Raw genomic sequence first — 144,179 nt, 5'->3', positions numbered from 1 at the left:
CAGGCCCGAGCAACACACCGCTCTGACGCGGGCGCGGATGACTGACTGTTCGGGCAACCCAACTGTTCTGTTTGTCGTTCGTTTCGTCGTCGTGCTCGCACCGCCCCCCTTCGCCCGCGAGCGCCCCGCGGACCGGACTTGCCTGCGCTCGCTCTGGGAGTAGTGATTCATGTCGCGTTTATCTATCTCTCTCCTTCAACATAACCGGATCGGTCGTTCTTCGTAATCTATTTATACATACGTATCTATACTTTGTAAACTACGCTATAACATTGCGTTGCGACTTGCGATTACAGTAGCAGTAACTTTAATAAAATTACCATGAAGCCGTTTCGAGAGAGAGCATAGCGCGAATAGGTACCTATAGTTTTTATCATTAAATATGTATTAAAGCGTAGAATGTAAGTACATACCTATTGTTATTGTTACTTTACAATGAATGCTAATGCTAATAAACTAACTGGGCAAATTATACGAGCTACGAGCATCAATTAAATGACGTACACTTTATTGACACGTGGTAAGATCGAATGACATGTGAGGGTTAGTGTTCGGCCTGGATTGTTATAATAAGTAATGTTGATCTGTTGAAGTGGCACGGGTGGGCGCCTGATTGATTGCGGAACTAATAATTACTATTACCCATACATCGGCTGCGCAGCCCGAGCTGGTGTAATTTTCATGCAGCACTGATTTCGTAACGGTTGCGCTCGACTAGAACGGGTATTGGCTCCGCGGTTTGTACGTTCTCTAATTTATGAAAGGAAAGACAACATAGCCGTCCAGTTTGTCCCATTAAAGGTCAATAAATAACTGAATATAGTGAACCATGTGATCACTGAGTAAAATATTTATCAATTTTTTTTTTAATAATAAAGAAGTTGATATGTCTTAACGCTGGCATTTTCCTATATTTAACTTGTATCTCTTGAACTTGCTATCAGTGAGACCTCTTTATCAAATTTCTGTGCTTACTGGCTATACATACCTATAAACTGCTTGAAGATAAACATGCTAAGTTGGCGTCATTTTGGGTATGAACTGAATCTATGTGCTCAAGCGAGGCTGATAAGATTCAGCGGAGAAACTTGAGTGCTCAGGCGCCCGCGATCGGCCGACTGTATAAATACATTATGTATTTGCAATGATAATTGGTAGGCGCTATCAACGAGTGGAGGCGATGACGCATGCGCGCGCCGATACTAGCCGTGTGATTGCGCCGTGGACGACTTGGTCAGGAAACGAGCGATACCACGGCCACAACGCTGTATTAGTGTCATTTATTACAATAACCATATATGCACGCTTGTAGCAGTTGTAGCAGATGCATATCAAAAGCAAACTTGACGAATGCTCTTACTCTTAACCTGCAGAAGACTCATAAATCCTTATAGTTACTTATTATAAATCTTATTAGAATATTGAGCTATGCGAGGATTAAACGAACATTGCTACCCAGTGAAACACAAAATGTTTCACCACTTCAACAAGACCCTACACACACTAGCTGTAAAATATTACAAATCAAATCCAAATGAAACTGAAACGAGCTGTTAAACATTAATCATTCAAAATCATCACTTAAAATTCCAACTTACGTACCATCCAACGTAAGAAAACAAATCAAAATTTGTATTAAATTACTTTGCTCTTTTGTATAAAATGCAATTTTCTATCTGTTTTTAAATTATACAGAGAGCCTTCCGAGCTGAATATCTATATCCATATTCCATAATACTGTCTTTAATTAAACTAAGGAGTATTCGGCATTACTGTGGAAAAATCATTAAATCTACTTATATTTAATGATTTAATTTTCTCACAGCAACGTCGAATACTACCAATACAATACCTTTTTTTGACAATGTAGTAAGTAACTTTCATGCGATCAATTTGAACGCCGACATTTGCAGCAATTTCGCAATTTCTGAAGATTACTAAATATCATAATGTTCATGTCTCCTCAGTGGAGTATAATCGCCTCTTTTCGCGACAATCTCTTCTTGACTACGTCGTAGCAAGTAACAGCACCATTTCTTCTCTTCTTTGAGATATGTAAGTCTTAGACTCTTAGCTTTCCTTTGCCTCTCCTTATCTGGACATTCTCGATCTTGCCCTCCAAAATGTTAAAAAAGGATATTTTGTATGCCTTTGAACAACTCATCAAAACCGTTTCTGTTCGGCTAATCCATTCAATCCTGTGCCTATATGTACCACATTTCGAAAGCTTCTAGTGTTTTGTCCTGTCTCAGAATCGACGTCTCACTCTCTTACTATACCTTAACCAGGCGTTTATTCTTATTAGCATTTTTTTGAGAATTTAGTTTTTTTCCTCAAAATATGTGCAGGAAATTGTGTTAATATTTCCTGTAGACGGGTTAGTTCGAGTTAAATAATCGAAACTAATATCGATAGGATTGGAATAAACAAATAACAATAAACAATTGGAATAAATAACAGATTGGAATAAAAAGTCACGTGATCATTTCCATACGTTACACACGTGATCATTTCCATACGTTACGCACGTTTTTATAAATTTTAACTAGCCTAGCCCTTATTTCCTTATCTGATATCTCATAGCATCAATATTCCTTTATCTCTAAAATCTACCATATGGAAAAATTATGCGCTGTTGACGATAAATTATACGTAACCCGTACGTTCTCCTACACTATACTGGTAAACTTTTAACCATAAAACTAGGTTTTAACCACATATTAGGTTAGGAGGACACACAGGGAGGACCGATCGCGTCTTGAACACTACACTGCGCTCTAAAACTCGTATTGTGGACGTTGACAAAAAAACCGCCAGGCTCAAATGGGTCTGGGCCGGCCACATCCATCGCATACATCGGATAGGTGGGCTAACTTAGCCTTAGATGCCGGTAGAAACCGTGGGCGGGGTAGGCCCAGGCGAAGATGGCGAGACGACATTGCGTCGCTATACTTACTCAACCTCATATCTGCCACAATCATTTGATGGAAATGTCGCTTTACTTTCATTCGGAATACGGGTGTTTTTGTCATCAAGGGTGCAGATATGAGGTTGAGTAAATATAGCGGCGATTGAACATTGACACCTTCCTTTACAACTGGCCGGAAGAAGCACAAAATCGGGAGTTTATAAAGAACCAGGCACGAATTAATAAACTAGTGGATGTGAAATGACTCCTATTTAGTATGAAAACCAGTGTCGCTAAACTCACACATTCATAGCCTCGTTAAAATACGTCACACACTTACAAAATTGCTCTGATTCGTAGCAACTTTCCATACCAAAAAGTTATTACCGGTGGACATTTTTCGAACGAATATCAACTGTAGGCTACATGAGTGACGGTTTAAATTATAATGTCAAAGCTATATGACATACGACTCTTTCATTATCTCATTCATCTCACAAAAGCTCGCTCAACGTTCACCTAATACAACTACTCAACACCAGATGGCGTTATTTTATATAATTTTAAAATCACTTACTTAACAGGCGAGAAAAGGGCTAAAAAACCAGTATAAGTAAGGTCTAATTACGCATGGTTTGTTACGGATCTCACGGTCACGTTACACTGGTGTTTTCGAGACCTCTACACGCCTGCGAGTAGCTAACCGTTGGAACTTCTTTCCATTCGACGATATAGGGAGGGGACAGTGTAATCGGAGTGTTTTATCGATATTTGTGTGTTCAGTTAGGTATTGATATTTCATTACCGTATGTTTTAACACATTTAGATGATACTTTATTTATGATTATAATATAGGTAGTGATAATCGTGATTGTATGAAAAATAATATGTAGTACAGTACAACAAATATCTAACTAGAAATTTGTTTCTTATTAATTGACCAACTAGGTTGTTAATGTGAACATTAAATATATCTTAAAGTTAAACAGATAAAATCATAGTTCTTTAAAGGTCTATTAACTCGGTATTGCTGTTATTTTGTGATCACAAATCTGCAATTACTTACATAGGTAAGTATTCGTCTTTAACAATATTTACTTGTAGCAGCATTTAAGGGCAATCTAGACGGGACAACCTGATTAAATTGTCAAATTAATTGTATGGTGTGAAAGCATACATGAAACTGGCTCATCGATCCCACTTGATTTGATTGTAAGATTGTGACCTATCAAATCAGGAAGGGGGGCGGCAAAATTCCAATATTTCACGCTAGTTTGCGTGGTACGGAACACTTTTTATTAATTAAGTGAGCCCGAATGTCACTAATAATTACTAAATTAGTAACTAAGTTTTAGGCGTGTGGACGCTAGATGAGATGTATGGCAATTTTATCCCCAGAAATCTTTCTCTAAGAAATGCTCCTAGCAAATGGTGCTATATTTTTGCGGAAACTAATTTTCTTGCCCAGTAGCATTGACCCATTTATTTTTAATATCGGCATCTTGTGGTAACCTACAATAATTAATAATAAAGAAATAGAAAATATAAAACGTTTATTCATGGCACATTGCATGCATTGTACGCATAAGTGCATTAAGTACCTAGTCTAATTATATTAACGATGAAAATATGATGGGTGTAAAAAACAAAAACGTATGTAAAGGAATACGAAGGTTTGAAAGGTTGCCATGAAATGACCCCGACTTAACTTAGTGCTTGATGACCAGAGCTGCCATATTTACTAAGACATTGATTATCCCAAATAATAATTAGAAACGTGTCTAAAATAATAATTTATTACCGAACTACCAAACATCAAACTTGAAATATCGTAACTTTAACTTTATCGATATAAATATCGACATTGCGCAGCATCTGAGTAGCGAAGTTATTTGACATTTAGGATAGCGAATATTCCAGATAAACGTAAAGAATAGTGACAAAGGATTGTGAACTCTAAGTTCTAACTGATAAAATATAGATTTACTTAACGAACATTCGTAAATAATGCAATAGAAACAGATTTTTCGTATTTATCGGATTATATTTAAATAAATAACCACCGGTGATAGGAAATACCTCCACGTGAAAGATTTTTTAAACCGCTGTGATTTCTGCAGCTTAATACTGCATAATACGGCATTTTAAATTTAATTATCAATTTTTGTTAGACGAGCGTACGTACGACGTGAATGTCATTCGAGCATGAAGTTTACACAACAACTGAGCATAGTCTGTGCATAAAGTGAGTCGGTCGCTACTAACTGTCGGATAGACGGGAACGCCCACTTGCCATCTCCATCCTACTCCGTGGAACCAGGCCTCTCCCCTCCAGAACCACCACCACCACGAGGGGAGAGGCCTTTGCAAGAGAAGCATTTTACATTATTAATATTTGTATTTTACATTATTTATATATATAACATTATTAATATTTTGACGACCGGTCTGGCCTAGTGGGTAGTGACTGATTGATTTGTGTGATGAGCACAGATATTTGTTTCATAGTCATGGGTGTTTTCTCGATGTATTTAAGTATTTATATATTACATATATATATATATATATATATATATATATATATATATATATATATATCGTTGTGTGAGTACCCATGACACAAGCCGCCTTGGGCTTACTGTGGGACTTGGTCAATCTGTGTAAGAATGCCCTATAATATTTATTTATTATTATCCTTGATCAACCAATTGAAACAATAAAATAAATATTCATGATTATTGTGATTGTTCCAGCAGATTTGAATATATTTTTAAGAATTTTAACTTTTTAAGTAATTAAAACGGCCTTCCCGCGAAAATTTGCGTGATAATTCTTGATGATTATAGTTTGGCAAGAGTCGCTTATCAGTGTAGCATTGCCGGAGTGAACCATACTGTAAAAATTAATAATCAGTTAATAATTTATATATGTACTACATATTACGTACTTACATCCATTATTCAGGAACAAAAAATTCGTGATTCTACGTCCTATCATTACAAGATCAATTTTAACTTTGATTAACGCGTCAACCAAACAGATTCGCAAAAGATTTGGCTTTGGCAGTAGCGAAGATACATCATATCATACACCGCATACAGCTGGTCCTCGCGGCCGCGGCCGCGGCACGCGAGCGCGGGGGCGCAAGCACTTGTTGCGTGCGTTGTTTGGCCGGCGGCGGCGCGCGCTGGCGGTTTCGTCTGCTCACTGCTCGCTGCCGACGTCACTGTGAGTGGCCTTGAGCCAAGCGCGGCACGGCCAGGGGATCTGCTTCAATGTTTGTGGACGTACACGATACTTTGCTATCAACTCGCAACTTGTGTTATTGCCAAACTCGCTAGCGTTTCACGCAAAAGGTACCACATTGTCGCTTACCATAAGGACGAAAATTGCTTGTATCTTTATACGAAAAACCTGTTAGAGCGTCCTTATGGCAAGTGACAATGTGGTAACTTTTGCTTGAAAACGACAATTATATACATTATATCTTTGACAATTTGTGTCCCGTCGTTCTTTACTACTAATAATAATATAATATGGCACGGTTCGATGAGGTTCTGATGCCAAAGTCAATACATAATTTACACAATTAGGCGTGTTGCAATTCATAATCTTCATAAACAATCAATTAGATCGGTAAGTACCTACTAAAATGGGTATCATTGAGTTATACTCTAACTAGCGTAGGTTGACATGCCATAACATACCTATACTAATCTATGGACATGCTAAAAAAATATATCAAATAAAAAAAATCTCCATTTTTTTGGAACTCAGTTAAGTTAAAAGATATGTAGTGTAGGTAGGTAGGTACGTAAGTACTTACTATTATAAGATGAGAATAATAATTTAGCACATATATAAACTGCATAGTTTACATTAAAATGACGTTTTAATTGTAATTATTACTAAGTGACCTGGCTGTAATGATGTCATGTCATACCTTACTAACCTTACGTACCTACATTATCATCATCAGGTTTTATGATTCAAGATAAAAAAAACTGATAGGATATATAAATTCACATAGAATACATATGTCTAATCTCATATAGTATAGGTATGTATATAAATATAAAACACAAATTGGTCCGGACGGGCGCCACGGAGTCGCGTGGGCGGGAAACCCGTCGTTGTGTAGTTAGAAGCTTTATTAGACCCGCACCTCGCCTCGCCCACCCGAAAATAGAACTTATTTCAGAATCATAACAATTAATTAATTACTAATTATGCAAATGTTATTTGTTTTACAAGGGGGCAAAGCAAAGTTATTGTTTAACCTCTCGTGCTAATATTGATTGAGCGTAGCCATTGGTTCGAAAAATTGAATCTTGAGCGTTGCGAGGGTTTCAAGGCACGAGAGTTAAACAAATTTTGCCACCGAGTAAAACACAAAAATTTTCACCACACCGACACTTTCACAACACAAGGAAAATACTAACTAACTGTAAAATATCAAAGAAAATCGATTCAAAATGAATATTATTAAATATTTATCATTCAAAATCACAGATTCAAAATCATCATTTAAAAGTCAATTCAACCAGCAAACATAAGAAAACAACTCAAAAATCTCAAAATTTACATTTGATAACTTTGCCTCACAGCACATGTGAATAAAATCCAACTTTCTTATCAGTTTTTGAACAATCAAGAGCCTTTACCAGCTGGTGTAGTGAAAATTAAATTATGCGTCGTTTCACGAACGTTTCCTATTACCAAAAGTTGACCATGCTAAACGATTGCACAAATATGCAATGACGCGTAGGTGTTGGTAAAAGGCTCGAAGTAAGCAAACTTGGCAAACAGTGCCGTTGCATTGCAGCATTGTGGCCGTGTTGCGTCCCTTCCCGCCGCTCCGCCCCGCCCGCCACCCGCGCGGGCTTCCCTCGCAACCGGGTCATCGGGCGGACCGCGCCTCGGACACTTCACAACTGCGCTCCGGTTGTTATTCATGACGTTTCTACATTCGACAACAGGTGGACCAGCGTATGGACACCACCTCGGATAACGCACAGTTGTTTGTTACGATTTACGAACCTGCGGGTAGTTATATGAGTCACGTCGCGACGAAAGGTTTTATGAATAGATAGGCAGCTTAGGCATTCTCCGCAACAAAAGCACAGAATAAGTAATAGTATTATCATACAGTACGGCCACGCACCGCCCCGCCCCGACTCGAATTACCTCGCCCCGCGACAGAAATCTGGCGAACTTCTGGCGTACTATCAGTAGTATCAGTTCGGTTAGCGACGCGATGACGGAACGTTCAAAATGCCGGTGTATTGTGTTACTTATGTTCGGGTATGTTCTTATCAATATGTAGAAATAAATAATCAAGTTTTCCAATATTCAAAACACGAAATATAAGTAAACAAGGCTAAACTTTTGCATATAGGTAAATAATAATATCATTAATTATACGTCACATTCTTACATGCTTACCGATTTTTCTGTTCCTGAATTAAAACCTCTCCTTTACACTCTTTTCACAAAAAAGAACTTGTTGCTCCCGACATTCGCGTTTGTTTTTTTAATTTAATAATTAATTATGTATGATATAAAATCAATAACAACGTAAATTTAGTAATGGTGTTTTGAAAGTCCAAGTACGTATGTTTAAAAGAAGGTATAGCGTCCCATGAAATATAACAAATGACTAAACATGTCGGGCCATGACTAAACACGGGCTAAACTCGAGCTATTCGTATAGATTGTTAACAAAGGGATGAAATGATACTTGGTGCTTTTCACCAGAGTTTAAAAAAATCTACTTTTCATATCGAATACGAGGAAACCAAAAAGACAAGGTAAATTTGCATAATTTAGTAATTAGAATTAAAGTAATAGACGTATATGTAAGTATGTATCTTTATTCCTTAAAAGGTTAGAACTTACTTTCAATCGGAGACATTTGCATGTCTGGTCATTTAAGAAAAAACACCTATTTTAGGAAACTGCAGTAATTTTTAAATGATTTGTTAATTAAAGTATGAAAATTAGGACATGAAATTGTTTTTATCAGTATAGTTGGTCTAGCAAACCTTGTCAGTAGAAAAAGGCGGCAAATTTAAAAAATGTAGGCGCGAAGGGATATCGTTCCATATAAAGCATGAATTTCGCGCCTTTTTCTACTGACAACATTTGCTTGACCAACTATAACTACTAAATTGTTTTATTTTTATAATACATAGTTAATATCATTCATCTTTCCGATATCGATTATTAGGAGAGATCGGTAGAACGAACAACACTAATCACTAAATTTGACAGACAAATGATAAATGGCCTGTACCACGAAGTCGAAGCGATGCGCGACAGTATCGCACATCAAACGATCAAAGCAAACGCGGCAATGAAATGTAAATATAGTTTTGTTACGTTATGCTAAAGTTACTTAGGTACCTATATATATTATTGGAATCACATCGTGGAATAATTAAAAAATAGTTTTAAAAATAATTTACGCATAATATAATTTTAAAATTACTTAGTGATATGAAATATGTCCTTGCCCTTGGGTGCTCGCAATTTTTGGGCTTGTACATGTACATTGCAGTTAAATATCACGCAGCGAGGCATTTTTCAAGTTTTCGCGGACATCCGGCTGCAAACTTACGCGCGTGGACTGTCATTACCAGTAGGTTGGCCGTCGCTAATATAGTGTAAGATTCTTTAAAATTACTAATTATTCGAAAAAGATTTCATGACATAAAGAGTTGAATAATCATTGTCAATCTATAATTTGATAAATTTAAAAGTAAAGTTATTGATTGTTAACATTTGTAAATGGAAGGTAGTTTAAAGAAAAGAAAAATGCGACTGGCATGGCGGTTAACGGGCGTTCGGTTACGGGCAGAGGTGAAGGGTGGACGATTGTGAAGAGAGGTGATTGGATGTTGAACTGTAACGGAATATTGTGATCAAGAAATATATTGTTGTTATGAAAGCTGGAGTTTTTCTTACAAGTCAGAAGTGGGATAGTACCTACAAGTCAGTATTGTATTCCGGAATGTCAGTATGATATTAATATAAAACTGGTCGAGATAAAGATTAATTGCCCAATTAATTCGTTGTAGTCCAAGTAACAGTGCTCTTAGAACAAATTAAATTACTTTCTATGAAAATATTATATTATTTGGTTTATAGTAACTGTGGTATGAAAGTATTATAGATATATTTTAATAATCCCTTTATTGGTTGTTGTTTAGTTAATATTTATTATGTCGTCATGTTTCCTGTCAGTTTTTAACGGTCGGTTAGAAACAAAAGCACCGTTAATTTTATCAAGAACAAAATAATTGGGTAAACCCATTTCGTAAGGCCTAGTTGTTCACTCGAAGGCATTATAATGCAAGTTTTCTCTACAAGACCAGCAGTCAGGTTTATTTAGTGTTTGTTGTAATGCCTATCTTTAATATTATTAGTGCATTCATTACATCGCGGGTAGCGTGAAACCTTTAGAAAACCCTTTTATTTTGACAAAATAGTTCGGATACCTATATTATTATTTACAGGAGCAGATTGAATTATTTTGTCCTATGTATGTACCGCTTATCTGGTTACTACTTTTACCATATTTATATATATTACTTATCAATATTATATACCGGGTTTTAATTGTTTTGATTTCGTAATTATAACCTACTCAGACTTAAAAAAGTAGGAATGATACTTTTATTGTATCTAGTTACGGACCCGTTTTGTGTTCTGGATCCCGTTTCGAATATCGGATATATCTTGCGTTCCCGAAGTCGGGTCTGTACCGATACTGGACCTGTACCTGATCCGTACCTGATATTCTAAAATTTTCTCGTTTTAAAAAGCCTGTGTTCCGGATCCGTACAGGGATTCGGATCTGTTTTGGATTTAAAATCTGTTTTAAACGTCTCGTATGCTACCCCGGAATTAAAAGCAGTAACGTAAAATTAAAACAATAAGTAAAACAGTTGGATTTAGCTTAACAAGAAAAATTTAGGTATTTGACAATCCAAATATGTAGAACTCTTCCATTGCTGGTGTTGTTTTCGAGTTCCAGACTATGGACCATGAGGAAAAGACATCCAGGCCGAAAATCGAAATCTGATGATGGACAAGGACGTCTAAGCCAAAGTCGCCACCGCCGCCAGTCCCCGGACAGGCGGAGTCGCAACCGAGGAAGCCGCAGCAGCAGCAGACTGAGCAGACACAGCAGAGTTACAATCAACTCTTTATGTGTTAAAGAGTCGAGTCCAGGAAGGTCATGTAAACCAACTTTTAGTATCATAATATTATTAAAACGTGAGATGAATGATTTGATATGGTAATATGTGATGGATACCGTGAGTTGCTTTAAAACTGAGACTTCATCTCAATCATCGACAATGGGGTACCTTTTTATAGATTTTACCACATTTATTTGATTTAAGGCGGTACCCTGAGCCAGAAGGCGATAAATCTCCTTATATGATCATGTTTCTCTAGGAGGCGTTGATATTGGTAGACGTGGAAAAATTATATGTAGTTCTTGATGATAGTTTTTCTTACAATACTGACTCAGTAGTAGGTCTAGACTAAACAACAAACAACAAGAGGTTACAGAAAACCATATTAACACGGTCTCCTGTCTTAATTACTTAGTCCAATCCCGGTAGCCGAATTAAATCGTACCTAGTATTCTTATTTAAAAAGGCTATCGATATGTTACTGTACCTATATATGCACAAAGAAGGATTCATGTTGAAATAGGTATATAAAATTGTTCCATTCGACTCACCCAAGTTATTAATTAAACAAAAAACTACTGACATTACATGCCTACCTATTAAGTGTCCGTTAAGTATATATAAGCATTAAATGTTTAAAGAGAATGGCGTCATTCTCCGCGAATTCTGGCGTTCGCATATCAACGACCGAAATACGCCAGATGTATGGATATGCTATGCGACAACAATATTCGTGAGTCAGCCCAAACCGGGTACCACTTGACCAAACAAAATGTTTATTCATTGTTGCGCGATCGGACGAGCGCGAGTCTTTCCTCGCTGACGTAGGCGTGATTTGCATTTACGTACCTGTTTATTATAAACTTCTGCATATTAAAATTAGTCCGGTTACAAACAGCACACTTACATATGAATGTATTTTTTTTATTAATCTTAACATAAGTAGGTAAGTACCTACCTTCGTCTTATGAGCACAACTAGAATATTATGACCACGTCGTGAGGGCTTCAATATTGATTGCCAATTACATATATTTATATCCAAAATATACTTGGCACGCTTCTGCCTACCTGTTAGGATTCTGCTCGTTTGCGAGTTCCACGTTCCACCAGTCTTTTACGTGGGTACCTTTTTGGAATCGACTCTTGGAGATGTGCCAGTTACAAGAGGTGTTCCCGCTTCCGAATTGCATTCTTACTCCTACGCAAATAACAAATTAAAAGAAAAAAAAATTAAATACATACATATCTCCCACCCCACCCCCACCGGCCACAATCCTCAATCAATTGCTTAGCCTTAAGGTTGACTGGTAGAGAATGCCTTATGGCATAAGTCCGCCTTTTGTACTGTAAGGTTTTTCTTTTGTGCAATAAAGATTAAATAAATAAATAAATATCTACTCTTCCAACGTAGGTATATCATTGTATAGTCTGGCAATTAAGGCGCTAGTCGCAATTTTTGGCCGTAAACTCTTACTTTCTAGAGTATATATCTTCTTAACGGTTCGACAAAAAATTATGAAAAAAAATCTATGAATCTACATTTTATGTATAACATTCCTAACGTTTGACTTTTTCCCTGTGACTTATAGATTCTCCATAAAGGAACATTACGACAGGCCGTTTTGCGACTAACTTTGCTTATATCTCCTAAACGGTTTATTCGATTAAAGTTATTTTTAAACTAAAATAAATGTTTTAACAGGCACAACAAATTCATAATGTTAAAAAATCATTTTTTTTTAAGAAATCGAATATTATTCAACATTTCGTGCGTATGTAGCTCGAAAACAGCGTGGCCGGCAGTCGTGTGCTAGCTTTGGGACGAGGAGGCTGTCGCTCGTCGCTCCGTGCCTTCCTTGTAATCTGTATGCTTGTAAAAAGCCCAAGTGTAATGAAATTGGAGTTATTGTGGCCAAAGACTAAATAACTGCAGAAAGTTGATTTGGTTCTAACGCGCTTAACACGGTGTTTCGCAGCCTATTATTACGAAAATAATGACAACATTTCAACTTATGTTTGAGAAAGCTTCATTTGAAATATAAAAATAAAAGTTTTCTAACATGCGCGGACATATTGCCATTTTTACATTTTTGATAAAGTTCGATTCCTAACAAAATAATAATTAATTGATTAATATAGGCTATCAATTTACGTTGTGTGTAGATATTTATTTTTAAGTTTAATTTTTTTTAATTGTGTTGGGTGATTGGGTAATCTTCCATTGATTGGTGGTGCTTGATGATAAAAACGAACAGTGACAAGTAAGAGTCAATATTCTTCTATAAGCTAATCATAAATGAAAGTAGGCATAATCCAAATACAAAATATTTATAAATAATGACCCTTACAATTGATTAAGCCGTTTAGTAAAAAGACCAAAACGGCCTATCGTATTTTTTTGGCGAAACTATAAATTAAGGCGAAAGGAAGAAATCAAACGTACTACTTACTACCGTAACGATAATACGAATATCTATGCTATAATGCAATATAAATTAAATATCATATATATCATATGTAGTTCGTATTTTACAAATGTTTTCTTGTTCAGATACGAATACACCTTATTATAACGGTAAATAAATAGGTCTTTAATTCAGATACTATATACTTACTTACTGTTACTGTCTAGAGCGTATTTCTTCTAAAATGGGTAAACAAAAAAATTATGAAAAAAAAATATATGAATCTTCATTTATTGTTCAACAAATATAACATTTAACTTCTTTCCTGAAATTTATAGTTTCACCGTAATAAAAATAATACAACGGGCCATATTGCGGCTAACTTTGATTATTTCTACTTAACGGCTAAATCAATTCCACCGCGATACAACCGGCCGACGATTTGTTTTATTAACAATTTCATCTAAATTCTAAACTTCCATTTGACAAAGTATATGAAATGGGATGCGATGACTGAAAAGATTTTTTTTACATGTTCATGTCACCAGCTGACGGTCCACCGAGATACAACCTCCTGACCATTTTTTTATTCACATTACCATCTAATCTGACAAAGTATCAAGCGGGAGGCGATGACGATTTTTTTGCGTGCTTCGCTGGCTGCCATTCCTCAACCCACCAACGGAGCGGCAGCTGACGTCCACGGGGGTTCATCATAAATAGCCGTTAACCACTATATCGGAGTTATTGTGGCCAAAAAATAAACAACGGCAGAGCGCTGATTTGGTTGTGGCGCGCTTGTAATATATGATGATGATATTACCACGTCATGTTTGAGAAAACTTCGAACTTCGAAAAATAATACTAGTTTAACACTAATAGGTAGGTAACAATTCCCAAAATTTTATATGTAGGTAGACTAGGTAGTAGGTACTTAATTTTATAAGTTAACTATTAATGGCATTATTTATATTTATTTATTACGGAAAAAATTACTTTAATAAAATTAACTCAATGTAGGCCTCAATTTAGTACATACCAAGCTCTAGCTATAAATCTTAATCTGTTGAATTGACTTAGGTACTTATTTGTAAGAAACCAGACTATAAAACACAAATTAACTAATTGAGGCTTGTAAAGTATAATGCATAAGGGAATATATTTTTTAATGCAGTTGCTCAAAAAGTGCTACTTTTCGTGGCTATTTAGCGTGCGGAAAGTTGGTTTTCGCGAAGTAGTGCTTTTTACTTTTCCAATTTTTTTAAATTTTTACTTGTTCCAATTCATGACTACTTATTGATGAGTGTTAATATTAGTTTCCTTTAAACGTCGTAATCAACATAAAAACCTACTGTTAATGTAAGAATACGAAAAATATGCATATTTCATATTTTATTACTTACCTCTTCATCGTTATAAGTATTATAACACGTTTAGTTTTCAAAGTTGAAAAACCATTCTTAATAAGTTGTCTGAATGGAACGGAACGCCTGTCAAAGAAGAGGCGTATTTTCTTACTGCAAGAATGTTTTAAGTTTCCAAAGGCAACATTCGATATTGTTTTTATAAATATACGATACACAAATAATCGTAAATAATGATATTTAGGTAATAATAGTACAATGTTTTAATATTTACAATTGTTTCTGTCTTATAGAACATGCATTTGAAAAAAAAACTCATTGAAGTGGGTTTAATAAAAATCTATTCTAGTCGAATAAAAGCTAGAAAAACACCTCTTCATAATGGCAATCTCAATGATGTCATAGAATTAATAATATAAAAGTTTCGAATTCCATTCCTTACTTGTTGCTTTTCTTATTTTTTCTCAACTGTATTAAAAAACGTCGTTCGATACACGTGCGGAAATGTCATTCTTCACTCGTCCCAAGTCTTGCCACTCGCCTACGGCTCATGGCAAGATATCTCGGTGCTCGTGTAGTAATGACATACTTTCCGCACTAGCATCGAAATGTACTATTTATTATAATTTACGACCTATACTAAACGCATTATCTACTCATACTCAAACGACAAAATATCTACAAAAGATACACAAATACGAGTATAGCGCCAACCGCGCGCCTCTGGGCTGTAGCTTATTCTTTGAACCTCATTGTGGTGCAGCGGACGAAATTCACGTACGATCGCAGTGAGCGGGGTGCGGGTACAGAGACGCTGAGACGCTCAAGGACACATCAGCGACTATCGTCTTAAATTTCGTCGGTAAAAAAAGCTGGCAATCATGAACGATGTAATTTAAAGATTTATAATACGACGGATTTTTATAATAAATATTTAGGTATGTATAAATAGTATAGTCACGCTAATAAATACTAACTTCATAGATCACTTTTGCATGCGAAATTGCCAACTTTTCGTATCTAGTTTTTTCATATACTTACACTGATAGGACCCAGCTATGATAATTGATAACAGCTATCAAAAAGATATACCTAACATAGAAAAGCCAAGCTCACCAGATAAATTGAAAGTAGGTATAGGTACGCTGAGCTAAAATTGTTATTATTGTATTACGCAATGAGGTAGGTATATGTGTTCATTCAGTTACGTTATTGTGGAAACTACAATAACAATGCTGAATAGTCATCGTATTGTAGTTTTAACAGACGTGGATACACGTTATCATCAAAGTGACAGATAGGCGTCTCATCATTTACCACTGTGACTAAGTAATCTAACTGAGATAACTACCTTGACCTGTGCCCTGCATATAAAAATTCTTTTGGAGTCAAAAAAACCGGCCAAGTGCGAGTCGGACTGGCGCACGAAGGGTTCCGTACCATTACGCAAAAACGGTAAAAAATCACGTTTGTTGTATGGGAGCCCCACTTAAATATTTATATTATTCTGTTTTTAGTATTTGTTGTTATTGCGATCATGTGATACAGCCTGGTTACAGACGGACAGACAGACAGCGGAGTCTTAGTAATAACTAATAGGGCCCCGTTTTTACCCTTTGGATACGGAACCCTAAAAAGAGGTGCGCCGTTCTTACCTCCGCATCACATGTACCTAACCTAACCTAACCTAATGTAGGTAACATTTAAATGACATACAGGATGGCCCAAAAATACGTTGACAAAGTTTGTTAAGTAGTTACGTAACTAGTACAAAATAAGTTACAAATTAAAACTACAGTCTTTTTAAAAGCATACAATAAGCTACTTAAAGCACAACTCCTTGAGGATAAAGATAAGAAAATTCGCTTGGAGAGATGTCGGTGGATTAAGCAATTTAAGCAACGTAGTACGTACCGCTACTGAAAACTGGGATAATGTACTTTTTCCTGATGAAAAACTTTTTTGTATTGAACAGGCCCATGGTCACCAAAATGACAGAATTTACTCTGCCAGTTGCCTTGGAGAAGCCGCAGTCATTCCTCATCGCCAAAAGCTGGATTCAGTTATGGTTTGGGGTGGTATTTGCAGTAGTGAGCAGCAGTGGTGCAAAGATGATTTTCCCGGATTCATAAGTTCAAAAGTGTGGCCACCCTACTCGTCTGATCTAATAATCCAATGGATTATAGTCATGACAGTTTGTGGTCAATATTATAGACAAGGGCCTGTGCTATTAAACACAGAAGTGTAAACGCTCTAAAAGCAACACTTACCAAAGAATGGGAAAAAATATCCTTGCAGGAGCTGCGGCCTTTCGTCGAAAATTTTAACAAATTTGCGTTTGTGTATCAAAGCGAAAGGAGGCCATTTGAAAGACAATTAATTTTTGTTGCATGAAAAAGACCGTAGTTTAAAATTTAATTTTGAATTTATTTTGTACTAGGTAGTTACGTATTAAGTACTTAAAAATAAAATAGAAAAAACTTTGTTAACGTATTTTTGGGCCACCCTGTATTACGATCACGACGTAAATAGGAACAAATGGCTCTAATCCAAAAAATAATGTCTTGTCAGTCAAGAGAGAAACTTATGACTGCTATTTTATTTCACCTACCTACGTTATCATTCCTACGAATCCTACGCAACTTGGCAGGTGCTGGTGCTGAGAAAATTTCGCGATTATTTTTGAAAAACTCGTTGAGCTACGCCACACACCGACAAAATTAGCGAAATGTTTTGTTTATCAAGTGTGCTATTAGATAACATCTGAAAAAAAGGTTGCCCTGGAGGTGACGTGTTTTCACTGTTTCGTACCCGAAGGGTGACAATCGGAACATTGTATTGTGCGCCCGCCCGTCTGTTGTTTCTGACTGTTAACGGGATCTAATGTATCTCAAGAACCGTTACACATATACTCGTATTATTCTCAGTGTGTTTTCTGTTCATTAAAACAACAAATATTAAAAGAAATAAAAATTATTGCACCCTTACAAAATACTACCTTTACGAGAGATTTTTTGTTGTAGGTAAGTAGCTATCTTTAGGACGCCGGTAAGTGGTAACCTTCAAACTCATGGTAGGTATATAATAATATCTAAAGAAAAATGTATATCAAAATAGAAAAATAATGAAAAAAATGTCAAACAAAATAAAATATCACAAAAGAAGTAAATGTCATTTTTAAAATACAATAAATCATTTGTATCATAAATAAAATTACATATATCATTACAAATTCAATTCCATGAAGTCACTTATAGAGTACAGAGGGTTATCCAACAAAAGGTTTCGTCACACGGCTCATTTTTTAGGTCAGCAGGTAGTTGTTTGTAGTAAGTTGGGCCAATGACTCGAGGGAGTCGAGGGTTCTTCCTTGAAAGTGCCATGCGACGGGGAACTGTTCTCAGACGCCCTGTAGCACTAAGCAGTTTGCCCGGAAATTTAACTGTAGCAAATTGAGATATATTGTGTCTTACATATAGCAATAGATCGAACAAGTATTGTGAGTAGTGCGCTAGTGCGTCATTATACGTTGAGAACTAAAGAGCTCTTTGCAAGGATGCCTGTGTTTTACCCCGGCAAGTGTACGTATTGCGCGTTTCTGCATTATTAGGACTCTTTTTGCATCTGTTGAATTACCCCAGAGCAGTGAGCCGTATGCCATGATAGAGTGGAAATGCGCAAAGTACACCTGCTTTAGGGCTTTTGCGGAGATTAGTGGCTTTAGTTTCCTCAACGCAAACGACGCACCACCCAACCGATCGCAAAGGTTGTCTACATGGCACTTCCAATTTAGAGTGTTGTCAATCAGGAATCCGAGGAACTTACTCTCTTCGCACATGGGCATCGGAAAGTTAGCCATGCACGGTGGCAGTTGAACCTTTCGTCCAGAAAACAACCTAACATTGGATTTCGAATAATTAAGTAATAGACCATTTGCTGCATCCAATTGTACTTGGATTTGGATGACAGCTGTCATGAAATGATTATTGTTAATAAGTGGCTACACCACTACATTTTCTAATAATTTAGTTACTGACTTATATACTGATCGTGTGAATTTAATAATCAATCAAAAACTAGATTTATGTACTTTTCCGACTACCGGGAAAATTGTCTAATTACCTATTAAAAATAAATAAATAAATATTTGGGGACAATCTTACACAGATCGACCTCAAACTAAGCAAAGCTTGTACTATGAGTGCTAGGCAACGATATACATACGTATATAGACAAATACATTCTTATATACATAGAAAACACCCATGACTCAGGAACAAAGGTTCTCCCTAAAATTCTTACTACGACTTCGAGCCTGTTTCCCTAACTAGTACAAAACAATTGCGACACTGGCGCCGCGCCGCCCACCTAACGCGAGTTTGTGTTGACATGGTAACCAATTGAGCTTGTTGAAGGACAGCGGAGCATTTAATTATTTTTCATCACACTTGCTCGAAAAAGATCTTATTTCATGCAGGTGTACTGATTTTTTTAAATTATGTCACTAATTTATACGAACCGAGTAGGTATAAATGAGTTTTACTTTGAAAATACTGACTTTTACAATTTTTTTGTTTATGCTTCAAAATAAATAATTTGGTTAATTTAATAGCCGCTTCAAATATTTTTACACATTTTTAAATTGTGGCTGAATGCCGATGGGTCTGTGCCTCCAATGGCTAAACTGCGGACAAAGTGGCAGACGAATATCTGAAATGTCACCGTATTTAAGAATAATTTCGTTTAAAATTTAGTTTTTTCTTCGCAAGTGTGACGAAAAACATTGCGTGTAACTTCGGGGGTAAGAATATTGTTACTCGAATCTTTAATTCACTCCAGCCTGCGGCTGTCATGAATATACATATTCTCGTACAATACACTTACTTGTGTTTCACTTACATGGGGGACGTTGCGCAATGTACTGTTTTGTAAGATGTATACTCATTTACGACCATATCCTTTTTAATTTCGAAAAATGTAGTGATGTTTCTACAATACTAATGACCGCAAAAAAATAACGGACAACTGCACTTCGTTTTGGGCAAACCCCTGATCTGGAGGTCTGATATATCCCGGTAACGTTAAGATGAGGGGAAGTACCTACTGCAAGAGAAAAACAAAAAATGTACCTAGAGCAACGATTTAAATGAATTAGGTTAGGTTATCCATTCTTCCACTTATAACTACAAAACACTTAACAGAACGTCACGTAGGCAACCGCTGCTAATAGCTCCGAACCGGCGGCTGGCGAAGGCCCGTGCGGCGCTCAGTGTTGTCGGAACTAACCTATATAACCATGTTCCCCTAAACATAAAAGAGGCTAAAAACAACGCAGTATTCTCCACAAAACTGAAGACAATGTTAATGGACCTAGCGTGTTACGCTGTCCAAGAGTTTCTGCAAATGACCAACCCGTTGACCCTAAACCTAACACATCAAACACCGATATCCCTAATAAATCATAATATATATAGCCATAATGTGAATTGTATGTTTCTCATGATATTGTACGATATCTGTTTAGTGTACCTAATAAAGTAAAATATATGAATGTATTTAAAATGTAATTTTTAGGGTTCTGTACCCAAAGGGTAAAAACGGGACCCAATTACTAAGACTCCGCTGTCTGTCTGTCTGTCCGTCTGTCACCATGCAGGCTGTGATAGCTAGGCTAGACAGCTGAAAATTTTCACAGATGATGTGTTTATGTTGCCGCTATAACAACAATTACTAAAAACAAAATAAAATATTTAAGTGGGGCTCCCATACAACACGTGATTTTTTTGCCGTTTTTTTAGGAATAGTACGGAACCCTTCGTGCGCGAGTCTGACTCGCACTTGGCCGGTTTTTAAACGAACTTACGAGTAGGTTGGTATATAGGTATTTATTATTTACAACCTCCTACGACTATTTTGTTATTATTTTAAAAATAACTAACCTAAGTGTATTTTTGCTAATAATAACAAGGGAATAATAATGTTAAGATGTAATAATACATAATGTAAATTAATTAATTATTATGAACTGTGTTTACCCTTTTTATGTGACTGATATTTATATATGTAATATTTATCAATATATTGGTCTGAATCTGAACCACAAACACGAATGGAAACAGGAATTAGGGAATTAGACCGACTAAAAAAAAGAACTAACGTAGATCGAATGATAATCGCTCACAAAACCCGCAAGAGGATTGTGGGTTTTCTTCATAGAGCCAATAAATAAATAAATTCAATGAGGGGTCACCCGCCATTGTATTCCCGCTCACCTTTGCGACACTTACATAATTATATTCTATACGACAATAGTAGGACGTTTGCACGTATCATGATATTGTCACGAAATGTTTGAGTGATAACTTAAATTACAAGGTATGTTACAAACAGGAAAGAACACCCCAACAAATAGAGCGTTTGCGTTGATGAGCGCAAGGCCGGGAATCTAAAGCGCTACAGCTACAGGTAAACGTGAACTCTTTGAACTTGGTGTGTCTGTGTTGCAAAGCGACTAAACCAGTAGACTCGGGCATCAAGGGAGCTAAATGCACCTGCCCAAGCAAGTGCCGACGCCCTGGCGGCGGCGCGCGCTCTGTTGCACAAACCTTCCCCTGCCTGCTATACGGCCACATCTCAAAATTTATGATTATTGGAGATTCAATCTTAATTAAAAATAATAAAGTTAAGTTTCCTTTAAAATTTTCGATGCCCAAGTGGCCGTATTTCAGGCACGAAACGAAACGTCCGAACATAATAACCTTGTTGTTATTTACGGTAAGCGAGTAAATAAACCGGGCTCGCCAAAAGGGACTGGCAAACTAAATTGCAGACATACCTACTTAATCAAAACATCGAGATTATAATTGTATTATCGGGCTCATTAATTTAATATTTAAATCAAATGCAGCTAAACCTTTTTTTTATGTTCTAGATATTCATGATTATGCAATGGTATTGGTAGGTAGGTCACCTAACCAAAAGTCGATTTAAGGATATATAACAGTAGTAAATTACCATTAATTTGAAGAGTGGAGAAAAAATGGACGGAAAAAATCAGATTCAAACTCAACCGGGTAAAACTGATGGCTACAAATGTTCTAAATATTCATGATTATGGTAGGTCACCTAGCCAAAACTCGATTTAAGAATATAACAGTAGTAAGTTAATATTAATTCGAAGAGTGGAGAAAAAATGGACGGAAAAAATCAGATTCAAACTCAACCGGGCAAAACTGATGGCTACAAATGTTCTAGATATTAATAATTATGGTAGGTCACCTAACCAAAAGTCGATTTAAGAATATAACAGTAGTAAAGTTAATATTACTTAATTTGAAGAGTGGAGAAAAAATGGACGGAAAAATCAGATTCAAACTCAACCGGGTAAAACCTCGGTAAAACTGATGCAGCAAATTAAAAAGCAATAAAAAAAATCCCAAAAAAAAAACCAATTAAATGTTATTGTGAGTGAGTGTATGTAGTGAATGGTGATGAATGGAAGTGGATGTAATGGCTCGGCTCGCTCGGCACCCGAGAGTCCCGAGACGCGCGGAGCGTCGCCACTTGGCTGAACTGCGTATTGGCAAAAAAATGTCTCGATGATGCGCAGAAACCCAGTACAACCTGAACTGCATTCGTAATAACGTAATAAGTCGCAGATCAGACTTACCACTGGTTCACCTGTAGCGTGGGGATTCGTAAGCGTTTTGTGAATAGCAACCCTGAAACCCGCGGGACCGGTCGTACGGCATCGCTTTTTGTTCCCTGACCCTGTATTCTCATTACTAGTCGAGCACAGACGATTGCTCGGCTTTGAAAAACCGCAGAAGTGTGATATCTGGGTACACTTAGTAGTTACGGATTTCTAGATCACACTTATACTGGTTATACTGAATTGAAGGTCCGCTTGTGTTTGCAAGCGGCGGGATTACACGGCCATGTTGCCGACAAACCAACCGCCTCGCCCGGACCCACTAATGAGAGTTCTTCGCTGAATGGAAATTGTTCATTACAATCCTAATTGCTGCAATTATTATACGTCCATGGCTTCCACATGGAATACGCATTTGCAATATTAAGTCAAATTTAGCTCGTAGGTCTAGGTGGCATGTTTTCAAAACCATTCGCCAACAGTGTCATATAAATTGTTGGTAGTTTTCTAAAAGTCATAAAGGTTAAACAAATTCTTCTAAAAATTCTATGTCCATTGTAGTTTTCTTAAGACAGTTATAAATGTCATAATAAACACCAAAACTATATCGAGCCCAATATCAACAAGGTTGCGTAATTTGCGTAAGTGGCTGTTTTATTACAGAGTTCTAATGGTCATCATAAGTCTAACATCTAATCAGCTTAATGGTATGGCCATTTTTAAGGGGCTCACTGATTACCAGTCCGCCGGACGATATCGACTTTTCAGTTGTTCGGAAGTGTCAAATTTGGAGTAGTTATTCTGTCGTTATAACTACCCACGAGATACAATATGATAGGAAAAGTATCAGGCAAATTTTCAGCTTGCCTCAAGGACCTACTCCAAAATGTCTACCAGCTCTCGGACCATTTTGTGTTATATATTGTTGTGTTAAAACTAGTTTTCACACTTTTCATTGAAATAAATTTATGAACTAACACAAGCGAAAACTTTTTTACTCATAGGTTCAATGATTATAATACGACCACAATAACTTTATAAAGATCCTTTTTTATATTACAATGACAGTTTATGTAATGATTATCGATATACAAATTTTGCATGTGCATTTAACATTTTCGCTATAAAACTACATATTTTTAAAGATCTTCATTTTTTTAATTATTAGATTTTTTTTTTTTTTTTATCGCGTATATATATATATCTTTACTTGAAAAATAATTATAGTGTATAACTAGCCTTATGAACCGATTTTGCATGTACAACCAGCCTTAAAGTTTGTAGTCTATGATTGTTCATTATTTTAGTATGTGGGTATTTTTGCATTTTGTAATTTTTCCTCAGTCACCCGTTGACCACGAACGCTGTAAAGAGTTCGAAACGTCGGGATGTATTATAAATTCAATATACGCGATATAATCCGTTTTCATAGTTTTATTTCATGAGTAACTATCGCGGTAACCGAAGACAATATTATTAGATAGCGGTTTTCTTTTTAAAATGTGCTTCATAAATGGCCTCTAATATAAAAATTCAGTTGCCAAATAAATACTTGTACCTACTTGTTACCTAATAATAAACAAAAGCTGTAACGACATAAAATACAACTCATATTGATATATTTTAGGGCTCCGTTTTTGTTGCCAATCTATTAATTTTAGTACCCATTTCTATTTTTTTAAACTACCCAAATTCGACCGGTTAAATACGTGCCAATGCCAACACTTACTGGTGTTACTGCGGCCAAGTCTATTCTTGCAAGCTGTCTGGAACTACCGATAACATTGCTCTCATCGATCTGCCATGTTGTTTATAAGGCACATCATGAAGTGGCGGCGTTTCATGATATGCCTAGGAATTACATGATCTAGCGGATTTTACGATCGGCTGCCGACATATGTCTAAGTAGAGAAAAGTGATAATGACAACAGGGGTTCATCCATTAATTACGTCACACGAATTTCGAGGTTTTTTGACCCCCCTCTTAGTCACACTTGGTCACATTTGGCAAACCCCTCCCGCCCTGGTGTGACGTCACAGTTTTTCAAATTTATCAAAATATTTTTGACAAAAGAAATATTAGTAATTTTATAACCAAACAGATTAGGAAAGAAAATGAAACTATTAAAAACGATTATCGTTCCAAAAACTTGTTATTTAACTGTACTGTACAGAGAATAAAATAATTTAAATAAGTTAAAGTGACGTCACAAAGTTTGTGACTCCACCCTCCCCCTTGTCAAAACATGTCACATTTTTTTGACCCCCTCCCCCCCCCCCCAAACGTGTAATGTAATTAATTGATGACCCCCAGTGTGCCAGCGACTTTTATAATCCCAGCTCGCAGACGTTCTGTAGCCTTCTCGACTGCCATTGAGAGCGCATTCTCGCATACATTACGTTTAATTTAAACTATCATATGGAATGGAAAATATAAACGTAGATATATCTCATAGCACAAACCGTAGTACCCACAGTGTAATAAGTTTATCTTCATAATTAAGTAGGTGTCCTCTCTGTGTCGCTCCTCATATCAAATCAACTACGTTTGTAAGAATGAGTTCATTCCATTTAATAGATGATGTAGGTACCTACCTAGTGGTTATGTTTCAATCACGTCGTGTCGCATAATTGAATAGGCAACGAATGATAGGATTGATAGGCATAGGCATAGCACAACGGGTGCGTTCAAATTGCGGATCGCGGCCATTTGCGGCAGCAAAAGCGCGGGCGACGCGACGCGCATGACCTCGAGCGCACAGGGCGCGGGGCGCGGCGCGGGGGACGTTGGGGAATCCTTCTGGCGCCAGACCGGCATCGGGCGTCTACCCGCACCCCACTCTCCTCTCACCCGCACCGGCCCACTCGAAATAGATGCACGGTGATTTACGCCTCAGGCGTATGAATAAATATGTTGCCTGCCTACCTCAGGTCGGCACAACATTGGCACGTCCGCCCGCCCCCGCCGCGCCGCATACCGAGCCATCTCATTCGAGCTCGGCGCACCGGGCTCACATCAACATCACCGCCGCACCTTGCTATAAACACAATACGGTCAACTTTCATTTTAAACAACCTAATGCGAGCTTTTTGAACCTTCACGATTGAGTATTATACAATCTGCTCGTAGTTTATGAGTGGTGCTGCCAGTTACATTCTAAAACTGCAGTATTTAAGGTATAATGGTTTAAACACTTTTAAAGTATTTAAACCATATAGTAATGTAGCTATAACTTATTTAAACACAAACAAAACCAAAAAATAAGCAAAATGTGTGGTATTTCGAATAAAATAATGGTTAAAGAGCTTAAATAAGTACAATAATCTGAACGTTTGGAAGCTACTGGGTGCTAAACCTATCTCAATCGCGCCAGACTATAAAGCCCCTACTACGTACTAAGTACCTACATTAGATATTAAGCCTAGTTCGGATAACGCTTAATTAATATCTAATGATAATAATATCGACTAAAATATTACTAATAATTTAGTCGAGTGGCAAGTCCATTACGTGTCCGAACACCAAAAATTTAGTTGAGTATAGATTAGTCGAGTGGATCCATTTTATTCAATTTTTTTCTGGCGAGTGAGCCTCCCCCCACCACTTACTAATCTCCTCACAAAATTTTTGGTGTTCAAACACGTTTAGTAACTAAAACATTCGCAACTTGACTAAATTACCGTATTCCGAACCAGTCTTTCATTTTCGACTCACTTGTAACTCGCTCGTCCGTACTGTCCGTAGTGCGAACGATTTTTGGTCAGTTGACCGATTTTAGTTAACTGAAATACTCGCCACTTGACTAATAGGGAATATTACGCGAAACTCTGCGCAGGGGGCGCCACTACCACAATTTGAGGGTTTATCACAAAACAAGAAAATCGAAATTTCGTTATCCAACATCTCTGTCACTCTTGCATATTCGAGCGATAAAGAGGCAGATAGCGAAATTTCGGATTCGCGTTTCCCTGTAGGTTCTCTGTAAACAAACCGCCTTGGTGCATCAATGTCATATTTTCTTTTTCTTTTCTTGATGGACTTGAGGGCGGTGTTGCCCGTAGCCAATGTCACGTAAAAGGGTAGGAACAAAATAAATGCTCTTAGAGCACGACGCTGTTCGGTGGTTGTTGTAGTTGTCTCGTAAAACCGATAGCTGGATTTTACGAGAAGCACGTGGACTACCGGCCGTTGACTCCAAAATGGTGGTTAAACACGCTTTGAGATTAATTCTCCATTCACTGCACACTACCACATTAGATTATTGTATAATAAAGCTATCGATATTACACTTTAAACAATATTAATGAGCAAAAAACAAAGGAAATAATCACGAGGCTACTATCAAGATGGCGTTCGAACCGGAAGTCATGTCATATTTTATTATCTCTGAAAACTTGTCAAAACACAGTTACACAGTAAACAGTTAAAGGCACAGTATGTAAAAGTTACTCTATGGGTTACTAAACGGGCTATAGTCTAACCTAATACCGCAAATCGATGTACAGGTTAGCCGTTTGGCTCACACATACTAGAGGCCAAAACAAAATTTTTGACCCGCAGTTCCAGGGGGGGGGGGGGGGGAGTGGTGAAACATTTTTTTTGTATGGATCAAGATTGTATCCTCCAGATACGATATACCCTATCGATTTTTCTTTGTACAATATACCACAAATGATACGTAATATCAAAGATAGATATAACTCCGTAATAGATGGATACAGTCTAAGGAAAAACGTGCCTCGGAAATCAAGAAAATTTGATTTTCGTTCAGAGGGCGCTACTAGCTTTGGCCTACTGTCGTATAGATGGCGTTGACGGTTTCGTTTGTTATTTAACAATTTTAACGCATATCAGTGAAAGAACATGGGTCAAAATCACAAAAATAAATAAAAATAATAATTGATCCATATTTAAATACATTTTATCGTATTTTTATAAATATTTATTTTTAGTTTTAAAGTGTGTCGACAGATGGCAGTGAATTTACTGGGGTTATAAAATTTACTATGACAGTACCGCTCTAGTATAAGTTACTCTATGGTAATATCTTATAATCTAACCCCAAGAAACCAATTTTGAAAATAATTTCATTTAGATTTTTTTTTTAATTTCTCAATATTGTAATATTGAAAAATTATACACATGAAAAATATTTAAAAAAAAATCTTAGAAATTATTTTCAAAATTGCTGTCTTGGGGTTAGATATCAAGATATTACGTATTATTTATGGTATATTGTACAAAAAAAAAATCAGTAAGGTACATATATCGTATCTGAAGGATACAATCTTGATATTTTGTGTCAAAAACAAAACAAACTATACCAACCGATGAAAAGGCGTAGTTAAAGGGTTAAAGAGGTATTTCCCGTTCGATATATGGATATTACATGATTAATATGTACCGTATCTGCAGTATAGTTCCATAAGTCTCGTGAAATAGGTATTGAAGTAGAACTGTGTCACTTTGTAAAATTTAAAAATTTAAAAAAAATTGTTAATGATATTATTTTCAAAATTGCTTTCTTGGGGTTAGACATGAGGATATCACGTATCATTTGTGGTATATTGTACAAAAAAAATCAGCCATATCGTGTCTGGAGGAGCCCAAACTTGGTATGTTTCGAAAATTGTTTTTGTTTTTATTTTTTAAAAAAAATGCCCGAAATGTAATGATGTGATATATTTTTAGAATCGCCTCAAAAAGCCCTTTCGTATGATACCACACTCTATAGGTTTTGGAAAAAAAATTTTTGTTTCCATACAAAAACCTCTAGTATGCGTGTGCCAAACGGCTAACCTGTACATCGATTTGCGGTATTCCTTTGAAATTGGGGTCGAGCGGCTTCCGCTACTGCCTACTACTGCTGTACTCTGGTGGCAGAACATTGCAGTAATACCCCCTATTACTGTAAAGGGCCCTCCACACTCGTGCGCGAATCGCGGCGCCAAGTCGCGAACGCTTAGTCTGGAGCGAGCTTTACGTAGCCGAACTAGGCTTTTCTGATAGGTAGGTATGGGAAGGGAATATATGTGACGTTCCATGGACAAAGGGTCCTTATGCTCGATATGGAGTTAAGCAATGGATCCTAAATCTACGTTAGGTATATAAGCTACCTAATACAAAAAAAAACATGTCCCTAAGTACCATACTTAAAAAAACATCAAACCACAAGCTAAAACCGCGTTTTTGAGAAAAAGGTAAAAGAAGTTATGTATCTTAAGGTGTTTTTCTTTGAAATACACCAATGTTTATTTCAATATCATGTACTAGTGATATTGATTGTGAAAAAATAGGCTTTGATTACAGCAAGTCGCCGAGGCTATGAAAACTTTGTGTGGACTATTCTTTAATATTTTGCTACCTATTTTTAACATATTATATGGTAGATTATATTTTAATTAAACGTTATTCATACCACACTTCACTAAATTGTTAAAAAAGTGTGTAGACTTAAGAGAAAACGTAACTTTAATAGATTAAAATAAAAATGTTGATTTCTTAAATTCTTAGTTCTTATTTCTATCCTAACTTATTAATAAATAATTAATTTTTATTAATTAATAAGTTAGGATAGAAATAATAACAAAGAATTTAAGAAAACAACATTTTTATTTTGATCTACAAAATTTACGTTTTCTCTAAGTTTACACACTTTTTTAACAATTTAGTGAAGTGTGGTATATGCTCGACAGACAAAAATTAAGGATAATTATAGTATAAGTAGTTTATATGAGTATGTCATTTTCATCATCTATTAAATGATTTTGTATTAAAACTTAATACTGAACTAAAAATGTCATTATAAGTTTTCTGAAATAGTGTGAATTAAAGAAGCATTTTCAAAATAAACATGGAATAACCCGTTTAAACATGCTGCAGTGTAACGACACTGCATGCTGCAGTATAAGGCAAATTATTATCCATTATAATCAAATTCGATAACTAGTTAACATAATTAAAATATTTAAATAATTTTTACATTATTAAAAAAACATTATTAATAGGTACATTTAAATAATGTTTATTATTAATATTGTCTTCGGTTACCGCGATAGTTACTCATGAAATAAAACTATAAAAAACGGATTATATCGCGTATATTGAATTTATAATACATCCCGACGTTTCGAACTCTTTACAGCGTTCGTGGTCAACGGGTGACTGAGGAAAAATTACAAAATGCAAAAATACCCACATACTAAAATAATGAACAATCATAGACTACAAACTTTAAGGCTGGTTGTACATGCAAAATCGGTTCATAAGGCTAGTTATACACTATAAATTTTTTTTTTTTTTTTTTTCAAGTAAAGATATATATATATATATATACGCGAAAAAAGAAAAACTATGCCGGCTCCAACCCTACACCACGGACCCGAGAAGATTTAATTCCCTCCTAAATTGTAGGAGGGTATCCCAATATATAATTTGTTGCCGGTCCCATATTGGGATACCCTCCTACAATTTAGGAGGGAATTAAATCTTCTCGGGTCCGTGGTGTAGGGTTGGAGCCGGCATAGTTTTTCTTTTTTTTTTTTTTTTTTTTTTCTTTTTATCGCGTATATATATATATCTTTACTTAAAAAAAAAAAAAAATTATAGTGTATAACTAGCCTTATGAACCGATTTTGCATGTACAACCAGCCTTAAAGTTTGTAGTCTATGATTGTTCATTATTTTAGTATGTGGGTATTTTTGCATTTTGTAATTTTTCCTCAGTCACCCGTTGACCACGAACGCTGTAAAGAGTTCGAAACGTCGGGATGTATTATAAATTCAATATACGCGATATAATCCGTTTTTCATAGTTTTATTTCATTAATGTTTATTATTATCAATTCCGTATTACATATTTATTTACAGATTTAAATATTTATAAGTTCCTGCGCACATGAATGAGGCAGCCCGCAGCAGTTGTTCAAATAAACACCGTCAACCCTGTCTGCAATCATGGTCAGGATGCCGTTGGAGCTAGCCCGGATTCTGCGCACCAGGGAGGTTGCTCTCTTGCGCATACTGGTGTAGAAGCAGTCTACCCGCGCCTCCGCGAACATCCCTGACGCGGCTGACGCGCTAAAGAACCTAGGCAGCCCCATCAGCACCCTGTACGCGTTATTATATTGAACGCGCAGAGCGTTGTACCGTTTACGCGTATAGTCTGCCCACAGACTGCTGGTGTAGAAGCAAGTACAATAGGCTCTAAAGAGACTGAGCTTTACCTCCCTCGAGCAGTGAGCAAATCTGCGGGCTATCATATTCGCTCTGACGGACAACGCTCTGCGCTCGCGCTCAATGTCGTCGTCGTCTTTTAGGTCGGATGTCACCACATGACCTAGATATTTAAATTTATCGACAACTTTTAGTGATTGGCCATATAGTTTACCAGGTGGAAACAGCGGTGGGCTTTTACCCTTAACCCTAAAGACAACACACTCGCTTTTCTTAGAACAAAAATGTGTTAAAAACAAAAATGTTGATTTCTTAAATTCTTGTTAGGGTTTCGAACCCAAAGGGTAAAAAGTTAAAAACGGGACCCTATTACTAAAACTTCTCTGTCCGTCTGTCTGTCACCAGGCTGTATCTGATCAACCGTGATAGCTAGACAGTTGAATTTTTTTACAGATGATGTATTTCTGTTGCCGCTGTAACAACAAATACTGTCACGGTTCACGAGATACAGCCTGGTGACAGGCAGACAGACGGACAGCGGAGTCGTACGGAGCAGTCGGGGGGCGAGTCCGAATCGCACTTGTCCGGGTTTTTATTTCCATCCTAACTTATTAATTTAAGGCACGTATTTAACCGGTCAACTAATTAATGGGATTTCGGTAGCTTAAAAAAATAGAAATAGGTACTAAAATAAATAATAAAAGCGGAGCGTCAAATTATTTCAATATGAGTAGTATTTTAATGCCGTTACAGCTTTTGTTTACTTTAAGGCAAGTACCAATTATTTACATATTTGGCAACTGAAAATTTAATTAAAATTAATTTAAGCCTTTATCAACTCAATGATATCCCTAAAAAGGGAGATAAGCATTTTCCATCTTTTTCTTTTAAGCATTCGGCAAATACTGAATATGCGTTTTATTATTTCTGTATCCAGAATGAGATATCTTAACATAAATCGTTATTTTTACTAAGCATAGCAACGGATGCAGAATTCCTAGTTTTAACTTATTTTTTATGAGGCATTCGAATGATGATAATAATTCCTATTCTATTGCAGGAAGGTCTTTCGTTGGTCCCGCCCGATGTCATCAATTCAATGTCTGATAAGGGATTCCAGAAGAAATCGAGCCTAATCGAGGGAAATCAAATTTTATAGACTATACCTATACTCTCCGCTCTCCGTGATTTTAGTATTGTTAGTAGAAAAGTAACATATGGAGACATGCTGATGAAGACCATACATTTATGAAATTTTAAACTTTGTAGGGAAGTCGTATCTTTTAAAATCTGTCGGTCGGTTTTTTGCTAAATATTATTATCTATAATTACTATAATTAGGTAGATAAGTACGCACTGCAGGAGAAGCAGTTAGCTTCTACTATCAAGTATCAACTGTGTGCACCTAAAAAGATATAAGTATAATGAAATTTTCAACACTTTGTAAAGTAAATCGTTAATAAAAGTAGATAAAGTAGATGTTTCGGGAAAGCCCTTGTATCGTATATATTTTATAAAAAAACAGATAGTATGAGTACCAACAAGATGCTTAGATAAGCTTAGTTGATAAAGTTATCACAATAGTACAAAGTGCGTCATAGTTGGATAACAGAGAATTCGGCTTTCCCTATCTTTTAAATCTCTACTACCAAAGAGGATATAATAGGATAGAGCTGTACTGTCATAGTAAATCTTGTAACCACAGTAAATTCACTGCCATCTATAACACACACACTACACTTTAAAACTAAAAATTAGATTTATAAAAATACGATAAAATGTATTTTTAATACAGTTGCTCAAAAAGTGCTACTTTTCGTGGCTGTTTAGCGTGCGGAAAGTTGGTTTTCGCGAACTAGTGCTTTTTACTTTTCCATATTTTTAAAATTTTTACTTGTTCCAATTCATGACTACTTAGTGATGAGTGTTAATATTAGTTTCCTTTAAACGTCGTAATCAACATAAAAACCTACTGTTAATGTAAGAATACGAAAAATATGCATATTTCATATTTTTATTACTTACCTTTTTTATCATTATAAGTATTATAACACGTTTATTTTTTAATGTTGAAAAAACGTTCTTAACAAGTTGTCTGAATGGAACGGAACGTCTGTCAAAGAAGAGGCGTATTTTCTTACTGCAAGAATGTTTTAAGTTACCAAAGGCAACATTAGATATTGTTTTTATAAATATACGATACACAAATAATCGTAAATAACGATATTTAGGTAATAATAGTACAATGTTTTAATATTTACAATTGTTTCTGTCTTATAGAACATGCATTTGAAAAAAAAACTCATTCAAGTGGGTTCAATAATAATAACAAAATCTATTCTAGTCGAATAAAAGCTAGAAGAAAAACACCTCTTCATAATGTCAATGTCAATGATGTCACAGATTTAATAATATAAAAGTTTCGAATTCCATTCCTTACTTGTTGCTTTTCTTATTTTTTCTCAACTGTATTAAAAAACGTCGTTCGATACACGTGCGGAAATGTCATTCTTCACTCGTCCCAAGTCTTGCCACTCGCCTACGGCTCATGGCAAGATATCTCGGTGCTCGTGTAGTAATGACATACTTTCCGCACTAGCATCGAAATGTACTATTAAGTAGTAGTAGTAGTAAAACTCTTTATTGTACAAAAAGAAATACAAAACAAGAGAAAAACGCATCATTTGTACAAAGGCGAACTTATCCCTTTCAGGGATCTCTTCCAGTTAACCTTTTTAAATATGGATAATGATTTTTTTTTGCATTAATATGCGTTTTCACTGATATGCGTTAAAATTGTTAAATAACAAACGAAACCGTCAACGCCCTCTATACGAGAGTAGGCCAAAGGTAGTGGCGCCATCTGATCGAGAATCAAATTTTCGTGATTTTCGCGGTACGTTTTTTCCTTAGACTGTATCCATCTATTACGGAGTTATATCTACCAAGAATTAAATGGGGTGGGTTAGGTACTCATTAAATCATTTGTCATTATAAGTATACATATATGTACACGAGCATAATACACATTTCACCGAATTGTAACGGTTTTTTTTTTGCTTTAGGTAATTTCTTACATTTTTTTTTTCACCCCGTATGTCACACTGATGCGGTCGGAAGCGTCGAGGATGTAATACTAATAACCGCCTAATAGAAACATCAAGCTCTGATGATGAAAAATTAAAGACTAGAAGTGGATATAGGAATTATGTAAATAACCAGCGCAACCTCATTAATTTAGGCTCGTTTTGAATATATTATAATGATTCGTCGAACAAACGTCCGCTTTGCCGAACATTTGCTGGAGCAGCTGGGGTCTGGACCATGGTGGAGCTCTATTAGATTAGATATTTATTCTCATAATATGAAATTACATTATAAATTATGCTAGACTAATCTACATGAATTTATATTATGATCGTCATTGACTAGGTATTTACGTAACATTATTTAATAAATTAATAGATACAAATCAAAAAAATGTCTTACAAATTTTAAATTAAATTAAAAATTAAATTTTATGCATTCATGTCAAAAACAAAATACGGGATTATTAACTAAGTATGAGTATCTCCTATTGATCGTCATGTTCTTAATAATAACTAGTTATATACACATTTCGTTAAGAATCAATAAATGAGAACATGTCAAGTTTACAGTTCAATTTACAATTTCAAGTGTCGAGGTCATATACTCATTTACTGAATAAAGTGGATTATCCAATAAAAGGACCCTCAGTTGACGTTCAAATATTTCGTCAGATGTTTCAGTACGTAATGTAGCGGGTAGACGCTCGTAGTATGTCGAGCCGATTACTCGGGGGTTTTTGCATGAAAGTGCCATGCGTCGCGGCACTGTTCTGAGTCTCCCCGTGGATCTAATTAATTTGCCCGTGACCTCAACACGGTTACACAGTGGTAAGTTTTTTCTTACGAACATTAATACTTCGAATATGTATAGTGAGTAGTGCGTCATTATTCGATTTTTCTTAAATATAGGTAGTTCCTTACAAGGGTGTCTGGGTTTAACTCCTTCCAGTAACCGTATTGCATGTTTCTGGAGTATTAAGGGGCCGTAGTCGATTTTGGAGCAAAAATTTAAAATTGATAGATTTAGTCGTTGAAATTATACACGTTTTGTTACGTAATATCTAAATAACAAGTATTGGTTTCTATTAGCACGTCTTCTCATCTTGCCTCTTAATAATGAGGTCGCGAGCGTGCGTCACCGGTAATATATGAAAAGAAGGGGTAGTTTTTAAAAATTCATCAAAAATTTATGGTGGTAAATTATACAAATTGATGTATAATAATAGTTTCAGCAAATGTTGTAGATTGTTTAAGTATCAAAATTATGTTGAAATTAAGTCGATTTTCAGAGAAATTGTCACTTGTTTTGAAGTAATTTCTGGAGAAAATTGATTTCGTCTAACTTTCATTTACACTACTTCAAAGTCATAATAATAAAAATGTAGTCTGATAAACGTCAAGTACAGGATATGTGTAATACAAAATTACCATGTTTAGCCGTCCAAACTTTACGAAATTTACAAATAAGAGCGACAAAATCAGTGCTTTACACGCGTTTACCTAAACGTCCGTCCATCAGAACAGCCAACATTACTAATTTAGTGAGTCTGTTTTCAAAAAATTGATGTGATAAAAGGTAAGATAAGAAGACGTGCTAATAGAAACCAGTACTTGTTATTTCAATTAGGTAACAAAAGGTGTACAATTTCCCCGACTAAATCTATCAATTTTACATTTTTGCGACTAAAATCGACACCGGCCTCTTAATACACGATTTGCATCCGTGGAATTGCCCCAAATAACCGCACCATATGACATCAAGGAGTGAAAATGCGAGAAATATACGGCCTTCAGTGACTTCCTAGATATCAGTGGTTGCAGTTTTTTTATAGCAAAAATAGCACTACTCAACCTATTACATAGCCCGTCAACATAGCACTTCCAATGCAGATTTGAGTCAAGTGTAAAACCTAGGAATTTGGTCTCGATAGATAATGGCATTGGCCCGTCAGCAATACACGGTGGGACTTCAGCGTTACGTCCTGAGAAGATCATAACATTTGATTTGGCCATATTTAAGAGCAGGCCATAAGAGGAAAACCACGTTTGTAGTTGGTCGCTTGCTTCGTGTATTTTTTCAGCAAGTTGCGTGTGCGTTTTTGCGTGGACGACGACTGTTGTGTCATCATCCGCAAATAGAATAGAAATGCCACTCGTGGCTGACGGGAGGTCATTAATAAATAATAAAAATAACGTGTTGCCAGTTGCCGACCCTTGAGGGATGCCCAAACTGACATAACCAGTATCTGAAGACACTGTTTTGCCACCTGTGGACATTTTGACCACCTGCTTACGGTCAGACAAGAATGATGCAAACAATCTTAGAGCGGAATCGGTAATGCCGTACATACCTAACTTATTTAGAAGCAATTTATGACTTATCACATCGAATGCCTTCGAAAGATCGCACAGTATGCCCGCCATTTTATACCTATCATCTAGACCAGTCATAATACAGTCAACCATTTTATGTGCTGCCATATTAGTGGATCTTTTTTGCCCTTATGCGTACTGATGGTCATTAAGTAGCTTATTAGTTTCCAAGTAGATTACGGGTATGTACAGTAAGCTGCAGAGACAACTGACCCCCCCAGCCCTGCAATCAAATTTCTATGCAGGGGGGTCAGTTAACTCTGCAGCTTACTGTACGTGAAACGATTTAAATCGGAAATCATCAAAAGTGCAACCAGAATGTGGTCCAGGGGATTTCATCTTCGTAGAATTCAATGATCAGCAAATTGGCAATTATGGCAATCCTGAAAAGTTACGCGTTTCTGAGAAAAACCAAATTATTACTAACGAAAATGCGGATAAATAATACATTAAGACTTAAAACTTTATGGGAAACAATAGAGACCCGAATTTGTCGACAATCAGTGCATTCGGCGATTAACCCTTTGACCGCCACCGATAACAGACGCGCGTGGCTACAGTCCAATATCAACCTTCGTGCATTACGACAAGGTTCACGATAGCGCGCCGCTTAATAAAACATGATTTATTGAAAAGGTATTCTTTTATTTTCGAAAGCGACAAGTGAACATCAAATTAACACTAAATACTATACGAAGTTCAACCGAAAGTAAAAATTTTTTGCAGCACACTTCACATTACACAACGAATCAATCTAGCGACATGCCGGCGTCGCCATCTTTTTTATCATTATTTTTATCCTCTTTCGGCTTTTCCTCGGTCTTCTCTTCGGATTTGGTGTCTGAAGAAGCGGAGGAGTTGTTCTCGAGGGCGCGGAAGAAGGCCTGCATGTCGCCGGTATTGGCGGCCGAGGCGACCTCGGGCGAGAGACCGAACTGCGTCATCACGGGGCCCATCTGGCCCGAATTGAGAGCTGAAGAGAACTGGTTCGCCGCCTGCAATCATAAATTTATGTTATTTAATAACTTTTTCTCAAACTTGCAATGAAATGTGGTATTTTCTATAAAAAAGGACCTTATTGTCATGGCGCTTACGCCATTATAAACGATGCTCCGATATAAATACAATACCGTGCGACGCTGTGCGGCGTAAGCGCCATCACCAATAAGGCCCCTTTTCATAGAAAATGCCCCAAATATTGATATTATGTTCCTTATGCTGCGAAGTATCGGGTTTCAGGCGCGGCTAGACTAGAGGTCTAGGGTAGAGGTCTTTAATGAAATTTCATACAAAATTGCAGGCCCAGGCCGGCAAAGTGCGCGTGGACTATCAGTAGCGACGGCCAACCTCGGCGTTTGGTCGGGGTTCGGACACGCGAAGTAAATGCATTTGCGTCATCTACTACGGTATATTTATTTCTGTGGTAATGACATTCTGCCTATAAAAAAAAATACGATGTTTGCTATATTTTGCAGTTTTATTTATATAAAATCGACATGAACATAATAAATAAGAAATTATTAACAAAATTCAATAATTTTAAATTACAAATTTAAATACACAAATAAGCATTTAAAATATTTCGTCTAAACTAAATGTTAGCGGTCTACACACGCGTAGGTATGTTTTTAATCGTTATGTAGGCAAAATTGAAAATGTTTCATTCTGTAACATCTCAAAAAGAATAGAATTCTATTTTATTGGATTTATTGTGCGTTGTTTATTTTGTTATTTAATGTGAGTTCCGACGAAAAAATTAATAGTACATTGTGCAACGTGCATTGGGGGGTTAGTGAAATATGGTTCGAGTCTAATATATTCACGACAGCCGCAGGCTGGAGTGAATTAAAGACTCGAGTAACAATATTCTTACCCCCGGAGTTACAAACAATGTTTTTCATCACACTTGCTCGAAAAATGTCTTATTTCATGCACAGGTGTACTGAAGGACAAACTCGTAGGAGTTGGGATTAAGAGCGCAAGCAGAATAGTACTTTATATAACTTGTTGCCGCCAAGCTAAAGGCGAGGTAAATGGTTGCTTATGGCAATTTTATAAATTGAAAAACTAAGAAAAATGTCCACAGTTTATCAGTAACAGTTTTTGTGGCATATTTTAAAGAACTGCGGAACTGCCAATTCCGGTTCGAAAAACATGTGCGAGTTGGTCAAGTCTTGTTTTTTTCGCCTAAAGGCTTTATACCAATTTCGAAACCTCTTTAAGTGAGGAAGTACGTTAGATTCTATGTGAATCACTTGTTCTCTCCAAACTGAATTACGAAGACATAGTGTATTGGCCACGTGTACTATAGAAAACTCGTCATTTTATACGAGTGCAGAATGCCTGTTACCGTTTTGGTTATTCAATCCCGCCTAGGAGTCACATAACGCCACATTTAATCAACCATAAAGCAAATACTGCATATACCTAGTTTTTTTTAAATGGCTGAATGCCATGATGCTGTGTCACAAATAATTATCATTTTGTATAAAATTTCATTCAAGACCTCTAGTCTAGCCGCGCCTGAAAGGTGATACTTCGCAGCCTATTATAAGGAACATAATATCAATATTTCATTGCAAGTTTGAGAAAAGATATACGTGTCATTTATATTTTGTGTGCAGTTTACTTTTAGTTTTTTCTATAAATTAAACTTTTGTTTCGTAGTTTTTTATTTATTTATTTCATTGCATGTTTGAGAAAAGCACTATACCTATACATACCTCGGCGTGAAAAGGGGTCTATTCTATTCGGCCTGCAACCCCTTACTTTTCGGCCTCTGTAGTAATGTACTCATTCGGGCAGGGAATCAATCTAATCCTTGAAGCAACCCGGATCTAATTTGGCTTAACTTTTTTCTGAGACCCGTATGATAGTCCTTAATTATTTCAAAATATAGAAACCGGTGGGAATCAAGTGTAGGTTTGTATACAAAACTCATGCGTAAAATTTAGGAGAGTATATTTGCAGGTGCACTCATGTACCTACATTTTAACATTTTTAAGAATTGATTCTCACTTACAATGGAAAAGTAAATAACAGCTATTTGTTCAAGGAAACGTCTCAATGTATCAACATTTTGACACTAATTAAATTACAAGGTTGTGTAAAGTGTTATCAAAGATTCATTGATTGTATAAGATATATAAAACCTGGAAAAAATAAATCATTCTTATTCTTATTCTTAAAAAATGGTGCTCTCGGATTTGACAGCTCTGGTTTTGTAATTATTTTAAACTTTCGTTCACTTCTACCATACTTCTACAAAGCAATAAAACGGATTAATAATAACATAGTAGCAGATAAGGAATTTTATTACCTACAACACTTCAAATTTTCCGGAAGCCATATTCTGATTTAGATTATATATTATTTCCCATTGGTAACACTTCAGTAGATTTCCAACGGCTTGTCTATTTTTTAAAATTTCAGCACCATATCTTGTCGTGGAAAAAAAAAGTAGGCTAAATAAGCTCCGGGTTGCTAAGCGCTAGTATGTTATCAGCGCCATCTAGTGACCACACTATTTTGAAGCTACGAATAGGTAATTACGTATTCTTTTTTCACTATCTCTTCATTTCCCTTTATTTTCTTACGTCTATTAGGTCGATGCATATCCATCCAAACCAAACGAACGCTTTAAGTTAAGACAAAAGAAATCGTGACGCCTATTTTACATTTATTTCATTCACATTCAACAACAACACAAATTCGGTTAGGTACAATTTTGTATCGACTTCAGGAATTTTGTTATGTGTTTACCAATAACTTTTTGCGTTAGTTGTTATAGTGATAAAGAAATTTAATTAAAATCACCAATTTAACATAAGTAATGACCCAGTGATTTTAGGCAAATAAGTATTCTTAATGACGCCACATCAAAACCACCAACACACCAGATTCCATATATGAGCGAGAATTAGTAGGAAGGTAAGAGAAGCATACGCAAAAGGAAACATAATGGAGTAATTATCACACCACAGGAAAGTTACGTGTTTCTGACGCACTGTTCAATAGGGATATCCTAACGCTCTGACGTTCAAGAAATGTCAAGTGAGCGAGTAAATAGGTAATACAATACGTCACCACGAGACCACTTGAAATAAAAGCAATCTGCCCCCATTGCGTCATTGCAGGCCGTTATACGTAGAAATAAAAAACCGGCCAAGAGTATGTCGGGTCATGCATGCTCAGTGTAGGCCTGTAGGGTTCCGTAGTTACCTGTTCATCGCATTAGGCTGCCTTGATAAGGGGCTAGAGGCTAACAAGCAAAAGAGAGTACTTTCGCAGCACTTACTATTATGTACGACTGTAGGTACGGCTTTTTACTAAGAAGGGAAGACTTTCGAAAACACAAAAACGGCTTTACCAATCATGTTTGCTATAGTTTTCACTGAAAGTACTGAGCTTTAGTTTCACGATTCTTTTCATATTTTTTGGTCCATGGTTAGAGGGGCACATCCATACTAATATTATAAATGCGAAAGTACGTCTGTCTGTCTGTTACCTCTTCACGCTTAAACCGCTAAACCGATTTAGTTGAAATTTGGAATAGATAGTTTGAGTCCCGGGGAAGGACATAGGGTAGTTTTTATCCCAGAAATTATCCTTTATGGGGGTGAAAAGGGGGGTGGAAATTTGTATGGGGAATCAATAACCGCTGAACCGATTTAAATGATATTTGGTATAGAGATAGTTTGAAATGTGAGTAATGATATGGCGATAATCTACAGCTAGAAAGACATGCAATAGCGCTCAACTTTTTTTATTTAATTGATAAAAGATAAAAATAGAAGCGTCACAGAGTGGTCAGAAAGACGACAACGAAACGAATTTTGACCCAGCCCAGTTATGTCATTTTGTCAATGATAAATACATACTCAATTCTCCCAGCCCGGCCCAGAATTTGTAATAATTATAAATTTGAACTTTTTGCTTTGCTAATTATTATGCATGTACAGATAAATATAAAATATTAAACCATATTAAAGGTATGGTAAGGCTTTACGAGATACTTTATGTCAACACTGTTACATATTTACTAGAATACTATACTAATACTATGTCTTCATAATTTAATTCAAAAATGTACTTATCTTTAGATTTTCTTGCTGTAAGAATTATTAGTCCAGTGACAAAATGTACATACAGATGTACTTATTGATTTACTAAGCTCGAGAGCAATAAAAGTCAGTCATCTTGTATGGAATTTTCATAAAAAGTGGCTCATCTTCATTGCTCTTGAGTGTGATGATATCGAAACAAGCCCGCTTTAAAACAAAACGGTAAAAATAAAATAAACAAAACGAAAAACCCTTAACCCGAGAACAAATGAGTAAACAAAGAGACAGAACCGAACCGCATGCAAGGAAAGCGTCACCGACTCAATATTGGGTGTCGCTACGGGAGCATGCGCATGGGCATGGGCATGGGGGTTCACCTGCGCGAACTGCGGGGAGAGCAGGGTGGTCCTTACATCGTCCTGCGCCTGGTGCGGCAGGTGCGGCTGGAGGCGCGCGGCGTGCGGCGGCGCGGCGACGGCCGCCACCACGTCGGGCTCGGCCAGCGCCGCCGCCAGGTCCACGCGGGGCGCTGCCGACCCCGCCGCGCCCTCCGGCGCCGTGCCCAGACCAGAAAAGTAACGTTGCAAATCGGACAAGAATATTTGGCCACCTGCAAGGCGAAACCGTCAAAGGGTGAGGTTCGGCCGCCGCGCATAACAACCGTACGTTACGAGTATTAGAAAACTTCAAATTTACCCCATGCTCTCGCGCAATAAAATTCACGATAGAACTAGTTTTCTAACATAACGAATGGTTTTCATGCGTGGCGTCAAAATTATGCAGCAGATTTTTAGAATGTTGGTCTATGGACATTATCTAAAAAACGAAATTATCAAATTGTGCCTCATTGGTACAGAACAGATTTCTTCCTATATTCTCTAGTAATTTGTTATGAAAATACTATTGTAAAATGTTCTACGACTTTACAAATTTAATACAGAAATCACAACATACTCGTAAACATTGTATTTCAATGAGTCGTAGGAAAGGAAGCAGAGATTACTGATACGTCGCATGTCTTCGCTGAGAAATTTCAATGGTTCATAAATAAATTTAGTGGGGAATGCTTCGTTCTGAGGGCCAACTACGAAAATCTAAATCTATCGCTTCTGCCCGTTCGAGCGATAGAGGCAGATAACGAATTTACGTTATTTGCGGTAGGCCGTGGTTGATCGAGCTAGATACTCACTACGCGGCTGCGCGCCGGTGGCAGCAGGGGCGGCACCGGGGGCGGCGGCGGCAGCGGCGGCAGCGGTGTTGGGCGGCGTGTCGGGCGCGGAGTCGCGCGGCCGGGCGGGCGCGCGCGGCGGCTCCTGGCGCGCGGCGCTGCCCCCGCGGGAGCTGCCGCCGCTGCCCGACGAGCGCGAGCCGCCCGTGCCGCTGCTGCTGTTGTTCCTACACGAACACAATACTTAGTGTGCTACTCTGCAGCGGCGCTACCATAATGAAAATCAATTAGGTAATTATATGGTGAAATGTACCTGAAACGTGGTCAGCAATACTATTCGCTTAGCACCTTTGCAAACAAACTTCTATGCGGGGGGGTACCTTTTCTCTGCAGCTATAATGCTTAACATCATGTACCTATAATGTTTATAGGCTGTACTGTACCCGTACTACGGAACGGAATAATGGGCATTTAAAGTGTCGCCGCTGGGGAGCGGCGCCACTTAGTACTAGTACTCATAGAAATGATATTAGCTATTTTTAGGGTTCCGTACCTCAAAAGGAAAAAACGGAACCTTTATAGGATCACTCGTGCGTCTGTCTGTCTGTCACAGCCCATTTTCTCGAAAACTACTGGACCAATTAAGTTGAAATTGGTACACATATGTAAGTTTGTGACCCAAACACGGGCATGTAACGTAGACAAATGAATTTTAAACATGGGGCCACTTTTTCAAACTATTACATATCAAATGAAAGAGCTCATTTTGACATTCTTAAGTATATATTTTTATTTTATTTTAAAAGAAATAGTGTAGACGTTATTAAAGAAAATAGCCAAAATATGCCCCCCCCCCCCCTTTATCTCCGAAACTACTGGGTATTTTGAAAAAAATACACAAAATAGTTATTTACCTATAGACCTACAGACAGGAAACCCTATAAGAAATGTGTAGTCAAGCGTGAGTCGGACTTAATTACTTAGTTTTTGATCCGACCCCTACGGGTTTTTTTAAAGAAATTTCACTCACGTTTCACATAAAAAAATACATTGTTAAAAACAGTGTAATGTACGGGATCCTTGGAACGCGAGTCCGACTCGCACTTGGCCGTTTTTTTTCTTATGTAAATTGATGTAGTAATGCTGTTTATTACGTACGTATTGAAAAGAATAATAATTGTCATTAATTAGTTATTTTATTAACTTTTTATTAATTCCGCATTCCGCCTGAACGGTCTTTCATTTCACCATATAATTCATTCATTTTCATTATGGTGGCGCCGCTGCAGAGTAGCACACAATACTTACTACTCACAAAAAAAAGATAACCACACACCTAACACCTCACTTAGACAGATACTATACTTGTTAAGAGTCCCCGGCAAGCTCGGCCGAATTGCACCTTCCCATACAAACGTAGTTCCGATCTCATTTTAAAACTACGTGTTGGATTAGAGGTAATTAAACGTTCTTTAAATTGATACTAATATTAATTAGGTAGTTAAATTAGGCTAAAAGCTAGACTCAAATTAGTCCGATTTGTGCAAAAGGTGAGATTTTTTCGATAGCGAATGTATGTATGAGAATTGTAGGGGGGGAATTCGAAGGGCTAGTGGGGGGAAACGGCACCACTTTTCAGTTCGGAAACATCGGGTTTCTAATAGGAGCCTAGGAACCCCACTACACGGATCAGAAGTCAAACTGCGGCGCGCAATTTTTGCAAACAGAACTTTACTGAGATCCCGGTCTATTAATTAAACTAATTAGTCACAGATTATTATAACCAGACATAGAGATTTTTCTACCGCGAACGTCATGTTGTTAGTGCTTGACAAAATAAAAACATCGACAATCCTATTATTAATAAGTACCCCTTCAACGTTAATCATTTTCCAAATTTCTGCCATGCAACCATTAATCAGTGGAATTTGAAAAATCTTTTATTCAATTTTAGCGGATTTTTTCAAATAGGCGAAGTTTTACACCCGAAAATATGGTAAAAATTTGGCAGTTTAAGTACTTCGAGAATTATGTAAGAAACCTATGGGATGGTTTTATTGGCGATCGCGATTTGAAAAACAATTTAGGTGTATGTGTGTCATGGAGTTTTTCTTTTTAAATGAAGTATGTAGGTAAAGTATTAATAAACCAGGGACCGGACAACCCTTTCCGCGATAAAACCCTTTCAATGGGCGACACTTAAACACGGCTAATACATTGAAAGACTTTCCCTTTTGAACTGCAAGCCCATTCATACCCTTACCTTTGACTAACCCTTACCGAAAAGCTAACCAAAAATAAGGCTAGCCCTTAATAAGGGTTACCCTTATCTTTAAGCGCTTTTTATAAAGGTTTCCCTTTGCGTGAAAGAGACAGGATTAGTATATATCTACGGTAGTGTATGAAAAGGAAAGAAAATACGTGCCTAGTCAAAGAACGCCGCCGTCGCCGCCGACGATCGCTCGGATTCGAAGTAATGTGTGCTTTATGAACAAGGTAGACGACTTAAATTAGCACGCTTATATACTAAAAGGGAAGCCCTTTATAAGGCTAACCCTTATAAGCAATATGCAAGGTGTTGGTGAGCGGATGATAAGGGTTTTGTAAGGGTATTGGGCTACCGATTACTCAAATGTTGTAGTTTTATATAAGGGTTTTTAAAAGCAAAACAAAGGGTTTCGTCTGGAAAAGGGTATGGTGAGTTAAGCCTTATGCAATACCCTTATAAAACCCCGATAAGGGATAGCGGGCCGGTCCCTGTAATAAACTGATAGTTTCGTTTTTCTTGTTTATTTATTTTTAAACAGGTCACATTACATTATTATGACAGTTATAAGATATTGATGAACTAAATCTCGCAAGTTACTATACATATACTATTATACTCTTTGCTCGCAAGAAAGTCAATTAGCGTTGCCTCATTCGTGCTAGAAAAGTCTGTCTGATTATCACAAAACAAAACTACCTATTCCCACTCAATGGATTCTTAATGACAATTAACCTTTCAGGTTAAAAGCTATCTCCATTGATAAGAAACAGATGCACTTGAATGAGGGTATGGTAATTCACATCAACATGTAAGAATGGTAATAAAGCTAATTTCACACAGGAAATTGGACATATACTACATATTCAGCATACACAACATAAATCATTTTTTATGACGATTACGAGACAAGACAACCTATGGGCTAAGCAGATAAAACTCAACAATATATACTAGAATAAGAAAAATGTTTATTATCTGACTTTGCAAAGTTGACATCCTAAAAAAACAAATAAGTAGGCAGCAGGGAAGTAATTTCTATCTGTTAGAAATGTAAACAAAGGGGTCCCTTTGTTTGACATAATTATAGAAAGTCATAATGTAATGATTGTCATATTATCATTAGTCATAATTCTGAAAGCATTATCTTTTCAGGATTTTCCTCGGGTTATCCTATAGATAGGTGGGGTTAGGTTTGTTTTATGGCAATCCTGAAAAGTTACGCGTTTCTGAGAAAAACCAAATTATGACTAATGATAATATGACAATCATTACATTATGACTTTCAATAATTATGTCAAACAATAGAGACCCATAAACAAAATCACAACCTACTTATAAAACTAGTCTAATGACATACGCATTTTGATACTTTCATTCACTTGATTCATTCATAGGTGCATTTCGCTACAAGATGGAATGTGAACCCCTAGAGCGCTCCAGTTTCACAGTAGTATGGAACTCCTATACTAGATACGGACACACGTGTGACCGTAGGGCGCTCCACGGGTTAAAGATATTAGACCATAGAAACAAAGCACACATATTTTTGTGTCTAGAAATGAAATTTTTAGAATTTACCTTGTTATCTAGCTATACTATTTTTATTACGATGTGATGTCTGCGATGTGTTAGGATTATATGTGTTGCGAACGCTACCTTTTATTTGTATAATGCAGTAGCTAAACGCAGCCGTCGGGCTCGGTTAGTATGCGGAGGCTTTTTTAAAGCACCAATAGGAGCACTCCACATAACTTGTATCGCGGCCAATTAGAGGCACCTAAATTTAAACTACCTTTTTACTATTCAAATTTCGCTTAATCACTCTCGCATCAGCCTCCATACTATAAACACCACTTCTACACCCTTTAACGGTTTTCGTCAACTGTACCTTGTAACGTAACCAGCACCTATTCAAGATATCGACGCTGGAAAGGAGAAATGGAATAAGCGACATTTTTAGAGATATTGAGTTATATACATCGTTGGAATCGCCAGATTTTTCTGCGTCGAATGGACTAGGTTTCGTACCAATCTGACGACTTTAGTGTCGCTTATCCAGACTGTGATTCAGGGCATCACAGACACATTTCAATCACTAAACGACTTAGATTTTGACAACTTTTAAAAAAGTGGAGATTAAATGAAATGTTATTCCACATAATGAACCTTAGTTTTTTACTTACTTGCTAGTACAGTTTAATCTTCACTTGGATAATTTTGCCTTATGACAATTTACTTTCACTGTCGGTTAGATTTTTTTACCTGCCCTAATAATAAGTTTTAATGTCGTTTGAGACATTTCACCTATATGCTTATGTGTAAATTAACATCGATAGATTAATTTACCTAACTGTCAAAGCTCAATTATCGGCGTTTATCTTTTACATTTACATTTAAAACTTTTGTCTTTTATTCCGTTTTTCCTAAAATTACTTGGAAATACTATAGTATTTTTTTTTATTACTTTCTTTTTGATATTACTTTTACTTTCTTTTTTATTTTTGAATTTATTGGATTTTGATTTTATTGTTGAAAGTTTTATTTTTATTTTTAATGTATTTACTAACACATAGCTATAACGATGGTACTAACAATATTGTATGGAATTATGAATGTTCTGAAATAAAGATATTTTTTTTTTTATTACTTTTCATATTTTCAGAAAATACCAAGTCAGGTTTACAAAAATTATATAATCTAAACATTCATACATACTAACAAAAGTTAGTGTTCGTGCTTGATAACTAAAAAAATAATTGGATGTACCTACCCTAGGTTGAATCTGAATGTGTCCCATAAGTTTAGTAGCTTATCAAATTAAATAGTTCCTTGAAAAGTGATTAGATAATTTATCTTGATTTTTTCCATGTCGATTTTTACATCTATATATTTTTACTTGACTCTATAAGAAGCATCTTTTGCAATAAGATAATTTTTACTCGATTAATTATTATGCCAAATTTAGCATGGACTCTTTTACCTGAATAATTTCTTGTTTAACATGTTGGTAAGATAATTTTACCTAACTTTATTTTTAGGGTAATTTTGATTAAGCGACACTAAATTCTAAAATAACCCACTTAAAGGTAAAATTATGATATGATAATATAGGACATATCACTATAACCATATAAAGTTACTCATTTAAGATATTCGACTTCATTACGAATTTTAACAATTTTTTTTCTAAAAAATTGCGGCTTTTAGGCTCCCTTGTAAAGTTAGCTATGTGTCGTTTATCCCATTTCTCCTTTCCAGCGTCGATATAAGTTTACTTCAAATCAAAGTCTTTTTATTTGTCGTCGAGACCTGCATGGCGGCTACATATGACTGTATGTATCCATTTCGCAGGAAAAGACTGGCTCCAAAAAGCCCAAGACAGGGATCAGGGATGAGTGGAGAAAAAGTGAGGAGGCTTTCACCCAGCAGATGGGATCTGCAGTCAGCCCCAAAACAAAGTTAAAAAAAAAACAAAAACAATAATAACCTGACTGTAGAACAAATAAAGCTTTAATAATAAATCTCTCCAAACGGCCTCTACGTGTTGGATCTATATCCCCACGCACGCCTTATAAATGACCGGGCTCGAAAGACCTGAGAGTTTTAAAACGGAGATACACATAATAATAAAAAATGTATCCATTTATTCCATTCATTTATCTAACAAATTGCGAAATGTTAAACCAGCTTTAGTAAATCATCAGTAAGTAAAACTAACAAGTTTTAGGGTAGGGCAAGGTCAATAACAAACTTACCCCATAGTTCCAAGAAGAGAGGATAATCCACCAATTTGTCCGACTCCTCCAAAAAGCTGCATGAGCTGTTGCTGGGACATGTTATTGAGCAGGTTCTGCAGCTCGCCATCCTGTGCACCACCACCACTACCACCACCCCGTCCGCCAGATGTTGGCGGGTTGTTCAGTGCCTCATTGATGCGACGGCATAGCTCATCATCCTTGTCTGTCTTAGGCTCCTGGAAGACAGGAAAATTTACCAATAAAGTTATTATTTATAACTTAACTTTAGAATATATTAGTGTGCATGTTTAACGCAGAAATAAAATCTTTAATATCATAAACCAAAAGTGTGTCAGTAATTGAACTCACCTGCATCCAAAAGAAATACTTCTTTGAAAAGGACTTGAATTTCAAAACATACACTCGGCCCGTAGTGCATTCATTGACTCTTGCAAATTCGCAATCATCAGGGAAGATCAGGAGATCATCTTCTACTTCGCCAGTAGTACGGTCCTTCCAGCAGAAATGCATCAATGAGTCCTCACCCTGGTAAACGTACAGCAGGCCCTTCCTTTTGTCTGGGTGAACCATCCGACCTTTAAGCGTCATTCTGCCGGCACGGAACTCTACTATATGCTTATTTCCTCCCGAGCTCCCTCCAAGAGCCGATGTGTTACCAAACAATGCAGTTGCAGACATGGTGCTACAAAAATGAATAGCAATAATATAGTTTTAAGAATTGCCTACAAAAACTCATACAAAATTAAGTTAAGACTTACAAATAATGTTCACTTGCGTTATCTATTCAAAAACAAAGTAGATTCGAACCTTCGAGGAAGAATGATACGACAAAATTTCACACTGGTAAAAGATGCGTTGATGCGTATGTCACTGTCATTATTTTAATTACTTTTTAAACTTCAAATGGTTGTATTTTGGCCATTTAAGGCAATCCAGACGAAAAGAAATTGACGTCAATCACCAATTTTAGATTTATGGTGATATTTGAGCGCCAAAATAAAAAAATGCCTCCAAACGCGAATACTAGTGACAAGGGCCCTCCACACTCATGCGCGAATCACGGCGCGAAGCCGCGAACGCGAGTGTGGAGTCCAGTTCGCTAATCAGCGAAATCGACTCCACACTCGCGTTCGCGGCTTCGCACCGCGTAATCTGGAGCGACCTACACAAATTGATTTTCTTGCGTTCGCATTCGCACCTCTATTTTATCGATATCGACCATTCACCGGCGGTCGCGTTGGCGTTTGCGTCCGCACCACCTGATTTTATCTGACCATGAGACAATTTAATCAGAGCCATGTTGCATAATGAACTACAACTAATATTACAAGCGGAACTCCTTTTCTAATAAGTGAAATTAGAAAAGGAGTTCCGCTTGTAATATTAGTTGTAGTTGATTATGCAACACGGCCCAGATTGGCAAAAGTATTGTTTCCGTCTGGCCGTCTGCAAGTGATTGAATTGATGAATGGTCGAAAAGTGTGAAACGCCGTAAGCGCAGAGTTGCCATGTGAAAAATTACAATTTGATTCATCTTGATCAGTCATCTTGATCTGTCAAGTTGATTTGAGTGGTACCATCGCCATCTTGTGCATTTTATCGTTATCACTGAAAATTTTACGTGGACGCTGCACTGCACCCAAGACGGGTTACAAGTTGTGTAAATTAATTGAAGTTAAGTTCGATTGCGCACGACAGCAAGTCAAGCTTTCTGTGGAATTTGTTTTTTTTTTTTAACGTAGACACCTGTTAAAATATTCACCAATTCTACAATTTCTATTGCCGTCGTATTCTTAATTCGCCTATGTGATTGTGAATACCTCTACAACATCAAGACTGTAGAGATAGCAGTACTTTCCAAGCAAAATGAGCGGAGTTCAGACAGGTACGTAACAATTAATATAAATTGCACTTCATTTGCGTGTTCTCGGTTCTGAGGAATGGAATGGTGTTACCGGCGTAAGTTATCATTTACAATATTTGCTTTCCTGTTTAGTGTTTTTGAAATACAGTTTACATATACAACCATTGAAGAGGTTAACGTATTTTAATGTAGGCTAGTGTAATTAGATTATGTTTAGATGATTAGATATTGTCAAATTCGGTCTTTATTGATAAAATAACAAATATAATAATAGGAGTATTTTTTCACAACTTCAAAAGTTAACAATGGATGTGGTTATGACTGATACAGATCAATTATTTTATAATATTTTGGGCAGGGACCGGACAACCCTTTCCACGATAAAACCCTTTCAATGGGCGTCCCTTTAACACGGCTAACATATTGAAAGACTTTCCCTTTCACAGGGTCGTGATTTATTGTATACTCAAATTTGCACAATAAACTTTTTCATTTTTTTGTACTGCAAGCCCATTCATACCCCCTACCTTTGACTAACCCTTACCGAAAAGCTAACCAAAAATAAGGCTAGCCTTTAATAAGGGTTACCCGTATATTTTTATAAAGGTTTCCCTTTAGTAATGTTGTGGTTCAGCCTTGCGTGAAAGAGATAGGATTAGTATATATCTACTCTAGTGTATGAAAAGCAAAGAAAATACGTGCCTAGTCAAAGAATGCAGCTCCCGCTGCCAACGATCGCTTAGATTCGAAGTAATGTGTGCTTTATGAACAAGGTAGATGACTTAAATTAGCACGCTTATATGCTAAAAGGGAAGCAATATGCAAGGTATTGGTGAGCAGATGATAAGGGTTTTGTAAGAGCATTTGGGCTTACTCAAATGTGTTAGCTTTATTTAAGGGTTTCTAAAAGCAAAATGAAAGGGTTTCGTCTGGCAAAGGGTATGGTGAGTTAAGCCTTATGCAATACCCTTATAAAACCCGGATAAAGGATAGCGGGCCGGTCCCTGATTTTGGGGACACCAGTGATGTGTAAATATGATAATCATCTCTATTTTTACAAGCTTTTATTTAGTTTCAACTGTCCCATTGTCTGTATGTAATCTTATTATTTATTATTATTTATTTATTCAATCTTTATTACACATAAGAAAACACATTGTACAAAAGGCGAACTTAATACCATAAGGCATTCTCTACCAGTCAACCTTTGTTATCAAATCTGTCAACCTAAATTAGAACTTCTGTGATTGTAGCTCAACTATGCGATGCTAGATGGGGGGCGTTCAAATATAACGTAATGCAATTTTCGAAGATTTTTGACCCCTCTCCCTCCGTGTAACGCGCCGTGACGTTTTCCTGTAACCCCCCCCCCCCCCACCCTGGGCCCCTACCTAAGTTACGTAACACCAAAGTGACCATTTTTACCTAAAAGTCACAATTATGTTTAGGAAAGTATAATCAAAAAATTGAAGAAATGAGCGACCGTGTATGAGGAATGTTATAGCATGAAAGTAAAGGAAGCGAAAGAGGTATCTCAGGATCGTAGCAAGTGGAAAGCCGTGGTGTCAGCCTACCCCTCCGGAAAATAGGCGTGATTATAATGATATTTATTTTTAAAAAACATGTTACATAACGCCTTGTTCCAAAAATAGCCATTTTCCCCTGTTCAATTCAATTCAAGTAAATAGTTTCAGAAGTGCATATGCAGACAAGATGCAAAAGGCCTGCAATGATTTTTTCTTATGACTAAAATAAAGATAGAGCAATATCATCTTTTAAAACAAACATGGAGCATTTTTTTTTTAATGTTCAAGCAACATCCCTTTTAGACTTCTTTAATTCAGATCTTTTGCGCCCAATATGTTGCCCAAAGTGTTCACAATATCAGTTTGAGATACTCATTTCTATAAATTTATATTTAATTTCTATTATTTTCAACAAATAATATAGGTGCCTTTGAGTAAGACAAAATACCGACACTGCATGGCTTGGCTACGGTTAGGTTTAGGCGAGGCATATCTACCACAAACAAGCTGCTTTAGGTAGCAATTGCCTCACAAGCTTGCATGTCCACAAGCTTTTCTTTTTAAAGTAGCATATTAAATTAAGAAATTTATCCACCTATGTGTGCCATTTTCAACAAAATGTGTACTTATTGTTGGTTGTCAATCAGACACTCTTTTCTTAAAGCTTCAATTTGAAATCAACCTTATTGACAACCGACAATGTTGTACCTTTTAGTGACACAAAATAAATTCTTAATATTTTTTAAGAAAAAAAAACCGACTTCAATGGGGGATGCCGTTGAAAGATCACTTATTGTTGATGGTGCACTCCAGACAATTTAATGAAAAAGACAGCATCTTTTGCCTAACTAAAAGGAAGTAAAATCACCCACTTCCCTAGTAGCATTTCGTTTCTGTAAGGGTCACAGTTCTAACCTAACCTAACATATTTTTCTCATAGCAGTTCTGTTCTGTGAGAATCGCAGTTCAAAAAACCCACACTTGACAAAAATGTGTCTTGAAAATCTAACTTGCTTAACAAACATAACGAAGAGGACAAGTCGCCAAACGTGAACTATGCGTCATTGAAGAGTTACATTCTGATCATCATCAGCAGTTCCACTTCATAAAATGTCACTTTTTTAAATGTAAATGCTTGATTTGTTGATGAAAATACTAAAATCACTATATGTATGCCTTTAACATTTGAGGAGTTACCTTGATTCCTCATGGATCCCATCATCAGAACTGCGTTTTGACAAAAACGGGACCAATCTGTATGTATATACTTACAATCAAAAAAAGAATTTCCAAAGTCGGTCCAGAAATGACGGAGTTATGGAGTAACAAACATAAAAAAAAAACAACCAAATTGAGAACCTCCTCCTTTTGAAATCTTGAAGTCGGTTAAAAATAGGCACTTCCGAAAATATCTAAATTAGGAACAACAAATTAAAAAAATTCTTAGTAGTTACCTGAATCTGATATGCTTTACACTGCCACTGCCATGGCTGGCCGTCTGGCGTGTGTGCTTGATGCGCATTGTTATCAGGAAAAAGAGGAAGCCTATTATTATTATTTTACAACATTTCATAAAGTGATATTGAAGTAATATGAATTTGAGGCATAACAACACATTTGTATGCTTATATTTACATAATGAATTACATGTGTTTGATGTGATTGTACAGGCAGTGTATTTCAATCTTTAATTTTTTTTATGATTTTGTGTTTTCTATGACTTAATCTTTTTTTGTTTTTTACTGTTTTCCTCCTTTTACTGGAAGTCCTCAAATCTTGCAGACATAGGGATAGCAATTGTCAAATGTCCAGTTCTGATAGAACCACTTCCTTTTTGCCATTTTTAGGGTTCCGTACCCAAAGGGTAAAAACGGGACCCTATTACTAAGACTCCGCTGTCTGTCTGTCCGTCTGTCACCAGGTTGTATCTCATCAACCTTGATAGCTAGACAGTTGAAATTTTCACAGATGATTTATTTCTGTTGCCACTATAACAACAAATTCTAAAAACAGAATAAAATAAATATTTAAGTGGGGCTCCCATACAACAAACGTGATTTTTTGCCGTTTTTTGCGTAATGGTACGGAACCCTTCGTGAGCGAGTCCGACTCGCACTTGGCCGGTTTTTTGGTTTTTCATCACCAATCAGTAGCCAACGTATTTCCACCTTGGGCGTTGACACTTGAATCCCTCACTACGATCAGGATTCTATTTTAGAATCCCTTGCTATGCTCGGGATTCAATTGTAGGAGCCTTGGCTTCGTTCAGAATTCAGTGTACATCCTCGCCGTAAATATGTCATTTTTCTCCCTTGGGACACAATCTACCATTAACGATAACTGTAGAGATTGATCTCTATTTGGAAAAGTGTGGGTGGCAGGTACTTTTGGTGCGTTGCTTCATCTGCTACTATTGACGCTCACTGTACCACAGTATTACAATTATTCTTCCCTACAGTAGCGCAACGCCTTTGATGTCGCGCGACGCCGACGCACAGATTAATAAATAGTTACTACGTAGCCGACGCCAGTGTAGGTACTTACGCTGTCACATGCAAATATGCTAGGGTTGTCACAAAATGGGAAATAAAACAATTGTGACTATTACTATTCTGATGTAATCAATTAATCATTTATTCATATGTACATTCAAAATAATTGTGATTATTACAAATGTAATGTAATTATTCATTCGTAAATATATATTTACGTGACACTTTATTTTTGGATGTTTTTAATTTTCTATTATAAAATTTAACTATATGATGTATTCGCTTTCGGATGAACAATCTGATCAGAAAAGAATGGAGAAAACATGATAGTACGAGCCCTTAACTTAAAATACGGTCCCATCCTGAAGAAAGCGTGAAACTTGGCATGAATGTAGCTGTCGTATATATGTGCTTCAATTTCGATATGGAAGCACGTCGAGAATAGTACATTTCGATGCTAGTGCGGAAAGTATGACCTTTCCGCACGTGTATCGAACGACGTTTTTTTAATACAGTTGCGAAAAAATAAGGAAGACAATAAGTAAGGAATTCGAAACTTTTATATTATTAATTCTGTGACATCATTGACATTGACATTATGAAGAGGTGTTTTTTTGCTTTTATTCGACTAGAATGGATTTTGTTATTATTATTGAACCCACTTCAATGAAAGTTTTTTTTTCAAATGCATGTTCTATAAGACAGAAACAATTGTAAATATAAAACATTGTACTATTATTACCTAAATATCGTTACTTACGATTATTTGTGTATCTTATATTTATAAAAACAATATCGAATGTTGCCTTTGGAAACTTAAAACATCCTTGCAGTAAGAAAAAACGCCTCTTCTTTGACAGGTGTTCCGTTCCGTTCAGACAACTTATTAAGAACGGGTTTTCAACATTAAAAAATAAACGTGTTATAATACTTATAATGATGAAGAGGTAAGTAATAAAATATGAAATATGCATATTTTTCGTATTCTTACATTAACAGTAGGTTTTTATGTTGATTACGACGTTTAAAGGAAACTAATATTAACACTCATCAATAAGTAGTCATGAATTGGAACAAGTATAAATTTATAAAAAAAAATGGAAAAATAAAAAGCACTAGTTCGCGAAAACCAACTTTCCGCACGCTAAACAGCCACGAAAAGTAGCACTTTTTGAGCAACTGTATTAAAAATTATTTTACAATGCATGTGCTCGAAAAGTGCGTTTCCTGCGGAGCCATATCATGCGGAAAGTACTACTTTTCCGCACTAGTGCTTTTTGTTTTCAATTTTTTTTACAGTACATATGGGTGCTACTTTCTCGCACTAGTGCGGAAAAGAGCACTTTTCCGCACTAGTGCTTTTTGTTTTCAATTTTTTTTTTTAATAAACTTATTTGCCATGATATTTTTTTATTTACTCGTACAATGCTTAGTAAAACATTGTATGATACACCTGCGTAAAGATGATTTCCGCACTTGTTGCATAAATAGCTATTTCCCCCCTTTTGTCTCCCTCATTCTGGTTTTCTGAATTTTCTACAAAAACGATACAACTGAAGAGTCTACTCTTCAGAGACCAAATCATCGTCGATAAATTGCCTACAAAACGATACATTTTATAGTGGTAAGCTGGTAAGATTAATATATTTCTATATACATCCATCAACGTATTATGAAATCGTAAAAACAGGCACACTGTTTTCTTTCTTGCTTCATTTATAGGAAAACGACAAGAGTGGTGATAAAATAGGCTAAAGAAGTTAAATACCTTATACATTTAGCTACAAAATAACACTTATTTCATAGTCGTAGAGGCATTACTTCCAGAGTTACAGCTCACCGCGTCTGACTCAAGTGACGTCTTTTTTTTACATTTTTACAATACCATCTTTCCGTTAACATTGTTTTGCGTAGATTCAGAGTTTCCAATTAGAAATAAAATAGTCCATGTGTTAATCCAGGCCATAGTTTATCTGCATGTATGCAAAGTGGAGTGACACTTGTAATGCTTTTTGCTCAATTTCATAATAGGGCCATAGTGCCATCCAATAATTTTGCTAGATCCTTAGTATCTAGTTAATGAGAAAATAAATGTTACATAGATTGTAAACAGTAACACACTGTTAAGAGTTGCACAACGTTGTTGAATTGGCTAAAAATTGCATCTCATGCAATCCTTTGATTTCTTTGATAGTCCTATAATAATTAAGTTTTTATGTGGTACTTGTTAGTACTAATGAAATACCTATTAATAAGGAACAAATTATTTTTGTTTCAACTATCATATGATAGGCAGTTTGATGAAATGATGATCTCACTAGATCCCTAAATAATGTTGCAAAAACTAAATATCCATATTGGAAATACAGTTAATGATAACTGAAAAGGTACCTACTTTTTATAATGAAATCATAAATCATTGTTAATAATTGATTTTATTGTTGCAATACTAATCCAAAACAGTTACATTCATGCCAAGTTTCATGCTTTCTTCAGGATGGGACCATAAAACTGATTTTTGTTAGGACATGGAGCCGTACTATGAACATGGCCGTGATTTAAATTCTACAGTACTTAGTATTTCAAATAATCTACCTGAAATATTGTTTCCAACAAACGAGTGGAAATTTTGCCTAAAACAGGCTTTTAGTTTAGTACAGTATTCAACGAAATCAGCTGTAGGTACCTGTAGTCCACCAAAGGAATCACGCATAGTATTGTATGCACGTTTACGTAAGTAAAAATTACTTGTTGTTGGTTCGTCAGAATAATTTGACGCGTAGTTAATCATTGATAAACATTTGTGTTCATCTACACAACGCCTCAATATATAGACGGAGAGCTGGTAGAATTTTGGAGTGTCCTTGAGGCAAGCTGGAAATTTGCCTGATACTTCTCCTATCATACCCTAACTCAGCACTGCAGGTCAGGCTGCAGGGTAGCGGGGCTAAATCAACCCTTATATTTTTAAAGATTTTTTGGGCCCCATAAAAATCTTAAGTATCTAAATAGTCATAAAAAAATAAGCCTGAACATTTGGCTAGGTCTTTCTTTGACCTTGCCTGAAGCGTGCAAAAGAATTTTTCAAAAAAATCCAAAAAAGGTTCTTGAGGCAGTCTGTAATTTTTACATAAAATAGTTAAATATATAAATACTCATAAAAAAAATTAAGCCTGAACATTTGGTCGGGTCTTTAACCTTGCCTTTCCACCCCTGGGGCATAAAGCTCTTACGACTCCCCTCTGGACGGCCAATGAAGGCAAGCCAGAGCTCAGAGTCCTGCGGGTCCCCTTGGGGTCCAGTTCGACCGACGAAGACACGCCGGAGACGGATACCCTGACCGACTCTCTGGAGCACTCGGGTCCGTGCCGTCCGTGGGGTTGTCACTCCCCAACAGATTGCCACAAGCTGCCCTGCGGGCTTATTATTATTATAAATTGACATGTGCTTTGACAATTTTACTTAGATTAGGTGATAAGAACTTGTCACATCCTTGTAAGAACTGTTCATAGGTGACGTCCGTCGACTTAGCATCTACCATCAACTTCAACTTTATTGCACAACTTGTTACTTGTTTTCGATGTTTTCTTATTCCTGGAGTATGATCTGTCAATTTTTTTGTAGTCTGCGATGCTTGGGCACTAGTGGATGCCACAACTGATACGTCTACTGAAGCAATGTCGATCTGTTGTTGTACACCTCTGTTTGTCAAATTTTTTATAATCTCTATTTTTGGAGTCTCAGTTTGTGTACTCATGGGATGTAGTGAAGCAGACGGTAAGCTTGATACGGGAATAGCAGTGCTTTTTAATTTTGTTTTCATATACATCCATCTTTCAAAGTGTAAACCACATACGTGCATGTTATATAATTGTTCAACAGTTTTATTTTTCAAGTCCGGTCTTTGACAAGCTTCTATCCATAACTCGCGCCTGAAAAGTAAGTAGGTACCTATAAATCCAATAAACAAACACATACCTAAGAGCCGATAAAATAAATATGTAGGTAGGTATAGATAGATAGACCTTTTCCCTGTCGCCTTATACCTACCTAGTACCTACCTACGACACCCACACGGGAAGATTCCATTTCTAGGCCGACATTACACAGGCACACAGCATTACATGGTAAAACTTGTTTTATTACATGTTAAAATTGGTTCTCGAAAAAAATATTAAATTCTCGAAAAAAGTATTTTATACCTACTTTTATTTAGCTATGTAGGTAGTTCCAGGCCACGCACACAACAACACTTGTTAATTGACACAAGTCTTACTCACTTATTAGTTATTACCGTTGTTAAATTAAAATACCTCGAGCTAAATACAAATTAAATAAATTAGAACATTCTATGCTCGAGAGCTGTCCTGAAGTTATTACGTTGAGCAATGGCAGCAATGCAAAACGCAATTACTTCAAGGTTTTAAAACCAAATTATTTAAGTGGTGTTTACAAAAAATGTTCTACTCGGTTAATGAACACTTTGTATCCACCAACGCCTAATAACTGTTATAATATTTTATTATTATTATTACTTTTTAGGTACTGTATTAGCTTGACATAAAATTGTTATGAAAATTATGTGTTGCCACTTTTCTGTATGCATGACATTGACCTGTTATTATTATTCTCTATTATTATTACTAATACTTATTTTTTTTCTGACATTTTTATACTTTTATTTTAATTTTATAGGTTTTAATGACATGCACATTGAGAGTCAAAGAGTATTGTACGCCAAATTCAGGCTGATTGTGATGTAACCAAATACTAACCATTATAACTATTAACCATTTATAAATATTAACCATTTATAACCACTCACATTCAAACAATAAAAATTTGTATTTGTATTTGTATTTCTGTTGCACTGCACAGTCTGCACAGCAAGCGAATGCCGAAATACAGACAGAAAATAGACGAGTCGTAACCTACTGATGTGGCAAGCAAAATTGCTTCATTTTTCAGTTCGTGGTTTGGGTAGTTTTTATTATCTTTCTAACTGGTGCTAGATTAAAGCAAAAAAGTTTAGCTACATTGTCTGTCCAGGTCCACATACGTGTTTAATGTAATTGGGTCCATTGAACTCAAATTCTTTATGGTGTATGAAAAATAAGCAGTTACGTGCTGGTTACGTTAGGAGTCTGACACGAAGCTGTTACAAAACCCGACGCGCTGCATGACTCACTACCATACAAACTAGTCGTGTAATAGGTACCTATTCAGTTTTTTATTCTCAATTTGAGTAGCAAAAATGACGTAACAAAAAGATGGTCCAGCGCTCTGGACCCGGCCGCCGCTCGCTCGAGGCACTGTCAATAAACTTTGGTCGCACAAGGTGAGCTCGAATCGTGTTTGTTGTTTTGTTCGTGTTCGTACTCGGCCAGAAACCATTTAGTGCGCTCTCTGCTGCTACGTGACATATTTACAATATATGTCGAACTAACATAAAATAGGTTAAAAATAGTGCTTTACGCGTCAGAGGTTAAGATCATTTAATATAATTTTCCAAGTTTGGAGCTCATGCGGCCGGTGGTGAAAGTGGCGAATAATACGAGCACTCGGGCAGCGGCGCGAGACGGACGCGGGCGTGCTAGCGGGCCCGACGTGGCGGAAGCGAATTGAAAAATATCTCGCCTTGGTTAGAATACGGGTCGCATATGTTGCGTTCGCGGCTAGCGCAGCGCGATTATAGTGACATGAAATTACCGTAAATAAACGCTCCGTGTTCTAAGTGTCAACTTGATCGTGTTTTGTTTTTATCAAACATGTTAAATAGTAGCGACGGACGTAATAGATAGGAAATAGTGATGGCTAGCAGCGGAGGAGTTGAGCCGGCGAGCTTGGAGTACATGGAGGATCCTTACTTCTTGCCGCCGGACGACGACTCGACGCCCAGCTTCGATGTGGCCGTGGACGAGCTGGACGAGTTGGAGGAGCGCGCCTGGCCGCAGGCCGACCTGGACGCGTCCTGGCGCGCGCTTCCGGATCTCGCAGATGCAGCACTGTGCATTGAAACAGAATTCTACATGGACAATCGGCGCAGAAGGCTCCGCATATTTAAGAAGAAAATGCGTGAAGTTAGAGTCACCTTCCAAGATTTATCTAAGCCATATCTTGCCAAAGTGTCCAGCCACACGAATTATAAAAAGTTTTTAGGTATCACACCGGGAGGTCAGTAAACGTTGAATACATACACACTCACGCACAGGTGTTTGCTTTAATTGTAGCCCATTGTTAGGTGTAAAACAAATACCTACATTCTTAATAGCAGGTATTTAAATGCGCATTTGCGCTCTTGTGCCTTCATAGTGCACCACGTAATTTTAGCGCAAAAATCGATTATTAAAATACGATACCGCACCTCAACATTATACCTACGCTAATAACACTAATAATTAAGTACTCGCTTGACTTGTACGTTGTACGCATATGTTTTTGCATTGATACTTTTAGTTTTTAGCCAACTTTACACAAAGTAATTTGAGTAGGTTAAGCTGAAGAACAATTATTTGTTTATAACTTCTAAGGCATTTCAATTGTAAGGTACTTTTACAATGAAGTAGGTAAGTATAGAGAATATGTAAGTTTAATGTACGTAAATACAATTCAAAGTTTTGCTTAATATTGAAACTAGAGATGGGCCGAATATTCGGTAATTATTCGGTATTAGTGATGGGCGAGCGGAATGTTTCCGTTATGGGAAACTTTCGGTAACGTAATTTACTGAGAATATTTCCGTAATATTCTCCTGACGTGGAAAATAGGGAAATTTAGAGAGCTGTCAAAAGTCACTTAGTAATATTTAGGCTTTCGACTTTTGGGTGCTTAATACCCTGGTTCTAGGTAAATATTACAAATAAAATGATTAAAACAAATAAAATAAAGAAAACAAGAAATATAAATAAAATAAGTAAAAAAGAATAAAAATAACAAAATAAATAAATAAAATCAGTAAAATCAATAAATACAATAAAATGAATAAAATCATAAACAAAATACAAAAATAAAACTATGAAAACGGATTATATCGCGTATATTGAATTTATAATACATCCCGACGTTTCGAACTCTTTACAGCGTTCGTGGTCAACGGGTGCGAACGCTGTAAAGAGTTCGAAACGTCGGGATGTATTATAAATTCAATATACGCGATATAATCCGTTTTCATAGTTTTATTTCATGAGTAACTATCGCGGTAACCGAAGACAATATTAAAATACAAAAAACAAAAAATAATAATAAATAAATAAACTAAATTTTAACATGTATAATTCAGCCATGTAGCCACGAAACAATTGGAATTTAGAATTTACTAGGAATATTCCCAAACACATCAATAAATACGACTGTATAGAAAGCTACATTAAATGTATAGCAAACCATTAAGCAACCGATAATAAAGGTTACCATAACTGAATAAAAACCTGTTAAAAACCCTTAAAACAACCCTATCGGGATGTGGTTTTGAGATTAACCCTTTCAATAAACTTTTACAATCAGGTAAAAGTATGATAGGATTAATAGGGTTACCGAATGATAAGGAAACCGAATTGATTGTGTTACCGAGTTGATACGCTTAAGCGTAAAGAGGGGTTTTCCGGTCCTTGGTTACAGAGAATATTCTCGTGAAATTTTATAGAAAAATTAACGTACATAAATTTGTGCCCCATATCATATAATTCAATAGGGTTTTAAAAATAATTTAAAGATATTTAAAATCATTTATTGTTTAAATAAATACTTTGGGAGATAAACGGCCTAGCCACGTATTTTGACTAACGTGTAGAGTTTGTGAAGTTAGGGCTTGTAGAGTTAGAAGCTTGGCTCTACAAGAAATCTGATAACTTTTTGACAGTGCGAGCCTTATGGTTTGGTCTTGGCAACATTATACATGAAAAGTTTTTTGGTGGGATCTTTTTTCTTTACATATTCTAATACTTATTCATTTGAACGATAATTTTTATAGAGTAAAACGTAACTCACGCACAACTAGTAAAAAAGTGACAATGAACTTGTTTTCTTCCTCTATTCAACGCTTAGATGAACATGCAAATCGCTGCTATAAAATTGTGTCATTTGGAATTTATCGTGTGTAAGTTAGAGGTTTTCTAATTGAATGTGCGAAACATTATGCAAAGATCACTGTTGACGTCATGCAACGTCACCGTAGATATTTGTTGCCATTTTTGCTTTATGTTCCTCTGATGCTGTTGAGTTACGTACGCTGGAGCCTTACGAGGCCGGTTGAAGTCTACAAACTGAAAATAGGCTTGACCAAAAATGTGGTTTGTTCCAGCTGAAGAAGTGATACCCGGCGCGGGCGCGGGCGCCGGCGGAGACACGCAGACGCCCGACGAGCTCGTCGGACTCACGCCCGAGCAGGCCGAGCAGCTGCGCGCAGAGTGGAGTCGTGAGCTCGCTCGCGTCGACGATGAGATCGCCACCCTGCGCACCGTGCTCAACAGCAAGGTAATCTAAGCAAGCAAGCAAGGTATTATAAAACGGGACGAAAGTGGAGGAACCGCGCGAAATCGCCTTTTCATATATACAAACGTAGTCCTCAGTCCTTTTTTTAGGGTTCCGGACCCCTAAGGGTAAAAACGGGACCCTATTACTAAGACTCAGGCTGTATCTCATGAACCGTGATAGCTAGACATTTGAAATTTTCACAGATGATGTATTTCTGTTGCCGCTATAACAACAAATACTAAAAACAGAATAATATAAATATTTAAATGGGGCTCCCATACAACAAACGTGATTTTTTTTGCTGTTTTTTCCGTAATGGTACGGAACCCTTCGTGCGCGAGTCCGACTCGCACCTGGCAGGTTTTTTTTTTAAATTTTTCTCGGAATATTAACATGATTGAAAATATTTTGACACAATTGTTTGTATATCAACCACAGCTATGCCCCTACGTGTGATTTTTATTCGAATTTTTAAATATAAGAGGAGCATTTAAAAATTTGTATGAAATCTCTTTTTCGCTCCTAATTTTTACAATAATTAAAAAATCTAAAAAAGTCAAACGTAGGGGCATAGCTATGGTTAATATACATCAAATTATGTTAAATTATTTTTCATAATGTCAATATCCAGAGAGGAAAATGGGGACAACGTTTGTATGGAGGAGCGGGCGTCCCCTTTCCTCTTAATCGCGTAACGTGTGATTTTTATTCGAATTTTTAAATATAAGAGTTAGGAGCATTTAAAAATTTGTATGTAATCTCTTTTTCGCTCCTAATTTTTACAATAATTAAAAAATCTAAAAAAGTCAAACGTAGGGGCATAGCTATGGTTAATATACATCAAATTATGTTAAATTATTTTCCATAATGTCAATATCCAGAGAGGAAAATGGGGACAACGTTTGTATGGAGGAGCGGGCGTCCCCTTTCCTCTTAATCGCGTATAATTAAGTTTTAAAGTTTACCTTTGTCGTTTCAAGGACGGCGTTATCCCTGGTCTCGGAGAAGACTCCATCTCAGTCTCTCGTTTCATGGACTCGGCGTTAACTATGTCTCTTAAGTTTAAATCAAGGTATCTCGCTATAACGTGAATTTACGCGGAGTGTAGGTTCACGCTCGCGTGGTTCGATAACGAGGCGACTAGTCACCTAACCCTCAAATGGGTCGACGACAACTTACCCAGGACACTTGTCACAATGACAGCTAACAGAGACAAGGCTGAGCTGAGTGGTTCTGCGAGCGTGCACGGATCCTTGACTTTTATGGGATGAGGCCCACATCCCAATTCATTTTTACCCTTTTAAGAAATCTGCTTCATTTATAACAAAGGTTGCTCCAAACCTACCCATAAGAAGCTAATTGAAATTTCAAACTATGGTATCTACAGGCAGCATTTAAATTGATAGACAGCCAGTTGGCAAAAAAATCGTAATTTTTTTCGACAGAAGTTTAAGCTTTGGTGCATATCATACATATCGACAACTTACAGGAGAAGTAGGCCACTTTACAATTACTTTTGATGTCGAAAAGGAGTGGTTTCTCTTTAATTTCTGGTTCATTTTATAGCGGTTTTAACGAATTATTAATGGTTCACATTAATGTCTTTCTTTTTAGGCATAATTAATGTCATTACCGGGTCTAACGCGATTAAATTACATTATTTAAAAACGGGACCCTATTTCTAAGACTCCACTGTCCGTCTGTCTGTGTCTGTCCGTCTGTCTGTTACCAGGCTGTATCTCATGAACCGTGATAGCTAGACAGTTGAAATTTTCACAGATGATGTATTTTTGCTGATGATACTACATGCACAGATGATGCTATAACAACAAATACTAAAAACAAAATAAAATAAATATTTAAGTGGGGCTCCTATACAACAAACGTGACGTTGTCGTTTTTTTGCGTAATGGTACGAAACCCTTCGTGCGCTAGTCCAACTCGCACTTGGTCGGTTTTTTAGTATTGTTCAAGTTTGATAGATTCGTCATGAATTGACGATTCTTAGGAAAAGGTAACCTATGTAATTGTCGGCTTGTTAGACTTGTCAGCAATGCGGTTTTTGTCATTAGGAGAGCAATTACCTATAGGTGAAAAGCTCATGCACCACCGATAATCGAAACAGATTAACCTTTTTTTATTGAAAACGAAATTTTATTTAGTACCAATAAAATCATTTCAGATGCGTCAAAGCTCCGAACTCAAAAGAAAGCTCGGCATCACAGTGTGGAAGGAGATTACTGAAGACGTCAATCAGGGTTTTAAAAATGTGAAGGAAAGCCAAGTGTAAGTATAGCATGTTACTTTAATATTTCAACGTAAACATTGTCGACGTATGCATTACGTTACATTATCAATTCAATGTTAAAACAATTCTTGAGGGTTAGAGCATAAACATGCATTAGTGAAGCTTGGGTGCATTGCTTGCTTTTTGTTTTGCTTTGTATACTAGTATATATATGTAAGTAGAAAATGTGGCGGTTTTTTTAAACCTACTTTTATTCACTTTTGGTTTGTTGCACAACAGCTATCAATCAATAGAAACTCGCGTGGCAGCGCTTACTCAAGCTGTGACCGAAGCACCAATGTAAGTACATTTTAATGTCTTACTATTATATTGGGTAAACAATCCCGTCGTTGGCACCATCTTTTGTAAGAACGTGGTAAGAACCAAAAGATAGAGCGGTACTGTCATAGTAAATTTTGTAACCACAGAAAATTCACTGCCATCTATCAATACACTTTAAAACTAAAAATGAAGACTTATAAAAATACGATTAAATGTATTTAAATATGGATAAATGTTTTTTTTATTTGCATTAATTATTTTTATATGATTTGACCCATGTCCTTTCACTGATATGCGTTAAAATTGTTAAATAACAAACGAAACCGTCAACGCCCTCTATACGAGAGTAGGCCAAAGATAGTAGCGTCATCTGATCTAGAATCAAATTTTCGTGATTTGCGAGGCACGTTTTTTCCTTAGACTGTATCCATCTATTACGGAGTTATTTGGTAAGAACAAAAGATCACGTTTTACAGCAACAAAAGAAGTGACAATTTTAGTGTACCTAGAGCTAACATTTGTTTCTTTTTATTGGCGATAATAGATTGTTTGCCCTACTTAGTGGAATGGTTTACACATATTGATTTTTTTGATTATGGTTTGGTGAGAACGCTTTTTAGAGGTACTTAGATGGTAAAACTGTAGTGATTTGGCATGGTTTTTGAATAATAGATAACTGTTCTAACCCAAAAGAACTTGTATTCTACTATTACATATCTTAATTAACTATATATAATAGATAACTGTTCTAACCCAAAAGAACTTGTATTCTACTATTACATATCTTAATTAACTATATATAGCGTAATGTTGACGTTTATTTGATGTATTTGCTATGACTAAGTACCAGGGACCGGCCCGCTATCCCTTATCGGGGTTTTATAAGGGTATTATTGCATAAGGCTTAACTCACCATACCCTTTGCCAGACGAAACCCTTTGTTTTGGTTTTAAAAACCCTTATATAAAGCTACCACATTTGAGTAATCGGTAGCCCAAATACCCTTACAAAACCCTTATCATCCGCTCACCAACACCTTGCATATTGCTTATAAGGGTTAGCCTTATAAAGGCCTTCCCTTTTAGCATATAAGCGTGCTAATTTAAGTCGTCTACCTTGTTCATAAAGCACACATTACTTCGAATCCGAGCGATCGTCGGCGGCGACGGCGGCGTTCTTTGACTAGAGACGTATTTTCTTTCCTTTTCATACACTACCGTAGATATATACTAATCCTGTCTCTTTCACACAAAGGGAAACTTTTATAAAAAGCGCTTAAAGATAAGGGTAACCCTTATTAAGAGCTAGCCTTATTTTTGGTTAGCTCTTCGGTAAGGGTTAGTCAAAGGTAAGGGTATGAATGGGCTTGCAGTTCAATAGGGAAAGTCTTTCAATGTGTTAGCCGTGTTTAAGTGTCGCCCATTGAAAGGGTTTTATCCCGGAAAGGGTTGTCCGGTCCCTGCGAAGTACATTTTGTAAAATGTTTTACTTAATAGCATTCATTTACGTAACGAGTAAACTAATTTATTTGTAGTATGTCTTTATTACAATTGGTCATTATTTACTGCGAATGTTAGTAAGTAATAGTGACTGTTTACAAATAGGTATTATCAACTGGAAAACAGATAAAAATATTTAGTAAGAAATAAAACGAAAATAAATGACCATGTAACTTGATCTTTGCGCAAGAATCTCTTATGATTTTCTTTGCGTGATTCATAATATGAATGTTTAGTTACATTGCTGTTATCAGATCAATAGTCATTTTATCACTGCCACTAGTCATTAGGCACCAGGCGCCTAGTCATCTTTTATTGAAAACCACACACCACATTCTTTTCAAGATGTGTGTTATCTGAAATCCTTTGTCGTGATAATTTTAACGCCTAGAATAAGCAAGATTAAATAAAGGTAGTATTGAAGGATATCAACAATGACAACTTCTTAGGGTCGGTGGGTTCATATTAGAACCTTTCATCACATAAATAGGTAAACTCTTATTTTCCATATGAAGTTTCTTAAATGCACCGTGACAGCTTAGCTCAGCACAACCTGATTTCTTGTTCTTCTTTGTCGTTTTAGTCTTGGCAAAGTGGTCAAGGTCATCAGTTCAGCAATTGGTGACAAGCTTCACAGCAGGCCGCCATTCTTCACTAATGGCTGACTTTGTGGCGCATTCGTATACCGAACCAACTATGTGTTATTAATCCGCAGATACCAAAAAACAGAATCTGTGATAAAATCGACGGCGGAGAAGACCACCTCGATCCTGGGGGGAATCACCGCCGGCGTGTCCACCAAGCTCGGCCAGATGCGCAACTCCGAGTCCTTCCGCTCCATCGAGGAGCGCGTCGGCTCCGCCTACGAGAACGTTAAGGTTTGTTAAACCTATGTTACACGAAAACGATAACGAATCTTTTGGATTCGGATGTAATGCAATGTAGCCCTTTACAGCACTCGGATACGTAACCCACTAAAGGAAGATCGACGCACAGCGAAAAAATAAAGTCGATGTAGATGACTATACCGTTCCGTACACTACGTCGCGACGCTAACGTTTGACAATCTAGCTACTACAAATCATATCATCAATCAATCAAAAAGGTGCTCAACTGCCAAAATCCCGGCTCTCATGATATATGCCAACGACAAGTTAGATAGCCCTCAAACGGAACGCACGGTCAGACAGCCCTCTCTTAGTGTAGGGCCTGAGTGGACGCTCGAAGCGGAGCGTTCGGCGGGGCGTGCAGCGTGGCGTCGGGCTCACAAGTGATGTGAGCAGCGTGCACTAAGGCCGCTCCTATACGTTTGCATTTGTTTAACATGCACGCAGCACGCCCTGCCCCGCTGCACGCCCAACTCGAGCGTCGACTCAGGCCTTACACTTAAGTGTGTACTGGTACTTGCAGGGCAAGGTGGCGTCCCGGTCGAACTCGACGCAGAGCTTTGACGAGGCGCTGCGCGACGCCAGCCGCGCGGCCAGCGGCGCCGCCTCGCCCACCATCCCCGAGCACCAGCCACTGCCCTAGTGTCCTACTGTCCTAGTGCGGCCACACACACCGGACACCAGGGCTCCACTACCGACCGACTTCACAGGCGATTCACTAAGGGCCACTTGCACCGACCACAAATAGCGGAATTATCGACGTCCCTCTGCGGTGAACTATGATGATATTTCTCATACGATAAAATTTTACAGACAGACGGCGCGGTGTGACCGACCCTAACTCGACCATGTATTGCAACGTGCATAAAAATGTTGAAAATCTTAAACGCATATTCCAAAAACTGTTTTTGGATTATTTGGGTCCTGGCGCTATAATTACGGCGTCGGCGTCCGAGTTACGGAAACGTTTATATTATACGTATAACACCAGTACTATGTCTAAGCAAGTGTGATTGGATTTTGCAACTAGTTGACACTCGGGGTGGTCCGCACACGCTTCACGTAATCTTTCTTAAAATGCTTGCACTTTAAGTTAACACTAGAGTTAGGGTGGTATTCTATCTGTCCAATATCTTGGTCCAATGTTTTTTTGCGTCCCACATTTTGCCTAATAAGAGAGTGAGACGCAATGCACATTGCACAAATAAATTGGATAGGTCTAATACCATCCGAACTATCCGATCATTGGCTTTGTGACGTTTGGGGTATTTTATGATAGTTTGCAATCGAGTATTCTAATATTTATACATTATTTATTCTATGTCGCCGCCGGTTGGGCGGTAGCGTTGTGGCGAAACTACAATAATGCTGATAGGACACCTTAATTCGAACCCCATTATTACTCGTGTTACGTTATTTATATTAGAATTAAATGTACTTAATGGGGGATCAGTGTTACGCTACGAGGTGTCCTATTAAAGGGATAGATGTCGACTACTATTTAGTTTCGTTAGTTCTTTTTGGCCCATGACTAATAGTTATATCACTGTTTAGGAAATAATATCAGTTAGGAGAACGGATATACTCGTATAACGTTTGTTTCACCAATCATTTAGAAGGTCCCTTCTAGATGTTCCCTCTTTACAAGTTATTGGGCATATGCATGTAGTGAGTGAACGTTGGACTCGTCAAGACTGCCTGATGGCCTCTAATCACTTTAAAGGCTTGGCCAAACACATGGCGCGACCGCCGCCCATGCTAACAGGTTAGCGACCTCAAACAGACTGCGTCCCGCCGCGCCGGCATCGCGCCCCGCGCGTCCACGCGCGCGGACGCGGCGCTGCGTCACGCCGTGTGTTTGGCCAAGCCTTAAAGCAGCGGTCGGCAACAGGCGGCCCGCGAACCTCTGACTTGCGGCCCGCGAGCCTACCTGGCTATTTTGTATGTAGGTAATTATGACAAACGACAAAGAAATGTCTGATAAAGTCACAAATATTAACAAAGTGCGGCCCGCTTCAACTTCGTTAACTACTATGTGGCCCTTAGTTGCTAAAAGGTTGCCGACCGCTGCTTTAAAGGGTACTTCATTATATACTTGTATCTAAAATGCATTCCACGAAAGTTACTCAATTATAAAAGTGTCTATTTAATGTTTTTAATGTTAAATTTTTTAATAAACGTTGGTACGCTGATGAAGGATCGCAATAGCCCCCCCCCCGGCCTGCCTGGTATAATATGCCTGTTGAACGACAACACGACCTCGCCAACGTCTCTTAGGTTGGTGTTCCATCTGTCCAATGTGTATTTGCGTCTCACATTTTGCTTAATGAGAGAGTGAGACGCAATGCACATTGGGCAAGGAAATTGGACAGCTGGAAACCACCACCCTGGTCCAGTTGGAAACGAATAAAATATTTTTGTAAGATGCTTAGCTTTCCTTTACTTATAAAATATTTCCACTATTTACATCAAATACCTTAAGAATGGTAAATAAAATTTATGTATAAAAGCCCAGATGTTTTAATTATTTAACCACATGCATTTTGACCTTTCTGTGGTAATGGATCATCCTGATCATGACAGACTCGGAAAATTGTCTCCGGTTTCCGAACGACAGGAATTGTCCCCGCCGGGCACAGATGGAAATAGGCCCTTTATATAAATCATTTCCATTTGTCCCCGCCATATATGGCGACGGTGACATGGGGCGGGGATGATGGGAAATATGGGAATACACTTTAAACCTTCGTATGATCTCGTTATTGAGAATAAAACTTCAAGTTTAATAAACAGATTGTATTACAACCCATACACATATCTCGCAATTCATTAACTGTATTTATTACTACTACGTTAATGGTATAATTACATCCACAGAAATATGATCAATATATGACATTCATAATTATGACTAATAAAGTACTTTTGATTTACTTATTTATTGCATTCTGCCGGGGATTGTTTTGCACTGTCATTATACAAGGTTTTCATTACACATTTTATACCTACTACTGAATCTGTCCACTTCCTCATCTATATAAACCAGAATCTGTAAAAATATAAATACTACATATATTAATTAATATTAACTACTTTGATCCAGAGAAAGGGTTCTTAGTTTTGTCACATTTAATATTAATCAAAAGAAATAATAGTCCTTGGTAAGCTTCTTTGTATGTAAGAAGAAAATTGCCTCCATATAAAATAATAATGGTAAGAAATAAGAATAATTCTGCCATCCTGCACCGCCCCTTTTAAAAACGCGACTCGACTCTATGCTGATTATTTGACTAAAGCCTGACCATGAATATATGATCACGCGCCATGTTGCGGAATTTCACTGGAACTAATTTTTTCATACTATACTGAACTGTCACCCTATACATGCACAACAACAGCGCCCTCTTGACAATGATCATATATTACTTTACTAGTCAAATCAGTTTCTTTTTTCGAACTGTCAAAACGATTTTGCTAATACGGAATTTATATGAAACGCTATCATGTGACGTCACGATCAAATACTCTTTATAGTTTTATACGGGTTTTAAAATAGAAATTATGTCTAAAAAGAACTGTTGTCTGCGTTTCTCTATTAATCTTCTGGTGCTTTATTTCTTGCATGGTGTAATATAATTTATTTTTTCTACTCGTCGAGTATAATCTGTGTATTACAACTTCACATGCAACACTACAACCTTACTCTTTTCAACGTTGGATAGTCTATGGCACTTCCGACTCAAGCATAAGAATTTTATCGATACGGTTTAGTCAATTATAAAATTTTTGAAAATAGAACTTCATACATTTCGAGGAGACTCGATTTAATGCATCTGCTGTGTGATTTGTTGGCCAACAAAAACATTTTATTTTATGTTGTAGTAGAAACAATTGCTTTATAAGTCAGAAACGCGCATGTGACACCCTTCATATAGCAACATCCATACCCTACGAAAACCACTTAGCGTTGCTTGTTAGTCTCCATAGGCTACGGTGGGCAAAATCGAGAAAAAAACTGTCTTAAAATTGAACTAAGCGCGGAGCAGGTACCAGGGCCTCATGAGTTACGAGGACGTGTCGTTGACCAAACCGCCGGGGGCACCGGGCCCGGCGGCCGGGGCATCGGTATGAACTGTATGAAGGTATCGCGGGCTGCGGCAGATCGCGTATTTTAGCTGTATACTTTTGGTTTGTTTACCTATATGATTTTATTAGTTGAAAGTATTATTTTTTAGTCTCGTAGAAAAAGTATTGTATACAATAGTGATATAATCAAGCTTTTCAATCTCGTACCTTAACTTAAGCAACTCAGCAAGCTTCGTTGCTTAAACACGGTACTCGACTGAAAAGCTCTCTATTATATCACGATTGTATAAAATACTATTAAATACAGTTGTTTACTGTGGTAGACTGGTAGTAGTGGTAGTGATATTCAGAATCACAGTAAACAGAACGCACAGAAGTTTGAAAAAATATGTTTTGTAAACAAAAAATGAAGAGAGTAGACAGAACCATGTTACATTTTATTTTCAAAATGTAACATTCATAAATATTGGTCGATTAATACCATAACGGTAATATTATATTTTTAACATCACTTCCCTCTATCTACCTCTGAATACCAGTTTAGTGCAAATTACCTCCGCCTTTTTTGAAGTCGGTTAAAAAGGGGGACGTCACATTACTTGTTAGGTAAAAGTTGCAATATATTAAATCACATTTACAAACGGGTCTATCGCGAATTTATTTTGTTACCTTTATTTACCGACATAAATACCGTTACCGTTTGTAAATGTGATTTAATATGTGTTCAAACCGCGAAAGTTTAAAATGTGTTAAAAGTTGCAATGTCTGGGAAAATGGACCTTAGTGCGGTAATCGTTTATTTGACATTTGGAGCATTTGACAGAGTAACAGAAAGTCACGCATCGCGTCGAGTTGCCGCGTTTGTCGCTCAGAGGGCCTACCTCGAACGTTATCTGCCGCTATATTACTCGAATGTGCAAGAGCAATAGAAAGAGAGAGTCGGATAACAAAATTTCGATGTCTATGGTAAGTCCTCAATTCTTATTCAAAATCAAGAACTTGAAGTGAATACAATTCTTCGCGCGCGTTCATGTGGCAATGCTTTAAAGCGAGGAAATATAGGTATAAAAACGTTTGTAATTTTTCTATATCATTTTGACATATGGAACATCCTGCTAGAACAAATCCCAAGTGCGAAGAATGCGGAATTAATCCGGATTTACGGCGAACTCCGCTAACATTTTCTGATGCATGGCAGAATTATTCAAACGGAAAAGAACAAGATTTCATTTTAAACAGTAGTTTGCCAATAAATACAATAGAAAGGCAGAAAGTGCCGACAACGACTACATATTACATTTACACTATTTTAGAGTTATCGTACCTACTATTCTGCATCGTTATAATCCCGTATCTTAAAGGCCTAATAAACATGTGTATAAGCACTTTAGTTTACTTCATTCCATGGATTATATGTATAATCATTCTAAGGCGGTTAATGAGACGCTCGGATTTTAGTATTGCTAAGTTTTTATTAATAGTTCACTAAGGCAATTTAGCTGTTCGTCGTTACTACTGTTGCTAACACGTGGGCAAATTTTTTATCATTACATATAATGTGGCGTCAATATATCTAACATTTAATAACAAAACAATGGACTTCATTTAATTGCGTGCATTAACATTCGGGTTCCAAATTTAGTTAACAATCAGGCGGAGATATCATTAATGCCACTTTATATGTAAAATATGACTTCAGAAACAAGTTACAGTGCGTAATTGATGGTACACAATTAAAATCTAGACTTAGCCTATTAAAATGGAAATACGATTTTACCTTGAATTGACTAAACTCGACAAAAATACCGGCTTAGACATGTTAAATATAAGGACGATCTTTATACGCGGATTAAGCGCTACTATTACAATATTCGCCACAGCTCACCACCTCAATAACTCCATGAAATTACCCTGCACGAAGAAATCTGGAGACTAATCTAAGATAACACATTAGGTACTATGTGGACTATACATACACTGAAAACATTATCGTGTCAGAAACATGTATCTAGATCTAGAGGGTCCAGTATTAGATATGGTGTTAAATACATATAGGTGTATAACATAATTTTAGCTATACAATATAAAAATAGCAACATATGCAAAAACAGTTACGAGCGCTCAATTATTTTTTGTAAATAACTATATTAGGCTGATACCTGACACAGAACAGATCTGACAAAATCTTTCATAAATTTTTATACCTATAGAATCGTCCTTATTGCAGATGAAGCATAAGCAGGATGTCCACTTTCTGGAAAATCAGGGAAAAGTCAGGAACGGAAATGATGGTCATGGAAAGTCAGAGAATTTCAAGACAGGTCAGGGAAAAATAAGAAAAAGTTCAAGGCAAGTTCAAAATTAGGTAAAAAAAACCGGATCGTACTATCTATGGCCTATGCGAAAACATGGCGGCTTTCGGTGTCGCTTTTAACCACTTGTTCGTGTTCAAACTTTGCTCACTTTGCTTTGTGTAATTGGTAACGGAAAATTTCGCGCTCGCTTTTTAAGTTGGTTTTGTTATAGAGTTAGACCAAGATAAGTCTGCAACGATTTTGTAGCACACGCAGCTAGTGTAAGTGTTATTTATACGTTACTAGCAACCCGCCCCGGCTTCGTACGGGTAGTTCAACCAATTTACACAAAACCTTTCCAAACATATAAACCTTCCTCTTAAATCACTATCTATTAAAAAAACCGCATCAAAATCCGTTGCGTAGTTTTAAAGATCTAAGCATACATAGGGACAGACAAACAGACAGCGGAAAGCGACTTTGTTTTATACTATGTAGTGATAATTTCATAGAAGTTTGACGTTTAGCCATAGACATAAGACATTTATTCATAATATTTTAAATATTACAAGTCAATCATTATTCAGTTGGTATATAACATTAAAATTTAATAAAATATAAGGATTAAATTATTCAATTAACACTTATTAAATTCCATTATAAAAAATAAAATTCCATTTAAAATAACACTAGCACTGTGTGTGCTATCAAAATCGTTGCAGACTTATCTTGGTCTAACTCTAAGTGTTATTACCCTATATCGTGTTTGCTTGACTGGACAGATGGGCGGTTATTTTAACACATACAAAATATTTGCCTTTTGATCTATCAAACTTCGATGTGGTTCAGCGTTTGGTCTTGCGGCGGTCGGACTATCGCCGGTTAGCTAGGTAGCTTTTAGCCTCAGTGTAAATTTGCTGGGGGTAGGAAGAAAGAAAGCTTTGGTCTTTAACCGCAAATTGGCATTAAGCCTTAAAGCCCGGTAGGTACTATTAACCACTATTTAAATATCTATCTATCTATGGTGGCCGCTTATTGTGTGCTTGTTTGCCACCGACTTCGAGTAAAAAAATCTTCTTAAAACATGTTCATATTGTACGGAAAACAAGTTTCAATGTAAGCATTTTTGGTCAGGGAAATTAGGGAAGTCAGGATTTTTTTCTGGGTTTGTAGTGGACACCCTGATAAGGACACTTCTCTGGTGGAAAGCCACATTTTTACTTAGTAAAATAATTTTTAGTTACTTTTGGCGATAAGAGAAGTAAATTTAATGCAAGAATTTTATAAAAACTTTCTATACCGCTCTCGTCGAATGACACGTAATATATTTGTAGAAATTTTTAGGGTTCCGTACCCAAAGGGTAAAAACGGGGCCCTATTACTAAGACTCCGCTGTCTGTTTGTCCGTCTGTCACCAGGCTGTGTCTCACGAACCGTGATAGCTAGACAGTTGAAATTTTCACAGATGATGTATTCTGTTGCCGCTATAACAACAAATACTAAAAACAGAATAAAATTAATATTTATGTGGGGCTCCCATTCAATAAACGTGATTTTTTGCCGTTTTTTGCGTAATGGTACGGAACCCTTCGTGCGCGAGCCCGGCTCGCACTTGGCCGGTTTTTTTATAACTTAACTTTAGCACATTAATTTATTTAGAAATGTAACATTTAAATAATAAAAATACGGTAAAGATATATATCTTCTATTATTTTATTAAATTCAGTCCACCCAAAAGAGACTCGAAGGAACTGTCGTATGGATCATTCGACGCGATAGGTATAAACTTTTGTATCAAGTACTAGGAAGTTTACTAATTTTCTTTTAGGAAGATATTTACAGGAAGTTTAGGAGAGATAATACATCCCATGTTATATCTCCTACTCTTCAGTGTAACTACTAAGCAATTTATCCGAGACTTATAAACCAGAAATTTAAACAATACATCCTAAAAGTGTGAAGGCTCGCAACTTACTCGTATGCCTCTTAAAAAGTTTTCAGGATTCCTATCTGGATACCTTAAATCAAATAAATTTATTTAAACACAATGAAAAGAAAAATGAATAATGAGATTAAAACGTTATAGTAGCAATGTATATTGAGACAGTTCAACCACTGCTTTTGAGATACGTTATTTAATTTCTGCGTAAGAAAATCTTGGTATAAACAACAGAATTGCAAGAAATTTTCCTCAGGATCTCGGCAGCAAATATACAAAAAAATCGGTATCTATAATATAACTTGATTCCTAAAATCCTTTTAAGAGTTCATAATACATTTAAGAGTCATAAGTTACTATGATCGATATTAGATATCCGCAAGATAAAAATAAGATATAAAAAAGCTTATAACTAAAAGGCGGTATAACAACCTATTTTTTTGGCCTCGAGGGGGATTGCGGTTTTTGTTTGGGAGCTATATCTTAACATTTACGTCTATAATATAGATGTTCGAGCGCCTACAGCTAACAACATACTTAACTAATAAAACTCGGTGTTCCTTGCGGTCTGTTTTAAAATATTCAGGTAAGTACCTAATTCAGCAAAAACTTTTTGGTTAAATAACTTTCATCGCGTATAAAAACTACACTTCGTAGAATAATTAACAATATTGCTAAATCCTAGTAAAATAAAAAGAGGGCATCTTGAGCCTGATTTAAGTAGTGATTCTATCAATGCTCGTTTCATAAAAGTGGACACGTTAACTTAAAGCAATAATATTTCAATCATTGTCACAATTAAAATTAGTTCGGCCGACATTTTAAAATTAATAATCTTAATCTAATGTTTATATTAACTCGAAGCTCAAAACGACGGGTACAATGATTTGATAAGTTAAAACATTCTTACACTATTCCTTAAACGAGATACCCTCAGATGTTTTATTTGCGTTATTATATGATTCTTATTACAATTTTCGAAAATAGTTCATTATTTATTAAGAATAATATTTGACATCGATTCCGGCACGATACAAGTGAAGGTCTTTTAACGCAGTTTGAAGTGCACTTACGTCTAATAATGATTATTTCCCTTGTTTAGATTCATAATTACATTTATAATAACTTATTATAATATTTCTAATTGATGAATATTGAATCGAGAGTGCAAACACTCCTACACTAGACATTTGGCAGGCATTTAAGTAACAAGAATAGCACAGAAGCTTTCCCCTGAAAACAATCGTAAAATAAAGACAGCAATTATAGCATCCAGCGACGATAAGTGCCGGCGCGGTTCCACAATAGCCGATACGATGTCTGTACCCACATAATATTCCATATACATATATTATAGAGCAGGTTTTCAATACGATTATTGTAGGGCAATGTGAAACAGCACTGACACGTTCGCGAATCGTCACCGATATTGCTGCAGTCACAAAACAAGCGAAGAACCTGTTTTTAAATGTCTATTAAAATAACGCGAGATGCCATTTCCACAACATAGTTTGCTACTTATGACTAAATAAAATAGAAAGAGGCTCGCAATGAGTAGAACTTATAATTCGATATAACTTTTTTTGGAAATATACTTGGATACGATTTAACTTATATTATTTGGACAGCACGAAACTATTGCGTGGGAGATTGAGATCGAATAATCGTAAACCAGCATACTATTAATAACAGCTGCAAAAAGATGCAAACAACTTAAAAACATGATGACAAGTATATATGTTAACTGCCATATTTTCAGCAACAACTGTATTAAATTTTACTATAAATTGAGTCAGATATCGCGATAACATAGATATTTTTATGACCAACAATCAAAGAAAGGGTTGCTTTCCCATTCGATCTTACAAAAAGGAGGCAGATTCGGAGGGGAGTAGGGAGAATCGCTTTTAGATTAAACCGAGATTCATATAAAATGAATTTGTGACTAATTATAAGGGGTGATCAATATCTAAATAAGGCTCATTACTTTGTATGTAGCAGATACATATGAAACGCAAGTAGCGCGCGTAAACTTACACGCCTGCCTCTGTACCTGACAATAATAGGTACTAATACTTATTGACTGAAAACAGAACACTGAACTCGAGAATTGCCTTGTTAAGTATTTTACTGTTGAGCATCTAAGGTCATATTGACGTCTTCAGATTCACAGTGAAATTTCTAATATTGATACATAACACATTATACTATTATTACTTAAGAGTACTAATTCCATAGCTTGAAAGTGATACGATCCATTTCAAAGATAAAGTTTATTGGTTACATTAAGGCTGATTAAATTTTTACTAGTTATACTGTTCTTAAAGGCACACAATAACCGCAAAGAGAAACGATTTGTGGATAAATCAATGAATCAATCACTAGATCACGCCTCGACTCGACCAGTTACCATTGCACTACTAGCCACTGTACGGTCGACGCCAGACATTTGTATATAGATTCTTAATCTTATTAATATGAAATATTCTGCAAAAGAGTAAACATATGTTTGACGATTGTACGACCTCATCCAGCTCGCCATTATACAATTTATTTAAACCCACTCACTACTTCAGCGTTCACATTAAGACCTTATCCATGTTTAGCAACGTCATAGTTGGCTTTAACGTTGAGTAAGTCACACTAATATGTATAATGAAGAACAATGAAAAGTGGTAATTTTCTATGGAAATTTTAAACAATGTGCCTCGTTTTCATTGCTCTCGAGTGTAGCCTCACGTCACTTGACGCCTGTGTATGCCTTATTAACTCCCATAAAATATATTTCTATCGAAGTATCACGTAATCTAATTATTTATAACTAACCGCGTCCAAATCTGCCGAAAAATATTATGGGTCATCAATTATTCATGTTATATTTTTGTCACATTTAGATTCGCTGATTGGTCAGATTAAAGCAACTTAATTGAGGAGCTCGACTGTCACTTAAGTCCACAGCAGCGCACAGTCATACGTGCGTCCGGAACGTTGCGGGTGCGGCACGTACCTACTTCATGTATTGGTCATAGCGTGCACCGCAGCAGGCGTAGGGCGTAGGGCGTAGGCGTGGGCGGTCTAAGCGAAGTACATGACCTTCTTGGTGACGGCGTGCACGGTGATGGCGCGCGCCATGGCGCCGGGCGTGCGGTCCTCGCTGCAGGCGGACTGGTGGGAGCCTTCTCCCGAGTCGTGCTCCTGTCATTAACAAACCACAGTTTTAATTCATAGTCAACACCGTGGCGTGCGGGATTTCCGAAAATTCATGAATATTGCAATATTCCATATATATATTTTTTACCATTTCTCTATATACACATGTAAGAGTTCTTTATTAAAATTACAAAAGATTTTACTACATTATTGCTACTAAATCGGATCTTAAAATCGACGAGTCGAACCTGAGAAACTGCACTAAAACAAAATCATGTAAATAAAACATGTTAACATGTCTTTGTACCATATTCTATGAAATAAACATTTGTATTTGTTTTTGTATTTTGTATATTGTTGTGTATTAAAGCTAAGTTCGCGACAGACAGGCGTATGGAAATTCAAAATCACAATCTGACTTGTTAACAATTTGCATCTATGTATAAGTATCGTCGATTTTGTGGAAACATTTGATGGTCATATCCTAATTATCAGCTGGACGAGAAAGAAATTAGTTAACTTTGTTTGCATTTAATTAGGGAACAAACCATTACAATTTGTGCACTGGATACAACTTTCCTGCTATTACGGACTTTTATGTAAAAAATATATATCCGTTAATGCTAAACGGCGTCACTGGCATCGCAGCAGCTGCATAATGACAGGTATTTTACTGGTACGAGTACTGCCTTCAGTCAGAGGGGTTAAGTGTAGGTACGTTATCTGGTAATCCTACCTTCTCGACCAGATGGTAGCGGGCGCGGAAGGCGACGAGATGCGCGTAGTACGCAGGCGCGGGGATGGACACGGAGCGCGTGCAGCGCACGTACGTGTGGCACAGCTGGTACGTGAGGCACTGCAGCTCGTCCGACCCGAAGTGGTTGTCGTCCCACAGTACGTGGTAGTGGGACGGTCGCGACGTGCCCTGTACAAGCAAACATAATCAATTACTGTTTACATCTCATAATGTGCACTTATAGAAACCTACGAGTGTCGTAGGAATAGGGATGATGACACATGTTGAATGTTATAACAAAATCTAGTAAAATAGATTGCAAATGGGCCATTTATCACAATAATGTGGATATTAAAATAATATATGAAAATAATACAAAAATACAGGACCTGAAAGTTTCAAAATTTAAGTTTTTTTAACTTCCAAAAAGGAAAAAACTAAGGGTAGCATTCGATTCCTTACATTTTATCCAAAAAAAGATTTTGTATAGCAACAAGCATACACAAACGCAATATTTCACCGACAAAAACGTTTTGTCCATACTTCGAGATGGGCTCTCAGTGACCTTGCCGTCACGTTCACTTATCGTTTTGTTAGGAGCGTTTTACGAGTGAAGTAAGACTGTCGGACTTTGACTATCATTTCTGACTTTTGTATTGCTTTATTGCAAATGGGTCCCATATAGACATTTGATCCTAAAAACAAACCTGATCGATTGATACCATTAATTAAAATTTGTCATCTAGCCTATTGAAAAGCAAACTCAAATTTGAAGTTCAACTGAGGGCACGGATGAGTGAATATTTCATTTCCTTCACAACCATCCGCGTGCAAGCTCCCGCACTCGACAATCTACAAGCCCAAACCATGTTCAAACCATGGCGCTCTCTAGTATTGCCTGCATTGTTTTTGTCAGCACACAAGTTAAAGTTGTGACGAGGATGTTGTCTGACTTGCCCGCTCGTGCTGTGCACGGATAAAGTCGAACTCCGTGGGGTGAATGATGCCGAGGTCGACGGTGGTGCGGGCGGGAACGTTGCCCGACTTGCCCGCCTGTCCTGTGCTCGTACCTGAATGCCCTGATGCGAGCAGAGATAGAAGTCGAACTCCGTGGGATGGGTGATGCAGAGGTCGACGGTGGTGCGGGCGGGAATGTTGCCCGACTTGCCCGCCTGTCCTGTGCTCGTACCTGAATGCCCTGGTGCGAGCAGAGTAAGAAGTCGAACTCCGTGGGGTGGGTGATGCCGAGGTCGACGGTGGTGCGGGCGGGAATGTTGCCCGACTTGCCCGCCTGTCCTGTGCTCGTACCTGAATACCCTGGTGCGAGCAGAGATTGAAGTCGAACTCCGTGGGGTGGGTGATGCCGAGGGCGACGGTGGTGCGGGCGGGAATGTTGCCCGACTTGCCCGCCTGTCCTGTTCTCGTACCTGAATGCCCTGGTGCGAGCAGAGATAGAAGTCGAACTCCGTGGGGTGGGTGATGCCGAAGTCGACGGTGGTGCGGGCGGGAGTGTTGCCCGACTTGCCCGCCTGTCCTGTGCTCGTACCTGAATGCCCTGGTGCGAGCAGAGATAGAAGTCGAACTCCGTGGGGTGGGTGATGCCGAGGGCGACGGTGGTGCGGGCGGGAATGTTGCCCGACTTGCCCGCCTGTCCTGTTCTCGTACCTGAATGCCCTGGTGCGAGCAGAGATAGAAGTCGAACTCCGTGGGGTGGGTGATGCCGAGGTCGACGGTGGTGCGGGCGGGAATGTTGCCCGACTTGCCCGCCTGTCCTGTTCTCGTACCTGAATGCCCTGGTGCGAGCAGAGATAGAAGTCGAACTCCGTGGGGTGGGTGATGCCGAGGTCGACGGTGGTGCCGGCGGGGATGTTGCCCGACTTGCCGGACTGCTCCTTCTTGTCGGCGCAGAACAGCCGCGTGTGATGCCGCTTCTGCACTACGATGAATGTTATGCCCGGCTTGTATTCCGCCTCCAACTGTACGCAGAGAAATATTTAATGTACAATTGCTATTAGAGAGAGGTCGATCAGTCTGTGGAGAAAAGCAACCAACTAGGAAAGCTACTGAAAAATATTCATATGTTTGTGGCTTGAGTCTCTCGACTCTAGACAGATACTGCATAGATATAACAAAAAAGTTTTAATAAATGAATACAGGAGTATGCTGAGTGCAGTCCCTATCCGATATTTCGATTTTCTTCTGGTGCACCTTTCCATACTTGAGCTATATCTAGTGATCTGCGCCTCCTTGCCAGTCGCGGACTGTCGCGGAATTTCGGTATCACGGTGGGTTATGTATATTTTTGCACTCAATTTAGGTAATCTGATCAATTATTATCCTTACCTAAATACTATTCTATAATATCAAAGAAATATTGTGAATGGTATGAGATATTTTGATTTTTAGTTATACCGGTAACGGTTCCTACGTCCAATTCAACTTCCACGAAAGTTTTAGGATTTTTAAGATGGCTTCTGAACCAGCCCATAATTTTTTTTTTCATACCTTTCAGTTTTTAAATTTGTTTAATAATATCCTGAACTCAACTGTATCAAACGCTTTGGCCAGATCCAGAAAAGTTCCACTGTAATATCGATTTTCAAGTAGTTGTAGAACATGATCAGCTCCTGCACCATGCTGCTCCAACTGTCTGTGACGTCACCTCGACCTGACGACCACACCCACCTTAATGCACGCCTCGCGCACAGCCGTGAGCTCGTGCTGCAGCACGTGTATGAACTGCCCCTCGGAGATGCCGTCGCGGTACATGATGATGCGGTGCGGCTTGAACCCGCCCGTGCTCTTGTAGAACATGATCAACAGCTCCTGCACCATGCTGCTCATCTCGTGAACTATCTCTTGTCTGCAATTTGACCTTGACGTGCATAAGTCGTACACGGGAGGAGTATTACAACAGCTGATGGCAAGCGAATTCGAATATGATAAGTAATATATATATTGATGATAAATACTGATGAATGGTAATAATTCCGATTTTGTCGCGAATTTTAAATGCCAATAATATAATTTCTATCAGTCATAATGTGATAAAGTCGATTCTTTCTGTTTTAATTAGGTAAATCTTTTTCTTGTGAGATAAATTAGTCATTTTACTCATTTTAAATGAAACAGTTATTTAATCGTGCGTTAAATAATCCCTGGCAAACAATGGCAATACGTTCACGAGTTGTTTTAGTTTAATGAAAAAGTACCCATTTAAGCCAAAACAATTTATTAGTATTTTATTTTATTTTGTTACTGTTGCTAGAGTTAGACCAAGCAAAACAAACAATAATTTATTTGCAAAAAAGGGACTGTGCAAGTGTTTTTTAAACGTCATAATCTCATAGAAGTTTGACGTTTAAAATAACACTTGCACAGTCTGGGCTATCAAAATTGCTGCCAACTTAGCTTGGTCTAACTCTATGGTATTTGTGAGGTCAAAGCTGATAATAATTTTATCCAAACCAGTAAAAATTTGTAATTGGAATAATCTTGAGATAATTCTCTTAAATATAGCAGTACTTTATATAGCATGCATTTTTATGACAGTATAAATTCTGTATCATGGTATAAAAATAAAAATTAACAAAATGATAACTAATCAAAGAAAGAAAGGACTTCGTGTTCCGGTTAAACCAGATTAAGCGAGGCAAATTTACCAACCAATGAAACTACAATCGTAATAAAATTTTAAAAAGCCAACAAGCGTTCCGCTCATCGGTGTCGCGAGAAATATACATAATAGTCCATCAAAAGCCATAAGCGAAAAAACCCGGGCTTGGCGGGTTAACGCATTAGCCGGCCAGGCCCGGGGTTTAAGCTTACGATTCCCGATCTTCGTAATTGAATGACCTGTGTTGCTGCACGCGCACCGTGGCGGCGTACCGCGACGGGTGCGCGTCCATGCTGCCCACCACCGCCGCGATCGACGGCTTCTTGTTGTCGCCCGCCGGCGGGTGCGTCACGTCCACGCCCAGGAAGATCACCGGCTCGTTGAACACCTGCACACAGTGCACACAGTGCACGCACGCAAACAAACAAACATTCAGCTCTCCAGAGTGGCTGTTACTTACTTTACACTGTGGAACCTAGTCAACTTTGCTTTATATTCAAAGTGAGCTTTTAGGATGTGTATAAATTTTTTTTTACAGTACATATGGGGCTACTTTACCGCACTAGTGCAATAACTACCACATTACGCAACTATGTCAAATATTTAAAGGACCATATGTAGTGTAAAACGTTGTACGATACATGTGCGAATAGGTAATTGGTGTCGTGTTTTAAGATTCATTCTATACTCAACTCTAGTGTTGTCATTTACCCCTGGACGTCCCACACTTCAACTCCCTTCGGTCGTGTTTTAATTTATCGCCACTCATTTCGAATTTCCTATTTTTTTTTGCACTTGTACCGTAATGTACTATTAACATTAACTTTCCTCTTAGAAAAATACATAACTTTATTTTGCACTGTGAGTACGAGGGGTACACTACCGTAATAACATATACTAATCTATGACACTACCGCTTAAAAGTATTTAGGCACCCGCAATTTTCACCATACAATTGTATACAAAAATTATTTTCAAAATCATACTGTTCGATCGTAGGCAAATGACTCTCTTACATGTTGGATTGAATTTTTATTTAGGTAAATATATTGAGCCTCAAATTGTTGCCAAAGACATCCTTTAAAATTTCGAGTTTATGCAACGATTTAAAAAAACCCTTATGTATTAGTTCATACAAAATAAATTAAAAATTATACTGGAAAACGAATTATGGATTTTTTTACGCTTGCCATTTGGTAAATAGGCAATGTACACGAATATTCTGCACATCATTTTGAAGCTCGATATGTCTGTTAAATTAAAAAAGTAAACTCCACAAAAAACTGTTACCCGACTGCGACTTAACGGTATAATTCTGAAAGTCGATTTTGTATACAATTGTATGGAAGAAATTACGAGTGCCTAAATAGTTATGAGCGGTAGTGTATGTAGTTGAAGCCTGACATTCTTTAATAAACAATAACCTATTCAAGTATTCATCCATTGATTGTTTTTTTTAGTTTGGTTGTATATTCAGGAAAAATAAATTAATGGCAAGTTACTGCATAATGGTAAAACCTTTTTTTGCCTGCCAAGAAATAAATAAACATATTTCATCGCAATTGATTGCGAAATATTTGCAATAGCTGCGAAACGGCATAAACGACGTCAAGTTGACCGCCTCGTCTATAAAACGTATCTTACCATGTGACGAAGATAACTGACTAGAAGTACAACAAGAGAACAAATCAAATCATTTTATTAAATATTTTTTGGTTTGTGTTTTTTTAAAGTAGATATATAAATTATAAACTGAACTGCCAGCACCATTTCTCTCGCTATACCCTAAATCCCGTAAGGGATTTGTAAATAAAGGAGTTCAAACACATACTGCTCGCTCTTTAGACTTAGTCAAAGGCGCCTAGATGACCAGAAGACTTTCTAGATTGCATATACTTGAAAGTCTGGGACGAGGTATGCCGTGACCGGGTGGTCAAGTGGTCATGACTTTAGCCGTGTAAGCTAAAGATTCCGGCCTCAACCACCGGAGGGCTTGATCGCTTTTTCTTTACTGTATGACACCTACTTTAGCTTATAATTAGTCCTCTAACCTTAGGACGCAGCGACGGCACTAAGATGGAGTTAATGCCGCCCAGCTTGACGTTGATCTTGAGGCACAGATTGCTGAGGGTTTGCGGAGATGTTTTGTTCACGTTCTTGGCCTGCACGCACTGCGTCGCCATGCCCAGGACTGTGTCGCCGACCCGCTTTACTTCCGCTATGGACGTGAAATTGTTTTTATTGATAAACAATTATTTATTTCATAAAGTCTATTATAAACAAAAGAAAGTAGCCATTAGCAAATACAAAATGCCATTATGTAATTTATTTGGCCTTTTCACCTGTTCACAGTAAGGTAACTAAAAATATTGATTAGGGTTCTCCATGCTTTTTTTCGCCTTATATCTTTGAATTGAATGATTTTTTGTATATTTATTGAGAATAAAATGCCACAAAGAAGTGTAGTCTTGAGGTGGGTTGATTTGAGCAAAAAGTTGTACAAAAAAGTTTCTTGCTTCATTTTTTGTCTATAAATACAATGATAAGTGTAATAACCGTTTTGGCTTCACACGGGTCTAATGTTTCTAAAGTTAAGTCTATTTCTTTTAACATAACTTCAACTTTCAGTTGTGTTGCGCACATAGGTGTGGCGCAATGAGAACGGATCATGTAAGAATGTGTTGTACCGTATACGGGCGTCTTCCCGGGCAGCACGACCACAACGAGCTGCAGCTGCACGAAGGTGGACTTGAGGTACTTGAACATGGGCTCCACCTGGTCGGGCCCCGTCGCGTACTTGCAGAAGCACGGCTGCCCGATGATCGGCATGCCCGCGTCGTTTGAGATCTTTTGCAGTTGCTGGGTGAAGTTTCTAAACGAATAATTAGTGAATTAGATCAAGGTGTTTGTTAAATAGGAGAGCAGTCGGAATCGGATGAGGCTTTATAAAGATCTGATGGACTTTAGAGATTTAAAAGTGCTCAGTCAGTACATACAACGAGGCACGAAGGTATAACTAAAACAGAGTGAGTTCTACGGCCAAAAAGTGCGGTTCGAATGCGAGTATCAAATCCCACTGTGTCTCACTTCAAACAAGTTACCATGTTGACATAATATATAGGTTTTTGTTATGTCGAAATTACTGTCAAATATAACACTTTAAACTCTCGCGTTTTGTACACATATTTAATTATACGAACGGGTCTACCGCGATATAATTTCATTGTTTTTATCTTAAAGCACTGAAGCACGCTGGAAAACATCTGCCTAGAGTACTCGCCATGTTTTTTACACTCTGTCTGAGCCATTGTTATCTGCCCGATGAACTAATGCAGACTGTTGTAGTCCCAATCGTCAAAAATAAAACGGGTGATGCCTCAGATCTGTCTAACTATAGGCCGATATCGTTGGCTACCACCATTGCCAAGATGCTGGACGGCCTACTTGATGCCCAGTTAGATCAGCACATCAAGTTAAATGACGCCCAATTTGGCTTTCGACGGGGGCTGTCCACAGAGAGTGCTATCCTGGCCCTCAAGAATACCGGCCAGTACTACACCAGTAGGAATACACCGGTTTATGGTGTGTTCCTGGATTTATCAAAGGCATTCGACCTTGTATCATATGATATGTTATGGGCCAAGTTACGGAATGAGACAAGTGTTCCTAAGGAAGTGATAGCTCTGTTTAAATATTGGTATTTACATCAAAATAATTCTGTGAGATGGGGTAACACGATCTCGAGTCACTATAATCTGATGTGTGGAGTAAGACAGGGTGGGCTGTCTTCTCCCAAACTGTTTAATTTATACGTCAACCAACTCATCGAGGAGCTGAGCAGTACCTATGCCGGATGCCGCATTGACGGAGTCGCCGCCAACAATTACAGTTACGCTGACGACATGGTGCTGCTCGGCCCTTCAATCGACGCAATGAGGAGGCTGATTAATATATGTGAATCCTATGCTGTGACCCATGGACTCAGGTATAATGTTAAAAAGAGCGAGGTGATGATTTTTAAAGCTGGTAGAAAAAGCTACCCGACTGTACCGCTAGTGACACTCTACGATGTCCCTTTAAACCTTTTCACTAAGTTCAAGTACCTGGGTCACTGGGTAACTGACGACCAGAGTGACGACTTGGATATTGAGCGAGAGCGTAGGTCGTTGGCTGTCCGATGTAACATGTTGGCCCGCCGGTTCGCGAAATGTACTGTACAAGTAAAGACTACACTTTTCAACGCGTACTGTCAGTCATTCTACACATGCAGCCTGTGGACCAACTATACGCAGAGGGCATACAACGGCCTACGCGTCCAATATAATAACGCGTTCCGGGTGTTGATGGGGTTGCCGCGATTTTGTAGTGCCTCTGGTATGTTTGCGGAGGCACAAGTTGACAGCTTTGCGGCGATAATGCGCAAGAGGTGCGCTTCACTGATGAGTCGCCTGCGCGGCAGCCCCAACAGCATTCTGGGCGTGTTCATGGAGCGCGAAAATGGCCCCATGCTCAACCGTTGGCAGGGGCTGCATGCACTCGCCGTCTAGTTTTTAGTTTTAGTTTTTAGTTTTTATGCGCTACTAACACAAGTAATAAGATTGTAATGTTTGCTAACCATGTATGGACCTTTTAGTCCGCAATATATGATTTTTATTTTATTTTATTTAAATTCCGACGTTTCAGCTGAGTTTCACCAGCTGCAGTCACGGAAAGACTGTCACAGTGTGTTTCCGTATAATTAAATATGTAGTGTCAAATTAATGTCTCCAAACTCGCGTACCTAATCAAACCGAGATGGAATTGTGTAGTTTGCCTTCTCTTTCAGTCACATTTTTTGGTCGAAGACGTACGAAAAACGGATTTAGCCCCTTTTAGTATATTTCCATTATTTTCCATGACGGGTACACGTCGAACGGCTAGGCTTAGCCCGGCCCGATCAATGTGAATTGTACATAATATTGCACGCACGGTCCGCTGCGGCGCGAAGCAGGCGATGGCCCACACGCGGATCTCCACGCCCATGAAGAACTGCTTGCCGCTCATGTCCCACACGCCCTGGTTGTTGTACAGTCACCCGTGCCTACTGTATAGTGTACGTACTTGAGCGCGTCCTCGCGCACGGTCCGCTGCGGCGCGAAGCAGGCGATGGCCCACACGCGGATCTCCACGCCCATGAAGAACTGCTTGCCGCTCATGTCCCACACGCCCTGGTTGTTGTACAGTCACCCGTGCCTACTGTATAGTGTACGTACTTGAGCGCGTCCTCGCGCACGGTCCGCTGCGGCGCGAAGCAGGCGATGGCCCACACGCGGATCTCCACGCCCATGAAGAACTGCTTGCCGCTCATGTCCCACACGCCCTGGTTGTTGTACAGTCACCCGTGCCTACTGTATAGTGTACGTACTTGAGCGCGTCCTCGCGCACGGTCCGCTGCGGCGCGAAGCAGGCGATGGCCCACACGCGGATCTCCACGCCCATGAAGAACTGCTTGCCGCTCATGTCCCACACGCCCTGGTTGTTGTACAGTCACCCGTGCCTACTGTATAGTGTACGTACTTGAGCGCGTCCTCGCGCACGGTCCGCTGCGGCGCGAAGCAGGCGATGGCCCACACGCGGATCTCCACGCCCATGAAGAACTGCTTGCCGCGCATATCCCACACGCCCTGGTTGGGTAGCGCCTGATGAACAAGAACGAACGCACACCAGTTAGCCAACATGTTCATTGAAATTAAAGAAAAACCTACCAAGGGTCTAGAAATTCTATTGATTCTACCTTTAACCTACCACTAAAATCTGTTAAATAAATTAATGCTGATAATAGTTTGTGTACAGTTATATGTATGACATTGACATTACTTAGAAGGAGATACTTGAGAACTTACATTACTGCGTCAAGTGCATTAATTGATTAGACGCAATTCTATCTAGAAGTCGTATAGTATATTTGATAGGTCATTGTCGATCACTGGGGAAACCATGTAGATACCTACCTATAGTCACGTTTCGGAGTCAAACACCATACTTTGACTACAATAACATTGGAATAAGAAATTGTACAGGTGGAATTAATGTGTATGTAAATTCCTTGTATGAAATCTCATGAAATAAAACTATGATGTACCTTCCTAAGCAACAAAGTACGTATTTAAAAATATAAACGCAGTTGTTCATTTATTTAAGAACATAGTCGTGTACATGCCAAGTCTAACATGTGTTCATCTCCCTTCCCTATCTAATTGTATACAGTAAGAGCTCGTTCCCACTATGTCGGATGTCGGGACGACTTTTAATCGGGTGTCGGCGCCTCTGTTCACACTAGTCGGCTGTCGGGACGATTTTTAATCGGGTGTCGGTGCCATTGTTCACACTAGTCGGCTGTCGGCCACGACCGCAGCTGGTGCCATTTAAGGTTCTCATTTGACGCGCGGGAGGCACAGGGGGTGCGGCGCGGGCGGGGTCGGTCCGACATCCAACATCATGTGAACAGCGCCGCCGACACGATTTTTTTCCGGACGGAGGGCTGACAAAACACACAATATTTTATGTCGGATCCGACACAAAATCGTTGTCGTTCGTGTGTGAATAGCTTCATATAAAATGTTCTGCCGCTACGACACCAGATTAAAAATCGTTCCGACATCCGACATAGTGGGAACGAGCTCTAACGCCTCGCCCACGAAACGCTGCACTACTGCGTACACGCCCTACGATTACGTAGATCGCCAATCATTTGTTATAAGCCTTTATAATTATAAGGCAGAGGGAATATACAGAGTGATCAATCCAAATGGGCCAGTATGGAGAAGTCAGGAACTATGAGAGATAGCGAAATCTGTTCTTAGGAACCATGGCTTCGATTTTAGATTTAATAATAATATTAATAATGACATTCAAACTTTGTTTTAAACTCTCATACATAACAGGGAATCGAACCTGGTCAATATTCTTTATGTAATCGCGTGTAGTATTTGTTTATATCGCTGTCGCTTTCGTAAAAACTAGTGCCCACGTCAATTCTTGGGATTGGTTGCCAAGCGGACCCCAGGCTCCCATGAGCCGAGGCAAAATGCCGGGACAACGCGAGGAAGATGATGATGGCATTCAATTTTTTCTAAATTTTTATTCAAATTTCAGGATCATTAACATTATACAAACAAATACTACACGCGATTACATAAAGAATATTGACCAGGTTCGATTCCCGGTTATGTATGAGAGTTAAAAAAAAAGTTTGAATGTCATTATTATTAAATATAAAATCGAAGCCATGGTTTCTAAGAACAGATTTCGCTATCTCTCATAGTTTCGGACTTCTCCATACTGACCCATTTGGATTGATCATCCTGTATATTATATTACCCACATGATTTTGAACTTTGTTCAAAGAGATAGGATTAAATTTTGCATAATTTCTGATGCATAATGACTTATGCCTTATAAAGGGTTAACCAATAGTAATAAAGTGTCGCACGCACCTGGCCGCCGAGCGAGGAGACGCGGCCGCCGTACTGCAGCTTGGGCGGCGGCAGCACGCGCCCGCGCACCTCCATCATGTTGTTGGAGATGGTCAGCCCAAACTCCTTCACGTACAGGTCCGTGTTGAAGTTCGCGCGGCGCACTAAGTTGTTGATTTCACGCTCCCTGTATAGTTTTATAGGATTCAGTTAAAACAAGATCACAGATCGACTAAACTTTGGAGCTTATAACTTAAGACAACGCGTTATCCCCGCACATACATAGACCGGTTTCTATGATGCGATGTCTTTGTACGAGTATATGAAATGTAATATGTTATGGTTTATGGTGTATGTAATCTGTGTACAAAATAATTGATTGGTATGCACAGGGTAGAAAACGACAGTGTACAAAGTAGGTAGTTGTCGCACTCATTCGTTTCTCGCGTCCCGGCTATTGTGGCGCACGCTCAGGGCAAAAGTTTTGGCAACTTTAAATATGTATCATTTTAGGCAAATATAAATATGTTCTGATGAATTTCTAATTTTTGGTTTTTATGCTGAATCCCTATTCCTACATAACTAAACTATTCCTGAAATCACAAGTTTAAAACTTAACAATTTACATAAAAACAATTGTTAGTGTTTGTAAATTTCCGCAACAGTTTTATTTCCTGCTAATGTTATCAATAGTAGTAATGTAAATTTCCTTTTAATCTTTTCCTTAACAAGGCCAAAAATTTCCTCAAAACATACCTATCGGGTGCCGAGCGGGCCGTGGCTTTGATCATGGTAGATGTTTGCATGTCCGTCAGTTTCTTGATACATCTCTGTCCTGGGACAATGTTGCACACCTCCAGGGGCAAGTATGTGTGCTTGTGTTCCTGTCCGACTTGCAGGCAGGGTAAATGTGGATATCTTAACTTCATTTTGTATTTGTCTAGGAAATATTTCGCGACTGTACATTCAACAGTTTGTCCATTCTCTAGTTGCAACGGGAATCTGTGGAAATGAGGGATTTTATTATTTATTTCAATCTAGATTACAAGTGAATAAAAACTTGAAACGTCACATATTAACTTTTATCACTAAATGTACTGTACTTACTTATTTAGGTTGCACTATTTTAACACATTTGGTCGTAAGTCACTGGTATTTTAAAAGTATGCCAAAATTCAGCTTAATTAGATACCAACAAGTTTATGTCATATGATATTGTCATCAATATAATTTAATTTAAAATAATCTATTTCAAATAAATGGAAATTATAAATTCCTATGTAAAGAATATAAAAATATAATAAATTATTTATACATGGATATAATAATAAATAAATAAATATTATAGGACATTCTTACACAGATTGACTAAGTACACAGGTTAGCCCAAGGAGGCTTGTGTTATGGATACTCAGACAATGATATATATAATGTATAAATACTTAAATACATAGAAAACACCCATGACTCAGGAATAAATATCTGTGCACATCACTCAAATAAATGCCCTTCCCGGGATTCGAACCCAGGACCATCGGCTTCACAGGTAGGGTCACTACCCACTAGGCCATACCGGTTGCCTTATATATCATGTCCCTATTTTGCTAAAGTAACTAGTCAAGGAACTCAAGGATAATAGCTGCAACTATAACACATACTTGCTGCTACAGAGGGTACAGATTCATATCAGGGAGACTATAAACATGATCAATATATTTTGTTATCAGACAGTAAAACACCACATTTTTTGTAATAAAACTGAGGAAAAGGTTGATACCGTCAGGTGACAAGCAAAAGTCACTAATTACTGAAAAATAAATAAATAAAAATCAACCTTATTCGGATAATTATACAGTTCACTATGGCTATGAACTTGTGGTGGTACTTAGTGACTTTTGCTTGTCACCCAACAACATATACTTACGATTGCATTTGTGCGGGCCGCCGCGTTACGTTGCATACGCGGTATTTCCTCTTCATGGTGCCACAATGAGTGATCTCGATTTTCAAACCCTTTATTTCTTTTGTGAATTTCACTCTTTGTGAATCAGTCAATGGTTTTCTTTGGTCATTAATATCTCGAATGTCTAATACTTCACACATAAATTCTATGACAGGTTGAGCCTTGTAAAATGCAGTGGCAGATACTGAAAACAAATAATCAAATTGAATATAGTTACTTTATAACTTAACTACCTACTAAACCTTCATGGGCCAAAAATTTTTTTTCTGTTATTTGCTGTAAATTTGGCTTCTTTATTATAAACATGTACTATAAAATTTATATTTTAATAACCTATTACAATGTTCTAGGATGAGAAGTATTACAAAATATTTGTTGATAAACAAAAGTAAGTAAACAGTTTATAAACAAAATATTAGCTGAGTATCTCACCATCAATATTAAGCATCATTTTCCATTGGCTTGGTCTCACTGACTGATGGAAACCAAACCAGACTTCTCGGCCACCACCCAGGGGATGATAATAGCCTTCGGGTGACGAGAAGAATGAGCGCCCCACTGGGGTGTACATCATTGATGGCAGGTGCCTCATTACTACATCCAATGCTAAAATGGCATCATATGGTATCTGTCTTGTTCGACCTTCTAAAGCCTCTTCTAATGCAAACAATGAAACCTGAAATAAATAATAGGGACTGTTCACTCACTATACTGCACTGCACTTCCTACCTTTTATAATGAAACACTTCACTTGACATTTTAATACTCATTTATTCCTTTTATAACATAGGAATTAGAGTCGGCCGGACAATTCCCCGGCCCTATTTCTCTTTACCCTAAAACTCATTTATTCCGAAACCAAATTTACTATATACGGGGCTGTGGAAAAATCTTAACAGCGCGAAGCAGCCGACAGGACAGCGACATCTATTGTGAAATTGGGCAACTCTAAAAACTAAACATTACTACATTCAACATTATCGGCCCCCAAGGACGACTTGTCCTTCATAAAGAAACATGTAAACAAAAACAACGAGAATAGTAAAGTAAGCTACACGTAAAATCTACATGAATCAATAGTAAAAGGGTTAAATTACACAGTGAAACTCAAATAGAGCTATTCTTCAAAAACTAAAACACATTAAACTTCTTAACAGACTATAGTTAAGGATCCAGAGGTAGAGGGCAAATTTTAGCAATGGGCCTACGAAAAGTACCATTCTTTAATTTTAACGTAACCACTCGTGTTAAACCATCTCTACCGGGATGCTTATCTATTATACGACCTAACAACCACTTTCCGGGAGGGAGTCTTTCATCCTTGACCAAAACTACTGTTCCAATATCAGGATCAGGATTAGTAACGGTCCATTTATACCGGTTTTGTAGTGTTGTTAAATATTCAGAACTCCAACGAGTCCAAAGCGATTGCAACATCCTTTGGAGCAAACGGGATACTGGCACAGTTGTGAGACTTTCTTCCGGAACAGTGATAGGAGCTTCACCTATAAGAAAATGTCCCGGTGTAATTGGAGAAGCATCATCAATCGAGTTACTAACGGGAGTTAACGGTCGAAAATTTACACAAGACTCCACTTGAGTCAACAGTGTGGAATACTCTTCGAACGTAAGAAGAGTCTGCCCGATAACACGCTTAAGGTGAGACTTGATCGATTTCACACCAGCTTCCCAAAGTCCACCAAAATGTGGTGAGCCAGGAGGAATAAAGTGCCATGTAGTTTGGTCATTTGCCAAAATCTCTGATATTTCTCCAACTACTTCTGAGTTCCTATTCCTAAACATAGTGTCAAGCTCTTTCGAGGCTCCAATGAAGTTGGTACCACAGTCGCTCCACAGATCACTACAATGACCGCGTCTACAAGTGAAACGACGAAAAGCGGCAATAAAGGCAGCCGTGGACAAGTCACTCACAAGTTCTAAATGAATGGCCTTGGTCACGGTGCACACAAACAAAGCAATATAAGCTTTACAAGTGCGTTGACATCTACCAGGGTACAATTTTAACTGGACTGGACCAGCAAAATCCACTCCACTTTTACGGAAGGGCTTATCTGGCGTTACACGACACGCAGGTAACTGACCCATCAATCGGTTGATCGGTGTTGCAGACTGTTTAAAACAAGGGATACATTTATGAATAACTTTCCTAACTAAATTCTTAGCACCGATTATCCAATATTTGCAACGAATTCCATTGAGAGTCAGTTGAGGACCTCCGTGCAAACAATGAATATGAGCATCATTCACAATTAAAATAGCTAAATAACACTTAGAGGTTAGAACGACAGGTGATTTTGTATCAAAGTGTACATTTGCATTACGTATACGTCCTGTAACTCGAATAATACCATTTTCATCAATAAACGGGGCCAGGGGTCGGAAACCGGTATTTGTTCCAGACAAATCTTGTGAGTACGCCAACGAACAATGAGATCTCGTAAGTCTTGCAATAGTGATGGTCCGATGAGTAATTCGTCGTTCAGAGATGAGCCATTTGACGGCTGTGCAGTCCCATCAAAGACAACACGCAGCTTTGTTGTGCTGCTGGATTCTCTTATCACAGCGTGGTGTGGGAGATGGTAGACTTTGTGAGTTGGCTTATGTTGTGGGTCTACATCTTCTAAATGATTCAGCTTCTGATATTGATCTATGAAGTCCGCATAATCTTTCTGAAATTTAGGCTTATTTGCAAATATTTTCTCCATGTGCATTAGTCTCTGTAGTGTGATATGTCGAGAATCGCCTAAGTTCTTTTCGTGGTCATCTTCAAACGGTAAGTGTACGACGTAACGACCACCTTCTTGTCTGGAGTGAGTTTCTTTATAGTGCTCTTCACATTGTGTCTCAAGATGTTTCATCGGTTTTTCATGAGGCTTGTACTCTTCAGTCTCCCAGAATTTGCGTAGGAGTTGATCTACCTCGATAAGTGCGTGATGTGCTACAATATTGTGAGGTGGCAGATCGCTTCGTGGTTTAGACGCTCCAGAGACAAACCATCCGAGTTTCGAGTTTTGTGCTATAAGCTTGTCATCGTTATATTTGTGAAGTCCGTCTAGCAAAATAAATGCATAGACCTCGGCGCCCAGTAGAACATCAATAGGTCCCGGGGATTGCATGTGAGGGTCCGCTAGTTGCAATTTGAGGGTAACCAACTATTAATCTTCGAGAGTACGTGAGCGTCAACTTGCATTACACAGTGAGTGTCTATCGGTGAGTGAATATCTAAGTTAACGACGTGTCGTGGCAGTGTAGCTTGATTTTCAAGACCTGTGATATTAGCTGGATGGAAAGTCTTCTTCAGTCGCAGCAGTTGCACTGCAGACTCCGTAATGAAGGTGCCTTCTGAGCCTTGGTCAATAAGGGTTCTAAGTTGTACGAGAGAACCACTGCTATCCTTCAAATATATCTGTGCTGTGGCTAATATCACTTGTTTGCCTTTTTGTGAAACCTTCAGACTTGTGAGTTCCTTAATTTGTGTGTCTTCAGATTCTGTGGGTGTCTCCATCGTGACTGTATTCGCAGTTATACTCTGGTAATGCAAAAGCGTATGGTGTTTGCGATTACAGGTTCTACATGTGGCTTGTCTACAGTTCCGTATGGAATGTCTTTTGACAAGGCAATTGAAGCATAAGTTGTTGTTCTTTACAAATTCTTTACGTTGATCTATGTCGAGTTGTGCAAATTCAGTGCAGTGACAGATGTAGTGACTTTTCTTACAATATGTGCATTCCGTATCGACTTCAGCAATGAAAGATCTCACATTCTTTATTTTTGGTGCAGTAGCTGGTTGTTGAAATGTGGTCTCTTTCCTATCTTTCTTTTGTGTCGCTTGTACCATTTCCATCGCTCTGAATCGTCCCTCTAAGTATGATGTGAGCTTGTTATAAGTGGGTAACTCTATAGAAGATCCAAGTGATTGCTCCCAAGCTTTGTGAGTTTCACTATCTAACTTGGATACCACAATATGCATGATAATCGAATCGCAAGTAGTTATGTCAATCTTCAAATTCGTTAGACTACTGAGACACTGGTTTGTAGTATCAAGAAGATCCTTGAGGCCTTTAGAGCATTCGTATGTGAGTTTCTTCTGATTGAGCAGGCGATTCAGTATGGTATTAGCTATCACTCTATCATTGCTGTAGCGGCAGCCTAAGGCGTTCCAAGCCTTCCCATAATTGGCAGCTGTGAGTTCGAAATGACGGACGACATGTTCGGCTTCACCCTTCAAGCTTGACCTCAAATAATGATGCTTGTGTGTGTCACTATTGTGTACCATAGAGATAAACAAATCCTTGAAGTGCATCCATTCTTGGTAAAGGAGGTTTATCGGTGGGAGTTTACTCTTTGTGACAACTTGAGGTTGAGATGCATGAGGCACTTGAGGTGAGGCACCTTCTTGAATTGTGACAGATTCCGTCAGTTCCAATAAACTAGTCTTGAACTCCATATAGAAATCTTCGACATCATTATAGTGCTTTCAGTTCCTTTTTCTCTTCAACGTTTACTGAAGACTTCAGAATTTCTCGGTGTTCAGTAAGGAATTGATTCCAGTACTCTTCTAGCGACTCTATGCGTATTTTCAAGTAACTTGCTGTGTAACGCGTTGACGAAGTTTTCTTATGATTAGTGAGAAGTCTTTTAATCTGACTAAAAAGTTCTTCTTGTGATGCTATGTTAGCCATTATTGTTTAAAATTTGCTAAGTGAATGACAGATTTCAAAGTCTATTTTTATTCTAAGTTTATTTTCAAACACAATTTTTCAAAGTAATTTTTCAACCGAAATTACGCTATGTCCAAGAATCCACAAAATCGACTAAGTTTCTGTGTTTGTTACCGCGAAAATTAACTAAGTCTTTGACACTTCACATTTATTTCCACTGTCACTGTACTCACGATTATCCTATGTTCCGAATGACCAATGTTCACTCACTATACTGCACTGCACTTCCTACCTTTTGTAATGAAACACTTCACTTGGCAACTTAATACTCATTTATTCCGAAACCAAATTTACTATATACGGGGCTGTGGAAAAATCTTAACAGCGCGAAGCAGCCGACAGAACAGCGACATCTATTGTGAAATTGGGCAACTCTAAAAACTAAACATTACTACATTCAACAGGGACATCAACTTACAAATCGTTTATTTACCATACATTTTTAGAGTTCCGTACCCGAAGGGTAAAAACGGGAATCATAATTAAACATACTAATCACAAATAAAAGGAATATATGAAATAACAATTACCTGAGCTACCCATTTGATTGTCACTCGAAAAACTCTATCCTTGCCTTCTCCAGGCAAGATGACTTCCAGTTCTACTCTATCATTGCCAATGGGCAGAGGATCTCTTGTGTAAAGGTTATTCCTGCCATCAAACACTGGCTTGAGGGCACCAAATATCTTATTATAACAATGAACCATAGTCTCTACAATTTCTCTATTCACCTAAAAGAAATACATAATATTTGGTTTTGATTACAAAATTGTTTACATAATATTTCAATTAATCTCAAAATATCAGAAATCACTTAATGGACTGATTTATTACCTTCCGTGGACACTTATCTGGTTGTATATTAACATCATAGTGATGGACATATCCTCGCGGCATGGATATTTGAAAGTGATTTGCTCTAAGCATGATGGGCCTCCCCTCGTGGCCGAGATTGGGACGCCGCGGGCATGTGAGCACGGGCAGGTCTGGCGGCGGCGCGGCGACGGGCGACACGAGCGCCATGGTGCCCGTGCCCGGCGCCACGGCGGCGCCCGGCGTGCCCGTGGTGGCCACCGCGCTGGCGGCCCCGGGCGCCGTGCCCGTCGTCCCCGCCGCCGTGCTCACCCCTCCCGTCACACCCACTGTACCACCACTCGTTTCCCCCGCTGGAGCTACACCAAATAATTCAAATTTGAACACCGTACACCAAAGATACACAATTATAATATGTAATGGTTTATGCTACATAATGGTAATATTTAGGGCAATCAAACAAAGGACGTGCTGTGCTTCTTTACTAGTTCAAGAAGCGATCACTTAAACATGTGTATACTAACGTTGACCAACGGGGTACATCTTGTTTACTGATTAAATTAACGTAAAGTGTAAAATTAACAAATGTACGAGCTCCTCGTGCTGAATTTGCTATAATGTGATCAATTTAACGATGTGGATAATGTCTGCTATAAATTGACGTCTGCTGCGTTGATTTGACAATTACTCGACCATAGAGCAAATTCAGCAAATGTCTTTGATGCTCGATGCTATTTAATAGTTATAACACACTACCGCACCGCACCAAGGTCACAGTGCGCCACACCCCAAGAGCCTGACACTCTTTGATAGAGAAAAATAGTCTTATTAAGATTCCTATAAGAGGAAAGAGAAAATAGTGCCATGCTTTGTCCTTATCACTGACCGGGTGGCAGCATAGGTAGGAGGCGATGGCGAAATACCGAAATTTATAAAAGTGAAAGAGAAAAAATCCTATGCTGCCCAAATTTTATATGAATATACTTTTTCCTGGTCGCTCGGTGGCGCGTCTATAAATACTTGTATATACTAATTATACTATTAGTATATACAATACCACACCCATTAGTGAGAACGAGAAAAAGATATTTTCTTCTCGCTCTCACTTATGGGTGCGGGTTGGTGCGGGTGGCACAAGGTTTCTGTATACGATCCATCATCATATCAACATTTCTATTTTGATTTCTATTGATTATTTTTGAAATTTTGACCAGCGGATATTATGATCCGGTCGTGTGAAAGAGTTTGCGTTTACGGAGATGCATGTTCATATCATATCACTAACACCTATTTTAATTTTCAACTAGCTATTAGCAATAATTAATCTCAATATTTCTTTTTAACGTTTAACAATACTTTTGGTAATCTTTTTAATTATCGCTTATTCAGGAGTCTTTCACGCCATGTAATTATTTTTATCAGTGCTTACATCTGTCAGCCTACTTCATAAACAAATTTCAGTATTTATAGCTAGGTTAGAATATAAATATATATTTTCTTCCTGAAATTTCGAAAGATCTATAATATGTCGATTCCTTTCAGCGGAACATTGCGAAGGTCTGGAGGAGTAGTTTCTGCAATCGGAAAACAGCTAAGAGCTGTGAATTTGAAAGCTGCGAAAAGAATTACTGTTAAATTTGACCCTTTTGGCAACAACGTTACAGAAACAAGGTACATAATTATAGACCTAAAATGTTTTACTTACAGCAATTGTTTATATTTAATGTAGCTTGTGGTGTACATTTTTTACGTTTTAATTTTTTTTAATTCTGTGATACCTTATCGACACAAGAGATGATTTAACCTTTTCATTTGCTCTAGTCAAGCTCAAGCTAGGCTAGTTTCGACACATTTCTTATGAGCAATGTCCTTACTATCGATTGTCTCAAAATTTACCATTACTTACTATATAGATGTGTGTTCATTGTAGAACCATATCATACAATTATAATTTTTATTTTCAGAAACTTCCTGCACTATATAAGTTCGCCAAAAATCGCCTTAACAAATCCTAATTGTGCTCTGAAAACAGATATTGTTTGTGACCGCAGCGAGCCTACTGTAGATATCATCCTTACGCCTTCAATAGCTGGTGAGATGAGAAATATTAATACATTTTTGTTGCAACTAAATTGTATAATATATCAACAATCACATGAACTTGTATGTAAACATACCTTTTAGTTAACTCGGTTTATTTTAAGTATGTTTTAGTGAGAGCGTTTAAGGAAGTAAGTGTCATCTCAATCATATATGTACCTAACAATGTAACCTATTATCCTGTCGCACACTTCTGTTGTTTCTTCAATAAATAAAATAAAATGTAATAATTAACTTTAATTCCAGAAACTGCTAATTACAAAAAAGTCACTCTGAAGAGTGGTAACTTAACTTGTTTGGAGCTGCTACAGTTATTAAATAAACATATTTCGGCACTAGCACCTGTAGAGCAACCCGTTTCAACAATACAGACCAAATCTGAAAAGAAAAAGTCTAAGAAGAAGTGATAAGAGATGGGACGCAACACCAAAGGAGGGTTCCTTCAGGTAGTGGAGGAGTTCTATAGTCACATACCGGCATTCACAGATGTGTTCTCTGAGGACACATTCTATGTGTTTGTTGTGATCTTTGTTATCTCAACAATCTTGGTTGCCTTTATTCTTTCTCGATTTGTTACAATTAAACCAGTGGATTAGTTAGCTTAATATTTAATTTAATGTACAAAAATGTCTAAATAAATATATGCTTAATCAATATTTGTTTATAATTAACAACTTTCATGTTAAAGTAAAAAACCCTCATGTTTCTTGAAAAGAACATTTATAAATTAAACAGATAAATTGTTTCATGAACATACATAGTCATTGCACTACTTTCCGTCCATGCTCTAGTTTTGTTCCACTTGACGGATTAGCAAATAATATATTTCATTTTTAATTTGCTATTTGGGTCCTCTTGCCCAGGTCTACCTCCAGTGTCACTGTGGCGTGTCACTTATGGGACACCCTGAAGAATTTGACCAGTTAAAAGAAATGAAACATTTAAAAGATTGTAGTTAATAATAAGTATATTTAATACAAATCACATCGTTCACATGAACTAATAGTAAACTTTTGTCCTGTGACCACCAATATCCGTAGAGTGACTAAACCGTCTTCTTGACTTAGAATTCTTGGGCTCCCCAACGGATCTGTAAATAAATATAATATAGCAATATTAGCAATCTTGAAATGAAATATTACATTATGATAATTCACAATATATTGTGAATATTGGAAGCAGCTGAATACCATCACAAAACAAAGATTTTAAAAGTAAAGATAGCCGTTCATATAATGCCGAGCGAACCTGTGCAAAAAAGGCGATTTGTGCACCAACGAATGGTAGGTGCCCATGTTCATATACTTAATGTGAATGTGACATAACTTACATCTTGATTGCGGGCTTTATGTTTGCGTTCGACGAGCGAGGTGAGCGCCTCGGAGCGCACGGCGAGCGAGTCGACGCGCTCGACGAGCTGCTGGTACGGGGACAGCGGCTGCGCGCCCATCACCACGTGGCCCAGCTTCGAGTCGATCTTGGCGTCCAGCCGCGCGTTGCGGATAAGGTTCACGATCCAGCATTCGGCCTCGTCTGGCTGCATGTTTAGGTTTTCAGCCAACATTCTAGAGAAATGTATATCTTGTTAATATAATAATTATCTACATTTCTTAAGACCTGCCCGACTGCAGTATGTATAACAGATGTCGGCGATAATGGAAACGGGATCGGTTCACGTAGAATTATAATACTAAGTGTACCCTTTCATTGCTTTTGAGATTCTGTTTGCCGCAACCGTTTTTGTAAGATTTTACCATAACATAAATAATTAAATATAAATTTACCCAATGCTAATGACTTGATGGATGCGACAGAAGGTCTCGAAGATCATAAGACGCGCGTTCTCCACAAACTCCTCGAGGCAGGCGATCAGGAAGAAGTCTGTCAACAGTACGGCTTGGCATTGATTTAATTTCCGGCGCGCCGCCTCGAAGTCAAAGTTCACGTACAGATGTTCAATGAACTCTGTGATCGGGTCCCTGTGACAAACATATCATATCATGTAATTGAATCTAATTTGTTTCCACATACGCTACCACTATTACTAGTAGACTATTCCGCATTGTAGTTTATAGTTTAAAAAATAAGAATTGTTTTTTTTTTTAGAGTAGTTAATACATATAGGACCTTCTTAGTTTGAATCGATAATTATAGTACTCGAAATTTTCAAGACGAAGGTTAATTATGGTCCTTTTTATCTTCTCAAAACATTAATAACTATGAAAACTATTTCACTCAATTTTTTGCGAAAATAGGTCCCTAATTCTTTAAAACTTCTGAATACTGGAAAAATTGTCTTAACGTTCTTAATATCCCCATTTTCTCATACTTCATTAACATTACCATTAGATAGACAAAGGGATACTGAAGCAAGTAAAGAACTACACCATATTAATGTAGCAGCAAATCAAACAACTGAAATAGATGGCGCTGCAAGGCCCCGAAAGCGCATAGATACGTAATGATGACTCATCGGTAATATAGAGTAGTTTTCAAAAAATTGCCAAAAAATTAAAGTAGAATTTGATAAACACAAATGTATACCAACAGTATAAGCAAACGTTGTAGATTGCTCGTGTATAAAAATGACTTCGATACTAAGTAGATTTTCGTAGGAATTTACACTTGTTTCGAAGAGAAAATTCAATTCGTTTTACATTGATTTTCTCTTTCTCAAAAGCATGTAGGAAGAATATCATTCGATATTCCTAAAGTACAGGATATTAGTAATACAATATATCCAACTTTAGTAGAGTAAACTTCTCAAAATTTACAAATAAGAGTTCACAATTTAGTGCTTCACGCGGTTTTTCGTAAACGACCATCAGAAAAATAATCATATGAATTTAATTAGTCCTTTTTCTAAAATGTACAACGATATTCCTAAAGAGAAGAAGACGCTCTTACTGGAACAAGTACTCTTTGTTTCTAATAATGAGCGTAAAGTCTTAAATGTTGTCGGGAATATCATCAATTTTACATTATTTCGACTTTTCTTGTAAGAGCACTCTTAAGTTTGCTTATGACATGAATATAAGATAGTTGTGCATTAAACATTACCTGTACGTGTATGCTTCCTGTTGGATTACTTTTACAAGATCTTTTAGGGCGTTCCGCCGCGACCTGTTGATGATAACGGCCGTGGCCAGGTACCGCAGGATATGCGGGCACATCGTCTGGATGGCGTTCAAGTACCTGTAAATAATATAAAAGTTATTAAAGTTATAAACACAGCATTTGTTAAGGCTGGAAGCTGCAGCCGTTTGCCTCTGACGACTACGAAAGTAAATCAAGACGAAGAGCATAACAGCGGGTATAAGAACTGGGTATTTTAGGGGCAACTATAAATAAGCTAACTTAGGACGACAAAATAAATGTCAACTTAAAACGACTTAAATTAGTATGATGAGCATCACCTTTTTCGTTATACGAGGTTGTGTGTGTGTCAACTTACAGTGGCTCTATAGAGGATCTATGATGAGCCACCAGCCCTTGGCGTTGTTAATCAAGACGTTTGCCTTGATGCTGGTGGTGGATGGTCGTTGCTGTTCAGCAAACAGTCTTTGCAACAGCACCTGCATGTTGGTTGTATACTTACAGAGGCTTGTACAGGAACATCTCTATGATGAGGTCGCGGCCCTTGACGTGGTTGAAGAAGACGAACAGCGACCAGTGGACCAGCCAGGTCCGCTGCTGCAGCGCCTGCATGTTGGTGGCATACTTACAGAGGCTTGTACAGGAACATCTTTATGATGAGGTCACGGCCCTTGACGTGGTTGAAGAAGACAAACAGCGACCAGTGGACCAGCCAGGTCCGCTGCTGCAGCGCCTGCATGTTGGTGGCATACTTACAGAGGCTTGTACAAGAACATCTCTATGATGAGGTCGCGGCCCTTGACGTGGTTGAAAAAGACGAACAGCGACCAGTGGACTAGCCAGGTCCGCTGCTGCAGTGCCTGCATGTTGGTGGCATACTTACAGAGGCTTGTACAGGAACATCTCTATGATGAGGTCGCGGCCCTTGACGTGGTTGAAGAAGACGAACAGCGACCAGTGGACCAGCCAGGTCCACTGCTGCAGCGCCTGCATGTTGGTGGCATACTTACAGAGGCTTGTACAGGAACATCTCTATGATGAGGTCACGGCCCTTGACGTGGTTGAAGAAGACGAACAGCGACCAGTGGACCAGCCAGGTCCACTGCTGCAGCGCCTGCATGTTGGTGGCATACTTACAGAGGCTTGTACAGGAACATCTCTATGATGAGGTCGCGGCCCTTGACGTGGTTGAAGAAGACGAACAGCGACCAGTGGACCAGCCAGGTCCGCTGCTGCAGTGCCTGCATGTTGGTGGCATACTTACAGAGGCTTGTACAGGAACATCTCTATGATGAGGTCGCGGCCCTTGACGTGGTTGAAGAAGACGAACAGCGACCAGTGGACCAGCCAGGTCTGCTGCTGCAGCGCCTGCATGTTGGTGGCATACTTACAGAGGCTTGTACAGGAACATCTCTATAATGAGGTCGCGGCCCTTGACGTGGTTGAAGAAGACGAACAGCGACCAGTGGACCAGCCAGGTCCGCTGCTGCAGTGCCTGCATGTTGGTGGCATACTTACAGAGGCTTGTACAGGAACATCTCTATGATGAGGTCGCGGCCCTTGACGTGGTTGAAGAAGACGAACAGCGACCAGTGGACCAGCCAGGTCTGCTGCTGCAGCGCCTGCATGTTGGTGGCATACTTACAGAGGCTTGTACAGGAACATCTCTATGATGAGGTCACGGCCCTTGACGTGGTTGAAGAAGACGAACAGCGACCAGTGGACCAGCCAGGTCCGCTGCTGCAGCGCCTGCATGTTGGTGGCATACTTACAGAGGCTTGTACAGGAACATCTCTATGATGAGGTCGCGGCCCTTGACGTGGTTGAAGAAGACGAACAGCGACCAGTGGACCAGCCAGGTCCGCTGCTGCAGCGCCTGCATGTTGGTGGCGGCGGCGCCGCCCGCGCCGTTGTCGATGAACTCGCGCAGCTTCGTGAGGTCGTCGAGCGCGCCGTCCCAGTTCTGCACGAGGATCTCGCTGGCCAACTTGCCCCATAATACTGACAGGTAGTTCTAAGACAATTAAGAAAGTGCCATAAATAAACATTGCACACCAGATTTTAGGAAAATGACGAAAATAGACTGCCCGGCAAGGTTTTACCCTCACGCTAGGGCTCCAGGTGCACCTGGAAGCGGCCAGGTACCTGCATTCGTACCGTCTCATTTGTAGAGGTATCGTATTACCGTGTGCTATTAGTCACCGTATGTACGTAATGTCTGATTTACGCATTTGCCAACACTTTACCAGCTTACCTCTTTGACACAGTAGTAAGTATCTAATATGTTTGAGATAATTCTGTCGATGTATTTCCATTTATTAATAGATTTAATTTAATAGACTTTACGGCATTATAATAAAAAAAACATTCCGCAAGCTTGCACGAGCTAAGTAGCCCGGTGTCCGGTCCCTATTTAGCTTAATCTTGAAATTTTAACATCAATATTTTGATCAAAGAGTTTGGTATGATTCAGCTACCTAGGAAATTGGTATATAAACTTTTTTCCAGCCAATTATATTTTTAAAAATAATTAATCAACGGTCTGTCAAAATGTGTCGACACATTCGCAAAGATGTCAGCTAAACTAGTAGTTGAGAGATATGAGACAGATGTTAATTTTAAATATTTGAACGTTACGATCGATGCTGAAAATGAAGAAACGAGATTCAGCGACTGGTTGGAAGTGGAAGTCATGACGCACAATTCGAGAAAAGCAACAGATAAATCATCTCATTTGGTGGTGAAAATAGTGTCAGGGCCAGAAAATGAACATTTAAATCTTGATTCCTGTGCGAAACAGGTCAATGAGACGGAAATTAATAATGTTGATACTACATCTGTTTTTGGGCCACAATACTTGCGGAGTCATGAAACAGACCAGATTGATAACCAGAACTTTTTAAACAAGCAGCAGAGTATAAAACAAACGTTCAAAAACCCCAATGCGTTACCAAATATTTATGTTAATAAACACTTATATGATCACAATAACACTGGTGCAAGTTTCGAAAGTGCTATTTGTCCATTAGAGTACAGTCTGGAAAGAGTAAAGGAAAACAACGCTCGCATAATGGAAAACATTCATATGTTGAATAGAGCTTTGAACTATACGAAAAAGAAAGAAAGCCACGACGTGAGCTGCTCGAAACCCATTCGGTCGTATACGTGTAGCACGTGCGGGAAATGTTTCGTGTACGAAACTGGCCTGAGGAGGCACTACTCTACGCGACATGCGATATTAGACATTCAGCCACGGTGGCAGGTGGTGTGGACATGCATAGAATGCTTTCAGGTGTGGCCGCGCCAGGACGTGGCCATGCAACACGCGACCCGCTGCTGCCAAGCGAACAATCTGGATTGTGTTCGGGAAATCAAGACATCGTCGCTCTTACAATGCGAATTCTGTGAGAAAGTTTTCACAAGCATTCCCCGACTACTGCGGCACGCGAAAACGCACACGACCGCCAGCAACTACGCCTGCAATGCTTGCGAAATGGCTTTTTCCTGTTACAAAACTGCAGAAATGCATTGGCTGTCATGTCCATGGTTGCGAACTTGCTACAATTTTCATTTGGGCAAACTGTTGCTCTGCAATGCCTGTGACCGCAAGTTTAGAAACTATGAGCAGTTGTATAACCACAGGTGAGGATTGTTCGCAGGTTCGCACGCAACTCACCTAGGACTTAAACAAAATAAATTTCATAATATCTTTGTTTCAGGTACAAAGCTGAACATTTCATGACCAAAACGCACCAAAACCACATCAATGCTCTTGGCATATTAGTGTATCAATGTGAGCTGTGTGGCCTATGGTTTCCCTCAGTAGATCTTCTTCTGAACCATAGGAACCAGTACCATCCTCGCTATGACAACAACCTGGCCACAGGTGTAAGTATACTTTTTAAAATGTGCAATATAATTATATATAAGGCATTATATTAATAAGTTGGTATTTACAGGATGTGAACTACACAGAAAATCATGCCTACAGTGTGACCAATGAAAATGATATTCAAGAATTTGAAGCCCTTAAAGATCAACAATATTAGTTGAATGTTGAAGTATATGTAGTAAGATTAATTGTGTCGTTTTCAAGCAAAAGGTACCACATTGTCGCTTGCCATAAGGACGCTCTGGCAGGTTTTTCGTATAAAGATACAAGCAATTTTCGTCCTTATGCTAAGCGACAATGTGGTACCTTTTGATTGAAAACGTCACAATTATTGTTTTGCTTTCTTATGTGTAATACATGGAATTGTACATTATATCTACTGTTTTTCTTTCTTATACTTTTTACTGGCTATTTAACCTTTTGAACGGCACAAGAACACATAAAGTTGTCGTTACTAGTGCCCACCGCGCCATGGACAACTATAGTCCTTAAGGACAATGTAACCTTCACACTTTCAAGTAAGGTTTACATTAGCTCGCTTGCGCCCGGGACCTTGGCGTGTGAGTGACGTTTTTGTTTATAACGTAAAGCGTTCAAAGGGTTCAAGGTAAAATTGGCATTACACAATGATGATATTGATGATGATGCTGATAGTAATTTAGGTTACAAATAAATAGTAAACGCCGGAATAGCTGAACTATAAGAAATTCTGTGAGAGCATAGCCACATTATAGCACAATCGGATTAGGCCAACTCTCGAAATATCTGGAACAGTCCTGAAATTTGGTATGTATGTTAATTAAAGGTCTCTTTTTCATTTCAACACTATTTGACATTTGGGGACCTCGAGGAACCGCCATCATCTTGGAAAATGTGTACCATCTTATAAAAATTTGCATTTTACTCGGAATCTAAGTTCTCTGGGACAATATGATGTAAGGGAACATTATAGATCATGTACGAATGTATAGACGAAAGTGGAATTCATATTTCTCCAAGTTTCCGATTAAGAGAATATCCCCTGGAAAAGTATAACCGCTAAATCTGGATTCAGGAACTGTTTTCTCTAATAACATGTATTTTTTCCACAAAGGTGTCGGAACACTTTTTTGTGTAGAATTTAATCGGCTTTAATGTTGCCATATTTTAATAGAGAACTTAGATTCCGAGTAAAGTGCAAATTTCTCTAAGATGGTACACATTTTCCAAGATGGTGGCGGTTCCTCAAATACAAATTTTTTATTGTTTGAATGTGAGTGGTTATAAATGGTGGTAGGGTTAGTATTTGGTTACATCACAATCAGCCTGAATTTGGCGTACAATATTCTTTGACTCTCAATGTGCATGTCATTAAAACCTATAAAATTAAAATAAAAGTATAAAAATGTCAGACTAAAAAATAAGTATTAGTAATAATAATAGAGAATAATAATAACAGGTCGGTCAATGTCATGCATACAGAAAAGTGGCAACACATAATTTTCATAACAATTATATGTCAAGCTAATACAGTACCTAAAAAGTAATAATAATAATAAAATATTATAACAGTTATTAGGCGTTGGTGGATACAAAGTGTTCATTAACCGAGTAGAACATTTTTTGTAAACACCACCTAAATAATTTGGTTTTAAAACCTTGACAATCCAAGGATTTTAAGTCATTTGGCAAATGGTTGAAGATTTTGACAGACATGAAAAGAATAGATTTTTCAAAATGAGCAGAATTATGACATGGGTAACTGATATTGAGTCCATGGAATTTAGAAGTTGACCTAGGGTTAGATTTCATGATGTTGTACTGACTAATATGAGTTTTCACAAAGAGACATGTTTCGTAAATGTACAATGTGGGTAACGGAAGGACTTTAAATTTTTCGAACAACGGTCTACATGAATCCATCGTTTTGGCGCCACAGATTGCTCTAACGCATTTTTTTTGTAATAGGAACGCTTGTTGTGCAAATGTGGAGTTTCAAGGTCCCTAAATGTCAAATACATACCAAATTTCAGGACTGTTTCAGAGATTTCTAGGTTTGTCCTTTTCCGATTGTGCTATTAATTACATATTTGGTAACTAAAATAAAAATACCTCATATTAGAAATACCTTGAAAAAAAAAAAACTAAATATGACCAGCTATTCTCATGTCAAAAGGAATAATATCTATAATTAAGTGGAAAATTGATTTTCATTTTCGTACCTTATCAGTGGGCGACATGACTAGCTGGCAGAAGTACAAGTAAGAGGCGGATTCCACATAGTTACCACACTCATAGCGGTACTTGGCAAGCTGGTACATGCTGTCAATCATCTGAATCTTGAACTGGAAAAGAGATATTTCCATTTATACCTTATACATAGTCATTATCAAAAAACATTATTTAATCTTTATTGCACAAAACAAAAAACCTTACAGAACAAAAGGTGGACTTAATGCCATAAGGCATTCTCTACACGATTATTCTGAATTTACACTTAGAAGTTTCACAATAATATAACTTTAATAGTACTATCACTGTGTGTCAAGATGCTGAAAAATGGTTAAGTCAATTGAAATTAAGATCTGATAAATTCAAAGAAAATTATTATTTCAACCACTCAAAATGATGTATTCTACCTGAAGGGTTATAGCTGTATATTTATTTAGTAGAATAGCAATACTAATAATAGCATTTTAATCTTTCGTATGCGCATGTCAAAATTGCTATATTATGTGGTGGTCAAAAATTGTAGGTTAAACTTGAAAAAATGGTGACAAAAATTTGGTCACGATCCTTATCATACACAGACAAGAGGCACAACATGCTATTACTCCTTGGGCATTTCGCATTTCTGAAGTCTCTATAAGGGGGTTGTGGAATGTCTCAAAGCCTTAGTAAAAAAGAAAAAATATGTGAATATCAAATATGAAGTCACCGCTTTTTGTTTTCTTTACAACAAACAGGATGCATCATGAATCATGAAAAAGGTTTAAAAGTTGTGCCAAATCTATTGACAAACAAAAGTTAAGATAACAAACCTCAAACTCCTTATTGGTAGTTAGATAGTTTATAAGAGTTTTGGGGTCCCTCATGGTTTCCACTGTCTTCATGACATCATCTCTCTGCATCAATCTCAGGACTGGCTCTACTGCATCTTGCAGCTCTTGAAGTTGTGACAGCACTACGCCTCTGCGGGACTTGATCTCCTAGGAAAAGGAAGGAAGGAAAAAAGGTACATTTCATAAAATAAATACTCATGCACTGGCAATATCACAGAATAACTAATAGTACTACCGTACAGAAAATTCACTCCTTCACAAAAGTCAGATTTAGGTATAAAATTATACCTTCACTCCCCGCCTGCAAGCAAAATTGAAACTTATAACCGCGCACGAACCGTGAATCTTCTTTGCGCGCCGCAGTTTTATGACCGAGCTGCGAGTGTCGGCACGGGGTTGTCACTTGACAAGTTTTTGTACCTATACCTACTGATTTATTATTTTTAAGATAAATATGTAGGAATTACAAACGTTGATTCTGTAAACATAAAATTTTTAGCCGGAGATAGTATGTCTGATTCTCACGGAAGTAGGTATGCCACAGAAGTACTCATTCCTTTGAAAATATTTTATTTTATTTATTTTATTTTATTTATTAGGAAAACTTACAGCTGAAGTAACACGTTAGGTAATAACATAGAAGCAATGAGCCAATTACAAGTTTCCACAGATAGAAACTGCGTAAAGTGCATGGTGTGCGAAATTACAACTAATAATACTTACTAACTTATAAATATACTTTACTTATCTTACTAGAGAGGGAAAATTGGTTTAAACAGTTAACAAGAAGAACAAAAGAGAGAAAAAAGAACAGGATAGAGATACAATGTTGAGTTAACACTTTTTCCACTGTTAACACTTAACAGTGGGAAAGGTCCTGAGTCATTAGCTTACGTATCGAACTAAAGCTATCGCAGAACAGATCGATGAGATCATGATGTTTGCAAAGCCGATTGCTTACCAGCTCTTAGAAGGAAGGAGTTTTTCCTGTAATTAGTATGAACGGAGGGAATATGGAAGGTTTTTTTGGTGCGAGAGGATATGCGTGGTGGTGGGGGGACTGTGAAATTCAAGTTGTATATGTCGGTCAATATAGTCCGGAACTTAAAAAATATGTTTTTTCTGCTTCCTTGTTCTTCCGTTTATTCAGACATCCGTAAACAGAACATTATCTTTTATACAGATTACAGATTAGATCGCGATTTAGGTTTCGAAGCCATTGCGTATTTTCAATTTTGCGCGAGCGCCACGTGACACGACTATCCCCGACGACTAGCCCACTGCCATACACCTTCCCGGGCTGTGCGTCGGCCAAATATACCTAAACTGCGCAGTGACACCCCCCTGGCAATATTAAGAAAGGAGTTTACAGTCTTCTCAAAAGTTCTGCTAATAAACTTACACTAAAAAAATGCTAACCTGTGCAAGTTCTCCATTTCTTAAGAGACTTTAACCTTTTCGCCATCATTGAGGCCGCTTCCCCAATTGGCGGTGCGGTATCAGTGCAGTTTGCAGTAAATACTGCATACTGCACTGCTAAGTAGGGAAGCGGCCCGATTTGACATAAGGTCAGTAAATTTCTTGCCCCACATGCCGCGACTTGATATGTTATACGGGTTGTTTACATGCAATTTTTGGCATTGCGTTGATTTCATATGTTACGATGTAGTTTAATGAATCTATTTACCTCTGGTGTTTCCTCATCTGGATAAAGCATTCTCCTGATGTCTATGACATAATCAATCATGTTGGTTTTGCTCAGGATCTCCAATTTAGCTTGCAGTAGCTCTGATTGATCATAGGTCTGAAATAAATATAAAAAGGTATGTGTAACATTTTATTACCAAATGAAAGTGATGCAGGATTATATATTGTTTTGTAATGAAATGATTTAGGTATGCAAAATCTGAAACAAAATTCTGTACATTGCTTACATATTTTGTTCAGTTTAATGTAGTAATAAGCACTTGATTGTACTAGACTACTAGTGTAAATAACACATTCATAAGAAATGTATATAATATTCATAAGATACAATGGCGAAATTAAGAGATCTCATCCAACGGAGATAAAACATTATTGTATTCAAAGAATAAAACATTGTTGTTGTAATGACATGGTTAGTCCACTGCTGTTTGTTCCTCTCTGGGAATTAAGAATACTTGACAAATGCTATATAATTTTACATAATAATTGTTTTTCGAGGAAAACTTCTAAAGCTGTTTTGGTGACGACAACCAACCTCTTTAGCAGCCAAGAATTCCAGTAAGGGAAACACAAGGTGACGGTCTAAATATTGACCTATCTTGAAAGTCAAGTCAAACTTTGAATAACTCATGATGATCTTTTTCACTTTCACTAAGTTTTTAATTTTTACTTCTTATAAAAGTAAATCCAACAACACTTCCTTTAGCCTGTAGAAGTTAAGAGGCTTTGGATAACCTCAAAGTTGCTTGGCTGACGAACGAAAAGTTGCGTTCACCTTCAAATAAAATATAAATGTGTAATAAAGTATTGCCAACTGAAAATATTGAACCTGACAGATAACGCGCGTACGATGAGTGATTAATGTTAAGAGTGTGAACACGTCTTTACCATAGACAAAGATCGATAATGTTTATTTGTTATCTGTGACATGCCAAAAAAAATAGAGGCGACTGCAGTGCCCAATGCGAGGTTATAATTTAATTTGTTTTTCTTATTACATACGTAATGACAGTACATTTGGGCTTCTAAAATTTCTAATTTTTTTAAATTTACAGCTGAAATGCAATTTCATGCATAGTGAGGACAATTAAACGTGCAAAAGCTTTGTGACTCGCGACCCTTGGTGTGGATTGATTTCAAAATGGCGTCAAGCGCGTTGCTTGCTCGAATGCGTCATTTATAGAAGCTGTGCATGTGTATTTCTACAATGGTTTAAAAATAGAGGACTTGCATAAGGCAGTTGCATTGATTACAATGAAAAATGTCGAATACAGTGATAACGAACTACACGGACCTTAATGGGCCTTCCACGAAGGCTGATAGCTCTGTTGTTGTTATTGTAAACAAGGATGGATCTCTTTCTGTGGATCAAAACTTACTTGGAACTTTAATGGGTACGTGTTTAATTAGTGTGCTTTTGTACATTATTCGTTTAAAAGGGCGCCTTTTTCGGGCCATACTCGTTAACCGACAGTACACCCAAGCGACGCTCGCCGTGTCGCTTCTCAATTCTAGTTTACCCAACGAATTTTTAAAACATTTAGGTATTGTTTTATATTTGTATGCTTCTGTTTTACTTTATCAGGTTTTAATGTTTTACAGCCATACAAATCTATTTCTTATCGGAATTCCTCATATAATCCCTCTTGAATTACTATGTTAAAAGTAAAAAGATTTTTAAAGACTATATGCGGTTTTTTCGAGATATGACTACTGTTATTAAGTTTGCCTCTTATTTCCCTCTGTTTTTATCTCTCTAACTACGATTTTACATCGTAAATAGCCAATATTTATACTTTATTTACTCTACGCAGTTTTGGCGCCAATTTTTTCCTACCGTATATTTTATTGTTTACAAAATATATTGAATTGAAAGCATGCATTATTGCTCAATTTTAACACGTTTTAATTTAATTCTGCATATATTTTAAGGAACGGATGGATCCCAGGCTGCTGGAATAAGTGTAGTTCGAGTAGGACATGAAGGCAAGCCTGATGATGCCACGGACTCTGAGGGAGAGGATGACAAAATCCCACACGTAACACTTTCAGTTGACAGTTATTATGACGATCCTAATAGCATCATAAAGTATGGTAAGTACTTAATAAATTCACAAATGTATGTCTTTCTTTACCCCTATTTCTTTGCGCTCTTCTCTGTGAAGCTTAAAATTTATAGAGCTAATGGAGGTCCTCTAAGCTAGGGTTTCCATACACATACTTTGTAATATTATTGGGACAATGCCCAAGCAATATTGTTTTTTTTATACATATTCTATATTTGCTGCCCTTATTTTGATGTACTCATATTTGTTTTTTTATTTATTTACTGCACCAATTTAAATCCTTTGCTACTTACAGATAGTGGAGCTGAAATGTTGCAATCATTAAGAATTGAAACAAGAGAGAATAGTCTGATCGGGTTTCACAATGATCATTGTTACACACATCTAACATCTCCGAGTCAGTCTCTTCCACAGAGAACTGACAGCTTTGCTGGCTATGATGATCCCGTTATTGAGATCACACACACTCCACCTCCAAAACCAGTCCCGAGTGCAAAGAAAATCACAATATTGGAACAACAAATCATACCCAAAGGCCGAAAAATTGCTATAAATCCTCAGGAGGGTATTATCTTGAAAGGAAATGATGTATTAACAAAACCATTGCCAGTCTTGACTAAATCAAAATATGCCCCTGAACCAGAAAAAAGTACATCTAGTCAACCTAAAAGTGAGGAAGAAAATGAGTCATCATCTGCAAGCTCTTCTGCTGGTGCAATTTCTGACAGAGACTCTGATTCAGACTATAAAGACACAAAAGACAGGTCAGGACCTCCCAAGTTGCGTAAAACAAAATTAAAACCTCGAATTCTAAAGAGTGCCCAAGCCGCTAAAGTCAAAGTTAACCCTAAAGTGGCCGCCAGATTGAAGTCTAACAAAAGTCTTGTTAGACGAGAAATTAAAGAAAAAATCATCATTAAAAATTTACCAGAAAAGAAGCAAGTTTCTTCAGATAATGTATTACAGAAGGTGATTCCTGTTACTGTACCAAAACTCAACCTCAGTGGCCATGAACTCAGCAGAGTTGTAGTAAAACCATCTTTGAAACCAATCAAAAAGGAAAAGAAAACACCTGCACACGTTTCTGCCTTACTAACTGACATGACGTCACTGTTCTCCACACCTGATGTGATTAGGAGGGTTTCAACTGAAAATAAACCACCTACTATAGGTGAGAAGGAACAAGTTGTCGGCATCAAAAAACTGGACCCTGCTAAACTACAGGAAGGAGAAGAAAAGCCATCAGATGTGGTCAAGCCTCTTGGAGTCACAGATAAAACCAAAAGTGTTGTTCCACAGAAAACATACTCCAAACAGAAGGCAAACAATCCTTCTGATAAAGTATCTAAAGGCTACGATCTCATTCCTCAAATTGATGATGCCAGTCTAGCGCAGATATTCCAAGACACTCCCGTTACAACTTTAAACAAAACTCAGCCTACTATTTCAACAATTCATACTATGAACAGTCCAAGTTTAGCTGGCCCACTATCTCCCACTCTAGACCTACTGGGGGCCCTGCCGTCCGAGGAGGAAGGTTTGAGCGAGGACTTCCTGATGCATGTGGCCCAGCTGGTGGAGAGTTCGGAGAACCTCCAGGAGGTCCTGGACAAACAGGTTCTCGGCAAAGTGGACACGGTCCCGGCCACCACCGTAGCGACGGCGCCGGCCGTCCAACCTTCCACGCCCCAGATGCCCGCATCGAGGAGTCTTCTATACCAGCAAACACCACCAAAAGCGGTGAAAACCCTGCCGCCGCAAAAGAACCCAATTGAGATAGTGAGACGCGACGGTCGCGTTATCACATTGCCGCCGATAGAGGCGCCCGCCACAAGGTCATCGAAACGGAAGAGTCAAATGACGAGCCAGGAGAGCACCGGCGCCCCCGCTGCAGAGCCGGCGCCCCCGCCCCCGCCGCTCGCCACGCCCCTCGCCGCTCCCGTGGCCGCCCCCCTGGCCGCCCCCCTGGCCGCCCCCGAGCCGCCGCGCCACCACACCTCCAAGGCCTACGTCAACAAGAAGCTGCCATCTAACAAACCTGAACCGGCAGTGCCTGCTCCGCCCGTTGTTCCTGACAAAATGTTTACAGAATCTCAGGAGAGCTGGAACTCGGAAGATGATCCTTATAGGTATATAAAAGATTGTATAAACCGTAAGGCCTTATTCATAAAGTTTTATAACATTATAAAAACCTGCTATCATTCATAAAAGTCCAATTATGTTCTCGTATCCCGCAAAGTTCTGCAAAATTACCTGCAACGAATGTTCCCTAAAGGTGACAGTAGCAAATTGAAACATCTCATCAATTTTGTTTTTAATTTATCCCTTAATCACAATGATAAATTGTAAAATATTGTTTAACCACCTATTGTTAATTGAACGTTATCATTCGATTGTTATTTGATTTACTTATCATTTGAAGGAGGTTTTATGCCATTACAATCTGAAAGTCTTACAAGATTGTAATTACATAAAACCTCCTGATTGATACATAAACCTCTTTGTCGTTTATAAATAAATGACAACGTTTTTTTTTAATCTTACATGGGAATTATGTCAAGTACACCTGTTTGGGATATCCTTTATCGAAACATTTTTGATAAATTTCACGATATGAATAGGGCCGGAAATAATATTGATCCATTAAAGTCGAATTCATTACGTGATTACTTAAATTGTGCTTTTTTTAGATTGTGGTGTATATGTAAACAGCCCCACAACAATCGCTTCATGATATGTTGCGACAGCTGCGAGGACTGGTTTCACGGCAAATGTGTTAACATTACCAAAGCGATGGGCCAGCAGATGGAGGAGGACGGCATCGAATGGCGATGTCCCAACTGCGTGAAAAAGACTAAACCTACTCCTAAAACTATCACAAATAAAGTGAGTATAAAGTCAAGTAAATTTAGCCTTAGGTTTATCAAGTTTTTCTGATCTTCATATTATGTTTTATAAGCCAGGATACAACATTGATACAGTTCTTTAAAAAAGTATGTTTTTAGGGTTCCGTAGCCAAATGGCAAAAAACGGAACCCTTATAGATTCGTCATGTCTGTCTGTCCGTCTGTATGTATACCGTCCGTGTCCATACTTGGAACTGAAACTCGAAATTTTTTTTTTCATCAAACCCATACGTGTATCTATGGATAGGTCTTCAAAAATGATATTGGGGTTTCTAATATCATTTTTTTCTAAACTGAATAGTTTGCGCGAGAGACACTTCCAAAGTGGTAAAATATGTCCCCCCCCCCCTGTAACTCATAAAATAAGAGTGATAAAACTGAAAAAAATATATGATGTACATTACCATGCAAACTTCCACCGGAAATTGGTTTGAACGAGATCTAGTAAGTAGTTTTTTTTTAATACGCCATAAATCGAAAACCGCAATTTACCTTTCACTCACGTTTCACATAAAAAATACATTGTTAAAATTATGTAATGTACGGAACCCTCGGTGCGCGAGTCCGACTCGCACTTGGCCGGTTTTTAAGAAATGATGCTGTTCAATATTACTAGGAATAATATTAATAGCTTAGGAGCTATTATTAGCTTAGGAGAATATCCTATCAAAATTTTCAAAACAACAAAAATGCAGGAGTATTTTGAGAATAAAAGTTGATTCACCACTATCCGTACTATAATATTATATTAAATTATATGCGAAATATTAAATTAAATGCGAAAGTGTGTCTGTCTGTTACCTCTTCACGCTTAAACCGCTGAACCGGGCGGAAGCTAATAATTTTTATAAAATGTGAAGTGTAGCACAAGATCATAAGCTTAATGTCTTTAAAAGTTATGACAGATTAGCACTCATAAATATACTTGTTAACATGTATGTTTTTGTCCTCATCATGAATCACGACATACTGACTCTTGACTTTTGTGATATTTTAGATGACAATTCAAAAGAAGCAAGAAGTTGATATTGATCAATCACCACCTCTTCTGGTGTCGCCACCTGCGAGCAAAGCCGTATCGTCAAAGACGAGTTGCATTGTTTGCAAGAAGCCTGCTCGTGCCAGCAGCATTTACTGCAGCGACGCGTGTATTCTGAAGCACGCCCAAGACTCGTTGGGAAATCCAACACCAGGGAAACCAGATGGAGAAAGAGATCATGATAAGACAAAATCAGATTCCAGAGTAAGCATAGTTATTCATACTATAATACTATCCTGCAATTTGAATTATTTAATAACTGTAAGTACAAGGAAAGCTATTTTTATTTTCTATTTTGATAATTTCAGGTAATTGTGTATGAAAGAAAGTCCGGCAGAGTACTTGCTGGACCGAATGCTCCCACACCTGAGAACTTGAAAGTTTGGCTACAAAAGAATCCTACTTTTGAAGTCGTGCGGCCTGGAACTCTCAGTGCTATTAAACCGAATGTAATGAAGAAGAAAGCAGCACCACCAGCAACAAAGGAACCAGGCAAAATACAAACAACACTTAATTTTGAACGAATTCCTAAAAAACCAGGGCTGCAAACTCCTAAAGAACTCAAAGAGATTTCTCCTAAACTAATGTACTCAAGAGATGAGCCGAAAACTCTGACGTCACCGAAAACTCCTGTGACGCCGAAATCACAGCAGCCGCAATTCCCTGACACTCCAAGACCCAGTACTTCTGGCCTAAGGACTATGGCAGAACCCAGAAAACTCGTTCGCACCGCTAATCGGTCAGCCAGCGAAAAAGCAACTAAGGTTAGATTTCTTATAACATTAGTTAACTTTTTGACTGCCTTTGTATTGCGTCATCTACTCGAAGGTTAGCTGGAAGATTACTTATAGGGATAAGTTCGCCTTTGCACTTCCATTACTGTAATTTATTTTTGTAAACCTGTGTTGTGTACAATCAAAGAGTATATAATAGGATAGAGCGGTACTGTCATAGTAAATTTTGTAACCACAGTAAATTCACTGCCATCTATCGACACACGATTAAAACTAAAAATAAAAATATCAAAAATGTATTGATATACGGATAAATGATTTTTTTTATTTGCATTTATTATATTATTATTTTTATATGATTTTGATCCATGTTCTTTTACTGTTATGCGTTAAAATTGTTAAATAACAAACGAAACCGTCAACGCCATCTATACGAGAGTAGGCCAAAGGTAGTGGCGTCATCTGATCGAGAATCAAATTTTCTTGATTTTCGAGGCACGTTTTTTCCTTAGATTGTATCCATCTATTACGGAGTTATCTTCTCGTTCTCGTTCTTCCTTTCGTTATCTTTGGTACAATAAAGTGATTACTACTACACGTTATAATATCACATCGCTGTAAATAAATGCTTGACAAATCAAGAGAACTAAGTTTCCTTTGCCGTCAAAGGTTTAAATTAGTATTCAATCTGATAAAGTAAAAACTTGCGCTCGTAAAACATTTTATGTGTGTACGGAAGATATTGTTTCATGCCTTATACGTAACGGCAATAACCTTGATCGTGTTTGCACGTTGATTATAACTCGACATGCCCGTAATATTACGTTACAGACACCATCGGTCTCGCCGGCCGCAGCGCGCAAAAAGGACACGCCGCCCGACACTAGAAACAAAATGAAGTCCGCGGAGCCCATCCGGGACAACGTGAGGAAAGCCTTGCAAGAGCAGATGACTGTCCGCATGGCGGAGAACACCGGGCCCAAGTTCAGTGAAGACGAGATAAAACAGTTCGCGTACGACACAGAGATCGAACTGCACGAGTTGTTCCGGGACGTCGGCATGAAGTATAAGGCGAAGTACAGGTCGCTAATGTTCAACATCAAAGACCGGAAAAATCTTTCGCTTTGGCAGAAAATCTGTGATAAAACTATAACACCTAAACAATTGGTATGTATTCTTTTATTAACATTATTTACATGACGATGTAAATTAATTAGTATTTATGTTGTAATCCCTCCGTGTTTTAGGTACGATTGTCGCCAGAGGAATTAGCTAGTCAGGAGTTAGCACAATGGAGAGACAAGGAAGCTAAATATCAGTTGGAGTTAATAAAGAAATCTGAACTGGATCTATTAGCTGCCAGTAAAACATATGTTCTTAAGACACATAAGGGTGAAGAGGTAACATACTTATTACATACCTACTTACTTTATTATTGTCGATTTGGTAAATAAAAGTTGTATAACTTTTTTCTATATTCTAGGTAATGGAGACAAAAGAATCTGTTTCCACCGAGTTGGACCGGAACGTGCCAGTAGAAGATTTGGTCTCTGCTCTGAATGACTCCACAGCTACTGAGGAACCTTCAAAAGACAACTCCTCTGAAACGTAAGTTTCGTTACAAATTGCCACACACACTCTGTGCCTATTTTGATGTACGGAATATTAATAAGTCTTCCTTCCGTTTCAGCACCGAAAGTCCGGTGAAACCCAATTCTAATAAAAAGCATAGTAGTAAGAAAAGCGCAAAAGATTCTTCCCATTCCAAAAAAAGTAGTCGAGAATCAAAACGAGACTCCGGAAGCAGAAAATCACGATCGTCAAGAAGAAAGTCGGACGGGAAAGATAAAGATGAAAGACATACTCGAAGATCGGAAAAGAGGACGAGAGCTGCATCTAAAGATAGGTCGACGAGAGACTCTCCGAAAGAGAAAGACACCGAGCGCAGTAGGCGAAGATCGCGGTCGAGAACTAAACCGAAAAAGCGGTCGAAGTCTCGTGAACATTCCAGGTCGGTCTCCCCTCGGCGGGAACTGTCGCGCTCGCGCCGCCGCTCGCGCCGCTCCAGGTCCAGGGAGCCCGCGCGGCGCCGGCACGGCTCGCGGCCCGAGCGCACCGCCAGCACCGACGACAAGGCCAAACATCGCTCTAGATCTCAAGAAGTGGTTTACACTAACACCAAAAATGAGTAAGTATTATTTTGCTGTAGCGTTTATTATATTGATTAACTTTGACGATGTTTTTTGATTTCTAGTTTAGACTACAAAACTAACATCGTTTACTTTCCTGTAGATCTACAGATTCCGATTCATTGGAGAGGCCAAAGTCTGCGATGCTGAAGGAAGCGCACCCCGAATATGACCCGCACGAACCCATGATCACTTCCGCGTTTTCCGAAGAGGACCTCAGGAAATCGCGGGACGATGTGTATGAAGATAGCTATAACAAGAATGAGATCGGAGAATACGGCAACACGGATTACGATCCGACGAAAACTTTCACGGTGGATGCTAGTTTATTGCCCGGTACCACTTTCGCCTCACCAAAGCCTAGTTCTGAAAAACTGGAGAAAGTTGCAGGTAATATAACAAATATCTTGTTTGTTTGTGGGTCGTTCAACTTATTTTTTGCTGCTTTGTTCTGTACCGTGAGCCAGGGGGTAACAATTACGATTGTTCGTAAAAATGCTGTAACATTTACTTCTTGCTAGATTTTTTAGCAGATGGCCTACAAAGAAATGGTTTTTAAGTTACAAAGGATTGCCTGTTTAATGCGATGAAATACCATATAATGGCTTTTATTTATAAGTTATGTGACCCAGGCGACGTGACCATGGCAACGAGATTTACAAAAAAGTTGTTACACATAATTATATTTCTTTTCAAAAATGTTATTGAAACCAATCTGAGGGTAAATAAACCGTTGTTAAAGTGGTAATTAGTATCATCCAGTCGCATATGTCATGGAAATCGAAGATATTTGAATAGGCGGCACGCTCTCGTATTAAGCCATCAGTGCCGGTTACAGAGGCGGAGAGCGACCAGGAGCCCAGCAGCACTGTGGAGCACTCGTCGGCGCCGGTGTGGAACGGCTGCATCAACATGGTGGACGTGGCGCGTTTCTACGTCGCCGCACACGAGGTATGTTACGTTTAGATTACAACGTTGTACCTACTCACAGTATCTTGTAAAAATAATGCAAAAGAGACATACAATGGGCTGGTTGGGCACTCGGAAGTGATTCGTCTATCAATGTCATACGGCATCCTTTTATGGGGGCACGCTGCAGATGCTAATTGTATCTTTATATTGCAAAAACGGGCGATTAGAGCTATTTATAATTTGGGATGTAGGGTCTCCTTAAGAGACAAATTTGGAGAATTAGACATTTTGACATTTGCGTCGCAATACATTTATGAAAATCTATTATATGTGCAGAAAAATAAACACATGTTTAAGAAATATTGCGACATACACAACAGAAATACAAGAAACAAAGAGAAACTTGTACCTACTACAACTAGACTTCAGAGGATAAGTAAATCTTTCATTGGCCAATGTGTTCGTTTTTACAACAAAATTCCTTTTGATATTCAAAGTTTGCCATTAAATTAATTTAAATCGGTCATTAAACGAAAGTTCTGCAAATATGGATATTATAAAATATCAGACTATTTAGAAGACGTTAACCCTTGGAGTTAATAAGTATGTGCATAGTGTAACATAGATAATGTTATTTAATATTTAATTTTTAAGTAAATACAATTGTTTGACGTCATAAAGAGATTGTAAAATCCTATTATGAAAATAAACGATATGATATGACGATATGATATGAATGTGGTTGAGGCTTAAATTTTGTGAAGAAGAACACATTTTCTTCTCTAGTCGTACTGAATTGAATTTGGTATAATCTTGTTACTATTTATTGCACTATGTGTCAAGGTCTATATAACGGCAATGTTAGGAATACAAACATTAGTAAGTGAAAATGCTGCCACGTTTAAAATGTTTACAATTTGTTTGTTCATAGGTATCCGGAACAGCGGCGGATATAGAGGATGATCTCAGCACGGAATTGGATATCGTGGGCAGGATAAACCCCGACACGGTGTGGGACTACATCAGCAAGATGAAGAGAGCTAGCAATAAAGACATAATCATATTAAAGCTGCAGGCTGCGAACGACGAAGAAAAAATGCAGTATATAGCTCTTTACAGCTATCTCAGTAGTAGGAATAGGTGTGTCTTTATTTCCCTCACCTTCATCCACTATAAAACCGCATCTGTCGATTTTACTCGGTGTATTTTTTAAATCACATAATTATGGCTCTTGCGTGACACGGGGCTAAATTAATGGTACATTGTGATACAAGTGTGGTACGTTGGTCATTACCCACGAGGCGATATTGTGCGCGCGAGCTGTAGGCGAGCGCACAATAAGAAAGCCGATGTGTGTAATGACCAATGCACACGCGTTTCATACGACGTTTTTCAACACACTTACGAGGAAAAAAAGGAAACTTTCATTAAAAGAGTAAATACCAAAAACTGTTATACTGCCTGCCGCGCCTCTCGCCTGCCGCGGGCGGGCCGGCCGGGCCGCGGCAGGCGAGAGGCGGGGCGCCGGCGCCTGCGCCTGCCAGTCCACGTGGTAAAATCTACTCAACTTTAAGAAGGCTCCGTTTCCATACATATTAGCAATCAGTTACTTTCTTAAGTCAGTCGGATTATCATTAATTACCTAACAAGATCTATAATATAATAAAAAAACACGCGTGTTTAATATCTAGGATTATGAGCCTAAAAGCGGTTCAAAAACTTACATGTTACGAGCAAAAATGTTGAAATTAGTACATTATGATACAAGTGCGAAAAATAGGAAATCCGAAACGAGTGGCGATAAATTACAACACGACAGAAGGGAGTGTTTTAAATCGACACGAGTTGCGAATTACCTATTCGCACGTGTATCGTACAACGTTTTCATCATCATCATCATCCTGTCCAGGCCGGTTTCGGCCTCGGCGACTGGGTTTTTCTGGTTAGTGAGAGCGACGATCGTGAGCTCAGGTGGCTGACGTAGCTTATTTTCGCAGTAAATGTACGACCACACTCACCGCAGGTCAGCGCCCCTCCGACAATATTATAGTTTATGATCGCAGGTGGTCGGGCCTTTAACTGGTCACGCTTCGCGTCGAGTTCGACTCTCCTCGGTTCTTCAAAGGCTTGCACTTTTGTACTTACTGTATGCCTCCACTTCGGCCGATCTTGTGCCGAAGTCTCCCAGTGCGATGGTTCAATGTCACATCTCCGCATGTGTCGCTTCAGCACATCTTTGTAGCGCAGAAGTTGGCCGCCCTGTTTCCGCTCCCCACTTTGCAACTCTGAGTAGAAGATGCGCTTAGCAACTCTGCCATTAGACATACGGGAGACATGACCACACCATCGCAGCTGTCGCCGCATTAGATAGGCTTAAATGCCGCTGACATTAGCACGACGTAGAACCTCGGGTGTTCCTGACACGATCTGACCAAGAGATGTTCATAATGTCACGCAGGCATTTAAGGTGAAACCTATCCAATGCACGAATGTGTTTTCGGTAGAGACACCACGTTTCAGAGGCATGCCTCTGAAACAACGTTTTACAGTGCATATGGCCCTTTAAATTTTCGACATAGTTGCGTAATGTGCTAATTATCGCACTATTGCGGTAATGTAGCCCCATATCTACTGTAAATAATTTTACGGTTTAGACTTATTTGTCGGAGCTAAATTTCAAGTATTGCACAAAAACATTATCTTATTAGTTATTTATTTTCTAACTAATTTCTAATTAATAGTTATTTTCAACACACTTCCTCGTAACATGCAATTTATTGAATCGATTTTAGGCTCATAATATATAAACACGCGTGCTTTTTCATTATATTATAGAACTTGTTAGGTCATTACATTAATTAATGATAATCCGTTTTAGTTTTTGAACAATCAAGAGCCTACCAGCTGGTGCGGTGAAAATAACTATTACACTTTTGCACCTTACTCCTTTCTGATAAGGTAAAAAATATAATCATATCTTTAACGTGGACTAAAAAATACACATAGTGAAATTGACCCGATTGCGTGAATATCAAATGTAAAACTACGTCGAAGCGAAAGAAATAGTAGTACAGATGTAGTACGTACATAGTTGTTTTCCATCGCATTTTTTCGGAAACGTTCATGTCATGCTACTTCAGTCAACCTCAGTATTTTTTGTACCGAGACTGACTGAAATAGCAAGACACGTTCGTACGTTTCTGTGAAAATACGATGGAAAATAATTATGCACCGGGATCGGAACCGGTTTTTTGCAAAAACTTCGAAATAACCATATATTTCGAATTATTTTATACTCTAAATGTAGGACTCAGTTGTGTTTTTAGGTAACGACTTCGTATTGTTTGATTAGAAATGAAAAAAATAACAAAGAACAAAAAAATACCGTTTTCGTTCCCATACAAAAAAAACCGGTATCTGATCCCTGTTATGCACTACATCTGTAGTAGTGAATAATCCTTTCCTTTCCCATCGTATTTCTCATGCTACTTTAGTCGACCTCAGTACTTTTTGTACTAAGACTGACTGAAATAGCATGAAACGTTCGTACGTTTCCGTAAAAATACGATGTGACAGAATTATTCAGTACATCTGTATGAACGTAGTTTGAAACATACAATGCGGGCCGGAAGTACGTTTGAGTGTAGAGGATTGACACGGGTGTGGTGTGTGGTGTGGTTGCAGGCTGGGCGTGGTGCGCGTGCTGAACACGACGCTGGTGAAGGACTTCTACATCGTGCCGCTGCCGGCGCACACGGCGCTGCCGGCCGTGCTGCTGCCGCTGGAGGGGCCGGGGCTGGGCGAGGCGCGCACGCACCTGCTGGTCGCCATCGTCATCCGCCAGCGCAAGAAGCGCCCGGCCGCACACCCGCCATCGGCACCGCTGCCCGCCAAGGTACGTCACACCATATAGAATAGAACACCGACAGTTAACTAAAACATGTTAATACATTGACGATCAATATAAATGAGATATTGCCGAGTGGTTTCATTGCTTTATATGACCCTATTTATTTATTTGTATTTTGTGTCTGTTTTCCCAAATGTGATAAATGTTTTAAAATATTAGGTTAAATTTGTAAATAATACGTTTTTTTTAAATCATGATAAAGCTAGCTAGATTTATTTTAAGCTCAAATGCATGTGAATTTGTGTGAGTTTGATGACAAATATAAGTGAGATGTTCTCTAGTGGTTTCATTGCTTTATATATCCCTATTTATTTATCTAGTGTCCCGTTTACAAGAACGTTCTCTGCGAACGATCTCCATTAATTAAGTCAGCATTATGGATAGGTACTAAATGGCATGCAATATTAATAATGCTCTGCGATACATCACAGTCACATCACAGGGAATATTCACATTTGTTCATGACCAAGTAGCAGAAGGCAGAAACTAATGGAAAAAAAAACCTACTGGAAACAAATGGGAATTATTCCTACTGGGAATAGTATTAGCTTACTTATGTGTATTGCCTGGACAAACGATTCCTCAATTTGGAGAAACAAAAAATTGAGAAAACATGTTTTGATGACATGGACTTGCTAATAAGTAATAATAAACGATTTTGTAACTGGGCGTAGGTATCTACTATCAGTCAGCTTTCTTTAAGGGCTTATTACACTGCTAAATTTAGTGACTAACAAGAGGGACGCCGCTATACGTGAGACGCGATAAGAGATACATCCTATCGTTTTTCACGTATAGCGTCGTCCCTCTTGTTAGTCACTAAATTAGGATAGTGTAATAAGCTCTTTAACGCTTGTTTGGTGTGACCAACGAGGCTATAGGAAAATTTTAAGCTTGTTGAAACTATTATTTTTAAACATTGATCAATCAACCAGACTCCAAAGAATTCGCCCCTAACTATAATGTATGATCGTAATTATATCCTTTCTGTTATAATTTCCAAAAGATTAGCATCCTCCAAACATTAGATCAGTGGTACCTACCTTTTTTTTTTAAATTATAAACTGATCGGCGATTGGCCCTAGTCACACCTGATGGAAAGTGAGGCAGGGCCTAAGATGGAGCTCACCGGTTCAGTAACAGCCTATTCACTCTTGTTTTAAAGAGACCGAGGTCATATTGATCAGGGAATACAGATGGCGGTAGCGCATTCCATTCCTTAGCCGTCCGTACCAAAAAGGGGGAGGCAAAACGTTTCGTCCGAACGAATGGAATGTGGACCACGAACGGATGCATTCGCTCCCCGCGCCTGGATGTCCGATGATGGAAAGGGGAAGGTGGGATCAGGTCGTGCAGTTCCTGTGCGCACTCCCCGAAATGTATCCGATAGAACACCGATAGGCAAGCGACTCGACGGCGATGCTCAAGGCTCTGTATCCTTGACTTGACAGATGGGTCATCGCCAAAGAGTCTATGAGCCCGGCGCTCTATTGAGTCCAGGGTCGCCAGCTGATATTTGGCAGAACCGTCCCATAGGTGGGAGCAGTATTCCATGCACGAGCGCACCTGTGCTTGGTATAGGGAGAGAAGCTGATTCGGCGTGAAATACCGCTTCACCTTAAATAGGACACCAAGTTTTTTGGCAGCAGTTTTAGCCCTAGACTCAATAGTCGACCCGAAGTTTAAGTTTGATTTTAAACTTAGACCAAGAAGCTCTAAAGTGTTGGTCACGGGAAGGGACACATTTCGGAAAGTGGGAGCCAAGGTGAACTGGCTCCGTTTTGCGGTGAAAAGACACGCCTGTGTTTTAGTGGCGTTGAATCCAACCAAGTTGGCCGAGGCCACTTTTGGGTGGGCGAGCCCCATTCGGACACGGCATCCAAGGACAGATTCAATCGCTCCACCATGGTCTCCCTGAGGATCTTGGAGTCAGCTTCACTGACCCTCGCGTCACCAAGGTATCTCTCCGTAACCGTGCTGTCATCCGCGTACCCAAAGATACCGGGCTTGAGCAGATCGTTGATGTGCAGCAGAAAGAGGGTCGCGGAGAGGACTGAACCCTGAGGTACCCCGGCATTAATAGCCAAAGATCAGACGAGCATCCATCTAGGACAACTCGAATAGATCGGTCCCTCAGGAAATCAGTGATCCAGGAGCGCAGGCCAGAGGAGATCCCATACGCGGAAAGCTTGCTAATTAGGCTGTCGTGCCAGACTCTGTCAAAGGCCTTGGAAATGTCGAGGGACACGGCGATAGCCTCACCATGTCTCTCGATGGCCTCGCCCCATAGGTGGGTGGCATAAATCAGAAGGTCCCTAGTAGACCGATCGTCAACTCGCCCTCAACCAAAATGACGACTGAGGCCATAAAACTCGAGGCAGGGGGGCTCGGCGGTCGTAGTGATGGCAATGTGTCGATTTCGAAGTGTTTTAAACGTCGATGTAATTCTATTTTATTTTAGTTTCACTGTAATTGCCCAATTATTTAATGATTTTTGTCTGTGTAAATATTATAAGTTATTAAATAGTAGCGTAGTTAACCTTCTTATACTTCAGTTTTACACTTCTATACCTTAAATAAAGAAATTGTATAAATTATTTATTTGAAATATTATGCACATGTTTTTAATTATAATGTTACACCGTATTTCCACTATTATTATAATAATATTGAATTCATGCACAAGAAAATGTACCTATTCACTCACTCAACTTATCGACGTTCCTTTATGTGTGTTTACTACCTGCACTAATGGTCTCGCTCGCTCCGTGCAATACAATGGGAAACTGATAACGCGAGCTCAAGGGTTTTATTGCCCTAGTCGTCATTTTGGTTGAGGGCGAGTATAGTAGGTAGTTATAACGATAACTTTTAGTAGGTAGTTATTTTATTTGGTTAAATGCGTTTTCGTTTAACCATTTTATTTTATGTTCATTGCACATGTACATAATTAAATATTAATTTATGATAGGTTAGTCTGTTGGGAAGTATGTTGAAATTGTTCAATAAATTATTTACCTACCCTCAGGTTTCGCAAAATTTACTTCATCAGTGGATCGACAGACGTTGGTAACAGGATTTATTTGGGGAAGTTAAAAAAAATAGACCGTGATGGTCAATGTTCTACGCCATTGGTATTTGGATAAGGCGTACGGGCAGACTATTTTTTAAATAGAACAAGGTGGCAAACATAGTCCGCTTCATCAGGCATCGTAGCGGTCACCGTAAGGCGTACACTATGGATGCCGATTTTTTGGAATCCTGCACACAGTAATAAGCTAGATGTTAACTGTTTTACGTTACAAATAACCAATATACCAAATAATATGTTCGCTTGCAGCAAGTGCGGCGCTCGTCGCGCAAGCGGTCGTACACGCCGCCGGTGCTGGCGGCGGCGGCGGCGGGGGTGGGGGTGGGGGGCGCGTCGTACACGCCGCCGGTGCTGGGGCCGGGGGCGGGGGGCGCGTCGTACACGCCGCCCGCGTCGCCGCGCCGCCGCGCGCTGCCGCCGCCCGCCGCCTACACCTCGCCCAAGCTCTCCACCTCCGTCAAGGACAAGATAGCCGCCACACTAGGTGAGTAATATCCCAAGTAGCACAAAGGTTCTGTATAACTGCATTTTACAGTACACCGTGGACCTATTAGCAGCTTAAAATCGCTGTATATCAGCACTATATGCTGCTATAACTCTAATTTAGGCACAAATTACGTTGCTAAATGCTGTGCAGGGACCGGCCCGCTATCCCTTAACGGGGTTTTATAAGGGTATTGCATAAGGCTTAGCTCACCATACCCTTTGCCAGACGAAACCCTTTGTTTTGCTTTTTAAAACCCTTATATAAAGCTACCACATTTGAGTAATCGGTAGCCCAAATACCCTTACAAAACCCTTATCATCCGCTCACCAACAGCTTGCATATTGCTTATAAGGGTTAGCCTTATAAAGGCCTTTTAGCATATAAGCGTGTTAATTTAAGTCGTCTACCTTGTTCATAAAGCACACATTACTTCAAATCCGAGCGATCGTCGGCGGCGACGGCGCCGTTCTTTGACTAGGCACGTATTTTCTTTCCTTTTCATACACTACCGTAGATATATACTAATCCTGTCTCTTTCACGCAAAGGGAAACCTTTATAAAAAGCGCTTAAAGATAAGGTAACCCTTATTAAGAGCTAGCCTTAATTTTGGTTAGCTTTTCGGTAAGGGTTAGTCAAAGGTAAGGGTACGAATGGGCTTGCAGTTCAAAAGGGAAAGTCTTTCAATGTGTTAGCCGTGTTTAAGTGTCGCCCATTGAAAGAAAGGAAAGGGTTGTCCGGTCCCCGATGCTGTGCAATTGATTTATAATTGCATTATATTAGCAATAATAAAGGTAACAGCTGCTCCAAGTGCGGAACATTGCCGGAATAACAAGGTACCTTGTTATTCCGGCAATGTTCCTACGTGGTACTATTATAGCTAATATATGCATCCGCAAAATTGGGATAAGTGTGGACATCTTTAAAGCTTTAAAGAAGCTAAAAGTAAATTAAAAATTATCAGTGAAATGGTGGTACGCAAAAACGCGATTTTAATTTTTACTCAGTACGAGAGAGGCATTGAAGTGCAAGTCTTATTGTGCGTGCAAATGAAGTTGCCGTTTTGTAAATAAATAATTTCAGATAAGCAAAACTTTGGGTTATTTATTTCCATTGTTTTAAATTTTAGCAGGAGTGTAACTTTACTGTGAAATACCATACCTACATATAGGATAGGTCAAAAATTTCACGCGCTCATAATATCATAAGTAAAAGGTACCACTTTGTAAACTTTGTCGCTTACGTTATGGACGAAATTTGTTTGTATCTTTATACGAATAACCTAAAGAACGTTCTTATGGCAAGCGACAATGTGGTACCTTTTGCTTGAAAACGACGCATGTGAAAAAGGGTAAAAATTAAAAAGGCGAAAATACGAGTGATTTTTTTTACCTACGAATTTTACATGTAAGCTGTTTTAGATATTCTTTTATTTTTGATTTAATTCAGTTCAAAACAAGCCAAAAGGAGAAAAGCTAAATTTTTACAATAATACGCGTTCAGTACTTAAAATTACCCATAAACAAGTGCTCAGTCTTAACTTTCATTTAATGCTAAATGCGATATTAATACACACGAGTGTACAGACAGACTTACAGCAGTGCGCTGCTGTGTAACTACATAAAAGGTCACACTTGGCTGTCAGCTGAGTAATGCACGTTTAAGCAGCACAGAGCATTATATCTTTGTTAATGAACTTCACCCTGTTTGCGTTATGGTCTGTGTAGAGATCCGTATGTTCTCTCTTTAAATGCAGGTTCTTTAAAGGTACATCTGTGAACCATTATTCAGAAAACTGCGCAATTTGTGTCCATAAAATGCGCTTTTGCAGCTGATAGGGTACAACGTTACTAAAGGCTGAATAACAGTGAACCTGTGGCGTCTTTGTAGCGCTAAATAGGATCGCTGTACAAAATAATGCATTATATTGTGTCTCGTTATTTCCTATGCAGCTATTGCACTCAGTGAACACTAATAAGTCGTTAAAAGTGCTTAAACAACCGATGTGGACCTAGTGTGGAATTATACAGGGTGGCTTGAAAAATAAGTGCATTCCCGTTGCCAGGGAGGTTTTGGGATTATACTGAGCAACTTTTACTATGGGACCATACACGAAATCGCGATTTTTTTTTTACCCTCCCATAGAAAATGGACTAGCCAAATTTTTTTTCGCGATTTCGTGGTTGGTCCCATAGTAAAAGTTGCTCAGTATAATCCCATAACCTCCCTGGAATGCACTTATTTTTTAGCCACCCTGTATAATGCAGCTTTGGGCTTCTTGGGATGTGCCTCATGTGCCAGTTGTTAGGACAGTTAACATTCAATTTTGCCAATCACATTATTTATTTATTTAAGACGAAAGTGGAGGACCCGCGCGAAATCAAATTTTCATACAAACGTCCTCATTTTCCTCTCTGGATATTAACATTATTGGAAATATTTTGACAAAATTTGTTGTATATCAATCACAGCTACGTTTGATTTTTTTCGAATTTGAAAATGAAGGATAAGTTGCCTCTGTTGCAATAGATTGAACGTGAATGTTTGCTTTGTTCAGCGTCAGCAGACGACGACGAGGCGTACAGCCCCGGCTCGTCCACCAGCAGCGGCAGCGCGCCCTCGTCGCTGCGCTGTAAGATGGACGAGCTCAACCGCCAGATCGAGGAGCAGAAGCAGCAGATACGGAAGATGACGCAGGCTGACTCCTCCGCCGCCGGCGAGGTAAACATCCACACTATTGGACTTGACTTCTACGGGTTGCCATGACGACACACTAATAATATTAGTTTAATACCGTTCGAGAAATATGGGCCACTGTTATGTGTCATACTCATGAACGGTTGCCATCTGTGATTACCTGTCTTATATCCATGGCTCTATCATGTTTGTAACCACATTCTTCGATACTTATTTTACCGCAGTCCACAAGTTATGTTGTTATTATTATATTATTGGCATTTATCATTTCATTTTGGGACTGAAATCTTTAGGCCCTTGGTAATTTTTTTTTTTTTTAAAGACTAATTATTATAAGTAATGTGTCGGTACTCCAGGACGAGGCTTACTCGCCGTCGCGGCCGATGACGCCGCCGGACGCGGATGCGGGTGCGGGTGCAGGTGCGGGCGCGGGTGCGGGGGTGGTGCCGCTGGCCGACATCGCGCTGCCGTCCAACCTGCAGGAGATCCTCGCCACCATCAAGCAGCGCTCCGAGCCCGCCGCCGCCGCCGACGTCGACATGCGGCTGCCCCAGCAACTGCCTTAGCCACCGGACCTGATTAAACTTACCGGAACCCTGATTATTTAGATGTATATGTATGTACGTCACGTCAAAAAGCTCCACCTGGCGTGTCAGAGACCGGTCGGGTTCGAACGCTAAGTTTTTAATGTGACTACTCAAATTGGTCTATCGAGTCTGACCATACCGCGTGAAATGGAGACGAGTCAAGAACTTACATGCGATTTTCGTTACGTTGCGGTATTTGGTCGTTCGACTGAATTCATTATACTCTGTTGTTATATAGCAATGTATTGAATATTGCATGCAAGTTCTTGGAACAGTCTAAATTAAGTTTGCGAGCCTTTATGTACGATGTGATTTCTTACATTAATTAATCGAGTAGTACGTGGCACCCGTTATAATTGAAAGTGCGATTTTTAGTGAAAGGACATTGCGATCTTGAGGCAATCTAGACCTAGACTAAAATCTGATAATATAGTGTTTTTAAGAACACATGGAGAATCATTTGGAAATGGTATGTGTATTTTTTATGAAAGTGTTTGCGTATATTTTATTTAGGTCAATGTTGAGCGGTGAATCAAGTGTTATTTTACTTATTTCGAGATTGAAATTGTTAATTCACGGTGAAGAAATTTACTCTGTTTTTAATGAACTTTAAGAGATAAAGCTATGATCTATAGTTAACTATATAAACGGGCGTTTTCTAAAATAAATATTGAAAACCTGATTTTCTCAGATCCTGGTGTTTCTGGGTTCTTTCAACTCAAAATTACTAGCATATTCAATCCTAATAATAAAAAAATTACCCAAAAATTTGTATGAAAATTGTACATGCACACTGTTGTCACGCACATACAAATAAAAAAATCACATTAAAACGTGACGTAATAGAATGGACGTGATTTAATGGCAGGGTGAAGAATGCTGTCGATTCTGAGTAGAATGAGCCCAAGAATGTCCAGATTTGAAAGAATCAGGTTTTCAATATTTATTTTTGAAAACGCCCAAATATGTTGAAACATTGTCTTCTGCCATCGGTGTAGTTATACAGCTGATTGTTTTACAGTAGGATGTAGTACAAGATTATTTATAAATAAATAGCGGTGTATAATTGCAGAGCGTAATTTACTTATTCTGTACTTGTAGAGAGTATAAATGATTATGGTTTTATCCGCCTGCGTCGCGACGAGAGTCCATCTACTGTGTAGTGGTTATGTTGAGAATATGTTATGTGTATATTTCTACTTTTGTAGACTAATTTAGACTTACTTTTTTATTACTTCAATGTACTAGTTATTACTTTAAATGTAATACACGAAAATGCATGCATGCTTAGCATGCAATCTTTTTGAAAATCTATGTGTGCAATAGATTGTATAAGAATGGTCAATGTTTGTATTGATTCGATAATATTAAGTGTCTATCACAATCTATACTTCAGTGATCAACATCAGACTGTAAATAGTTTAAACCTAACTATAGTTATGAAATCTTTTAATGATGTGTACAAAATTAAACATATATGGCACATTATAGACTCGAAATATTGTTTTATTTTATAGGCACATATATTACTTACCCTCAGTCCCTCACAAAAGTTACATTTGGATTAATTTCTATTGTTTCTTTGTGTGTATTTAAACTTATACCTGGGTGACCAGGTTATTCTAAAGGGGCCCACTGACTATCAGTCCGCCGGACGATATCGGACTGTCGGTTAGAACAAAAATTTGACAGTTCCGAACAACCGACAGCCCGATATCGTCCGGCGGACTGATAGTCAGTGGGCCCCTTTAGGAAAAGCGTACTTTACCGTAAATTATTTACTAAATATTTATATAACTAATTAGTTATTTACAGTAAAGTAGGCTTTTCCTAAGAATAACCTGGTCACCCAGGTATAAATTTAATTACACAACACACACAAAATTCAAAAAACAACAGAATTTAATCCAAACGTAATTGGTTATTTACTGTCAGTCTTTAATAACTGTATTCCATGCTGCTCCAATCCCGTTCTTTTTTAGGGTTCCGTACCCAAAGGGTAAAAACGGGACCCTATTACTAAGAAGACAGAAGACCGTCTGTCTATCTGTCACCAGGCTGTATCTCATGAACCGTGATAGCTAGACAGTTAAAATTTTCACAGATGATGTATTTCTGTTGCCGTTATAACAACAAATACTAAAAACAGAATAATATAAATATTTAAATGGGGCTCCCATACAGCAAACGTGATTTTTTTGCTGTTTTTTTTCGTAATGGTACGGAACCCTTCGTGCGCGAGTCCGACTCGCACTTGGCCGGTTTTTTATAAAATCCAAATACAAGTTACATTTTAATGATTCAGCTCGACATCAATTATCACATTTTACGAAAGTCATTATAATTTGACCTAAAATAAAATATAACCAAAAAAAAAAACATGCATTTAAGGGTTAAATCGAAATACTAAGGTTGAAATTCTAATGACTTAATTCCAACTACGCTAGGGTTAGGGTTAACCCTTGTCCATAGCGACAACATAACTTGCCTAGACTTGCCATCATATGTACGTAAAACAAACGCGCATCTCTACAATAAGAATAACGGTTCGAATTAAAGAATGACAAGCGGCAGTAGGTTTGGCATTTTATTTGGCATAGTTAGGTCAGGGCACAGAAATAAATAATATAGTTTGTCAAGGACTGTCTCTTTTCGGGCGTAGTCATTGTCTTGCATTGGTGCTGGCGCCCAGAAGAAGGGGATAAGTGTAATTTTTTTGTTGTGTTGGTCAAGATTTGCTTGACCAACTATAGCACTACCGTACAGAATCGGCGGTTTTGTAAAACCGAAGTTTGACAGCGGTTCAGGGTCGAATCATGCTGTCCCTTTCTAATATATGGCACTATCCCTTTCGGCTATTTAGGGTTGTCAAAATTCAAGTCATTATCTTCTGTGGTCGTGCACGGGGCACAAAGGGACGTCAAGTTGTGACAACCCTCATAATTGCTCGGAGCAATTCTGAGCCGAACGGAGCTGAGTTTGCCCGAAGCTAGGAGTTTCGCATCCCTGGTCAGGGGCCCATTTCTCGTACGGTATTAGACTAATATTATTAATCTACGAACTGTCAAGTCGTATGGGTTACCATGGTAACACACTAATAATATTAGACTAATACCGTTCGATACATGGGCCCCTGGATTGCAAATTTGTAGCGAGAGTTAAAAAAATCTACTTTGGTCCATGTAGATGAATAAAAACAAAATATTACTTTTTATACTATATACTGTCATCATCATACAATGACTTTTTTGATCTTTTTCTTTTTTCATTAAATGAGTGTTGAAGCTCTTCAGAATGAAGTCTTAAATTCTTGAACACGTGTTTTCTCAGTGCTGGAGTACGTTTTAACTTGTTCTCCATGGCTAACACTTTAGTTTCCATTAGCTTTCGTCTTGGGACATGTCTTAATGCATAATCCCAGTCTCCAGTAGTTTTTAGATCTAATAGTATTGGTACCATGTGGTTTATGTTCAGGTTCTTTTTTGAACCTGGAGCCCATTCCAGATATCTGTCGAGAGGCAGTTTTGCCATTTTGATTCCATCTCTCTTAGCTTTAGCCAGGGACAGGGGGTCATTGTTTACCTGTAATAAATATGTACACATGTTAGTTGCACATCTGTTTTGTTATTTGTATGAGCTACATTAGCAGTATGTTTTTAGGGTTCCGTACCCAAAGGGTAAAAACGGGACCCTATTACTACGACTCGGTGTCCGTCTGTCTGTCTGTCACCAGGCTGAATCTCTTGAACCGTGATAGCTAGACAGTTGAAATTTTCACAGATGATGTATTTCTGTTGCCGCTATAACAACAAATACAAAAAACAGAATAAAATAAATATTTAAGTGGGGCTCCCGTACAACAAACGTGATGTTTTGCGTAATGGTACGGAACCCTCCGTGCGCGAGTCTGACTCGCACTTGGCCAGTATTTTTCTAATATGTAAAAAAAAACTTAAATACTTATTAAATAGAAATCAGTAAATTCTCACTTTTATGATCTTGTCTTATCACTAAATGTAAAATGTTCTTATTTTACTTGAAACATATTATGCTATTATTAGAGTCAAGGGCTTCTAACAGTAAAATGTGTGATACAGTAGTAGTAATGTTAATAAGTAGTTTGCATAATAACAGACTGTTCTGAATTATAAATACCAGTGCTTTTCTAGTACTCCTGGACATACCTTATCAACCATACAACCAATGATGTAAATAGCATCATGGTCATACTCTGTCAATTCATTCCTACAATGTGGTGTGAGGTAGACTAATTTATCTTTTGGGAACACATCCAAGTAACTTTCTGTGTGTATATTTAGAGGGATCCACGGCTCTTCTAGTGAAGGTATATTCTTTACTAGTTGCTTATAGAAGTGTCCTTTTAAATTCACATTACACATGTGCACATCAAATGGGTCTTTATGTATTCTATTGTCACCAAAGACAAAGGTCATTTGTTTAGCAGCATTGACTGCTTCTCTATATATCATGTTGTTCTCATATGAGCAATCTATTACCACTTTTTGACCATGCATTATAGCTTGCAAAGCTCTGAAATAAAAGCATAAATTGTATAAGAATGAAAAATAAAAAATGAAAAAATGTTTATTTGTTAACAATAGAGGGCACAGTTGTAAAGGTTGGAGTCTTCTAGTAAGTATAAAATACCTGTAACAGAAGACCCCGCTCTTCCATAACATCACATGTAGAACTTAATTAACAAATATAGAACAAGATTGTTGACTAAAAAGAAAAAATATAAATAGCTTAATATTGACAATATTAGTTAATTAGCTATGTAAGTATTACATTTACTAAACTAGAGAACTTACAGAACAAAATTTTCTATGGCAATGGTCAATAACATATTGGCAACTTATATTTTTATATTCACCTGTAGTTATCAAAGTTGTTCATGGACTGGTCCCGAATACGCAAGAACAATGATTGGTGTTGAATTCCATATAACATATCATCAGGAAATTCTCTAGTATCTTCAGGTTCTGATTCCAAAAATGCTTGTTTTCTAGCTTCTTTTTTTGCCTGTTATAACATATATAATAATGATTATATATTCCAGCCCAAATGCTTTAAAATTTATAAAAACCTATGGCCATTTAGTAAAACTTATTAATAATAATATGGTTTGTAATAACACCAAGGAAAAAAAAACATATTAAGTGGGGGTATAATGTTGAGCATGCAGAAATGACATATATATGCTTCAATATGGTGTACAATATTCTTTTACATGTATTTTTCTCATGATAATAACCCTTTTCCAAATACTTACTTTTTGGTTTTCCTTAGCTCTTTCAGTCTTAAACAGATACAAAAGGTATGAATGTCTCTGATTTCTACTAGGTAGTTCCATGAGATGTTTCCAGTGGTGGCTCCGCAGCTGGTCCGGCGCTTGTCGGCCGTCTTGCCGCATCACTTCCACCTCTAACATGAGAATACGCAATTTCTTTTCAATCTCTTCATCACCTTTGCATATTTCGTTAATAATGTCTTCTGTGAACAATTTTATTATTTTGTAATCAAATTAATACCTGTAAAACACTTTCACAAAGGAAGTTCTTATAGTTTATTATATATTAATCTAGTGTTCAATGTAACTAGATAATGATGTATATGAAATATAGTAAGTCAAACCAAACCAAACCAAATAAGAACAGAAAAAACTATACTCATCCTTTTCTTTTGGGTGCTAGTACTAGTGTAAGACAAAGATAGTATGATTCTCTCTGTCTATGTTTGAAATGAGGCAGTCCTTTGACAAACTATATTATGCATGAGCACTTGAGCAGACATCACTCCTCTCGTGTGCCGGGATTATTTTTTTCTAATAGTTTCCTCGTACGCGGATCCACGTTCCGGTATTCGAGGGCTACCTACGCTACCTATAAAGAATGTCTCTTACCAGAGTAGTCCTCCGACTGCTGCGATAATTGACTGGCTGGTCGGAAGAATGTTTGCTTGATGTGAACAACATTTTTAGGATGCAGTTGTCGGATAGGTTGGCGCATATGATGAAAAATTGACCTTATACAGTACATTATAAAAATTCTGTCTTCTATATTTTTTATTTATCCGTTATTTTGGGGACACACTAAATAAGACTGGTAACGATGCGAAATAATGTATCTCACGTCATAAACAATAATATTTTTTAAATGTTTTCTCCTTATTTTAATATATATAATTTAAAGAAATAAACATTAGCTACACGGACTCATCAAAGCCAAAGCTAGCTGTCAAAATTTGGAGGTTACTTAATAGTGGTTATATCATATTTGTTATATACTCTTTGGTTACTAAGTTAGATTTTTATTTTTATTTTAAGCTTTTACAGACGGGCGTACCGGACAACGACTTTGGTCCGGTCCGAGTCCGAGGCCTATTCGATCGTGTGTAAAATGGTCCGCCGTACGGCCGTTAAGGACACGTTATAAGTTATAAGTGAGATCGAGAAAGAGATAGTTGGTCAAGCAAATCTTGTCAGTAGCAATGTAAAGCAAACTAAAGTAGGGCAACACTCAGATCTAATAAATAGAGCGAGAAAGAGATATCGCTTTCTCGCTCTTCTTCTTCTTCTTCTTCTTCTTTTCTAGGGGCTATGTAAGGCTCCAGAGCCTATGTATCACTGCGACCATCTCTGATCTATTGTGATCGCCACCTACTACAACTCTCGATCCAAACCTGCAACTTCAAACAGCTGCAGGATCTTTTTGGTTTCGAGAGACTTTAACTCCTCCGGGCGCAATATATGTCCACCCAGGATCAAGTCACGAGTGCGCATTAGGCAGGGGCACTCTGTGAGGATGTGTAGGGGCGTCTCCTCTGCCTCCATACAGAGTCTGCACCGCCCCATGTCACGTTTCCCCATAGTGTGCATGTGCTTATTTAGGCCGCAGTGCCCGGTAAGCACCCTGACCAAGTTGCGCAGTTGGTTCCTAGGCAGCGCCAAGGCGCTCGAAGACGCCTTTTTGCTGAAGGCCTTGATAAGCGCTTTGGAATGGTTCAACCCTGGTTTCTCCCTCCAGAGTTGAATGGTTTTGTATTGACAGTAGGTCTTTAGGGTGAGCCGCGTTAGGCTTCTGGGAATCCCACAAAACGGCTCAGGACTGTAGTTCTTCCCCTTAGCCCCTGCTCGCGCGAGTTCGTCGGCCTTTTCGTTTCCAACGATACCCGCATGCCCCGGGACCCAACGTAGAACAACCTTGTTCCTGGCTCCAAGGTTGTTCAATAATTGCCTGCAGTTCTCAACCAGCCTCGATGTGGTGACATCAGAGGTTAGGGCTAAGAGTGCCGCCTGGCTATCCGAATGGATATAGATAGTATGGTTGCCGTAGTTGCTTTGCAGATTCATTGACGCACATTCAATAATGGCGTATACCTCTGCCTGGAATATAGAGCAAAAACGCCCTAGGTTTAAGCTGATGCTTTTCCTGGGCGCTTCACCATATACTCCGCAGCCTACTTCAGATCCGGATTTGGAGCCATCAGTGTACCACCTCAGGCTTCCTTCTTTCCACTTAATTTGACTGTTTGACCAGTCCTCCCTTTTGGGGAGTTCCACTGAGTAGAGTTTGAGTGGACAAAATTTGGGTGCCATAGTGTCGGACGGCATCCCAAGAACAGGAATATCGTACACTGATTCCCTAAACAGTCTCAGAGTTTGCGATAACCAATTACCTCTCCTCGCGCCCGCTATTCTAAGCATACTAGATCTCGCCTCCAATTCCAGATGCAGGTGAAGGGGCGGTAGATTTAGTATGGCCTCTAGGGCTGCCGTCGGGGAGGATGACATGGCTCCAGTGACGATGACACAGGCAGTTCTTTGCAGGCTGCCAAGCCTCGTCACTGTTGCCTTCTGCGTCGTTTTCCTGTACCATGCTACGGAGGCGTAAGACACTATCGGCCTCACTATAGCCGTGTACAGCCACAAGGCAATCTTGGGTTTTAGACCCCATCGGTTGCCTGCTAAACGACAGCATATTGCCAAGGCTGATCTAGCCTTTTGTATAGTTCCGTCCACATGCTTGTCAGTTTCTGGTCCAGTGTTACCCCCAGATATTTGACCTCTGTTGAGAACGGAATAGTTTTACCATTCATGACAAGCGGCTTAAGTTTGTCTAGTTTCCGCTTGTTCGTGAATGGAACTATAATTGTCTTGTCCGCATTGATAGACAATTCATTATCTCTGCACCATGTATTCATGGTGTTGAGAGCCCTCTGCATAAGGTCTGATAAAGTACTTTGACAGTTGCCCCTCACCGTCACAACAAGGTCATCTGCGTACCCCTGAGTGTCGATTCGGAGCTCCGCCATCTTATGCAGAAGTCCATCCACCGCGAGAGTCCAGAGCAAGGGAGATAGTACACCCCCCTGCGGGCAGCCTCTCACAGTGGCCACTTCCAGTGTAGTGTTAAGCAAGTCTAGCCTAACCATTCTGCTTGAGAGCATGCTTTGCACCCAGCGGATAGTGGTGTCGTCCACCTCCTTGGCCCTGAGCCCTTTGTCGCGACAGACGCGAATTTATAACGCCCAAGACGAATTTCCTTGCGGCAACACCTAACAGCGCCCTCTAGGTGGAATTGTGGTAAGTTAATCCGATGTGAAGGTTAAAGCAGTAAAAGACAATATGGCGCGTGTGAATGAGCAAGGCGCGCGAGTTCTCGAAAGTGATATAAAGTGAGGAAGTCTACAGCTGTCCAGAATCATCTAAAGCTAAGTATTTTATCTGCTTAGTGGCTCGCAGTGGTGGTATGGTTTCTCTATACGATTATCTCCTTATTTGTTTCGGCTTGCCACGGTCTCCGCCGTGGAAGCAATAAGTTTGTGTGAGTACAACTTGCTACGGTCTCCGCCGTGGAAGTTGTGTGGAGCCCATCTTAGGTAAGGCGGACTAGGTAATTTATAGATTATGTAGGAGAGGGGTGGCTTCGGCTGCTGACGTCTCCTTTATCAATATGTAAGAGTGACCACAACGGTGGCCGACTCTAGGAGTTCTGTGGCCTTGGCTGCTAGGTTCTCCTTTATCCTGTGCAGGAGTGCAGAGATGACTACGGTCGCTTGGTATTCCATTATCAGCACGTATTATGCATGTACTGAGCACACACTTTGCGAAGGGCGACTACATTGGTAGCTGATATATCCTACATCCGGCCGGGTAAGATGTGGCTCGCTAGTAAAGATGTTATATTTATGTGTGGGGTTAATTGTTAGGAGAATACCATGTTCATAGGGCAATTTCACCCACAGATCTCGGTGCGATAATACAGCCGCCATAAATTAAGCGAAGCAGAGACTGAGGCTCCTCTGGCCCTGGAGTAGAGCAGAGGTCCAGAGAGAGCGAGGATGAAGAATCCTTCATAGTATATGAAGGTATGTATGCTAAGCATTCTATAACTTTTACACCCATAGTAACATTATATTTGTTGCCGCCTTTCCCCTTTTTACGGTCTCATTTATATACCGTAGGCGGCTAGGGGAGAGGCGGCCACAATGGTGGAGGTGCTGGGATGCAGCAGATAAAGAACCAAGGCTTATATTATACATATAAAGAATGCAAAGCATACATCTTCACTATAGGCATACATTTACAATCGAAAATTATAGATGGCGCTACGAGTAGCGAAAGTTTTATATTTGATGTATACGTTTTAAGGTATTTTCTTACGATGTCTGGTTCGGCATTAATTTGGGCTCGATTAAATAAAGAGGCTGGCATTAATACTTACTAATTGAAGATAATTTGAGTAAAAAAGGTCATGTTTTTATTCGCGTAACCGGCAGAAAATAGACATTGTACGGACTGCCAACATGAAGAAATTGCATCATGGTGAACGGAAATGGCAGAAAGACGTTTCTATTAAAGATGTATTTATTTTCCAATTAGAAAGGAGAAGCTAACTAGCAAGAAGAATATACAGAGATAAAAATAAAATTTACTGAAGCATTTGTCTGTATTTATCAATTATGATACTTATTATTTTTATATTAAGTGATACTATTGAGTAATAGTACCTTAGAGTTACCAACATAATCGCAAGAATAGACTAGGCTAGACACCTAGGAAAGGCCCGAAGTCAGCGACAGGTGTTGCCACTTCAGGAAGACTACCCAAGAAGTCGGCGGAAATACATGGATCATCGGGACTATCAAGATAACTAAAGAAAAGGAAAAAATTTAGTTACTAAGTGGATTCGACTTTGAAAAGTTATGCGATAATTAATTACCAATTAGACGGTTAGGTAGTTACGTTGTAGCAAACTATACCTAGTGATAAAGAGGTAATATATTTAAGTTTATGAATTTAAGATAAATTGATTGTTTAATATTTTTAAAAGATTAGCACATTCAAAAGGAGTATGATAAGAAGGTAAAAAAGAATCATAATGACTAATTGGTATCTTATAAGAAATATACGCGTAGTAAATGAGAGTTTGTATACTCTTTATTTGCTTCGTGTATCATATTATACCTTTTATCTGGTTCCAAGAAATAGAGTCTATCATCATTTACAAGGAATTAGCTTAGAAAACGTGAGAATTTTCAACAAGAGTTCGAGATTCGTTCCGTATTTGATAAAAATTTAGGGAGAAGTTGAGTCGACTTTGGCAACATTGACTGCTGAACCTTACACTTTACTCGCTTCGCCATTTTAAATTGTTGGTGGCCGGTCCTGATACAGTCGCAAGCTTCCCCAAGAAGGCTCAAAATTTAAAGGTAATTATTGAGAATATTGTAATAAAAGGGGCTTCGACAACGGGGCAAGCGTGTATATATGTAGGATCTTCAAAAATGTGTACATTTACGTTCATAGGTACAGGGAATTCGCCGCCGCCAACCATACCGGACAAGACAACCTCGGATTTGACAAAAACCCCTGATTATACAAAGTTACTCGGACTAGACTATCTCGGTAAGTTTTTAAACATTTTCTTTGTAGTGATAGTACCTTATTCTAAAATATAGGTACAGGATCATCATTTACACCGGCGTGGTCGAGGACAACCATGCGGTGGCCATGATTATTTTAAGGTTAAAACAAAGAAAAGTATTAAATTTAATGAAGTTTCTTTCGTTATTGTGTGAATTACGGGTCTATTTCATCCTTTTATTGAATTGTTTTAACTTTCTAGAAATTTACGAGATGAAATAAGCTTATACGGTATGGTAATAAAGTT

General features: G+C 38.3%; 9 protein-coding genes across 16 annotated transcripts in view; 4 read left to right on the top strand and 5 right to left on the bottom strand.

Annotated features, from left to right (window-relative positions):
* The window catches only part of LOC134755732 (uncharacterized), a 14,512-nt gene extending 14,482 nt beyond the window's left edge, over positions 1–30 (bottom strand). The window contains exon 1 of one of the 2 annotated variants that reach the window (XM_063692278.1): positions 1–30. This exon is cut by the window's left edge and continues 307 nt beyond it. The gene's annotated coding sequence lies outside the window, so the exon portion shown is untranslated. The other variant, XM_063692277.1, reaches the window with a different exon arrangement.
* Positions 31–36,796: 36,766 nt separating this feature from the next.
* LOC134755774 (proteasomal ubiquitin receptor ADRM1) lies at positions 36,797–49,313 on the bottom strand. Of its 3 annotated transcripts, XM_063692369.1 has the most exons (6): positions 49,189–49,313; positions 48,779–49,112; positions 48,428–48,645; positions 42,425–42,630; positions 41,613–41,845; positions 36,797–37,167 (listed from the first exon to the last, which is right to left on the bottom strand). In XM_063692369.1, the coding sequence occupies exons 2-6, from the start codon at positions 49,106–49,108 to the stop codon at positions 36,922–36,924; spliced, it is 1,233 nt and encodes a 410-aa protein (XP_063548439.1). In that variant the 5' UTR covers positions 49,109–49,112; positions 49,189–49,313; the 3' UTR covers positions 36,797–36,921. The 3 variants fall into 3 exon arrangements, with proteins under 3 accessions (XP_063548439.1, XP_063548438.1, XP_063548440.1); XM_063692368.1 differs by lacking the exon at positions 49,189–49,313 and having other exon boundaries at positions 48,779–49,146; XM_063692370.1 differs by lacking the exon at positions 49,189–49,313 and having other exon boundaries at positions 41,649–41,845; positions 48,779–49,146.
* Positions 49,314–50,016: 703 nt separating this feature from the next.
* On the top strand, positions 50,017–70,248 carry LOC134755785 (tumor protein D54). Of its 3 annotated transcripts, none has more exons than XM_063692387.1 (7): positions 50,017–50,315; positions 62,612–62,784; positions 64,967–65,070; positions 65,312–65,371; positions 67,568–67,730; positions 68,263–70,022; positions 70,136–70,248. In XM_063692387.1, exons 1-6 carry the CDS (start codon positions 50,297–50,299, stop codon positions 68,380–68,382), a joined length of 639 nt encoding a protein of 212 aa, XP_063548457.1. In that variant the 5' UTR covers positions 50,017–50,296; the 3' UTR covers positions 68,383–70,022; positions 70,136–70,248. The 3 variants fall into 3 exon arrangements, with proteins under 3 accessions (XP_063548457.1, XP_063548455.1, XP_063548456.1); XM_063692385.1 differs by lacking the exon at positions 50,017–50,315 and adding an exon at positions 59,830–60,486; XM_063692386.1 differs by lacking the exons at positions 50,017–50,315; positions 65,312–65,371 and adding an exon at positions 59,858–60,486.
* Positions 70,249–70,520: 272 nt separating this feature from the next.
* LOC134755804 (protein argonaute-2) lies at positions 70,521–99,217 on the bottom strand. The gene is made up of 15 exons (XM_063692413.1): positions 99,057–99,217; positions 98,554–98,891; positions 98,250–98,450; positions 93,410–93,653; positions 92,939–93,161; positions 91,771–92,016; positions 91,036–91,201; positions 89,117–89,238; positions 86,248–86,432; positions 85,612–85,778; positions 83,800–83,948; positions 82,630–82,807; positions 81,729–81,920; positions 79,945–80,133; positions 70,521–79,253 (listed from the first exon to the last, which is right to left on the bottom strand). Exons 1-15 carry the CDS (start codon positions 99,073–99,075, stop codon positions 79,134–79,136), a joined length of 2,739 nt encoding a protein of 912 aa, XP_063548483.1. The 5' UTR covers positions 99,076–99,217; the 3' UTR covers positions 70,521–79,133.
* A 784-nt stretch (positions 99,218–100,001) lies between these two features.
* LOC134755801 (large ribosomal subunit protein mL53-like) lies at positions 100,002–101,286 on the top strand. 2 transcript variants are annotated; one of them, XM_063692409.1, is made up of 3 exons: positions 100,002–100,203; positions 100,497–100,624; positions 100,879–101,286. In XM_063692409.1, exons 1-3 carry the CDS (start codon positions 100,058–100,060, stop codon positions 101,037–101,039), a joined length of 435 nt encoding a protein of 144 aa, XP_063548479.1. In that variant the 5' UTR covers positions 100,002–100,057; the 3' UTR covers positions 101,040–101,286. The 2 variants fall into 2 exon arrangements, with proteins under 2 accessions (XP_063548479.1, XP_063548480.1); XM_063692410.1 differs by lacking the exon at positions 100,497–100,624 and having other exon boundaries at positions 100,063–100,203.
* A 295-nt stretch (positions 101,287–101,581) lies between these two features.
* Positions 101,582–113,127, bottom strand: LOC134755810 (eukaryotic translation initiation factor 3 subunit E). The gene is made up of 9 exons (XM_063692419.1): positions 112,904–113,127; positions 112,349–112,465; positions 110,641–110,808; positions 109,822–109,944; positions 105,501–105,742; positions 103,693–103,827; positions 102,417–102,611; positions 101,963–102,197; positions 101,582–101,722 (listed from the first exon to the last, which is right to left on the bottom strand). Exons 1-9 carry the CDS (start codon positions 112,997–112,999, stop codon positions 101,696–101,698), a joined length of 1,338 nt encoding a protein of 445 aa, XP_063548489.1. The 5' UTR covers positions 113,000–113,127; the 3' UTR covers positions 101,582–101,695.
* LOC134756276 (zinc finger protein 708-like) lies at positions 106,277–107,810 on the top strand. Its single transcript, XM_063693109.1, has 3 exons — positions 106,277–107,370; positions 107,448–107,616; positions 107,688–107,810. Exons 1-3 carry the CDS (start codon positions 106,301–106,303, stop codon positions 107,775–107,777), a joined length of 1,329 nt encoding a protein of 442 aa, XP_063549179.1. The 5' UTR covers positions 106,277–106,300; the 3' UTR covers positions 107,778–107,810.
* Positions 113,128–113,386: 259 nt separating the features above from the next.
* LOC134755742 (death-inducer obliterator 1) lies at positions 113,387–134,472 on the top strand. The gene is made up of 17 exons (XM_063692290.1): positions 113,387–113,762; positions 114,301–114,462; positions 114,730–116,563; positions 117,125–117,320; positions 118,338–118,583; positions 118,688–119,143; positions 119,945–120,280; positions 120,361–120,513; positions 120,597–120,721; positions 120,804–121,301; positions 121,406–121,692; positions 122,141–122,253; positions 123,146–123,354; positions 125,899–126,109; positions 129,465–129,699; positions 132,258–132,421; positions 132,754–134,472. The coding sequence occupies exons 1-17, from the start codon at positions 113,630–113,632 to the stop codon at positions 132,961–132,963; spliced, it is 5,568 nt and encodes a 1,855-aa protein (XP_063548360.1). The 5' UTR covers positions 113,387–113,629; the 3' UTR covers positions 132,964–134,472.
* Positions 134,473–136,173: 1,701 nt separating this feature from the next.
* LOC134755773 (mitochondrial ribonuclease P protein 1 homolog) lies at positions 136,174–139,231 on the bottom strand. 2 transcript variants are annotated; one of them, XM_063692365.1, is made up of 5 exons: positions 138,908–139,231; positions 138,278–138,498; positions 137,879–138,027; positions 137,169–137,535; positions 136,174–136,566 (listed from the first exon to the last, which is right to left on the bottom strand). In XM_063692365.1, the coding sequence occupies exons 1-5, from the start codon at positions 139,041–139,043 to the stop codon at positions 136,201–136,203; spliced, it is 1,239 nt and encodes a 412-aa protein (XP_063548435.1). In that variant the 5' UTR covers positions 139,044–139,231; the 3' UTR covers positions 136,174–136,200. The 2 variants fall into 2 exon arrangements, with proteins under 2 accessions (XP_063548435.1, XP_063548436.1); XM_063692366.1 differs by having other exon boundaries at positions 138,278–138,495.
* Between the last annotated feature and the right edge of the window lie 4,948 nt (positions 139,232–144,179).

Source organism: Cydia strobilella, chromosome 3 (assembly GCF_947568885.1).
Source record: "Cydia strobilella chromosome 3, ilCydStro3.1, whole genome shotgun sequence".
Lineage (NCBI taxonomy): Eukaryota > Metazoa > Arthropoda > Insecta > Lepidoptera > Tortricidae > Cydia > Cydia strobilella.
This window is presented reverse-complemented; position numbering and strand designations above follow the sequence as displayed.

Bases quoted from the DNA above. Each gene is read 5' to 3' on its own strand.
- LOC134755774 (XM_063692369.1), bottom strand. From the start codon at position 49,108: ATGTCTGCAACTGCATTGTTTGGTAACACATCGGCTCTTGGAGGGAGC. The intron at 48,646-48,778 runs GTGAGTTCAATT...CCTGTCTTCCAG, and splicing joins AGTATTTCTTTTGGATGCAG to GAGCCTAAGACAGACAAGGA. The intron at 41,846-42,424 runs GTGAGTATCTAG...TTCGCCTTGCAG, and splicing joins CACCGGCGCGCAGCCGCGTA to GTGGCCAAATATTCTTGTCC.
- LOC134755785 (XM_063692385.1), top strand. From the start codon at position 60,123: ATGGCTAGCAGCGGAGGAGTTGAGCCGGCGAGCTTGGAGTACATGGAG. The intron at 62,785-64,966 runs GTAATCTAAGCA...AAATCATTTCAG, and splicing joins GCACCGTGCTCAACAGCAAG to ATGCGTCAAAGCTCCGAACT. The intron at 67,731-68,262 runs GTTTGTTAAACC...TGGTACTTGCAG, and splicing joins CCGCCTACGAGAACGTTAAG to GGCAAGGTGGCGTCCCGGTC.
- LOC134755804 (XM_063692413.1), bottom strand. The intron at 93,162-93,409 runs GTGAGATACTCA...ATTTGTTTTCAG, and splicing joins AATGATGCTTAATATTGATG to TATCTGCCACTGCATTTTAC. The intron at 86,433-89,116 runs GTACGTACACTA...TTATTCGTTTAG, and splicing joins GTGCGCGAGGACGCGCTCAA to AAACTTCACCCAGCAACTGC.
- LOC134755801 (XM_063692409.1), top strand. From the start codon at position 100,058: ATGTCGATTCCTTTCAGCGGAACATTGCGAAGGTCTGGAGGAGTAGTT. The intron at 100,204-100,496 runs GTACATAATTAT...TTTTATTTTCAG, and splicing joins AACAACGTTACAGAAACAAG to AAACTTCCTGCACTATATAA. The intron at 100,625-100,878 runs GTGAGATGAGAA...CTTTAATTCCAG, and splicing joins CCTTACGCCTTCAATAGCTG to AAACTGCTAATTACAAAAAA.
- LOC134756276 (XM_063693109.1), top strand. From the start codon at position 106,301: ATGTCAGCTAAACTAGTAGTTGAGAGATATGAGACAGATGTTAATTTT. The intron at 107,371-107,447 runs GTGAGGATTGTT...TCTTTGTTTCAG, and splicing joins GAGCAGTTGTATAACCACAG to GTACAAAGCTGAACATTTCA. The intron at 107,617-107,687 runs GTAAGTATACTT...TGGTATTTACAG, and splicing joins ACAACAACCTGGCCACAGGT to GATGTGAACTACACAGAAAA.
- LOC134755810 (XM_063692419.1), bottom strand. From the start codon at position 112,999: ATGAGTTATTCAAAGTTTGACTTGACTTTCAAGATAGGTCAATATTTA. The intron at 105,743-109,821 runs GTACGAAAATGA...TAATTGTCTTAG, and splicing joins TCATGTCGCCCACTGATAAG to AACTACCTGTCAGTATTATG. The intron at 102,612-103,692 runs GTAATGTTTAAT...TGTTTGTCACAG, and splicing joins CAGGAAGCATACACGTACAG to GGACCCGATCACAGAGTTCA.
- LOC134755742 (XM_063692290.1), top strand. From the start codon at position 113,630: ATGTCGAATACAGTGATAACGAACTACACGGACCTTAATGGGCCTTCC. The intron at 114,463-114,729 runs GTAAGTACTTAA...TGCTACTTACAG, and splicing joins TAATAGCATCATAAAGTATG to ATAGTGGAGCTGAAATGTTG. The intron at 132,422-132,753 runs GTAAACATCCAC...TCGGTACTCCAG, and splicing joins ACTCCTCCGCCGCCGGCGAG to GACGAGGCTTACTCGCCGTC.
- LOC134755773 (XM_063692365.1), bottom strand. From the start codon at position 139,043: ATGTACTGTATAAGGTCAATTTTTCATCATATGCGCCAACCTATCCGA. The intron at 138,028-138,277 runs GTAAGTATTTGG...ATGTTATAACAG, and splicing joins GAGCTAAGGAAAACCAAAAA to GCAAAAAAAGAAGCTAGAAA. The intron at 136,567-137,168 runs GTATGTCCAGGA...TATTTATTACAG, and splicing joins TTGGTTGTATGGTTGATAAG to GTAAACAATGACCCCCTGTC.